The sequence below is a fragment of the Hypanus sabinus genome, chromosome 32 (assembly GCF_030144855.1).
Source record: "Hypanus sabinus isolate sHypSab1 chromosome 32, sHypSab1.hap1, whole genome shotgun sequence".
In the NCBI taxonomy this organism is placed as follows: domain Eukaryota; kingdom Metazoa; phylum Chordata; class Chondrichthyes; order Myliobatiformes; family Dasyatidae; genus Hypanus; species Hypanus sabinus.
Window position 1 is genome coordinate 3,782,807 of NC_082737.1, and position 144,179 is coordinate 3,926,985.

At 44.7% G+C, this 144,179-nt stretch overlaps 1 protein-coding gene across 1 annotated transcript; it reads right to left on the minus strand.

Annotated features, from left to right (window-relative positions):
- Positions 1 to 40,962: 40,962 nt before the first annotated feature.
- Positions 40,963 to 93,990, minus strand: LOC132384378 (NACHT, LRR and PYD domains-containing protein 3-like). Its single transcript, XM_059955483.1, has 12 exons — positions 93,936 to 93,990; positions 89,313 to 89,402; positions 87,269 to 87,532; positions 67,503 to 67,793; positions 64,729 to 64,889; positions 57,948 to 58,119; positions 57,777 to 57,848; positions 47,698 to 49,435; positions 46,967 to 47,053; positions 45,293 to 45,463; positions 43,934 to 44,101; positions 40,963 to 43,809 (listed from the first exon to the last, which is right to left on the minus strand). Exons 1-12 carry the CDS (start codon positions 93,988 to 93,990, stop codon positions 43,722 to 43,724), a joined length of 3,357 nt encoding a protein of 1,118 aa, XP_059811466.1. The 3' UTR covers positions 40,963 to 43,721.
- Positions 93,991 to 144,179: the final 50,189 nt, after the last annotated feature.

Consider the following 144,179-nt stretch of genomic DNA (forward strand, 5'->3'; position numbering starts at 1 on the left):
TTGCTGTGTTCAGAAGGTGAGGGAGAACTGAGCGAAAAGCAGTTTATTCAAACAACCTCATAGATTGTATGAAAGCCGAGGGGAAAACAGAAAACAGAGTAGGAACTCAATAGTTTGGAAGTCTTGAAAGAAGTTTTGCGATGAGGTAGCGAATAAAAGTCATTGGACAAAAGCAATCTGAATTAGGAATGAAGGGATGTTCTGCAGAACGTGAGAGGGTTTCACTGCGGGCGCAGTAAAGATGTTAACACTACGTCAGTATTACTGCTGCCCTACTTTCCTTGTGATGATTGGACGAATGAAATACCCACCAGAACAAAGGATACTGACGTCATTTCGATGGTTGCAGCTGTGTTGATTTACTTTTGCTGTAGCGCAATCCCAGATGTGAGACTCATTGTCTTGACACTCGTAGGACTCCTGCCACACTGGACCACTGCCCTCTCCGAAATATGCCCCTCCGAATATTGATATTACGTTCCCGTATTTCAGATTTTTACACAACACACGGGCGTCCAACAGATCCCAATTCAGAGCACACACAGTGCCCCAGATCTCTCCATATTGTATCTCAAGTCTACCAGAGCACACATCCGACCCGCCAACAAGTCTGGGTTCTCGATGCCCTGAAGAATAAAATGATGAGAGTCGGAGGCTTTTCCCCAGTGCTGAAATGGCTAGCACGAAAGGGCACAGTTTTAAAGTGCTTGAAAGTAGGTACAGAGGAGATGTCAGGGGTAAGTCTTTTACGCAGAGAGTAGTGAGTGCATGGAATGGGCTGCCGGCGACAGTGGTGGATGTATACGATAGGGTATTTTAAGTGACTCTTAAATAGGTACATGGAGCTCAAAAATAGAGGGCTACCCTAGGCAATTTCTGAAGGATGTGTACATGTTCAGCGCAGCATCATGAGCCAAATGACCTGTATTATGCTATAGGTTTTCTATGTTTCTATGAAAATTTGCACGGGATAAATTAGCTCCAGGAAAATCAAATTCAATTAACACAAACGAAAACGAAAATAAATACATCTGAGAGTGACACACAGAAAGTGGTGGGTTTCACATGCGTGTGTGGAATGCACTGCCGGTGGCGGTGGTCGACGTGGATACAATAGGGTCTTTTAACAGCTTCTTAGATAGGTACACGGAGCTTAGAAAATTAGAGGGCTACGCGCTAGGGAAGTTCTAGGCAGTTTCTGAAATAGAGTACATGGTCAGCACAACATTGTGGGCCGAACGGCCTGTAATATGCTGTAAATTTCTATGTTCTATGAATGAAAGTACTTATAGAGTTCAGGCTGGGTGTTGTTTTATCTGATGCGTGGCTGATGAACTTTGCACCTCTTTATGAATGGACTGGACTTTCTGTCACTGAACACAAAGGAAATAACTTCCTTGAGTAAAATTTCTCGTAACGCACTACACCTTCTCGATTTGCCCTGAAACGTCACTAACCAAAGAACATCACTGTAGATATGTTTAACTTCCCTTCCACAAGCCATCATTCCTGCATCACGGAGGGAAGGCGACAGCAAAATACAATTATTATCCTTTGTAGATTCTGGTTCCCTGTCATAATAAAATACTGTATACAGTATTTTATGTACTGGATACAAAGTAATTGATCATCCTCACCTAATTGTAACACTACCTTCTGCATAACAGATTTACACAAAGCGATTGCTTCATTCAAAATGAATTTAATAATCGCGCAAGTAATCAAAATATCATTCCACGACCGCCACGTCATTGCCATGCCGTGAATTAATTCTAATCAGGTAAAAGCAACTCCTATCAGCATTAATAATTTACTTACAGGGAGGAGAATATTCAGGTTAAGGAGATTGCCTTTGACATTGACTTCAGTTATATGTTTCCTGGAGAAGATATCAATGCATACTCCCTCGTATGGTTGACTGCTATGGGTGCCAATGCAAACTTAAGCAATAATGTCAAACAGTTAGTTACCTGAACAAACAACTCCGGCCGCTTCTGTTTCCTTCGAGCAATTGTTGCGAGCCAAGGCAAACCTTGGACACGTCCACGGATGGTTCTCCGTGCCGTTTCAGCGAAGCTCGGTTTGAAGGACAGGCCAGTTTCCAGGTCCGAAGTGCGAATTTCCTAAAGCGGATGCAGCGTCTCCACAGCCAGCGTAGTTACACATGACATGCGCCTCAACCATATCAAACCGGCGACCGCAGAGGCTGTGCCAGGTCCGGACGTAATGGCTGGATTGGACTCTCCGAGCGCACGGGCTGCCGCCATTGCGCAATACCATTAATTGCCTCACTGTTGCAAAAGATCATAAAATGACATGTTATTTCCCTTTAAATTTTGAGCAGGACGGTCACAAACTTTGTATAGGAAACCTTTCCATATAACAGGTCTGCCAGTCCTGCCCAAACTTTCACTGACATCCGACAACAGTCTGCCTGAACAGATAGACTATGATGAAAAAGTGGTATTACCTCTATAAATGCGGGTCACAGAGCGAAGTTAATTGTCAAACAGCTACCGACACCGCAGAAAAGATAAATTCCTTAAATCTCTACCCTCCCGAGGGCATAGAACTGTTGGTGAATTTTGTTGCACATGCTATCACCTGGATGAACTGGAGCGCGCTATTGGGCGATGTTCGCACATAGGAACTTGAAATTGTCATCCCGCTCAACGTTGATGGAGACAGGAACACATGCCTCCGCCGTTCCTTCTGAAGTGGATGAGCAATGATGCCTTTCGATGTGGTAGGCATGAAGGATAGAACTCTGCACTAACGGAAACCGGTCTTCCTGCCAAGGTGGTCCATGCTAAGCAAGCCATCACGGACATTTACACTACACTCTGCATCCGCAAAGCAAACAGCATTATGAAGGACCCCATCCACCTCTCATACAATCTCTTCTCCCTCCTGCCGTCTGCGAAGAGGCTCCGAAGCATTCGGGCTCTCACGACCAGACTATGTAACAGTTTCTTCCCCCAAGCTGTCAGACTCCTCAATACCCACAGCCTGGACTGACACCTTATGCCTTATTGTCCTGTTTATTACTTATTGTAATGCCTGCACTGTTTTGTGCATTTTATGCAGTTCTGGGAGGTCTGTAGTCTAGTGCAGTTGTTTTTGTTTTCTCTCTGTGTTGCCTTTTACGTAGTTCGGTCTAGTTTTTCTACTGTGTTATGTAACACCATGGTCCTGAAAAACGTTGCCTCATTTTCACTATGTACTATATATATATACTATGTATATATAGAAGTTATGTTCGAAATGACAATAAAATTTACTTGACTTGACAGCCATCTAAGGTAGAGCCCTTGGCCGATATCCCTGGAAAACCTTCCCTGTCCATGCAAAGCCTCAAACTGACCACATACTTCTCAATATTATGAATGCATAATATCTTCACCACTTCCGCTGGCAGGTTATTCAGTATGAGGAAAATGCCTCCCGCCTTCTTCCCTTTCACACTAACACTACACCCTCTGTGCTCTAATTTCACAGCCTCGGGATAGAAAAGACGGTGTGCATTCATACTACCTATTTTATACAGCTCATTCTCCTCGTCACCAATGAATAGCTCCCAGTCTGTCCAACTACTCTCCACAGGTAAATCGATCCAGTACCGGCAACCTCAATAAGGAATCACTGATTTTCTTTTCAGAACAAATTTATCACTCGTTTTTTTTTTAATCTCCTGACATTGAAAAGTGGAAATCAAAGATGAACTGTAAGTTAGACGATGCGACGTCTGAACCCATTACTTGTCCAGTAACAGATTGTTGATAGGGAGAAGGTGTCTGAAGCATACGAAATCCAGCATGCTTTGTTGTATACGTGTTGTTTCACACCCCGGTTACCTAAATCTACTAATATTAGTATAATCTACTAATATCAAAATGGTTCCAATTACTTTTAAAATTGATTACCAAGCGTAGATTTGGAGATAATTAGATCAATTAAAAGACCTTTTAACAACAGAGAAGTTCCTGGAAGGTGATCAGTACATTGCGGGAAAAGGATCCTTCTGAAGTGGATGAAGTGGATATACTGTCAAAGCTGAGTTTCTCGGCTTGCTGTCTGTGTGTCGATTTTGGTCGTGAAAGGCGGACACTAGAGTCTGCAATTGTGTGTTCAGTGTGTCGGTTTTGGTTGTGCTTCTCCCTATGGATGTTGCCTGGCCTGCTGTGTTCCACCGGCATTTTGTGTGTGTTAGAGTCTGTAACTGTATGTTCAGTTACTTTCCACTTTGTTCCTCAAAGCGCACCGCAGGAGCGACGATACTGCCCTGGCCGAGGCAGCATTACATAACCCGGGACTGAAGTATCGTGTGAGGTGTTGACAATGAAATCAAGTACAGGTCGGAGGTGCCCCTATCGATCATGCTTTGCTAAGGGGCAAAAAGTGAAATTCATGTCCCAACCTCCTTTCGAGACTTACGACGATTCCCGTACCTGCAAGAAGGACGGCGCATGACTACGGTATTGAATGGAGCGAGGCTGTCCAAACAATTTTAATGCAGAACGGTTAACTCAGGCGAAAGAAAATGTTCAAGGAAATTCAAGAGTCTATAAATACCTTTACAGTAGAATTTCACAATCTGCCCAGTTCCGCAGCGCTCCTCGTTCGGAGGAATGGTAGAACACTCCGACAATGAAGTCTCATTTCCCTTGCACCGGATCTCGTTTAACAAAACCGGTTCCACTTCAGGCGAGATGGGTTTGATCAGCTTGATGTCGTAAATCCCGCAGCCAAGCTGTCAAGCTGACGACACCGCCAGTGGCTGAACTCCAATAGATACTGCAGAGGAACATCCACTGACCGTTGTACTTAATTTTTAAATCTCCCATGCAGTGTGCTTCTGGTCCCACCAGTTTCAGTTCTTGTACTAACAAACGAGGACAAATACTGAAATTAGTGTTATAGGGTCTCCATCTCTAAATTACAGCGAAAAAAGGTAGAAGGGAATGTTCAATGAGTTACCCTGGAGCGTGGGATAACGAGGGGAAATTTACCAGAGTTACAAACAATTATATTGGGCGCAGGTTGCTTAAATACAAGCAGGCTTGTTTCCACTGAATTCGGGTGAGATTCAAACGAGAGTTCGCAGGTTCTGCGTATGGGGAAAATGTGGGGGGAATTCTTCAGTCAGAAGGTGCCAAGAATGTGGACCTGAGATGCCCCAGGAAGTTGTGGATGTAGGTTCCATTTCAACATTTAAAGGAAGTTTGGATTGGTGGGAGTGGTATGCAGGGCTATGGGCGTGGGTGGATAAAAACTAGATGGGCTGAAGGGCCTTTTTCTATCCCACAGAGCTCTGGGACTCTAGGACTGTAGGTTGTAACCAATGAATGGCAATGGAGCTCTGAGTATGGGTGTGGGGCCTTTATCTTGAGGTCGCAGGAGTCTTTGGTCTGTCCGCAAGGGCTGCAGTTTACAGTTTCGGCCACTGTTTTATCATAAATATCTGGTTGCAGTGCCGAAATATTTGCTTGGAATTTGCCGGAACGGAAGTGCCGGAGCTATGGGGAGAGGTTGACCAACCTATGAAACACATGGGTAGTTTAGTTGGCTGTTAAGTCTTACCCGCACATGGGTCTCCACTACTCCACATTCATTTCGGGTAGGATATTAAATACTCGGGTCTCCACTACTCCACATTGATTTAAGGTAGGATATTTGGACGTGGCCCGGGGGGCCACGTTTTCACGTCGACGGTGCAGAGTATCTGCAACAAGATGGAGCGAGCAGTTAAAGGAAGCTCTGATGCAAGTGGAATAGTACCAGTTCCAGTTAAGAAGCACTTTGACAGGTACATGGAGTTCGGGGCTGAGGTACTTTTCTGCCGAACACAGGGAACTGCGACTTGCTAAATGGGTACTGCCGTCCTCACGGACTCGCTGGGCTGAAGGTTCGTGTCCGTGTTGGATTGTTCTGTGACTGTACGCGTCCCTGGAAGCAGAACTGAAGTATTACATGACATTTCGACAATAGCTTCAAAATTGATGAAAACTGGGCACCCCAATTTAGTAATGTAATGTATGCTCTCAATGAACGTGATATTTGTTGTTGTTTTCATTTCTTCTTATCTTTGGAGAAACGTTTCTTTCAGTTTGATAAAATCATTTAAGTGTTCTTACCAGCTACTGACTTTTTAAAAAATCCATGTTAACATGTGCTGCATATGCGAGCTATTGCTCAGACAACAAATTTGAAGCAACAAGATCATAAAATCTTTAACCTTCTGTTGACCAGTACAGGACACTGGCCACCAGTTGACCTATAGAAGTGGGGAAGGGGTATGCACCGTTGCCCCTAGTAACAACTGTACCGCCCTGGGTACTGTTGGAGAACGAGACAGCAGAGGAAATCCACAGCGATTAGACAATACTTGGCCCAGTGGCTCAGAAGAGAACGGAAGAGAAGAGTGACGTGGTGATTGGGGATTCAGCAGCATGTGACCAGCTGAAGAGGTTCTGGTTCTGTTACAAAATTGAAGAAAAGTTTGGGTAAATACCTGAATTGGAGGGCTATAGATTTTTAACAGCTCTGGCGCGGGAAGAGATCGATGGGATGAGGCAGAATAAAAGTTTAGCACAAGCTAGATGGACAGAATGGTCTGTTTCCAAGCGCAGTGTTCCATAACTATCATTTAATGACTTACATCCTTTAATTTTGAAAGTTTGTTGTAAGACCATAATAAGACCATAAGATATAGAGGTAGAATTATTCTATTTGGCCCATCGAGGTTACTGCCATTCCATCAAGGTTGACCCTATTCTCCTCTCAGCCTCAGTCTCCTGCCTTCTCCCCGTATCCCTGACTAACCTGGAAACAGCCTTTGCCATAAATATCCGGAAAGATTTGGCATCTACGGCGGCCTATATCAAAGAATTCCACAGATTCACCACTCTCTGGCTAAAGAAATTCCTCCCCATCTCCGTTCTAAAATGGCGACCCTCTATTCTGATGCTGTGTCCTCTGGTCTCAGACTCTCCCACTATAGGAAATACTCTCCGCATCCACTCTACCAAGGCCATTCACCATTCGATGGGTTTCAATGAGATTACCTCTTCATTCTTCTAAGTTCCAGTGAATACGGGCCCAGAGCCATCAAAAACTCTTCAGGTGACAAGTTATTCCATCCCGGAATCATTTTCGTGAGCCTCCTTTGAACCCTGTCCAGTTTCAGCACATCTTGTGCAAGATAGGGGCACAGAACTGCTCATAATGCTCCAAGTGAGGCCTCACCACGGTTCTATAAAGTTACAAAATTACATCCCTTCGTTTATATTCTAGTCCTCTTCAAATAAATGCTAACGTTACATTTGACCTCCTCACCACATACTCAAACTACAAATTAACTTGTAGGGAACCCTGCACAAGCACTTCCAATCTCTTTGCAACTCATTCTTTTTGTATTTTCTCTACATTTCGAAGTCACCCTTTCAGATTTCTCGCACCGTATCCATCTGTCATTTCTTTGCCCATTCTTCTAACCTGACTGCCTTGTAGCCTCCCTACTTCCTCAAAACTACCTGCCCTCCACCTATTTATATCGTCTGCAAACACTGCAACAAAGCCACCAATTCCGACAACAAAATCATTGACATATAACTTAAAAATAATCGAACCCAACACAGACCCCCGAGGAACACCAGCAGTCACCGGGAGCCAGTCAGCAAAGTTTCGTTTTGTCTCTTGCCAATCAGCGACTGTTTGATCCATGGCAGAATCTTTTCTGTAATACCATGCGCTCGTAACTTGTTACGCAGCCTCGTATGTAGCACCTTGTCAAAGGCCTTCTGGAAATCCAAGTACACAACATCAACTGATTCTGCATTGTCTGTCCTGTGTGTTACTTCTTCGAATGATTTCAACAGAATTTTGAGTCATGATTTTTCCTAGAGGGAACTATGCTGACTACAGTCTATTTTATCATTTTCCTGCAAGTACCCTGAGACCTCATCCAACATCTTCCCAACCACTGAGGTCAGACGAACTGGCCTATAATTTCCTTTCTTCTGCCTTTGTCCCTTCTTGAAGAGTGGACTGACATTTGAAATTTTCCAGTCTCCCGGAAACATTCCACAACCTGCTGAATCTTGAAAGATCATTCCTAATTCCTCCCCGATATCTTCGGCCACCTCTTCCAGAGCTCTGGGGTGTACACCATCTGGTCCAGGTGACTTATCTGCCTTCAGACGTTCCGTTTCTCAAGAAACTGCTTTCTTGTTATGGTAATTTCACACACTTCATGCCCCCTGACACGTGGTATGCCCACCACACGACTGATATCTTCCACAGTGAAGACGAATGAAAAATACATATTCATTTCGGCATGTATTTCATTCATTACCACCTCTCCAGCATCACTTTCTAGTGTTACAATATCCACTCTCGCCTCTCTTTGACATCTGAGGTAGCTTTTTCTATTTCATCAGCAACTTCTTAATAAATTCTTAGTTGCCGTCTGTTGGTTTTAAAGCTTCCTAATCCTCTAACATCCCACTAATGTAAGAGTCAAATGGAGCGAATTGTGTCGTAATGTGCTCCCAAGTCAGCGGTTGTAACATATTTTTATGGAAGTCAACCATTTTGGGAATATTCGGATCAGATGTAAGCATTTACCGCTTCACTCCTGCTTGCAAGTGTAGAGTTCTGATGTAGGCAAATTTGATTAAAATGTATGTTGTTTTTGGCATGGATTTTGTGGGTCGAAAGCGCTCGGTGAAATGTAGCACAAATCTAAAATTCTGTCGCAATTGAGGCAATACCGAGAAGAGCTGTGGTGCGAGGATATCATTTAATGAGGGATACTTGCTTTGCAGACACGTGGGATGTTATCACTTTTTAACTCCTGTGTGTGAATTGATCACGTTGATGTATCGATGAATTAGTAACGTCGTCACGTTAATTATATCAATTACATTCTCCCACAATCGAAACAAAGGCAAGAAGCAATGAAATTATTTACTTTGAGTCCAGCTCATAACTCAGTATCAGTTATTGCAGGTTTTAGTGAACCCGGGATCACTGGAACAAATCTGCCTCACTCTGCTGAACCGGGGCATTCTTTAGGACATGGTTTTGTGTTTCTAACTGACAATGTGAGTTAATATAATGGGTATGAGATGGGTTTTTTTTTAACCCACAATGACCTGTCGCCGTTCCAGGGACCAGTCTTCTAATTATCATGAATAAAAATAAAAAGCTGGATCCTGCGAAATTTGCTGCACCGTTTACCCGTATGTTTCACTCTAAGTAAAGGCCAGAATTCAGTCAATGACAGAATTTAAATTATCTGGCATAACTTCGGAAGTTTTTCATACATTCTACGGGAGTCTGTATTGAGGGAGAAAAGATACAGGGTGCGTAGCTGTTACGAAAATATACGGTATAAATCAAATTGCATTCTTACCTAATCTATAAAATCGTGCATAGACAAGTAGCTCAGCACAGAAACAGACCCTCAACTCGCAATGAGGTCCGTCTAATCTCATGTCTCCTGCCGGTATATGTCTCTGGTTAAATTCTTCTTAACCACTGCCTGATTCCACCATCTGACATTATTGTACGTACCAGATTCCACACATGCCTGGCATAAAGAAAATTAGCCTCGTACATCTAATTTTGTATTTCTCCATCACATTTTAAACCTGCACCCTCCATCAGCTCACACTTAGACATTGGGGGTGGGGAAGATGGCTATTAACCATTTCTGTGCCTCGCCACTGGACATCTGAAATATTTTTGCACTCTCCCAATGCTGCATATCTCTGGAGTGCCGACGAAACAGCAAATGTTGCACTCAATGCCACGGGCGATGAAATCAACCATGCTGTCTTTACCAAATACTCAATTTTGTTCCCTTTTTCAGAGAGCTATAAGATTACATTCTGATCTTCCAGATTTTGTTCTTTACAATCATTTTTGCTCGTAAAAGAGTGAACCTCAATCATCTAAACACTGAAATGAAATGATTCCACAACCTATTGTGATGGACAAACTGAGTTTGAAATGGGGTCCAGAGTAGACCCTATGAACTGTGCTGCTATTGAGAGAGAAAGGGGGAGGCGTCCAGTGAAAATGACAGAGAGAGAGAGAGAGAGAGAGAGAGAGAGAGAGAGAGAGAGAGAGAGAGAGAGAGAGAGAGAGAGAGAGAGAGAGAGAGAGAGAGAGAGAGAGAGAGAGAGAGAGAGAGAGAGAGAGGGAGGGAGGGAGAGAGAGAGGGAGAGAAGATTTAATGTTATGGTTCTTCTGCTGATTGTTTACCTTTCTCCAAGGACACTTTGCCTGCTTATTAAGATTCCTGCAGAACGAGCAGGGTGGAGCCGATTGATGGACGGCTGGTGTCCAGCATATGGTGGTAAAAAGCAGGTCCGCTGGGACGCAGACAGAAACACCACGGGACACTGAATGAGCTTTATGCACCCACATGAAGGTGGGTTTTTTGCAGGATCGATTCGGGGAAATCGATCAGTGGCTCACAGTCTGAGAAGGTGCGACGGGTGGGGATCTATTTGTTTGTCCTCCCTTGCCTCGGTGATACTTCCACAGCTGAAGAACGGTCGTACGTATCCTGGTCATAGTCGGTGACCACAACAGGACTTCAGAAGACAATGGGAAGATCGACAGCATCACCTCTCACCTCTCTCTCTCTCTCTCTTTCTCCAACGTTTCTCAAACAACTACCTCTAACTGCACTGAACTCTCTTCATCATATCGTTAGACTGTATCCATTTACCCCTGGGTTTGAAAGAGCCTGGTTTTGGTTTCAATTTGCACACCTCCGTATAAATATCTATATATCATTGCTAACCTTTCATATTTTTCCATTATTTAGTACTGTATTGCGTAGTTTACTAATAAACACTATTAGTTACTAGTAATACCAGACTCCAAAGTGTCTTTCCATTTTTGTTGGTTCGTTAACCCGGTTACGGGGTACTTAACAAAATTGTGGCGTTTGTCCGGGATATGGACAAAATTGTGTGGGGGTTTGTTTGAATTGATTGGGGTAAATTCCCTTAATTGATTTGGTTGTGTAGAACAACAGCAGAAATGGACGTGGATAACTTTTTGGCGGTGCCAACCTCGGAGGCATTAGAGGATGCCAGGAAGTTGGAGCTGTTGAGTATTGCGGGAAAGTTGAAACGTTCAAAGGTGAAGAAGACAACGAGGAGGTCAGAGATGCAGAGAGCCATAGCCTAGTATTATGCATCCAAGGAGGTGTTTCACATAAAACCATAGAACATTACAGCACAGAAACAGGCCTCTTGGCCCTTCTTGGTTCTGCCGAACCATTTTTCTGCCTAGACCCACTGACCTGCACCTGGGCCATATCCCTCCAAACCCCTCTCATCAATATACCTGTCCAAGGTTTTCTTAAATGTCAAAAGTGAGCCCGCATTCACCACTTCATCTGGCAGCTCATTCCACACTCCCACCACTCTCTGCGTGAAGAAGCCCCCCCCCCATGTTCCCTTTAAACTTTTCCCCCTTCACCCTTAACCCATGACCCCTGTTCTTTTTTTTCTCCCCAGCCTCAGTGGAAAAAGCCTGCTTGCATTCACTTTATCTATACCCATCATAATTTTATACACCTCGATCAAATCACCCCTCATTCTTCTACGCTCCAGGGAATAAATTCCTAACCTATTCAATCTTTCGCTGTAACTCAGTTTCTCAAGATCCAGCAAAATCCTTGTAAACATATTCAGCACTCTTTCGACCTTATTAATATCCTTGCTGTAAGTACGTGACCAAAACTACACACAATACTCCAAATTCGGTCTCACCAATGTCTTATACAACCTCACCAGTACATTCCAACTCTTATACTCCATACTTTGATTTATAAAGGCCAATGTACCAAAAACTCTCTTTACGAACCTGTCTACTTGTGATGCCACTTTTAGGGAATTTTGTATCTGTATTCCTAGATCCCTCTGTTCTACTGCACTCCTCAATGTCTGACCGTTTACCTTGTATGTTCTACCTTTGTTTGATCTTCCATAACCTCACACTTGTCCGCATTAAACTTCATCTGCCATTTTTCACCCCATTCCTCCAACTGGTCCAAATCCCTGTGCCAGCTTTGAAAACTTTCCTCACTGTAGAGAAGTTGGAGTTATTTCCTGAAAGTATGTATGAATGAATGAATGAATAAATGACATTTTATTGTCATTATACATAGGTAAAATGAAACTCTGTTTGGCTTCCTCTCAGGCAATCAAACAAAGCGGTGGATAAAAAAAACAAGACACTAATTCAGAAAAAAACGGTATTAAATAGACAAGCAGCAGAAAATAAGTTACAACAGTACCAGAATGTCACAGTAATTCACAAAGTGCCATTAGTGCGAGTATTTGAGTCCTTGAGTGTGCTCACAGTTTCAGTTATTGTTCTGTGGGAGTGGTGTGATGGAGGCCACAACTCTGGGTAGAAGCTGTTCCTCGGTCTGTTTCTTCTGGTTTTTAATGTCCTGATCCTTCTGCTGGACGGAAGCGGGTCAAACAGGGAGCATCCGGGAAGTGTGGTGTCACTGGTTATACTGATGGCTTTCCTCCTGAGTCTGCTGGAATAGATGGTGTCCAGTCCTGGGAGCTCCATCCTGACAATTTTCTGGGCTGCCTTCACCACACGATGGAGGTCTTGTCGCTCAGCGGCTGTGCAGCTGGCATACCACACTGTGGCACTGTTGGTCAGGATGGTTTCAGCTGTGCTACTGTACAAGTTAAGCAACAGATTTTGTGGGAGTTTGGCCTGTTTCAGCTTTCTGAGGAAAAAGAGTCTTTGTTGTGACTTATTTACAATCAGCGAGGTGTTGGTGGTCTATGTCAGCGAGGTGTTGGTGGTCCGTGTCAGCGAGGTGTTGGTGGTCCATGTCAGCGAGGTGTCGATGGTCCATGTCAGCGAGGTGTCGGTGGTCCATGTCAGCGAGGTATCGGTGGTCCATGTCAGCGAGGTGTCGGTGGTCCATGTCAGCGAGGTGTCGGTGGTCCATGTCAGCGAGGTGTTGGTGGTCCATGTCAGCGAGGTGTTGGTGGTCCATGTCAGCGAGGTGTTGGTGATCCATGTCAGCGAGGTGTTGGTGATCCATGTCAGCGAGGTGTTGGTGGTCCATGTCAGCGAGGTGTTGGTGGTCCATGTCAGCGAGGTGTTGGTGGTCCATGTCAGCGAGGTGTTGGTGATCCATGTCAGCGAGGTGTTGGTGGTCTATGTCAGCGAGGTGTTGGTGGTCCATGTCAGCGAGGTGTTGGTGGTCCATGTCAGCGAGGTGTTGGTGGTCCTTGTCAGCGAGGTGTTGGTGGTCCATGTCAGCGAAGTGTTGGTGGTCTATGTCAGCGAGGTGTTGGTGGTCCGTGTCAGCGAGGTGTTGGTGGTCCGTGTCAGCGAGGTGTCGGTGGTCCATGTCAGCGAGGTGTCGGTGGTCCATGTCAGCGAGGTGTTGGTGGTCTAAGTCAGCGAGGTGTTGGTGGTCTATGTCAGCGAGGTGTTGGTGGTCCATGTCAGCGAGGTGTTGGTGGTCCATGTCAGCGAGGTGTTGGTGGTCCATGTCAGCGAGGTGTTGGTGGTCCATGTCAGCGAGGTGTCGGTGGTCCATGTCAGCGAGGTGTTGGTGGTCCATGTCAGCGAGGTGTTGGTGAACCATGTCAGCGAGGTGTTGGTGAACCATGTCAGCGAGGTGTTGGTGATCCATGTCAGCGAGGTGTTGGTGGTCTATGTCAGCGAGGTGTTGGTGGTCCATGTCAGCGAGGTGTTGGTGGTCTATGTCAGCGAGGTGTTGGTTGTCCATGTCAGCGAGGTGTTGGTGGTCCATGTCAGCGAGGTGTTGGTGGTCCATGTCAGCGAGGTGTCGGTGGTCTATGTCAGCGAGGTGTCGGTGGTCTATGTCAGCGAAGTGTCGGTGGTCCATGTCAGCGAGGTGTTGGTGGTCCATGTCAGCGAGGTGTTGGTGGTCCATGTCAGCGAGGTGTTGGTGGTCCATGTCAGCGAGGTGTTGGTGGTCCATGTCAGCGAGGTGTTGGTGAACCATGTCAGCGAGGTGTTGGTGATCCATGTCAGCGAGGTGTTGGTGGTCTATGTCAGCGAGGTGTTGGTGGTCCATGTCAGCGAGGTGCTGGTGGTCCATGTCAGCGAGGTGCTGGTGGTCCATGTCAGCGAGGTGTTGGTGGTCCATGTCAGCGAGGTGTTGGTGGTCCATGTCAGCGAGGTGTTGGTGGTCCATGTCAGCGAGGTGTTGGTGATCCATGTCAGCGAGGTGTTGGTGGTCCATGTCAGCGAGGTGTTGGTGGTCCATGTCAGCGAGGTGTTGGTGGTCCTTGTCAGCGAGGTGTTGGTGGTCCATGTCAGCGAGGTGTTGGTGGTCCATGTCAGCGAGGTGTTGGTGGTCCATGTCAGCGAAGTGTTAGTGGTCCATGTCAGCGAGGTGTTGGTGGTCCATGTCAGCGAGGTGTTGGTGGTCCATGTCAGCGAGATGTTGGTGGTCCTTGTCAGCGAGGTGTTGGTGGTCCATGTCAGTGAGGTGTTGGTGGTCCATGTCAGCGAGGTGTTGGTGATCCATGTCAGCGAGGTGTTGGTGGTCCATGTCAGCTGCTTTGACAACATAACTCCAAGGAACTTTAGTTTTTCCACACGTTCCGCTACCTCTCCATGTAAACTTAGCGGGGTTGAGACCCAGCTTCAGATGGAAAGATTAAGACTCGAGGTTGAGGAGAGGAAAAGAGCGCAACAGCACGAGTTTGAATTACGAGTAAAAGAGCTGGAGGCAGAGAAACGGAGATAAGAAGCCGAAAGGCAGAGGGAAGAAATGGAAAGAGAGAGGAAGTTTGAGTCGGAAAGGATAAGAGTATTGCAGGAAGTGATAGACCCATTCGGTTTTCAAGGTTAGTCAGGAGATTAAGCTGTTGCCCCTATTTGAGGAAACGGATGTCGATAGGTATTTTCTATATTTTGAGAAAGTTGCTATGAATCAGAACTGGCCGAAGGAGAAGTGGGCTGTTTTGTTACTAAGTGTACTTAAAGGGAAGGCTCAGCAAGCTTATTCGGCGTTGTCTGCAGAAGACGCAAGGGATTATGATGAAGGAAAAGGGGCTATACTTAAGATTTACGAGTTGGTCCTGGAGGCATACAGACAAAGGTTTCGAAATTTGAGGAAACACGTACCTAGAGTTTGCTTGCGAGATGCAAATGTACTTTGATCACTGGTGCACCTCGAAGGGGGCAAGTGAGGATATTGACAAGCTGAAACAGTTGATGTTGATTGAGCATTTTAAAAGTTGCGTCCCTGAGAGTATGAGGACGTACTTGGATGTGAAAGCGGCAGAAACACTGTCAGCATCTGCCAACACACACAAAATGCTGGTGGAATACAGCAGGCCAGGCAGCATCTATAAGGAGAAGCACTTATAGACCTGATGAAGGCTCTCGGCCTGAAGCTGCCTGGCCTGCTGTGTTCCACCAGCATTTTGTGTGTGTTGTTTGAATTTCCAGCATCTGCAGATTTCCTTGTGTCAGCATCTGCCAAGTTAGCAGACAAGGTAAAGTTTTCTCCGAATAAGAGCTACCAGAGGGGTAATAGGGATAATAGAGAGAGCCCACCGGCTAAGTCAGAGAGCAAGCCGGGGACTGGCGGAAATGGTAAGGAGGACGAGAAGCAATCTGGAAGAAGGTTCCCTAGTTTAACGTGTTTTAACTGTCGGAAGGCCGGTCACGTAGCGTCTAGGTGTTCCGCTCCAAGAAGAGATAAGGGAAAAAGAAAGGCGACAAGCCCGACTGCCTGCATTGAGCCGGTTAACTCCTAAGAAAGGAGGGGTCAGACCGAGTTCGAGAAGGACGCGAGAGGTTTATTTCGAACGGGTTGGAATATGTAAAGGAGGGGTCAACCCCGGTTCCAGTGAGAAAGTCAGTAATCCTAAGGAATGTGGTGGAATTCAGTGCTGAGACAGAGACTGGTGATGTGACTGCGATAAAAGGTATTGGAAAAGGGACTGAGACTGTACTTTTGAATAAAATAATTCAGAAATGTGACTTAGTATCAGGACCAGTCACAATAGGGCTGTGGTCTGAACTACCGATGGACTATGCGGACGTCTTACTCGGTAATGACCTTGCAGCTGGGGATGTATATTCAGCAGTGCAGCTAACGAGCAAGCCTGCAAGTGCTAAGGAGATGCCCATAGATTCTGGTTTATCCCGCCTGCGCGTAAGCAGAAGTATGTCGAAAAGGGCTGCTGAGTCAAATATTGATTTATCCGAGACGTTCTTACCGTCCCTGTGTCAACAGAACTTAGAGGATAGTCAAGATGAGGAGAGGGAGATATGGCAGCTGGGAGGAATTTTTATAGCTTGAAAGAGCTGTTTGCAATTGAAGAATTTAAGTGTCTTCCCGATGATGTAAGGGCATTCCGAGATGAGAAGGGTGCCAATACCTTGCGGGAGTCTGCTGGGTTGGCAGACGAGGTTGTTTTAACCCGCAAGGTTGAGTTTACTCCGGATGGGAGTTTTCCAGAGAATAGCTGGGAGGATCAGGGGAACCTGGAATTTGAAACTGGGACTGGTATTGGTAGCCTAGAAGAGGCAGCCGTCCCGTTTGCCTGTGTTCAGGTTGTTGAAGTACCTGTGGACTCACAGGGTACTGAACCTTGTGTTGAGACTCAGTTAAGGTCTGAGGTGTCTGACTTGGTTAAAAAGGAATGCAGTCCGTTGTGTCAGACGGAATTGGTTCAGTGAGTAAGGGGTTAATCCTGGTGCCAGTGGAAAGTGAGGATTCTCATTCACTTGCGTTAGAAGGTGGTCTAAAAGTTAGTGATGTGAATATTATTGAAGATATTGAGAGAAGTGTTTCTGGACTTTTGAATAAGGTAAAATTAAAGTCTGGATTGGTTTCAGGACAGTTGACCTTACCCAAAGAGCAGTGCTCTAACCCGAAAGTGCATGTCAGTGTGATAGACTGTGTTTTGAAATTCCGCGAGAGGCTTAGTAAGATATGCGACCTTTGCCAGGAAAAAAACTTACAAGACTCCCAAGTCAAAATGAAGCATTGGTATGATAAAAGGGCACGAGAACAGGTGTTTGAAGTTGGTGATAAGGACTTGGTTTTGTTTCCCTTGCTGGCCAACCCCCTCCAAGCGAGATTCCAGGGTTCATGCAAGATAATTAAGATTGATTCCTTGAACTATGTTATCAAAACTCCAGAGAATCGCAAGGCTCATCAATTAGTTCACGTAAATATGCTCAAACCCTATGAAGACTCTAAGATAGTGCCGATCAGTGCTGTCATGAAAACAAATGAGGTTGTAGGATCTGATAATGAGGGGCAAGAGCATTTCAATAAGTTAAATATAGTGTCCACCAGACTGGAGAATTCAGTTATTTTGACCAACTTTACTGTTAAGGTCTGTCACTTGGAGCCAACACAGAGTACGCAGCTGACGAAATAAATTAACCGGCATACATATAAACATATAACAATTACTGCACGGAAACAGGCCATCTCGGCCCTTCTAGTCTATGCCGAACGCTTACTCTCACCTAGTACCACTGGCCCGCACTCAGCCCATAACGTTCCATTCCTTTCCTGTTCATATCCCTATCCAATTTTACTTTAAATGTCAATATTGAACATGCCTCTACCACTTCTACTGGAAGCTCATTCCACACAGCTATCACACTGAGTAAAGAAATTCCCCCTCGCGTAACCCTTAAACATTTGCCCCCTAACTCTCAAATCATGTCCTCTTGTTTGAATCTCCCCTACTCTCAACGGAAAAAGCCTATCCACGTAAACTCGATCTATCCCCCTCATAATTTAAAATACCTCTAACAAGACCCCCCTCAACCTTTTACGCTCCAAAGAATGACCTAACTTGTTCAACCTTTCCCTGTAACTTAGGTGCTGAAACCCAGGTAACATTCTAGTAAATCTTCTCTGTACTCTCTCTATTTTGTTGACCTTTTCTATAATTCGATGACCAGAACTGTACAGAATACTCCAAATTCGGCCTTACCAATGCCTTGTACAATTTTATCATTACATCCCAACTGCTATACGCAATGCTCTGATTTATAAAGGACAGCATACCAAAAGCTTTCTTGACCACCCTATCCACATGAGATTCCACTTTCAGGGAACTATGCACCATTATTCCTAGATCACTCTGTTCTACTGCATTCTTCAATGCCCCACCATTTACCATGTATGTCCTATTTGGATTATTCCTACCAAAATGTAGCACCTCACACTTATCGCATTAAACTCCATCTGCCATTGTTCAGCCCAGTCTTCTAACTGGCCAAAATCTACCTGCAAGCTTTGAAAACCTACTTCATTATCCACAACGCCACCTATCTTAGTATCATCTGCATACTTACTAATCCAATTTAACACCACATCATCCTGATCATTAATGTATATGACATTGGACCCAGTACAGATCCCTGAGGCACACCACTAGTTACTTGTCTCCAACCTGACAAACAGTTATCCACCACTACTCTCTGGCATCTCCCATCCAGCCACTGTTGAATCCATTTTACTACATCAATATTAATACCTAACGATTGAACCTTCCTAACTAACCTTCTGTGCGGAACCTTGTCAAAGGCCTTACTGAAGTCTATATAGATGACATCCACTGATTGAACCTCGTCAATTTTGCTCGTAACCTAATCAAAGAATTCAATAAGATTTGTCAAACATGACCTTCCACGCACAAATCCATGATGAATATTCCCTGTCTATCCAGATAATTATATATACCATCTCTAATACTATCCATTAATTTACCCACCACTGACATCAAACTGACAGGCCTATAATTGCTAGGTTTACTCTTAGAACCTTTTTCAAACAATGGAACCACATGAGCAATACGCCAATCCTCCAGCACCATCCCTGTTTCTAATGATATTTGAAATATTTCTGTCAGAGCCCCCGCTATTTCTACACCAAATTCCCTCAAGGTCCTAGGGAATATCCTGCCAGGACCCTGAGATTTATCCACTTTTATATTCCTTAAAAGCACCAGTACTTCCGCCTCTTTAATCGTCATAGTATCCATTACGTCCCTACTTATTTCCCTAACCTTACACAATTCAATATCCTTCTCCTTAGTGAATACCAAAGAAAATAAATTGATCAAAATCTCCCCCATCTCTTTCGGCTCCACACTTAGCTGTCCACTCTGATTCTCTAAGGGATCAATTTTATCCCTCACTATACTTTTACTATTAATATAACTGTAGAAACTCTTCGGATTTATTTTCACCTTACTTGCCAGAGCAATGAACATAGAATAGTACAGCACGTTACAGGCCCTTCGACCCGCAATGTTGTGCCGACCCTCAAACCCTGCCTCCCATATAAACTCCCACCTGAAATTCCTCCATAGACCTGTCTAGTAATCTCGTAAACTTCACTAGTGTATCTGCCTCCACCACTGCTCAGGCAGTGCATTCCATGCACCAACCACTCTCTGAGTGAAAAACCTTCCTCTAATATCCCCCTTGAACTTCCCTCCCCTTATCTTAAAGCCATGTCCTCTTGTACTGAGCAGTGGTGCCCTGGGGAAGAGGTGCTGGCTGTCCACTCTGTCTATTCCTCTTAATATCTTGTACACTTCCATCATATCTCCTCTCATCCTCCTTCTCTCCAAAGAGTAAAGCCCTAGCTCCCTTAATCTCTGATCATAATCCATACTCTCGAAACCAGGCAGCATCCAGGTAAATCTCCTCTGTACCCTTTCCAATGCTTCCACATCCTTCCTATACTGAGGCGACCAGAACTGGACACAGTACTCCAAGTGTGGCCTAACTAGAGTTTTATAGAGTTGCATCTTTACATCTCGTCTCCTAAACTCTATCCCTCGACTTATGAAAGCTAACACCCCATAAGCTTCCTTAACTACCCTATCTACCTGTGAGGTAACTTTCAGGGATCTGTGGACATGTACCCCCAGATCCCTCTGCTCCTCCACACTATCCTGCCATTTACTTTGTACTCTGCCTTGGAGTTTGTCCTTCCAAAGTGTACCACCTCACACGTCTCCGGGTTGAACTCCATCTGCCACTTCTCAGCCCACTTCTGCATCCTATCAATGCCTCTCTGCAATCTTCAACAGTCCTCTGCACTATCTACAACACCACCAACCTTTGTGTCGTCTGCAAACTTACCAACCCACCCTTCTACCCCCACATCCAGTAATAAAAACCACAAAAAGTAGAGGTCCCGCAACAGATCCTTGTGGGACATCACTAGTCACAACCCTCCAATCTGAATGTACTCCCTCCACCACGACCCTCTGCCTTCTGCAGGCAAGCCAATTCTGAATCCACCTGGCCAAACTACTTCTTTTAACTTTTCTAATTTCTTCCTTAAGATTCTTCTCACATTCTTTATATTCCTCGAGCACCTCATTTACACCATGCTGCCTATATTTATTGTAGATCTCCCTCTTTTTCCGAACCAAGTTTCCAATATTCCTTGAAAACCATGGCTGTCCGAAACTTTTAACCTTTCCTTTCAACCTAACAGGAAGATAAAGATTCGGTACCCTCAAAATTTCACTTTTGAATGACCTCAATTTTTCTATTACATCCTTCCCATAAAACAAATTGTCTCAATCCACTCCTTCTAAATCCTTTCTCATCTCCTCAAAGAGATACAACACTGCCCGTTCTGTAGTCGGTACCGCTATGTATTGCTGCAAAAAACTATTCTGCACACATTTTACAAACTCCAAACTATCCAGCCCTTTTACAGAATGGGCTTCCTAGTCTATGTGTGGAAGATTAAAATCTCCCACAGTAACAACCTTGTGCTGACTACAAATATCTTCTATCTCCTTACAAATTTGCTCCTCCAATTCTCGCTTCCCATTAGGTGGTCTATAATACACCCTTATAAGTGTTAATGCACCTTTCCTATTCCTCAATTCCACTCAAATAGTCTCCCTAGATGAGCCCTCTAATCTATCCTGCCAAAGCACCGCTGTAATATTTTCTCGGACAACAAATGCAACACCTCCTCCACTTGCCCCTCCGATTCTATCACACCCGAAGCAACGAAATCCAGGAATATTTAGTTGCCAATCACACCCTTCCTGCAACTATGTTTCACTAATAGCCACAACATCATATTTCCAGGTCTCAATCCATGCTCTCAGCTCATCCATCTTTCTTACAATGCTCCTCGCATTAAAACTGTCCTCCTCTTCCTCTCTGTTTATCCCTGTGCAAACAACTTTATTATCTTCCTTCTCCCCCACATCTTCGGCCTGAGCGCTCCACTTCTCTATTTCACTTCTCTACTTCACCTGCCTATCCTCCCTCACACACTGTCTACAAGCTTTCTCTATTTGTGAACTAACCTCCTCTCCCCTAGTCTCTTCAAATTGATTCCCACCCCTCAGTAGCCTTAGCAAATCCCAGTCTCCCCAGTAGCCTTAGCAAATCTCCCCGCCAGGATATTGGTCCCCCTAGGATTCAACCGTAACCCGTCCTTTTTGTACAGGTCACACCTGCCCCAAAAAAGGTCCCAATGATCCAAAACTTGAATCCCTGCCCCTTGCTCCAATCCCTCAGCCACGCATTTATTCTCCACCTCATTCCATTCCAACTCTCACTGTCGTGTGGCACAGGCAGTAGTCGCGAGATTACTACTTTTCTGGTCCTTCTTCTCAACTCCCTTCCTAACTCCCTATATTCTTCTTTCAGGACCTCTTCCCTTTTCCTCCCTATGTCATTGGTACCGATATGTATCACGACCTCTGGCTCCTCGCCCACCCACTTCAGGATATCTTGGACGCGATCAGAAACATCCCGGACCCTGGCACCAGGGAGGCAAACTACTATCCGGGTCTCCTGATTACGTCCACAGAATCGCCTACCTGTTCCCTTAACTATCGAGTCCCCTATTACTACTGCCTTCTTCATCCTTTCCCTACCCTTCTAAGCTACAGGGCCGGACTCTATGCCACGGCCACTGTTGCTTTCCCCAGGTAGGCTGCCACCACCCCCCCCCCCCCCCAAGCAGTACTCAAACAGGAGTACATTGTCAAGGAGTACAGCCATTGGGGTACTCTCTAGTACCTGAGTAGTTCCCCTTCCTAACCGTGACCCACCTCTCTGCCTCCCGTGGCCCCCGTGTGACCACCTGCCTGTAACTCCTCACCCCCTGATCAGACGAAGGTCATCGAGCTACAGCTGCAGTTCCCTAACATGGCCCTTCAGGAGCTGCAGCTCGGCGCACCTGGTGCAGATGTGGACGTCCGGGAGGCTGGGAGACTCCAGGACCTCCCACATCCGACACCGAGAACAACAAACCGCCCTCACACTCATAATTCCCCCTTCCTCAAATAACGGGAAAAACTGAAGCCTAAACCTACTTTGCCTTGCCCACTTCCGTCTAAGCCCACTGAGGTCAAGCCCTTAAGCCTTCACTCTACTCCCGGCTCACTCCACTGCCCACAAACGACGCTTCCCAGTGTATAAGGCTGTGCCCTTTTTAAATCTTCCCTGCTTCACTGCCCGACGTCACACGCTTGCGCAGTCCTTCCTCTCTTAACTTTGATGAGAATAAGAAAAATTCAAGATGGCTCCGGCCGCACTCCCGTTCTGATCCTTCGACTTCCTTCAATTGTGGCGTAGTCTCCTCCCTCAGCCTCCTCGCCGAAGACTCTCAAGCCAAAGACTAGCACTTCTCACACCAGGCTCTTCCCTCGACCAGGCAATTTCCTGACAGGGAATACAGATTTACGTCCAGATGTCCCAAAGCGATGCACGGTTGCAGTACATGATGTTATTGTAAATTCATCCCAGTACATTAAGCAACATCCCTATAGAATGAAGTTAGAGAAAAGCAAATTGGTGGAAAAAGAAATTGAACATATGCTAGCTAGGCTGAATTGGGCGATCTACCTCGGACTGGGCGTCACCGTGCGTGATTATTCCAAAACCAGACAGTAGTGTAAGATCCTGTACTAATTAGAGGAAAGTAAATGCCATCACAAAGACTGATGTGTTTCCTATCCCGAGAGTAGATGATTGCATTGACAGAGTGGGAAAGGCTAAGAACCTCGCGAAAATTGACTTGCTGAAAGGATATTTGTGTGCTCCTTTAACTGACAGGGCTAGAGGAATCTCAGCATTTGTCACACCGTCATGGTTGTATGGGTATAATGTTTTACCTTTCGGAATGAAAAATGCTCCAGGGACATTTCAAAGGATGATTGACTCGATAATTAAAGGTTTAGAAAATACCGTGGCTTATATCGATGATTTAGTGTTCTGGTGTGACACGTGGGAAAAACTATTCAAACAGCTGTCTGAGGCCAATCTAACAGTGAATCTCGCCAAAAGTGAGTTCGGCCACGCTACTGTCACATATCTGGGGTATGTAGTAGGTCAGGGGCAGCTGGCAAAGGTGCAGTACAAGCTAAGGTGCAGACTATTTCTGAAGTTCCCGTTCAGACTGAGAAGGAAGCTCTGAGAAGGTTTCTAGGAATGGTAGGGTATTACCGGAAGTTTTGTAAAAACTTTGCAGATATTGCTCTTCCTCTTACCAAGCTCTTGAGAAAGAGTGAGAAATTTGTATGGACTGGCCCTTGCCAAGAAGCCTTTGACAGGCTGAAAACTATATTGTGTTACCATCCTGTGCTAAAAGCACCTGATTTTTGGAAACCCTTCTCTCTAGCCACGGATGCTAGTGACGAGGCTGCCGGGGCAGTAGTGATACAAAAAGATGGGGATGAAATTGAACACCCCGTGGCTTATTTCTCCAGAAAATTTAATGTACACCAGAAAAATTATTCCACTGTGGAGAAAGAATTACTATCACTTATTCTGGCTTTGCAACATTTTGTAGTTTATGTTTGTCCTGCACAGAAGCCACTAATAGTTTACACAGATCATAACCCGTTAGTATTTCTGACTAATATGAAAGATAAGAACAGAAGGTTGCTGAATTGGAGTCTGATATTACAAGAGTATGACCTAAAAATAAAGCATGTAAAGGGTGCTGACAACGTGATTGCCGATTGTTTATCTAGATGTTAAAGTTGGAACTATGCCTGTTTTACTCTGTTAACTGATGATTACCTATATATCATATCGGACCCTGTAATGTACATTTAAGTTTAAATTTTTCCTCCGGTAAAATTTCTTAAAAGGAGGGGGATGTGATGGGCAAACCGAGTTTGAAATGAGGTCCAGAATTGACACTATGAACTGTGCTGCTATTGGTGGGGGGTGGGGGGGGCGGCGTCCAGCACGAGAGAGAGAGAGAGAGAGAGAGAGAGAGAGAGAGAGAGAGAGAGAGAGAGAGAGAGAGAGAGAGAAAGAGAGAGAGAGAGAGAGAGAGAGAGAGAGAGAGAGAGAGAGAGAGAGAGGGGGAGAGGGAGAGAGAGAGAGAGAGAGAGAGAGAGAGAGAGAGAGAGAGAGAGAGAGAGAGAGAGAGAGAGAGGGAGGGAGGGGGAGAGAGAGGGAGAGAAGATTTAATGTAATGGTTCCTCTGCTGATTGTTTACCTTTCTCCAAGGACACTTTGCCTGCTTATTAAGATTCCTGCAGAACGAGCAGGGTGGAGCCGATTGATGGACGGCTGGTGTCCAGCATATGGTGGTAAAAAGCAGGTCTGCTGGGACACAGACAGAAACACCACGGGACACTGAATGAGCTTTATGCACCCACATGAAGGTGGGGTTTTTGCAGGATCGATTCAGGGAAATCGATCAGTGGCTCACAGTCTGAGAAGGTGCGACGGGTGGGGAACTATTTGTTTGTCCTCCCTTGCCTCGGTGATACTTCCACAGCTGAAGAACGGTCGTACGTATCCTGGTCATAGTCGGTGACCACAACAGGACTTCAGAAGACAATGGGAAGATCGACAGCATCACCTCTCACCTCTCTCTCTCTCTCTCTTTCTCCAACGTTTCTCAAACAACTACCTCTAACTGCACTGAACTCTCTTCATCATATCGTTAGACTGTATCCATTTACCCCTGGGTTTGAAAGAGCCTGGTTTTGGTTTCAATTTGCACACCTCCGTATAAATATCTATATATCATTGCTAACCTTTCATATTTTTCCATTCTATATTGCGTAGTTTACTAATAAACACTATTAGTTACTAGTAATACCAGACTCTAAAGTGTCTTTCCATTTCTGCTGGTTGGTTAACCCCGTCACGGGCTACTTGACACTATGGACTCACTTTCAATGACTCTGCAGCTGGTTATTGATTTACCTGTTTTATTTATATGTGCCGCATTTATAAATATTTCTATTCATATATTTGTTTCTCTGTTTGCTTGGTTGATTGAAATTGCCTCTCTTTGCACAATGGTTGTATGATCACCTTTGTGTTCTGTGTTTTTCAAACTATGGCATAGGTGCAGAATTAGGCCATTCAGCCCATCGAGTCTGCTCCGCCATTATATCATGCCTGATCCCGGATCTCACTCAACTCTTCTAATTGATTCCATAGTACTTCTTTTCACGTACTGTGAATCTTTGCAAGTAATTGAATCTCAGGATATTATATGGTGATATATAGGTACTTTGGTAATAAAATTACTTTTAACTTTGAACTTAAATGCTTTCGGGATTTCTCCAGCTTAATATTTGTCAACAAACCAAACGTCTTCTCTTCTCGATATCAACATCCTCTTGGGCATTTCTTATACATCGTTTGCCAAACAATATTAACGTTTACGTACCTGTGCTAGCTCCTGCTTCAGCTGCAGCAAACTGGCTGGGAGGTTGAGACGTGGATCCAAATCCTGAAACTGAAAAAGACTTTGGAATTGCTAGCGATTTTGAAAGCCTAGAAACAGACTGAGAGTTGAGCATACATGGACACGTTCATATCCAAAGAGACTCGCAATACTTTCGCCAGCATTCACGTGCGGGGAATTGTCAATATTGACGGAACCCCGTCTACTTGACCCGAGGTCAACTATTAAATATAACTTAGTATTTTATCCAAGTAAAAATAATCACGGGGAAGCGTATACCAAGTCCATATAAGTTTAGTGCACCTGAGCTGCTTTCAGTAGGTTTCTCTGAATACAGTATTGGCTGCACCAAACTGTGCCACGAAAAACCAAATTGTCAGCTCCAGTAATCAATTCAGACATTACACTCAGTGAATGAATCGCACTGACACCACTCTTAACAATTCTAAATCCCGTTAAACTGGATTTCTGAAAAATAAACTTAAATAAAATAAAATAAACTGACTTTCATGAAGTCTTTCCAAGAGGGCCATTATTTCAAATGTCATTTGAACAGTTTATAGACATTTCATAACAAGGAAAGCATAACAACGAAGTTTCCTCTCTCTGTCTTCAGCTTCAGTCATCGTAATGAAGTGTATTGATTACTTTTTCATAAAATGCTAATGCAAGGAATCTGAGATAAACGCGAAAGCTTCTCGAAATACGGGGGGGGGGGGCAATGACAAACACAGTCAGCATGCTCCCTCCAAGACAAAGAAACAGCGTTTCATGTATTTGGGTATTTCCAGCCTTTTGATCTGTTTCCCCTTTCGCAGTATAACGAGGGAATCTCGATCTGTTAGGACTGTTTTGAACGAACTAACTTGCAGAGGTTTAAGCAAACCGCCATCAGAGAAGACACAGACCTCGAGTAATGTGCCTCATATTTCGTCGGCGACAGCCGTAGGTGTGTAGATAACCTTGGTAGTTCAACAACGGTCTCCTCGAGGCCCTGGATGAATGCAGAGGTGCGATCCCTTCTATAAAGCCGGGAGGCCGCACTCAACTCTGGAGACAGATCAGCTCTCAGAGCAACGTCATCCGAAGCAACAAGAGAGCTCAGTGCGCCTGCGCACAAAGATTTCAGGATCACTTGCCTGAAAACGTATCCCGGTTATTACCAACGATACAAGGAAGAACAGCGTCGAGTGTGTCAGTGACGCTTCAATCCCTGACCCTCAGCGAATTTTATGCAAGTTTCGAGGTATGGAACACAAAGCAATCCGTTAGAGCGACCCCCACCCAGGTAGTCGCCACTGTCTATAACAGATGAAGACATGAGACGGGCCCTTCAGACAGTTAACCCCGTAAGGAGGCCGGGCCAGACAACATCCCATGCGGAATACTCAGGTGTGTGCCTGGATTGGGGAGCATGGCTTATGAGAATAGTTTGTGTGATTTAAGATTTTATTCGTCATGTACGCCGGGAAAGCACTAGATTCTTTTTTTAAAAAAAAATTCCAGATGATTTTAACATCCCTGCTATTGACAGAGTTTGGAAGGGTCAGCATTTGTCAAGTGAATCCAGAAAATTATGAAATGATGTGAAAAACGTGTGCAGAATGTAATACAAAATTGAAAAAAAATAGATTTCCAATTTTATTTACTTGGATTGCGTGACAAGTATTGGTCATGTGCCAGCGGGTAGAACTCTCTTAATGTAGCAAGAAGAGCACCATAGGGGCCTCGATTAAAAATTAAAAATTAGCAAAATCTTTCATGCAACATTTCCATATCATTTCACTCTTGTGTGGGGTTTCACCTGGGAAGTCTCTTGAACCGACGTTACTTGGATAACATTATGACCAATGTTGGCCGAGACTGAAGAGAAATAATAAAATTTCGGTGAATTCAATCCAAGGAAACTGGGAGTGGAGTCATCCTAAAATTATAAAACACTGTTCATGAATGTTAGAAATACAATGAAGCTCGCAGAAGCCATTCATGGTGCAATGGAATTCTTAGCCCAGAAATTGGCTTCCACGAGCCATTCTTGGTGCATTGCCTATCACAGCCCAGGACCTGATTATCTACAGAATTATAAAGAAAAAGTCAAAGATCCAGCTGTCTAATCTCCAAACTGCAGAATATCGTTAGAAACTTCATGATTATTCATATGAACTTGAAAGCTAAGTCTAAAACGATTAGATTTTCAAAATGGCGATTTAGTTTTCTGCCGATAGGTTGAAACATAAAATATATGGGACATTTTCTTGGAGATAATTTCATTGTCACATCCATTAATTCCCTTCCACCTGAGGTTCAAAACTGCTATTAGTTCAAAACTCGCGTTAACATTCTTCAACATTAAGAATTAAACATTCTCTTAAACATTCTCTTAAATTTTCCACCACCTTATTTACAGGGTAATATCTGTTAACTCAATTCTAAACTTTAACGTTATTTTAACAAGTTCCAAAATAGAATGCAACATATTAAAATAACAAATCAGTTCAACAAAGGTGTAATCTCTTAAACCAATCCTTACCTAGTACAGATATTAACTTCAATATATTTCACACTCAGGTCAATTGACATCCCACATCTCAGGTCACATATGGAATTTAATGCTGATAAATGTGAGGTGCTACATTTTGTTAGAACTAATAAAAATAGGACATACATGGTAAATGGTAGGGCATTGAGGAATACAGTAGTATAAATTGATCTAGGAATAATGGTGCATATTTCCCTGAAGGTGGAATCTCATGTGGATAGGGTGGTGAAGAAAGCTTTTGGTATGCTGGCCTTTATAAATCAGAGCATTGGGTATACGAGTTGGGATATAATGTTAAAATTGTACAAGGCATTGGTGAGGGCAAATTTGAAATATCGCGTACAGTTCTGGTCACCCATTTATAAGAAGGATGTAAACAAAATAGAGACAGAAGAGATTTACTAGAATGTTACCTTGGTTTCAGCACCTAAGTTACAATAGACTGTAGGTGCAGGAGTAGGCCAATCGGCCCTTCTAGCCCGTACCGCCATTCACTGTGATCATGGCTGATCATACACAATCAATACCCCGTTCCTGCCCTCTCCCCATATACCTTGACCCCGCTATCTGTAAGAGCTCTATGTAACTCTCTCTTGAATGCATCCAGAGACTTTGCCTCCACTGCCTTCTGGGGCAGAGCATTCCACATTTCCACCACTCTCTGGGTGAAAACGTTTTTCCGCATCTCTGTTCTAAATGGCCTACCCCTTATTTTTAAACTGTGGCCTCTAGTTCTGGACTCACTCATCAGCGGGAACATGCTTCCTGCCTCCAGCGTGTCCAATCCCTTAATAATTGTATATGCTTCAATCAGATCCCCTCTCGTCCTTCTAAATTCCAGTGTATACAAGCCCAGTTGCTCCAATCTTTCAACATATGACAGTCCCGCCATTCTGGGAATTAACCTTGTGAACCTACGCAGCACTCCCTGAATAGCAAGAATGTCCTTCTTCAGATTTGGAGACAAAAACTGCACATAATACTCCAGGTGGGGTCTCACCAGGACCTTGTACAGCTGCAGGAAGACCTCTTTGCTCCGATACTCAATTCCTCTTGTTATAAAGGCCAGCTTGCCATTAGCTTTCTTCACTGCCTACTGTACCTGCATGCTTGCTTTCATTGACTGATGTACACCTAGATCTCGTTGTACTTCCCCTTTTCCTAACTTGACTCCATTTAGATAGCAATCTCCCTTCCTGTTCTTGCCACCAAAGTGGATAACCTCACATTTATCCACATTAAACTGCATCTGCCATATATTTGCCCACTCACCCAACCTGTCCAAGTCACCCAGCATTCTCATAACATCCTCCTGACTTTTCACACTGCCACCCAGCTTTGCGTCATCGGCAGATTTGCTAATGTTACTTTTAATCCCTTCATCTAAATCATTAATGTATATTGTAAACAGTTGCGGTCCCAGCACCGAACCTTGCGGCACCCCACTTGTCACAGCCTGCCATTCCGAAAGGGACCCATTAATCGCTACACTTTGTTTCCTGTCAGCCAGCCAATTTGCAATCCATGTCAATACTCTTTCCCCAATACCATGTGCACTAATTTTGCGCACTAATTTCCTATGTGGGACTTTATCAAAGGTTTTCTGGTAGTCCAGGTACACTACATCCACTGGCTCTCTCTTGTCCATTTTCATAGTTACATCCTCAAAAAAGTCCAGAAGATTAGTTTAAGCATGATCTTCCCTTCATAATTTCATGCTGACTCGGACTGATCCTTCTACTGCTATTCAAATGTGTCGTAATTTCCTCTTTTATAATTGACTCCAGCATCATTCCCACCACTGACGTCAGACTAACTGGTCGATAATGCCCTGTTTTCTCTCTCCCTCCTTTATTGAAAAGTGGGACAACATTAGCCACCCTCCAATCAGCAGGAACTGTTCCTGAAACTATAGAACATTGGAAAATGATTACCAATGCGTCCACGATTTCTAGAGCCAGCTTTTTAAGTACCCTGGAATGCAGACCATCAGGTCCCGGGGACTTATCAGCCTTCAGACTCAACAGTCTATCCAATACCGTTTCTTGCCTAATATAAATTTCCTTCAGTTCATCCTTTACCCTAGTTCCTTTGGCCACTATTCCATCTGAGAGGTGTTTGTGTCTTTCCCTGGTGAAGACAGATCCAAAGTACCTGTTCAAAGTACCTGTTACAGAAAAAGGTTGAACATGTTAGGTCTTTTTTCCTGGGAGCGCAGCAGGTTGAGGGGGGACTTTGAAATTTGAATGAGGGGGTATTTGAAATTATGAGGGGGATAGATAGAGTTGACGTGGATAGGCTTTTTCCACTTAGAGTAGGGGAAATTCAAACAAGAGGAGATGAGTTGAGAGAAGGGGGAAAAGTTTAGGGGTAACACGAGGGGGAACTTCTTTACTCAGAGAGTGGTAGCTGTGTGGAACGAGCTTACAGTAGAAGTGGTAGAGGCAGGTTTGATTTTGACATTTTAAAAAATGGATAGGTGTATAGACAGGAAAGGAATGGAGGGTTATGGGCTGAGTGCAGGTCGGAGGGATTAGGTGACAGTAAGCGTTCGGCACGGACTAGAAAGGCCGAGATGGTCTGTTTCCGTGCTATAATTGTAATATGGTTATTATATGGTTATTAGGGTCAGTGCAATATTACTCTCTATTAACACGAGGAACAAGTCATGCCTAAGGCTGCTTACAATATTGCTTACAATGCGACCTTTTTGTTCTTTATTTCAGAACTGTGAGAATTTCCGAACGTAACATAGAAGATAGAAAGGTGCAACACATATTAGACTCTTCGACACTTCAACCTACTCCAAGGTCACCTGACTATTCTTTCCAAAATAGCCCTCGGTACTTTTTTCATCCATGTTCCGATTCAAGAGTGGAGTGATCTCTTCTCTCGCTTGCCGTACTAATCTGGGTTTCTCACAAGAGATGAAACCATAAATATGAAAAGCGAAACAATCTAACAAAATCAGTCATACTTTATACTATTTTAGGTGTTTTTCTTATTTTTATGCAGCATCCAAAATTGCAAAACGTGAAAGACAGAGTTACTTACGAAAGTGCTGAATCACCACGAGAAGCAACAGCCGCTGCATATCACTGGATACACATGAAGGAGAATGTGACAGACAAATTTCTGGAAAAACTAGCTCAATTATAGATCAATAATATGCAATACCAGCTCCAAGCCGCACCAGAATATGAATGTTTAAACGTGCCCGGAAATGAGTTCTGCAGGCTTTACTGCAGATTAGCAGAATTGATAAACCAAGAGCAGCTTCACCCCATTTTAGACAGCTCAGCAGCAAAGTGAAGGGAAGTGGGCTGGAGGAGTATTTTGGGGGAGGCGCGTATTTCTAATGCGGTTGTTGGATCGAAATCAAATTGAGCAGATATCTCTGACGTGCGTACAAAGCAGATAAACTCAGGGTTTAGATTAAACATATAAACTTCTGTAGACGAAACAAATGTGGCAACAAAATTACGCAAAATGTTACTCAGTTTTTACCACTGTGGATTGAACTGTATTCCGTAAATACAGTTTTCCGTAAGCCGATATGCAGACGGGTTCATACACTCCAGAACATCTGTTTTCCAGCTGCTTCACACTTCGTGCGTTTCTTCAAATTGGTTTCTCACCGAGCAAAAACGTCTGGGTTTACCTTTAAGTTAGCAGCTGCTATGTTCCTCCAGTCGGTGCCGGTCATATTGAATCCCATGGCGTTCCGGTGCAGTTTGTTTTTACATTCAACTCATTTCCCCGCCATCTAAACCACCACCAACCTCTGAGACATCTTGCGTGACAGTACACAGTTCCCGGAGAAAAAAAAATACAGACATAAAAAAACAGCCAGACCGGCTTAGGGCAGACTTGCTTTTATCAGCGAGGTGCCGACGTCAGAGTCTGTGACGTCATGTATCAGTCCACAAACCGTAGGACAGACTGCACCTGCACGCAGCGGGAAGAATGTAACTAAGTTGTCACAATGTAGAAAAAAAATCAAAAGAATGTCGCTTTCATTGAAAAACTTACTTGTAGATTATCGGTAGAAATTAGATAGACTTGGTGTTCATCAGCTAGAATGAATAAAGCAAAGATATGCGAAAGGCAAAAAATGTGCTTATCTCCTATGATATGCGTTTTTAAGATAGGCGGTTCACTTTAAGGCGAGGAATTGGATTTCAAAGTGGATCAGCAGAGTAAGAATTTCACACAAGGCGAGCTGGCATCCGGTATGAGCGACGAGGGTGGTTCTGATTGGTGAAACAGTGACATCTTTTCAGGATCATCGTGACAATTGCTTCAATAATAAGACCTTAGACGTGCATGGACTTTAATGCAGCAAGAGAAATAAGTGCAGTTTGGACTAATGATCGACATAGAAGCGATGGCGTGATGGTCGGCATGGGAACAGAAGTGGGGAAAGCTAGCAATTTCAAGTTTCTCGTTGTCAATAGATCTGAGGATCTAACCTGGTCCCAACGTATCGTCCCAGCTACGAAGCAGGCACGACGGAGGCTACAATTCATAGGGATTTTGGGAAGATTTCGTATGCCTCCTTCGTATACATTGGAAATTTTCCACAGACGCACACTGGAGAGCAATCCGAACGGGTGCATCTCGGTCGAGTATGAGGGTGGGGGTGGCGACTGCACTGGGTCGAAGGCAGCTACAGAGTTGTAAACTTTGTCAGCGCCATCATCAGCACCAGCCCCGCTAATATCCAGTAAATCTTCAAGGAGCGATGCCTCAAAAAGGTGGCGTTCATCATTAAAGACTCCATCACCCAGACGGCGCCCTTCCCTCATTGCTGCCATCAGGAGGGAGGCAGAGGAGCGTGAAGCCATTCAGGAACAGCTTCTTCCCCTCAGCCATCAGATTTCTGAATGACCACTGTGAACATCAACACCACCTCACTGCATTTTTAAAGTTTTCTATTCAGCACTACTTATTTAATTTAGCTATTTAATAGAACTATGTATAGACATATCGTAATTCGGTTTTTCCCTCTGTTACTATGTACTTCATTGCACAGCTGCTGCAAAGTCAACAAATTTCACGACATATGCCGGTGACATTAATGCTGATTCTGAAAACACTCTGTGGTTCCGGGACTCTATGTTTTGCTCCACTAAGTTGTTTTCACCCACACTTTGTGTCGCAGCTATAGTGGATACTCCAGAGAGAGTGCAGAGATTTTCAAGACGTTGCCTGGATTGGAGGACATGCCTTATGTCGAATAGGTTGAGTGTGTTTGACCTTTTTCTCTTCGGAGCCACGGAGGATGAGGTGATCTGATAAAGGTGTATAAGGTCTTGAGGGGCATTAATCGTGCGGATAGCCAGAGGCTTCTTTCCCAGGGCTGAAATGGCTAACGCGACAGGACGTAGTTTTAAGGTGCTTTTGAAGTAGGTAGTGAGGGGATGTCAGGGGAATTTTTTTACACAGAGAGTGGTGGAATGCAGTGCCGGCAGCGGTGGTGGAAGCGGATACAATAGGGTATCTTAAGAGCCTCTTAGATAGGCACATGGAGCTTAGGAAATTAAGAGGGCTATGTGGTAGGGCAGTTCCTGGAGTAGCTTACATGGTCGGCACAACATTGTGGGCCGAAGGGCCTGTAATGTGCTGCAGCTCTCAATGTTCTATGTTCCATGTAACAAGACTCTAGATGTGTCATTCAACTGATTTCAACAGTTCTCTTCCTTAGTTTCCGCGTCCTGAACTTCTTATGACCCCAGTTGCCTGGACGCTTTGCTTCAAATAATTGTTCCATTTCAGCAGCGATATCCGTACTGCTGGAAGATATTTCTGCCCTTCCATCAATCTCAGGCTCGTCCAAACATGTCAAATATTTCTATATCCTGACGATGCTCTTGATACTGGACTCTGAAAGTACGTAATTCTGAGTGCGTGAATGCTGAGGCACCTACTTTTCAGTTTTAACATCTTGGTTTCTTCCATCAATTGAAAATCTGAAGACCGTCAGTGTCCTTCTTCAATGGGGGGGGTTGGGTGAGACCTCCAATTCCTCTCGCTGGCCATCGTTTTCAAATCCGTCTGACTCTTAGAGAGTATTGTTGCTCTCAAGTTCGGAATGCCGACAAGCACTCTTTTCGTGTTCTCGATATTTGTTGCTTATTGTTTTATTCTTTTTTTTTCTTTTTTCAAATCTTTTTATTATTATTGTTATTCAAAAATAGCACAAGTACATCAAAGTAACAACACTTACAATGCCTCAAAAAAGAAGAAATTATCTTAAGGATTGAAAATTTTTGTGAATATAAAAAAACCCTACTAAGCAAGAAAAGTGAGGGGAAAAAAGAAACCCATCGGAGCCATGCGTCATACAAAAAGCTTCTAAAAATAAACATGAAACGGCCAACAAGAAAAAAAGATATATCAAAAAAAATACATTTAGATCGTGGAGGAAATCTATCAGTTAACTGAAATGATAATAACGAGCAAATGAGCACCATCTCTTCTCAAAATCAAATAAAGTTTCAAAGGTTCGACTTCTAATTTTCTCCAAGCTAAGACACAGCATCACTTGAGTGAACCATTGTGACAAGGTTAGAGCTGATATATCCTTCCATTTCAACAAGATGGCCCTCCTAGCTATCAATGTAACAAACGCAACAACATGAGGAAATCTGCAAATGCTGGAAATTCAAACAACACACACAAAATGCTGGTGGAACACAGCAGGCCAGGCAGCATCTATAAGGAGAAGCACTGTCGACGTTTTGGGCCGAGACACTTCGTCAGGACTAACTGAAAGGAAAGATAGTAAGAGGTTTGAAAGTAATGGAGGGAGGGGGAAATGCGAAATGATAGGAGAAGACCGGAGGGATAAAGCTAAGAGCTGGACAGGTGATTGGCGAAAGTGATACAGAGCTGGAGAAGGGAAAGGATCATGGAACGGGAGGCCTCGGGAGAAAGAAAGGGGGAGGGGGGAAGCACCAAATGGAGATGGAGAACAGGCAATCAACTAAATATGTCAGTGATGGGGTAAGAAGGGGAGGAGGGGCATTAACGGAAGTTAGAGAAGTCAATGTTCATTCCATCAGGTTTGAGGCTTCCCAGCCGTTATATAAGGTGTTGTTCCTCCAACCTGAGCTTGGATTCATTTTGACAATAGAGGAGGCCATGGATAGACATATCAGAATGGGAAAGGAATGTGGAATTAAAATGTGTGGCCTACTTTCTCTGGCGGACCGAGCGTAGGTGTTCAGCGAAATGGTCTCCCAGTCTGCATTGGGTCTCATCAATATATAAAAGGCCACTCCGGGAGCGCCGGACGCAGTATACCACACCAGCCGACTCACAGGTGAAGTGTCGCCTCACCTGGAAGGACTGTCTGGGGCCCTTAATGGTGGTGAGGGAGGAAGTGTAAGGGCAGGTGTAGCACTTGTTCCGCTTACAAGGATAAGTGCCGGGAGGGAGATCAGTGGGAAGGGATGGGAGGACGAGCGGACAAGGGAGTCGCGTGGAAAGCAGAAATTGGGGGGAGGGAAAGATGTGCTTGGTAGTGGGATCCCGTTGGAGGTGGTGGAAGTTACGGAGAATTATACGTTGGACCTGGAGGCTGGTATGTGAGGTAGGTGAGGACAAGGGGAACCCTATCCTGAGTGGGGCGGCGGGCGGATGGGGTGAGGGCAGATGTGCGGGAAATGGGAGAGATGAGTTTGAGAGCAGAGTTGATGGTGGAAGAAGGGAAGACCCTTTGTTTAAAAAAGGAAGACATCTCCTTCGTCCTAGAATGAAAAGCCTCATCCTGAGAGCAGATGTGGCGGAGATGAAGGAATTGTGAGAAGATAGCATTTTTGCAAGAGACCGGGTGGGAAGAGGAATAGTCCAGTTAGCTGTGAGAGTTTGTGGGCTCATAGTAGATATCAGTATGTATGCCGTCTTCAGAGATGGAGACAGAAATGCAATAACATGTTGGTCAGACACAGAAAAACGATGGATATTTTGAGGAATTATTCCAAACAGCACAGTCAATTTATTAGTTTGTAAAATGATTCTGAGTGCTTTAGAAATTGTCGAAAAGAATAACTTCCAAAACTGTTTTAATATATAACATGACCAGAACATATGTGTCAGTGCAGCTATCTCAGTTTTACATCTATCACAATACTTGTCAACATTGGGAAATATTTTAGAAAGTCTCTCCGTCAAATAGTAATGTACAATTTTAAATTGAATCAGTGAATGAATAGCACAGATCGAAGAAGAGTTAACCAGCTTCAGAATCCGTGTCCAATCCTCTCATATAAAAGTCAAATTGATTTCCTTCTCCCAATCCTGTTGAATCTTAAGTAAAGGATGCTTATCCCATTGTATTAATAATAATAAATTCTTCCAATAGAATCTTCAACGAGGGGGTTCATTTTCATAATAGTATCTAACAAGTCAGCCTCCAATACGTAAGGAAAATTACTTAAATACTTTTGTAAAAAGTATGAATATGAGAGAATACTTATCGACTAATTGTTCAAAAGACATCAATCTACATTCTTTAAATAAATCCAAAAAAAGAACTAATACCTTTATTTTTCCAAAGTAAAAAGATTGGATCACTCCAAGAAGGTTTAAAAAAGAAATTACGATAAATTTCCCTACAAGAATTAAATTTTTAAGATTAAAAATATTGCGGGACTGGAGCCAAATTTGTAAAGAGTGTTTAACCACAGGATATAGTTTAAATTATCAACTTTAGCTAATTGTAAAGGTATAGCAACTCCTAATAACGAAGTTAAATAAAACTGTTTCACAGCTCTCAGTTCCAGGTCTACCCAAATTGGCCGATCATTCCTACCACCCCAATGTAACCAAAAGGACATATCCCGTAAATTAACAGCCCAGTAATATATTCTTAGATTAGGCAAAGCAAGACCTCCGTCCTTTTTCAACTTTTGCAAATGACATTTACCAATTCTTTGTCTTTTATTATCCCAAATAAAAGATAGAATAATAGAATTAATCCGATCAAAAAATTTCTTAGTTAAAAAAACAGGAATATTCTGAAATAAATATAAAAATGTTGGTAAAATCATCATTTTAACTCTATGAATACAACCAACCAGTGAAAATGTAAGTAGGCTCCATCTACTAAAGGAATACTTCATTGTGTACACTAAAGGAGGAAAATTGGCTTTATAATCCTTATACTTTTTAGTAATTATAACACCTAAATATCTAAAAGAATCCGTAACTTTTAAAGGAATATTATCATATATAGAGACAGATTCATTTAAAGGAAGCAATTCACTTTTACTAAAATTTATTTTATATCCTGAAAAGTCTCCAAATTTGTCAAATAATTTTAGCAAAGCAGGAATAGATTCTTCAGGCTTAGAAATATATACCAATAAATCATCAGAGTAAAGAGAGATCTTGTGCATGGTCTCATTCACAAAACTCCCATGAATATTTTTGGCCACGAAGAACAATAGCAAGGGGTTCTAATATTAAGGTAAATAACAAAAGACTTAATGGACAACCTTGTCTTGTCCTCTGAGATAGCCAAAAAAGGAGACCTACATTTATTAGTGACAACAGTGGCAATAGGAGCTTTATATATAATTTTAATCTAATTATTTAAATTAATAGCAAATCCAAATTTCTCTAAAACATTAAATAAATATTTCCATTTGACTCGATCAAATGCTTTTTCAGCATCCAAAGATATAACGCATTGTGGAGTTCTAGAAGAAGGCGAATATATAATGTTAAATAATCTCCGAACATTTGAGAAAGAATAACGACCATTTATAAATCCCGTTTGATCTTTAAAAATGATTTTACCCAAAATGCTCTCCAACAGATTGACCATTATGTTTGACAGAATCTTAGCATCAACATTCAATAATGAAATAGGTCCGTATGAGGCACAATCAGTAGGATCTTTATCCTTTTTGAGAATTAAAGAACTAGAAGCTTCATAAAAAGTAGTGGGTAAATCAATTTTCACAAAAGAATCTTTAAACATCTCCAACATATATGGAGAAAACAATTTTCCAAATTGTTTATAAAATTCTACAGAAACAACAAAAGAAATCAACCAAATATTAGATAAAAGGAACAAATCCTTTTTTCCTCTTTTCTCAGTCAAATATGTAATTAACCATTTAAACAGTCAAACTTGAACTGTAAATCTTCTTTCCAAAAAAAAATCCAATAAGATGTAATGATGAGGTTTTCTTATCTTGTTTTATTAATCTCTCTATGAAATATCCAAATAGCCTTCTGCATATATCTTCTTTTCAAAATGTAAGTAATATACAGATAATCAGACAACTTTTCCGATAGTTCATTCGGTAGTAACGTAAGTGATGGTAACAGGTATAGACTGGACAAAATCCAGTGCGACTTTTGAGTCAAAGAAAGTACGTGGGGAAGAATTAGGAGGAAAAACTTCCATTCTTGTTGGGTAACTCAAAGAGGGAAATAGTTTCTTATCATATGCTTGTTTCATTACCAAAGCAAATCTTGCTCTTTGTTCCATTACTTCTTTTGGATAATCTTCATAAAAACAGAGCTCAGACTCAATGAATCTGAAAACTCTCTTTTCTTGCCTGTGGCATTATTTGATCTTTAATTTTAAAGTGATGAAAACAAACCAAAATAAATTTTGGTCTGGTTGAGTCTAAATTTCGAAGTGGTCAGCCTGTACACTCTTTCAATAGCAGGCAGCTGTGATAAAATAGTTTGAAATAGATCATGAAGGAGCTTACCAAAGAAAACCGTTAAGTCTCCATGTTCAGCTCCTTTTTGTAATCCAATGATTCATATGTTGTTTCGGCGAGACATACTTTCCAGATCAATAATCTTATTATGATATTTTTCCAAACCGGTTGTAGTTTCAGACAGTTTTTGCTTAGTTGACTTCAATTCCTCTTCATGTTTAGTAATTTGAGTTTCCACATCTTTAAATTTTCCCAGATATAACTTCATTTCATTATTATTCTTTTCCAGTTGATCTTTAATTGCCTTATTTAGATCTGGAATTGATTTCAGTGTCCAAACAATATCTTCAGCCTCTGCTGGCATTTCATCAGATCTTTCCTTCGGCATATTTCCTTTTCCATTACCTTTGTCAGTAGGTTCATGCAGATTCTTCCTACTTCTTGTAGACATAGACACATTACTCCTCTTCAAGAAACAGCAATTAAAAGTTTTAAATTCAAAATTTTAGCTGGGGGGAGAGAGAGAAAACTAAGAGCAGCACAAAATTACTGCTACTCCATCGACAGACAGAGGCGGTCGCTCACTTATTGTTTTATTATTAATACCTTTTTTCTTTTGTATTTTTACATTTTGTTTTTATTTGAACATTTTTTTCTCTTCATGTTCTGTGCAGTCTTTCAGTGATTCTATGATGTTTCTTGGCTTTACTGAGTCTGACCACAAGAAAGTGAATCTCAGGATTGTATATGGTGACAGGTACGTACTTTGGTAATAAATTCACTTTGAACTTCGATAATATAGCCAGTCTATTACTAGGATAACCCAAGACAAGTATTTTTAATCCAATTATCTAAATGCATCTCCAATTTTGATATGTTATGACTGGATTGTCTGTGTAGTGCTGACATCCCCTTAAAAATCTTTTCCAACATTTGAACATCAATAGGGCAACTCATTGCAGAATTCACTGATTGAGTGCAACACTGCCATCTGTTCACCCAAACAATACTTGACAATTTCATGTGGTGTGGGTTGGTGGAAATTGTTAGAATCCGTTGAACCCAACAGCAGACAACCACACACTGACACACAAACACAGTACATTCTTGTCTGCTTATCTCACTGAATTATCTGAAGTTCTGCTGCATCGATTGTGAAAGGTAACCTGTACTGTGTCTGTTAATCAAAATGACTTCTTTGCGGGTAAAAGTAAAACTGCTTCTTTGTTACGCTAACTGGTGAGACAGTGTTTCTTGCAGAGCATTCTCAAAACTTCTAGCAGTTTGTTTAGGTTTAGAATTGCTGATAACAGGGATTATATTCATTTGTTAACCAATGGGGGAATGTTATTTTGTCTTGTGAGTCTGGGAGCTAGGTTTTCGCGGAGTTGGGAAGAAGACGCTGAAGAAGGTGGACATGTGCCGCACTGCTCGGGTGATAACTGCGGGTGGCCCCAGGTGCAAGGACGTGGAGGTCGGAGGAGAGCGACGAGGGGTCAAACGGTTCAATGGTTGAGCTCCAACGATCTGCACTAAACTGACTGAACTTTGAAAAGTTTGGAGTCTTTTACTTTATTTTCTTTTCCTTCATATATACTGTATTGTTAGTACTCATTTAGTTTTAGTAAAATCTTTAAAGTATATTCTATAAATGCATCTGGTGTGAGTTTGATATTGTGTGTGTGACGCTGCATTAACTTGATTTCCACAGCACCTGCGTATACGTGAGGCAGGGTTGGAGAGTGGCTGGAATTTCTCCCCCTGGACATATACCACCTGTTGAGCAAGTGTTACACATGGTTATCTGCACATCAATGGACCATTCTCCAGTACAGCTGTGCCACTGAGTGGTGTGAATGGCTGCCATCTTACTGTCGTCTTATCTGATTTATGTCTGCAATTGTCCCAACCATACAATTAAAAAGAGAGTCAAAATGTAGTTATGATTTACACATAAATATTTAATCGAAATGTGAACAAAAACTCTGCAAAGTATTCTGGGAAATAAACATCGTATCAATGGTGACTCTACAGCAGATCAGCAAATTTATCGCTGGGAAATACTTTATTATGTTGACAGTGAACTTGTCGGTACAGCGGGAGGCATTTCAATCTTAAGGGACATTTTAATGTGCATACGTGTCGGTTGAACTGAAGGGGCAATGATAAGAATTTGTGGAGTGTGTTATGTACTGATCTGGGAACATTAACCCAGTGAACTGATGTATTTTGAACTTTACATATGCTACATTTCAGGCCCCGGGAAGTGTTGCTGAACAGCAGCCGGTGGGAGGGGTGGGCAACAATATTTTGCTTCCTGAAAGTAGCGACAACGGTCGACTGCACGCTGAGTGAGGCACATGGCATGATGAATTTCAATGGGTGAAGAACTCATCACCACGCTGGGGTGTCATGCTACAATCATATAGAGGCAGCGGTTGCAGAATTACTCAGATAAGTCACAGAATTATATGGAATGGAAATAGGCCCTATCCCAACTCTCCCATGCTGACCACTGAGGGTGCAAGTCCTCATCCCATGCACAGTTGTTATGTGAGGACACAGAACACATGCGATACTGAACTGTGAGCATACACATCTTCATGACACAGAGAATTGTACTGTGAGGGTACAAGTTTTCACAGCACAGAGTTGTGCTGTGAGGCCACAGACATTTACAACACGGCGTTGTACTGTGAGAGCAGAGGTGTTTCCAATATGGAACATTGTACAGTGAGGACAAGTCTTCACAACAGGGAGTGCAGTACTGTGATGACATGGAGCAGGACACGCACACACAGTGAACAGACTTTTATATTCCCAGCACTGTAACAACTCCCTGCGCAGTGCAGACGTAAGAGTGACCGTGAGCCCACTGGGACACAAATTGCTACAGCATCAGAAACGGGCGGCAAGGACACAAAGAGTGCTCACCGCAGACCTGCACCGATACAAACACTTCGCAGTGCACTGCCCAGAAACAGTCGGCAATGGAGTATAACGACAGTGATCCTTACAACAGCAAGTCCTTCACCGCAAGGATGCAGACCTTGAGTAATTTTAAACATTTCTCTGTCAGACATAATGTTAAACATTTCAAAACTGTTACTACTGAGGAATAAAGTGTTAATCTGTCAAACCTCATCTCTTTTAACCTCTTGCTTATTGTGACCAATACAGTACATAGCACTCATGTAGAGCTTCAGCAATGACATACAGCTGTTCTATGTTTCAACTCGCCTCCTCAACACATTAGCCAATGACGACGAGCGTGCCAAAGCATCCTGCATATCTGTGATACTCTTCAATAAAATGCACACATGGATTCCTAGACCTCGCTAGTCCATTAGCCGTCCCATCATTTGGAGCACAAGTCCTGGTTTGACTTTTCAAAGTGCATCATCTCACATGGATCTGCATTGAAATCCATTTGCACACTTCCCTAAATGAGCAAGATCCAGCTGGAATCTCACTCTCTTCTATTTTTGTATCATCCAGAAATGTAGTGATCAAGCTTCGTGTATTTGCACCCAAATCACTTATGGAATTAGTAAATAACACAGTTCCCACACAAGCCTCTGTAGCCACCATTCCACAAAATGTAAGATCATAAGCTGTACGAATGGAATTAGGCCACCCGATCTTAACCCCATTCTCTTGCTCTTTCTACGTAATCCTCAATGCTCCTACTAATCAGGAAAGAATCAACCTCGAAGTTTGGCCTCCACATCCATCTGTGGCAATTAATTCACAGATCTACCAACCTCTGGCTAAAATAATTCTCTGTTCTGAAGGGACACCCTTCTATTCTGAGACTGTGCCCTTTATTCTGGACTCCTCCATTATTGGAAACATTCTCTCCTCATCCATTCTATATAGGCTTTTCAATATTTGATTGGTTTCAATGAGATCTGGCCTGAGTCTCCTTCACTCCAGCGACAACAGCCACAGAGCCATCAAACACTCCTGATGCATTAACCCTTTCATTCCCTCTATTATTCTCGTAAATCTCATCGTGGTGTCTTCTATTTTATCTCATCTTATTCAGTCTTTTTGCATCCAGAGATTACTATCCTAGAGGTCCTGTTTTTCAGCTCTCTAAATTCTGTCTTCAGGACTTCCTCCCTTTTCCTACCTGCAGTATATTGTTGACATGAATATGTACCATGAATTCCAGCAAGAATGCAATGCTGAGGCTCCAGGAAACACTGGTCAGAGCACATTTGGAGGATTGTGAGAAGTTTGCACCCTTTATTGAAGAACAGGTGTCTGGATTGTCGTGGGTAAATGATCCTGGGAATGAAATTTTTTAAAAATATGAGGAGCATTTGATGCTTCAGGGCCTGTACTCACTGGAAATGAGAAGGCTGTGGGGAAGATAGTTTTGAAACAGTCTGGATGGACTGTATGTGAAGAGGATGTTTCCAAAAGTCAGAGAGTCTATGATCAAAGAGCAGAGCCTCAGAGTAGCGGGATGTTCCTTTTGAGCAGACATGAGGAGGAATTTCATAGCCACAGTCAGCTACAGAGGGTATATTTAAAGCGGAAGTGGCTAGATTCTAGAATAATCAGGGTGGCAAAGGAGAGGAAGCAGGATAATGGGCCTGAGAAGGAGAATAAATCAGCTGTGATTGAATGTTGGAGAGATGTGAAGGGCTGAGTGGACTGATTTCACTCCTACAATGCCTTCCAGTCTTACAGATGAGAAATCAGCAAAAAATGACCCCACTCCAAGGGGGGAGTAGTTCCCACTTCCAGATGTTCACAGTTCCACAGTCAGCCTGGGTTTGGGTTCCTGCAGACACTTCAGCTGTTTCCTGCCAACTGAACTGAAACAATTGCCACACAACCTGAAACAGATTGAAGAAGAAAGAGGAAATAAACAGATTAGACAAAAGGGACTGGGGTTAACAGCAGACAGATATCATCAGAAACCCTGCAGATCCACTAATATTTTATAATAAAAACACTCACCGGATCCGTTTCAGACTCAGGAGGGTCTGTATGAGGTGGCAGAGACAGGGGATAGATCGATCTGTGAGGGAGTTTAATCTCAGGTCCAGCTCCACCAGTGATTGACTTTGACTGACAGCGGAGACGAGATCCTCGGCACCAGAATCTGTGAGACCAATGTACCTCAACCTGGAGATCAGAGAGAGTGGTGAGAGAGAGAGAGAGAGAGAGACAGAGAGAGAGAGAGTGGGAGGGATGGAGAGGGAGAGAAGACTGTGCAAATGCCAGTGTTTATCAGATACACAATTACAGATACATAAGACACAAGAGCAGAATTAGGCCATTCGACTCTGCACCATCATTCCATCATGGCTAGTTTATTATCCTCTCAACCCTGTTCACTTACCTTCACCCTGTAGCCATTGACATTCTGCCTAATCAAGAAGCATCAACCTCCACTTTAAAATACAATTTTAATATGACATGGCCTTCACAACCATCTGAGGCAATGAATTCCCATCTGAGGCAATGAATATGCTCCTCCCTCGTCTCTGCTCTAAGCAGATATGCCTGTATTCTTAGGTTACATTCACCCGCTATGGGAAATATCTTTTCCACATCCACTCTATCTAAGCCTTTCAAAAGATCTGCTGAGATCACCCCTCATTCGTAAACCCCAGTGAGTACAGGCCCAGAGCCATCAAACATTCCTCATTTAACCCAAACTCTTTCGTCCCTGGATTCATTCTTGTTATTTTTGCACTCTCTCCAATGTTAGCACATCTTTTCAAGATGAGGAGCTGACATTGATTTTTGCTTCCTTACCACCGAATCAACCTGCAAGTCATTGGGAAGTAAAATCCTGAACAAATATTCCCAAGTTCCTTCGCACCTCTGATTTTTGGACTTTCTCTGTTTAAAAAGTAAACAGGGAGAAAATATGGCTTTACTCGTTCTACTGCATGACCATACACTTTCTTACACACAATCTGTGACTTCTTTGACCATTCTCCCAATCAGTCCAAGCCCTTCTGCAGACCCCTTCCACCTATCTCAGTATTGCTTGCAAACCTGACCACAAATCCAGCAATTTCATCATCTAAATCATTGACACATAACATGAAAAGAAGTGGTCCCAACACCAATCCCTACGGAACAATATGAGTCACTGGCAGCCAAATAGAAAAGGCCCTGTTTAATCCCACTCTTTGTCTCCTGCCAATTAGCCACTGCTTTATCCTTGCAAGAATCTTTCCTGTAATACCATGGGCTTTGTAGCTCGTGAAACAGCCTCATGTGTGGCACCTTGTCAAAGGACTTAATATTCAGTGTCAGGCACCCAGTGACTACAGACATGGTCCTCCACAGTCTGATAGTTACTCCAGTGCCTGTATTTTACAGTCTGGGTCCCTTAGAGCTGAAGTCACCAGCTTCACTCCAGAATCTCCCAGGTTATTATTGCTCAGATTCAGCACAGTCAGCGAACGGTTTGTATTGAGAGCAGAGGATATCTCCTTGGCACCAGAATCTGTGAGATGGTTGGATGCCAGCCTAAAGAGGAGAGAAAGTACAGAGAGCCAGGGGAGAGAGCATTATTTATTTATTGACACTTCAACACATGCCACCAGCAGGACACTGCAGCTTTCTGAAAAACCAGTCAACAACAACTATTTCTCCTTTGTCTGTCCTGTTTGTTATTTCCTCAAAGAATTCAAACAGATTTGGCACGCAAGATTTTCCTTTGAGGAAACCATGCTGACTACAGACTATTTAATCATATGCCACCAAGTACCTAGATACCTTATCTTTCATAATTGACTCCAACATCTTCCCAAATACTAAGGTTAGGCTAACTATAGCTTCCTTTCTTCTGGTTCTCTCCCTTCTTGAAAAATGGAGTTACATTGCAATTTTCCAGTCTTCCGAAAAACATTCCACGATCTAGTGATTCTAGAAAGATCATTACTAATGCCTCCAGCATTTCAGAATTGTGGTGTGTACACTATTTGGTCCTGGTAATTCCACCTTCAGACTTTTAAGTTTCCCAAACCTTTCTCTCTAGTAATAGGACACGACATGCTTCTGAATCCTAACACTTTAGAAGTTCCAACATACTGCTAGCGTCTTCCACCATGAAGACTGACACAAATTACTTATTCAGCTCATCCGCTGTTCCATTGTCCCCTATTACTACATACACCATATCATTTTCCAGCAATCTGATATGCACTCCCACCTCTTTATTTGCACTTTATATATCTGAAGAATCTTTTAGTATCCCCTTTAATATTATTGATCAGCTTACTTTCATATTCTATCATTACCTTCTTAATGACGTTTTTCATTACTATCTTCTAAGTTCCCACTAATTTTTGCTCTATTATATGCCCTCTCTTTGGCTTTTATGTTGGCTTTGACTTCTTTTGTTAACCACTATTGTATCATCTTATACTTCTCCCTCTTTGGGATGTATATATCCTGTGCCTTCTGAATTGCTTCCAGAAATTTCCATCCATTGCTGCTCTGCCGTCATCCCTGCCAGTGTTCTTTTCCAATCAATTCTGGACAACTCCTCTCTCATGCCTCTGTAATTCCCTTTACTCCAGTGATATATCTGACTTTAGTTTTCTCCTTTCAAATTTCCGAATTAATTTTATCATAATCTGATCTCTTGCTCAGTAGGTTCTTATATCTTAAGCATGCTAATCAAGTAATTGCACAACACCCAATCCAGAATAGTTGATCCGCTAATGAGTTCAACCATGAGCTATTCTAAAAAGCCATCTCCTAGGCACTCTAAAAATTCTCCCTCCAGGAATTCAATATCAACCTGATGTTCCCAATTTACCTGCATATTGAAGGTCCCCATGACTTTTGTAACACTGTCCCTTTGGCAAGCATTTTCTATGACCCATCTTAACTTCCAGACCACATCCTTACTACTGTTTGGGGGTCTGTATACAATTCCCATCCGTGTCTTTTTACCCTAATTACTGTTCAGTATCGGACACCCAGTGACTGCAAATATCATTTCCCTCATGGTTTGATACTTACTCCAATCTCTGTACTATACAATCTGGGGTCCTCAGTAGGGCAGACACCAGGTGCATCACTGAATCTCCCAGGTTATTATCAGCCATTCTAAGCACAATGTGAGAAACAGATTGAGTCAAACCCCAGGTCTGGCATAATAGAATATAATTCAGATATTACAAGAAACATACTCAGAAAATAATAATCAATAAATGTCTTATTGCCCAAATATTCAAAGAGTGTAAATAACTCTACATTGAGTTTCTTGTCTTAATGGGGAATTTCCTATGCAATGATTAAAAATGAGAGGGTTACAAACACATGGGGAGCATCAAAACCAACAACTGAATGAGGGGAATGGGCTTGTGACAAAGACCCAGAGAGGAAAGGAAAGCGTACACAGAACACAACAGAGGCAGGTGTGTAGACAGCCCTGCAGAGGAGCGAGGTGGGGGAGTAAACAGCCCCACAGAGGACTGAGCGGCATGGAGACATCACTACAGAGGAGTAAATAGCCCCGCAGGGGAGCGAGTTGAAGGAGTAAACAGCCCCACAGAGTAGTGAGCTGGATGGGGGGTGGTGGGAGGTAGTGACATCACTACGGAGGAGCGAAGTTGGGGTACGGAGATGGGGAGGGGGTGTAAGCAGCTCCACAGAGGAGTGAACTGGGGTAAATAGCCGAACAGATTAGAGGGAGGGAATCATGCCGGACTTGAGCGGCAGAGGAGTTACAGAGATAAATGAACAATTACCTCAACTCCTGGCACTTGTGCAGTCTGGTTCGGAGCCGTTGGAGTCCTTCACTTTGTATTTGGCAGCCCGTCAGGTCGAGGAGTTTTATTGCATCACAGAACTGTAGAACATGTGACAGGACTGTGCAATCAATCAGGGCCAGTTGCAATCCACTGAATGAAAGCGTTTCCACAGATTTCAGTGTGTCCTCAGCCAGTCCTGGATTCTGAGACTCAAACAGACAGTGCAATATGTTCAGGAGACCCCTTTTACCACGTTTACTCCATGAATTTTCAAGTTGGCGTTTAAACTCCACCTTCACCCAGTCAATCACTCCATAGGTTGTGACATAGGGAAAAGGATTCAGAAACTCCCCCAGGACCTGAGCTGACCTTGGAGAGGAGAGACCAGCAACAAAACGGAGAAACATCTCAAATCGTCCATCTGTCGTGCTCTGGGCTTCAGTGAGGAGTTTCAGGATACCACGACCATCTTCATTTAGAAATTGTGCAAGTGCAGCGACAAACTCTTGGACGGTGAGGTGTGGGAATGAGTACACCACACTCCAGGCAGAATCCTCTCTCTTCAAAAGCTCCATCAGGAACCCGGACAGGAACTGGGAAGGCTGGAGATTGCAGTCGATCAAATCTCCATCTGTGAACACAACCTTCCTCTGGGACACTCCTTTGAACGCCATCTGACCAACCCTGAGTAACACATCACGAGGGCTCTCAATCTCACGCCTGTGGTTTGTCAGGATATTATGAAGATAGTAGGAATATAGTTGGGTAATGGTCTTGGGAACTTGCTGTGGGTCCCTGTCTTTTTTTGTGAAGAAGGGGCCCAGTGCCAAAATGAGGATCCAGCAGTAGGAAGGGTTGAAGCTCATGGTGTAGAGAATATCGTTCTCCTCCACGTGTTTGAAAACAGCTGCTGCCACTGTCTGATCTTCAAAAAACCTGTTGAAATATGCCTTCCGCTCCTCACCAACAAATCCCAGGATTTCGACCCAGACACTGATGTCTGCCTTTTCCAATAAATGTAATGCAATGGGACGGGTGGTCACGAGCACTGAACACCCTGGGAGCAGCTTGTGCTGGATTAAACTGTACACCATGTCCGACACTTCACACCACGACTCAGGATCTAGGCACTGGTGCTTGAGTTCTGTATCTCTCTGACTGTCAGCAAAATCAATTCTGTCATTGAATTCATCCAAACCATCAAATATAAACAGTAATCCCTCTGGGTTCTCCCAGACCTCTCTCAGGATATTCCCAAAGTAAGGATACTGATCCAGAATCAGTTGCCTCAGGGTTATTCTATTGTTAATGGAGTTTAAATCCCGGAATTTGAAACTGAAGACAAACTGGAATTGTTGGTATATTTTCCCCGTAGCCCAGTCATAAACAATCTTTTGCACCATTGTTGTTTTTCCGATCCCTGCGATTCCGGCTACTGCTGCTGACCTCCCAGATTTGGATTTACCCCAGGAAAAGCTGCTCTGGAACAACTGATCAGACTGGATTATTTCTAACTCTCTCTGGAGTTGTTTCTTTCTCAACTCATCATGGTCCCGGCCTATTGCCGGCAGCTCATGTTCCACCAGTCTCCGATCTCGAAGAGTAGAAATGACCGTGAGTTCAGCGTATCGATCAACCAGCTGGAAAACCTTCACCTTCTCCCTCACCAGGATCGTGTTCACTCTCAGTGTTTCAGTTTGTGCCCGCAGAGTCTCCTTGTGTTTCTGTTGAACATCTTTCATGGGAACAGAGAGAAAAAGGTTTCTCATTTGTATGTCCAAAGCAACAAGAACTTCCAAATCCCCAACTCCATAGAGAGGAGGTTCACCAGTAGATTCCCTGGCATTTGTGGCTGGACATCAAGGGCATTAAAGGTTCATTTATTATTATCCATCTACAACTCTGAAATTTGTCTTCTCCAGATAGCCACGAAATAAAGAAAGAACATGAAAGTCATTCGGTGAGAAACATCAACCACCCCCCCATACAAAAAGAACGGCAACCCGATCACCAACCCTTGAAAACCCCTCTCCTTCCAACCAAACACTCCACTACACATAAAAAAAAACTAACAGAACCTCAACCCCCAAACAGGGACTGAGGGGGAGGCTCTTGGTTCAGTCACATACTCTTGACACCGCTCACAGCCCTGGCAGTGAGGCAGGTGGATGCCTGCGGTTAACCACCTGGAAGGGTGCAAGGAGACAGTCACTAAACTGCGAGCTCCAAAGTCATTGGGAATTAAACCGGCAATGGAGACAGGAAGAGCAATACAGTGTTGCTTTTACACTAGGCTTTCTGTGCTTCACACAGGTCACATCATTACACAGTGTATTGAGGTAGAACAAGGTCAAACAATAACAGAATTGGAATTGGTTTCTTATTGTGGACGTGTATAGAGATACAGTGACAATCTTGTCTTGTATATCGTTCACACAGATCACATCATTACACAGTGTATTGAGGCAGAGCAAGGTCAAACAATAACAGAATTGGAATTGGTTTCTTATTGTTGACGTGTACCGAGATACAGTGACAATCTTGTCTTGTATATCGTTCACACAGATCACATCATTACACAGTGTATTGAGGTAGAACAAGGTCAAACAATAACAGAATTGGAATTGGTTTATTATTGTTGACGTGTATAGAGATACAGTGACAATCTTGTCTTGTATTTCTTCGGCAGTTTGAATGGGCACAACTGCGCAAGTGTGTGAAAGTCGGCCTGTGAGGCAGCGGGAGAGTTTATAAAGCAAGCAGATTAATGGAGTAGAGGGAGACAGAGCAGGAAGACTTTGGCTCGAGAGGCTTCGGTGAGCAGAGGCTGAGCACAAACTTGCTCCCATTCAAGTAAGGCCGGGTAAGTTTCTTTAATAACTATAATTAACTTTGGAGTAGGTAATGGAAGCAGCAGTTAGGGCAGTCAAGTGCTCCATTTGAAGAGTGTGGGAACTCAGGTATAGCACAATTGTCCCTGATGACTACACCTGTAAAAGGTGCATTCAGCTGCAGCTCCAGACAAACCGTGTTAGGTAACGGGAGCTGGAGCTGGATGAACTTCAGATCCTTCAAGAGACAGAGGCAGAAATAAACATGAGTTTCAGGGAGATAGTCACCTCTAAAAGTCAGGAGGCAGGTAGCTGGGTGACTGTCAGGAGAGGAAAGGGGAATAGACAGAATGAGCAGAGCATCCCTGTGGCCGTTCCCATCAATAATAAGCATACCGTTCTGGATACTGTTGGTGGGGACGATCTACCAGGGACAAGTTGTAGTGGTTGCGTCTCCGGCACTGAGACTGGACCCTCAGCTCAGGAGGGAAGGAGGGAAAAGAGGAGAGCAGTAGTGATAGGGGATTCAATAGTTGGGGGGGCAGATCTCTGTGGAAGAGTCGATAATCCCGGATAGTCTGTTGCCTCCCTGGTGCCAGGGCCCACAATATCTTTCCATAAAAACAATACAATTGATATTTATTGACATACTTTTCTCTTAAAATCAGAATGCCTTACATCACAGATAATACTTTCTGCCATTTAGAACAGGAAGGAAGCAGTTACTCTATTGGGAGTATTCTATAGGCCCCCTGGTAGCAGCAGATTTTGGGAGGCAGATTTGCAATAATAACAGGGTTGTTATCATGGATGACTTTAACTTCTCTAATAATGATTGGCACCTGATTAGTTCCAATGGTTTAGTTTGTTAAGTGCGACAAGGATGGATTCCTGTCACAGTATGTTGACTGGCCGACGGAGAATGCCGTACTAGATCTAGTATTAGGTAACGAACCGGGTCAGGTCACAGATCTCGCAGTGGGTGAGCATCTGGGGGACAGTGACCACCACCCCCGGTGCTTAATATTATCATGGAAAAGGATAGAATCAGAGAAGACAGGAAATTTTTTTAATTAGAGAAGGGCAAATTAGGAGCTATAAGGCTAGAAATTGCGGGTGTGAATTGGAATGATGTTTTTGCAGGGAAATGTACTATGGACATTTGGCCAATGTTTTGGGATCTCTTGCAGGATGTTAGGGATAAATATGTCCTGGTGAAGAAGATAAGGAATGGTCGTGTGAAGGAAACATGGGTGACAAGTGAGGTGGAGAAACTAGCCAGATGGAAGAAGGCAGCATCTAACCATGTCACAATTACAGAACGGAAACAGGCCATCTCAGCCCTTCTAGTTCGTGCCGAATGCTTACTCTCACCTAGTCCCACTGGCCCGCACTCAGCCCATAACCCTCCATTCCTTTCCTGTCCATATACCTACCAATTGTGAGGTTTAGGAAGCAAGGATCAGATAAGTCTATTGAGGAATATTGGGTCACAAGAAAGGTGCTTAAGAAGGGGCTGAGGAAAGCAAGAAGGGGGGCATGAGAAGGCCTTGGCGAGTAGGGTAAAAGAAAACCCCAAGGCATTCTGCAATTATGTGAAGAATAAAAGGTTGACAGGAGTGAAGATAGGACCGATTAGAGGTAAAGGCAGGAAGATGAGCCTGGAGGCTGTGAAAGTGAGCGAGGTCCTCAATGAATACTTCTCTTCGGTATTCACCACTGAGAGGGAACTTGATGATGCTGAGGACAATATGAGTGAAGTTGATATTCTGAAGCATGTTGATATTAAGGGAGAGCTGGTGTTGGAATTGTTAAAATACATCAGGATGGATAAGTCCCTGGAATATTTCCCAGACTGCTCCATGAGGCGAGGGAAGAGATTGCGGAGCCTATGGCTACGATCTTTATGTCCTCGTTGTCCATGGAAATGGTACCGGAGGCGAATATTGTCCCCTTGTTCAAAAAAGGTAGTAGGGATAGTCCAGGTAATTATAGGCCAGTGAGCCTTACGTCTGTGGTGGGAAAGCTGTAGGAAAAGATTCTTAGAGATAGGATCTCTGCACATTTAGAGAATCGTGGTCTGATCAGGGATAGTCAGCATGGCTTTGTGAAGGGCAGATTGTGCCTGACAAGCCTGATAGAGTTCTTTGAGGAGGTGACCAGGCATATAGATGAGGGTAGTGCAGTGGATGTGATCTACATGGATTTTAGTAAGGCATTTGACAAGGTTCCACACGGCAGGCTTATTCAGAAAGTCAGAAGGCATGAGATCCAGGGAAGTTTGGCCAGGTGGATTCAGAATTGGCTTGCCTGCAGAAAGCAGAGGGTCGTGGTGGAGGGAGTACATTCAGATTGGAGGGTTGTGACTAGTGGTGTCCCACAAGGATCTGTTGTGGGACCTCTACTGTTGTGGGACCTAGTTGTGGGGGTGGAAGGGTGGGTTGGCAAGTTTGCAGACGACACAATGGTTGATGGTGTTGTGGATAGTGTTGAGGATTGTTCAAGATTGCAGAGAGATTGATAGGATGCAGAAGTGGGCTGAGAATTGGCAGATGGAGTTCAACCCAGAAGTGTGAGGTGGTACAATTTGGAAGGACAAACTCCAAGGCAGAGTACAAAGTAAATGGCAGTCTACTTGGAAGTGTGGAGGAGCAGAGGGATCTAAGGAGTACATGTCCACAGATCCCTGAAAGTTGCCTCACATGTAGATCGGGTAGTTAAGAAATCTTATGGAGTGTTAGCTTTCATTAGTCGAGGGATCAAGTTTAAGAGTCGCGGGGTAATGATGCAACTCTATAAAACTCTGGTTAGGACACACTTGGAGTACTGTGTCCAGTTCCGGTCGCCTCACTATAGGAAGAATATGGAAGCATTGGAAAGGGGACAGAGGAGATTTACCAGGATGCTGCCTTGTTTAGAGAGTATGCATTATGATCAGAGAATAAGGGAGCTAGGGCTTTACTCCCTGGAGAGGAGGATGAGGGGAAACATGATAGAGGTGTATAAGATATTAAGAGGAATAGATGGAGTGGACAGCCAGCGCTTCTTCCCCAGGGCACCACTGCTCAATACAAGAGGACATGGCTTTAAGATAAGGGGAGGGAAGTTCAAGGGGGATATTAGAGGAAGGTTTTTCACTCAGAGAGTGGTTGGTGCGTGGAATGCACTGCCTGAGTCAGTGGTGGAGGCAGATACACTTGTGAAATTTAAGAGACTACTAGACAGGTATATGGAGGAATTTAAGGTTATATGGGAGGCAGAGTTTGAAGGTCGGCTCAACATTGTGGGCCGAAGGGCCTGTAACGTGCTGTACTGTTCTATGTATATCGTTCACACAGATCACATCATTACACAGTGTACTAAGGCAGAACACAGTCAAACAGTAACAGAATGCAGAATGGAGTGTCACAGCTACAGAGATAGTGTCAGTCAACAATACATAAGTACAGAAATACCAAGGAAGCAATCAGACAACGTTGTTTTTCCTTGTGGCACATCGGACGGCATCTTTCAAAGAAACAAAGGTTTATGTATTATCAAAGCATGTATCCATATACAACTCCGATATTTTAATTCTCCAGAGAGACACAAAGCAAAGAAACAACATAAAAGTAATTTGGAGGGAAACATTAAACCAAAACACCCACCTCTTCCGTACAAAAAGAACAGCATTGCGATCATCAACCACCCTCTTCCTGGCACAAAATGGAACAGGAACATCAATTCCCAAAAAACAATCTCTCCACCACACAAGAAACTAGCAGTATACTAACGGAACCTCAACCCCCAAACACCCTCCCCTCGCACAGCAAAATAGCAAAGGATCGCGTGATAAACGACACAGAACATAAAAACCATAAGTCTGGAAAAAATCCACAGTTCTTAAATACGACAGAATCACGACAGCATCTTCCGATATCACCGACATTTATCGAAAGGGAGGGACACCACACAAGATAGAGAGGCCTACCCGCCTGCCACAGAGAGTCACACGGCGATCGGCCGTTCACAGACTTCTTCCTCAGCAGCGGTCAAACAGCAGGCAGTCGGCAATGAACTCATGCTCGCCTTCCGCAATATTCCTCGATGTTTTAATCGCCAATTAATGGACTTGTTAAACGGCGAAACACAGTCAAACGTTGGCTCCTGCCACACCTCAAAGTTTCTTCTCAGTGAGACTGTCCAAGTGCGCGCTCGCTTCAGAATTTTCTCTGAGCCAGCAGAGCCCTGGATCCCTCAAACAGTCTCCTAACTGTAAATCACAGTCCCGGAAACACATTTAAGGTAAAAAAAAACAGACCTAAGAAAAGTTTTAAAAAATTTGTTCTCATGTGCTAATAGACCGATGTCGACTGAGAGTGTTGTTCGCTGGAGTCACCTTGACAGAAAAGTTACTGATTGCATAAGAAAAACAGTGTCAACTGTAGCCGTGATCCCTCTGTCACTGATGTTCTGGATGATTTTCATGGGTTACGTAACACAACGTAGGCGATGAAAGCCACACATCCCTGGTTCCTGAAGGTGAGCAGCCACTCTCTGGAACACCAGCAGATGTGAGGAGGATGCTGCAGAGTCAGCTCTCTTAGGAGAACAGGGCCAGACCACATCCCAGGCCAAGTATTCAGACAGCTCACTGATATCTCCAACACTTCGCTCATCCACGCTGCTGTCCCCACACGTATCAAATTGGCCAGCATCATCCCTGTACCAAAGAACTCTGCATCGTCAGAACTGAACAGCCCTGTGGCACTGACGCCAATTATCATGAAGTGATTTGAACAGTTCATAATGGCACAAACCAAAAACTCCATCCCTGCCACAGTGGCCACTCACTGATGTGCTCAAGGGCAGAACCTCTCCACGATAGATGCCGCAGCACCTGGTCCTTTGGAGGTGCTGATCACAATATGATTGGGTTTGACAGAGAGAAAATTAACGTCTGACACAGCAGTATTTCAATGGGTAAAGGAAATTACAGTGGTATGAGAGAGGAGCTGGCCAAAGTAAATTAGAAGGAGCTGGCAAGGATGTCAGCAGAGTATCAATGGTGTGCGTTTCTGGGGAAAATAAGGAAGGCACAGTACATGTGTATTTCAAAAAAAAGAAGAAAGACTCCACTGGCAAAATAGTACAAAAGTGGCTGACAACAGAAGTTAAAGCTTTTGTAAAAACAAAAGAGAGGGTATACAACAAAGCCAAAAAATAAGCAGGAAGATAGAGGACCGGGAAGCTTTTAAAACCCTACAGAAAACAACTAAATGAATCATTAGGAAGGAAAAGAGGAAATATGAAAGCAAACTAGCAAACATCAATGTGGATAGTAAAAGCTTTTTCATGTATGTAAAAATTAAAACAGAGATGAGAGTGGATGAAGGGCCCATAGAAAATGAGGGCAGAGAAATAGTGACAGGGGATGAGGAGATGGTAGATGAACTAAATGAGTAGCTTACATCAGTTTCACAGTGGAAGACACTAGAAGTATGCCTGATGTAGTGTGTGAAGGAAGAGAAGTGGGTGCAGTTACTGTTACAAGAGAAGGTACTCAAAAAACTGAAAGACCTAGAAGTACAGAAGTCATCTGGACCAGATGAACTGCACCCCAGGGTTCTGAAAGAGGTAACGTTAGAGATTGTGTTGGCATTGGAAATGATCTTTCAAAAATCATTGGAATCTGCCATGGTGCCAGCGGACTGGAAAATTGCAAGTGTTACTCCACTCTTTGGGAAAGGAGGAAGGCAGCAGAAAGGAAATTATAGACCAGTTAGCCCGACCTCAGTGGCTGGGAAGATGTTAGAGTCAATTGTTAAGGATGAGGTGATGGAGTACTTGGTGACACAGGACAAGATAGGGAAAAGTCAGCATGGTTTCCTTAGGGGAAAATCTTGCCTGATGAACATGCTGGAATCTTTTGATAATTACAAGTAGGATAGATGAAGAGGATACAGTAAACGTATATTTGGACTTTCAGAAGACCTTTGACAAGGCCACACATGAGGCTGTTTACCAAGTTAAGAGCCCATGATATTACAGGAAAGTTACTAACATGGTTAGAACATTGGCTGATTGGTAGGAATCAGCAAGTGGAAATAAAAGGATCCTTTTCTGGTTGGCTGCCAGGAACTAGTGGTGTTCCACAGGGGTCGGTGCTGGGAGCACTTCTTTTTTATGCTGAATGTCAAAGATTTAATGAAGAAATAGATGGCTTTGATGCCAAGTTTGCAGATGATATAAAGATTGGCGGAGTCGCCGGTAGTGTTGAGGTAACAGATAGGCTGTTGAAGGACTTAGACAGAATAGGAAAGTGGCAAATGATGGAAAATGTTGGAAAATGCATGGTCATGTACTTTGGCAGTAGAAATAAATGTGCAGGCTATTTTCTAAATGAGGAGAAAATGAAAAAATTCTGAGATGCAAAGGTACTTGGGACTCCCCAGCCATCGATCATGACTGACCCAGCAACCCAGGTTAACTCAGGGTATCCAGTTTGACTCCTATAACAGAGCCAGCCTTTCTAATCAGTTTTTTTAGCCTTGTTGGCATCACCCGTGTTGATGTCATTGCTTCAGCACACCACCACTAGAAGATTGCACTGGTGACAACAGACTGGTACAAAATGGGAAAGAGAGGACCTCAGTCTCCTCAGGAAGTAGAGGTGATTCTGGCCCTTCTTGTACACAGACTCTACATTGGTTTCCACTCCAGGTACTGTTAGGTCCTCACCATCCTCACCATCAATAATAACAGGGAGCAGAGCAGGTTTAGTCTTCCTAAAGCACATCACCATCTCCTTTGTCTTACTGATGTTGAGCTGCAGATGATTCAGCCTGCACCATTTGACAAAGTCCTTCAACAGGGCCCTATATTTATCCTTCTGTCCTCCCTTTACACAACCAACCATTGCTGAGTGATCAGAGAACTCCTGCAGATGACATGCTCAGTTCAAGGTATACAGGGTAAACAGGAAGGGAGCCAATACTGTCCGATTATCAGATTTAAAAAAAAATTCTGACTTGTGACATTTGCAAAGTGAGATACAAATGTCAGGATCTTCAACTTAAACACGGTGCCCAGCCAATGCCCAAATCCATGGCATGTCCATCCCATTTCCCAGTCAATCCACAAATCCACGGAACGTCCATTCCATTTCAAAGTTGCAGCCACTGGCAGTCCCCGATTCTGCCAAAATCAGAACAGCTAACAATAATCCTGCCAAGTAATTTGTTTGAATTGCACTGCATCACTTACCCTTCAGTTGTGAGGATAAATCCCGAAAACCCTGGGGAAAGCCGATGTCCATATATTCATTTAGAACAGGGCCTGTGGAATTAAACAGTTTTCATGAAACCAAACCTGAACACTACCATTCAGCTGAGTGCTTCATTGTCACTTTGCGCTCAGTGTGCTGTTTTACTGTACCGTGCTCCAGGATTCCTTTCAGTATTTTGTCCAACTTTGGTAACTGGTTTTGCATTTTCTCAAAGGATTCCCACATCACCCTCCTGGTCTGGGCACCTTTCTCCATCACCAGGCTGAAGAGGAGCTTGGAACTCTCTGCCCGGTCTCCCTTCTCTGCCAGGTCAGCAATTGCCTGATAAAACAGAGAATGTTTTGAGAAAAGGTCTGATGGACACAGATCAGGAATGAGAACATTTTCTCAGTTGGAGAACAGCAATTACTACCAGGTAATCTCAACTGCCTCTACAGGTTTAACTAGAAGCATTAACCAATTAGAAGAATGAACTAATACCAGGATTTCTCTTTGGCACATCCACTTCCCAATCTGGATCCCATGTTCAGCAAATGAGATGACTTCATCTCTGAAGATCTATCCGCAGCCGAGCTTGTCAATGCAGTTTCAAAGAAGAAACAACAAGGCTTTCCACAGGAGAGCATTCCAACGACTGAATAGAATTGGAAAAAAAGCTGCAGAAAGTTGAAAACTCAGCAACACTCTATCCTGAATTCTCTTTTGCTGCTGATGAATCTGTCCCCTTAACTATCAAGTCCCTATGACTATTGCTCTACCTGCTGAAAGCTGACCGCAGTACTATTGGTCTGGCTGCTGCTGCCATGCCCAGGTAGGTCATCCCCCTCAGCACTATCCAAAGGGGTATACCTGTTGCTGAGAGGAATGGCCACGGGGGGGGGGGGGGGTGGGTGACCCTGCACTGACTTCTTTCTCCCTTTACCTCTCCGTGTTTACCTACTCCCAGAACTCTGCACTCCGGGTGTAATTGCCAGCTCAAAATTCATGTCTATCAAATGCTCTGCCTCTCAGATGATCCTCCATTCATCCAGTTCCATAATGTGGTGTTTCATAAGCTGGAGTTGGCTGCACTTCCCTCAGGTGTGGTCCCTCACCTCACATTGTAAGCAATCTTATGCATTTACTTTCATTGTGTTTTTATTTACTATCGTGATCTTCATCTTATTGTGTTATTTTAATGCCACATCAGATGCAGTGGAACAACCATCTTCCCTCTCTTCTTGGCCCTGATTCATGGTCTGAAGCCGAAACATCAGCCATTCCTCTCTCCATAGACACTGGCTGATCAAGTGTGTTCCTCCAGCTGATTGTTTTTTCCTCCAGAATGCAGCATCTGCAGTCACATCTCTCCAATGGCTTGGCTGTTTGGGTCTCTGACTCTGTGTGTGTCTCACTCTATTGGAGAGAGGGAGAGGGAGAGAGAAAGTCTCTCTCTCTCTGTTGCTTTGTATCTGAGTGTGTGTGTGTGTGTGTGTGTGTGTGTGTCTGTCTATATCCGTGTCCATGAGTGCGTGTCTGCGTCTGTGCAAAATGCTCCATTTATTTACTCCAAGAATATGGACATCAACAGCAAGTGCAAAACCGACCAGATTCTTGATGAAGAAGCGAACACAAAGGGGAGTTCCCATTGGGAGTGAGGGAACAGAGGCAAGTCTCCAAGTGCGAATGGGAAAACTGCAGGTGACAATGATTCTCTGACCCTTCCCCCTTTGGGTGTATGAATTCATGTATTTGAGAGTCGGCTGTGTGAGTAATTACAGTGGATTTTGTAGATGGAACACAACAAAGATACTGTGCACCAGAGGAAGACAGACCGAGTGCTTAGGGCGATGGCTGGGTTTTGTGATCCTGAGTTGTGGGTAATTACTTGCTGGTTTCGGAGCAAGTGAAGAGTACTCTGTCACACTCCAGACACATAGTTGTTTGTGGGAGCAGAGCCACCAGTGACGGGGTACCCACAAATGGTCTGCTTGTGTTCTGCAGCAGCTGGCAGAACCGAAATTCAGGTTAACTTTACACCAGTGTACTGGAGAACCATAGAACATTACAGCACAGAAACAGGCCTTTTGGCCCTTCTTGGCTGTGCCGAACCATTTTCCTGCCTAGTCCTACTGACCTGCACCTGGCCCATATCCCTCCAAACCCCTCTCATGCATGTACCTGTCCAAGTATTTCTTAAATGTCAAAAATGAGCCCACATTTACCACTTCATCTGGCAGCTCATTCCACACTCCCACCACTCCCTGTGTGAAGAAGCCCCTCCTAATGTTTCCTTTAAACTTTTCCCCCTTAACCCATGACCTGTTTTTTTTCTCCCCTGGCCTCAGTGGAAAAAGCCACTGAAGGAAAAAGTCAAGTGGGAACCAGTGATAACAATTCCAATCCAAATCAAAGGCAAGTTGTTGGACTCTTGTTACAAATGCCCACTGCCTGGCTTTGTTGATGAAATGTTACATTCGACACATGAACGAAGAAAGGCCTTGACAGAGTGGATGTGGAGGGGATGTTTCCTATGGTGGGAAAGTCTAAGACCAAAGGACACAGCCTCAGAATAACGAAAACGGAGATGAGGAGGTATTTCTTCAGTCAGAGAATGGTGAATGTGTGGCATTTGTCGCCACATGTCACTGTGGAGGCCAAGTCTCTTTGTATATTTAAAGCAGAAATTTATTGATTGGTCAGGGCATGAAGGGATATGGGGAGAAGGCAGGAGACTGGGGCTGAGAGGGAAAATGGGTCAGTCATGATGAAGTGACCTAGCAGACTAGATGGGCCAGATGGACTACCACTTCTTCTTTGTCTTAGGAACACCCGATTATGGACACACATACGTACAAACAAGCTTTGTTAAACTGCAACATGCACCATGTATACACATGTTGTGCTTGTGAGTCACAGCATTAGTTGTCTCTCTGCTTACTCACGTCTCATGTGGAGTACTGTCAACGGTTTCGGGCCCGATTTCTCAGAAAGGATGTGTTGTTATTGGAGAGAGTCCAGAGGAGGGTCATGAGGATGATACTGGGAATTAAGGGGTTAACGAGTGAGGAGTGCTTGGCAGCATGGGGCCTGTATCCATTGGAATTTCAAAGAATGCAGGGTGATCTCATTGAAGCCAACCACATGTGTAAAGGATGATATAGGAAACCCTATGGTCAGCCATCCAGAACCAGCAAGCAAAACCTCAAAAACTGAGGGGGTGACCTTTAGGACAGTGGCAAGGAGGAATTCTTTTAGCCAGAGAGTAGTGAATCTGTGGAATGCTCTGCCACAGAGTGTGGTGGAGGCCAAGTCCATGGGTATACTTCAGGCAGAAGTTGATAGTTTCTTGATCATTTAGGACAAATGATTTGGCAAGAAGGAAGGTGTATGAGGGTTGAGTAGGACCTGGGATCAGCCATGATAGAATTGTAGAGCATGATGGGTTGAATGACCTAATTCTATTCCTATGTCTCAGAGACTCAAAGTAATTGTTCTTTCTGATTAGTCTTACTTGATGCCACTCATTAAAATACTCGAGGAATATTTAGGAGATACTTCATAATTATGCATAAAATTGAATTCTAGACAAGTCTAAAAACACAACCTGCCACTGACTGGATCGCTGAACGACAGGACTGCCGAGCTTTTAATCCACCCCTTTGGGTATGGGGTCATCAAGCTGTTCTGCAACATTATCAGCTGGCAACACCTCCAGACTGGGGCTGATCCAGATCTCTTCTCTCCCTCTCCCCACCCCCCCAACACACACATTTATCCACATACCCCTCCTCCTCAGTTCATGGTGATCATGAAGCGAAGGAAACACTTAAGCACAAGGCCATGGATTGGTTACCACTCCGCTACTGCTGAAAATGATGCATCATGGAGTCTGGGCTTTACGCTGCTCCCTCTGGTCTGGATCTGTATCTTTGGACACATGGCAGAAACCATGATGTGCTCTGTGTGCAGAAGCCCTTGGGGTCACCTGGAGGCCTCCCTGCATTTACATCAACCACAGATATCTGGCTGAGTAGATTTGATAACGTTGGGCTGTTGCTCTCACTGGTATCAGAAGAAACTTTGCTGACATTTTCTGTTTCAGGGACTCCACAGGGAGATTTCAGCTGTTGACTTACTTGAACTGATTGAGTTAACAGTTAACTTTTTCCCCTTTATTGCATTCTCCTAAACTTTTTTTTAATATAAATCACAGCTTTATTTCCTGGGCCACCAGATACGAGCGTGGCTCGGTGTGGGAGTTCAGACCAGACCGGTGCGATTGGCAGATTTCCTTCTCCACATGATAGCATCTTGGGTGACAGCCACATGCTCTCACAGGTTCATGGAAATGAACTGAATTTAACGAGTTCCCTTGATAGGACTTGAGTTGGATATCAGTTCTGGCTCAGCAGTTCACTCTGAACCTGCAGTTCCTGCTATCGCCTCACAGGTTTTAGCCCCGACGTCCGATCAGTGGGACATAGTGTCTCCAGTGCAATAATCTGACCCCAAGACACAGGAGTGTGAGAGACTGTTGTAGAGGTTTCAGCAAGGCAAGGCCGCGGACAATATACTGATGGAAGCAGAGTGCAGACGTATACATTTACTGAACTTAACACGGCCACTCAAAACCTGACCTTGAGAATCAGAATCAGGTTTATTATCACTGGCATGTGTCATGAAATTCATTAACTTAGCAGCAGCAGTTCAATGCAACACATAATATCGAAGAAGAAAAATAATAACAATAATAATAATAATGATGATTAAGTAAATCAATTTAGAGTTTACATATACTAAATAGATTAAAATCATGCAAAATAGAGAAATATTATAGATTTAAAAAGTGAGGTAGTATCCAAGCATTCAATGTCCATTTAGGAATCAGTTGGGAAAGAAGCAGTTCCTGAATTCCTGAGTGTGTGCGTTCAGACTTCTGTACCTCCTACCTGATGGTAACTGTGTTGAAAGGACATGCCCTGGGTGCTGGAGGTCCTTAATAATCGACGCTGCCTTTCTGAGACTCTGCTCCTTGAAGATGTCCTGGGTACTTTGTTGGGTAGTACACAAGATGGAGCTGACTAGATTTACAACCCTCTGCAGCTTCTTTCGGCCCTGTGCAGTAGCCCCCCACTCCCTGCCCCCCCATACCAGACAGTTATGCAGCCTGTCAGAATGCTCTCCACAGTACATCTATAGAAGTTTCTCAGTATATTTGTTGACGTACCAAATGTCTTCAAAATCTGAATGAACTCTAGTCACTGTCTTGCCTTCTTTGTGACTGCGTGGATATGAGGACCATATTAGATCCTTAGGGACTTGAAATAGCTCCTCCTGTTCAAGCTCAGGAACCAAGGCCAGCAGCGATACCCAGACAAGGCAAGGATGTTCATGACAGCCACTACCAGGACAGCGGCGACACGCAGCGCATGTGGAAGGGCATCCAGGACATCACCAACTATAGGACAACATCACCTGACTGTGCGGGTGATACCTCCCTCCCAAATGCGCTGAGTAACTTCTACGCCCGGTTTTAGGCGGAAAATGACGTGGCGGCGAGGAAGTCCACCTCTCCTACAAATGACCAGGTGCAGTGCCTCACCATGGCCGATGTGAGAAGAACCCTGTGCAGGGTCAACCCAGTGCTGTGTGCTCAGTCCACTGCTGTTCACTCTGCTGACCCATGACTGTGCTGCAACACACAGCTCGAATCACATCAAGTTCGCCGATGACACAACCGTGGTGGGTCCCATCAGCAAGAACGACGAGTCAGCTTACAGAGAGGAGGTGCAGCGGCTAACGGACTGGTGCAGAGCCAACAACCTGTCTCTTAATGTGAACAAAACAAAAGAGATGGTTGTTGACTTGGGGAGGGCACGGAGCGACCACTCCCCGCTGAACATCGACAGCTCCTTGGTAGAGATCGTAAAGAGCACCAAATTTCTTGGTGTTCACCTGGTGGAGAATCTCACCTGGTCCCACAACAGCAGCTCCATAGCAAAGAAAGCCCAGCAGTGTCTCTACTTTCTGCGAAGGCTAAGGAAAGTCCATCTCCCATCCCCCATCCTCATCACATTCTACAGGGGTTGTATTGAGAGTATCTTGAGCAGCTGCATCACTGCCTGGTTTGGAAATTGCACCATCTCAGATCGCAAGACCTGCAGCGGATAGTGAGGTCAGCTGAGAAGATCATCGGGGTCTCTCTTCCCGCCATCACGGATATTTACACTACACGCTGCATCCGCAAAGCAAACAGCATTATGAAGGACCCCATGCATCCCTCATACAATCTATTCTCCCTCCTGCCGTCTGGAAAAAGGCTCTGAACCATTCTGGCTTGCACGACCAAACTATGAAACAGTTTCTTCCCCCAAGCTATCAGACTCCTCAATACCAGAGCCTGGACTGACACCTTGCCCTATTGTCCTGTTTATTATTTATTGTAATGCTTGCACTGTTTTTGTGCATTTTATACAGTCTTGTGTAGGTCTGTAGTCTAGTATAGCTTTCTGTGTGTTGTTTTTTTTACGTAGTTCAGTCCAGTTTTTGTACTGTGTCATGTAAACACCATGGTCCTGAAAAACGTTGTCTCATTTTTACTATGTACTGTACCAGCAGTTATAGTCGAAATGACAATACAAGTGACTTGAGTTGGCTTGACAGCTGTAACTGGTATTTAAGTCTGTAAAAAAATGTTCTTAAGCAGTAAACACAGTTTCTATTGGATCAGTAGCTGCATAAAAATTCATAATGATAAGCTGTAACTTCACAGCAGCTCACAGTAACAGGGGCTGAATAGTTCGCTTCGTGCAAAGTGTGGTTGACGATTGAGTAGGAGTTGTCAAAGTGCAGTTAATCGGCCACAAGTGACCTTGGTCTCTCTTCAAACTGAAGCCATCAGTTCCACGATGTTAGATTAACCAGAACTCACCCTGTTCTTCCACTCACCTTGTGCTCCTGTCCACTGAAATGTCCCTCCTCTTTCAAAATTAAGCCAAATTCTTCAATCCGTTCTTCAATTGCAGATTTCAGTCTTTCTCTATAGAAATTTGTCAACTGAAACAGTTGGTAATTGTCAAAGTGAGACCAAAGGATTTCAGTCTTTGGATCTGTGAATATAAATAAACCAAACACAAGCCCAGAAAGAAATGGAAATTAAATATTTATCCAAACACAACTGAGAAAAAAAATATAAGCACAACAGGAACAGCATCTAACCCTCAATGCCAGCCCAGCAGACGATTCTTCCCCAGTGCTCTGCACTGATGTTTTGTCGATTCGTTCAGCAATGTTTCCACTGTCATGAGGAAACTAGTCAAAATATACCTCATCTCCAGTCAGAATGATGGAATCAGATCAATCAACCAATCAGAACAGGGTCAATTCAAACTGACCAATCAGGATCAGGGAATTCAGATCACGCATTAAGCCTCGCCCATGCCCTGCACACTGGAGAGGATATATAAGGAGGTGCCTCTGGTGGAATCTGTCATTTTACTAACCTGTGTCTGAGGCTGTGTTTACTGTGAAACACAGTTGTAATCGGTATTTGTAAGTACGTGACCGTTAAGGCCAAAGGCAAGTAGGGATAGATAGGATAATGGAATATCGCTTTCCTCATTGAGTGAAGCTTCACTCAAGGAGCTTGATATAATGCAAAACCTGAGACACAGTTGTTCACTCACAGAGAAAACATCCAAACCCATGAGCTCGACCAAAAGCATGGAGAGACAGGCTGGGATTTGTCTTCAAAGCCAAAGGATCTCTCTCCTACCCCATATGTCAGGGGCTGCAGCAGTTCAAGGCAACGGCTCACCACCAGCTTCTTATGGATAAATACAGATGGATGATTAGCTGCTGGATCAGCCTTCAATGCCCCATCCCTTCAAAACACATCAAAAGTTTCCAGTCCCCAGTGTACCTGTGCCTGCATCTCAGTTTCTGGTAATAGTGCGGGGAAAATGATTTCATTAATACCAGATCATCTCCATTTATCCCAAAAATCACATTACAGTCAAAACCGGCTCCAACAATGGTTCTTGTGGAAGCTCAGGCATCCAGTTAAATTAACAATCCTTCACCACTTCCCTGCCTTCAGTGGCCAGGGTAATTCTGATTTCAAACCACCAAGTCACTGATATAAAGAGAGGCCTTTGAAACCTTCTGAATGTTGAAAGGACGAGACAGGGTGGATGTAGAGAGGATGTTTCCTGTGGCGGGGATATCCAGAACTAGAGGACACAACCTCCAAATTGAGCGTCGACCTTTCAGAACAGTGGCAAGGGATCTTATTAGCCGCAGAACAGCAAATCTGTGGAATGCTTTGCCACAGACTGCGGGAGAGGCCATGTCCATGGGTATATTACAGGCAGAAGTACATAGTTTCATGACTGGTCAGGGCATCAAAGGATATGGGGTTGAGTGGGATCCGGGATCAGCCATGATAGAATGGTGGAGCAGACTCAGATGGGCTGAATGGCGTAATTCTGCTCCTATGTCTTATAGAGTTATGGTCAATTAAGAGGAAGTTGCCAACAGAGGGATACCTACAGATAAATTGAGTTAGGCGTTGTCAGGTGGTTGCACGAGGTTATTGATCATGTGGATAATCAGAGGCTTTTTCCTAGGGCTGAAATGGCTAACACATGGGGACGTATTTTTAATATGTTTGGGAGTAGGTACAGAGGGGATGTCAGAGGTAACTTTTTCCAAACAGAGAGTGGTGGGTGTGTGGAATACACTACAAGCAACTCTGATGGAAGCGGATACAATAGGGACTCTCAGACAGGTACATGGAGCTTAGAAAAATAACGGGCTGTGTGCTAGGGTAATCCTAGGCAGTTTCTGGAGTAGGTTACATGGTCAGCACAACATTGTGGGCCGCAGGGCCTGTAACGTGCTATAGATTTCTATGTTCTACTTTATCCAGAGAGGAAAGACAGGAAAAAGGATCAAATTTATCAACATTTTTAGTAGTATTGAAATATACCTGGGAGCCAATGGAACTGTTAATAGAGATTCTGTCAACAACCCAGGTTCAATCCTGAACTCTACCGTCCTCTGTGTGCGCGGTTTGCAACTCTCTCGGTGACTCCATAGGCATCGAGAGGTTGCTTCCTCCCATATTCCAAAATCTGGGGGGATTGTTGAGTTACGGTAATTGGCCACAGCAAATTGCTGCCAGTGTATTCGTGAGTGGGAGGATGAGATGACAGGGAAAATCATCATCACACATGAGAATAAAACTGGTCCGGGGACAGTAGGTGTAGATGTGATTCTGTGGCCCTGAGAAAACATTTCTCCTCAGTGGTATTTCACAGTGACGAGCAATAGTTCAGAACGAACATTCCCAGATCTACAGCAAGTTAGAAGGAATTTTGTCTTTGATGATCACAACTAGTTGGAATTGCCCACCCAGGAGGGAAAAAATCCTCCATACCTCTGTTCTGAAGGGTCACCCTTCAATTTTGAGGCTGTGCCCTGTAATTCTGGATGTCCCATCTCCGTATCCACCCTATCTCGTTCTTTCAACATTTAGTAGGTTTCAATGAGATCTGTTTTGTTTCCCTCTCCCACATGCAAAACCCACCCCTACTACGTTCTGCCACCCACGATATGTCATGAATTGCACTTTGCTGCTTCACCCTTCTCCATATTCCAACGAGGCATCCCACTCTTTCACCCCATTCTCACCACCAGTCTCCCCCCATCACTTTATTCACCTCCATCTTGGTCCAGACCTAATGATTCCTTGTTTAATGAACCTCTGACGTGACAGCTGGTCGCCTCACACAGGCTGGTTCCATGACTCTTGACCGAGTTTCCGACCTCAGAGCCTCTGGGGTGTTCCTGTTCCCTCTCCTCTTCAGTGATATCACATTCCAATGGGTCACAGCCCTCAACATAGCCCTCCACTGATATTGGGACTCCCGAGGTCTGATCATTTTCCCGTGATGAGTCCGATAGCAGAGGTCCCTTCAATTTCTGTTTCCATTTCGCAGTGCATTTCCCACCTATGAAAAATAAATTACATCACAAATTGGTGTTTAGAGTAGGCCAATTCAGAACAGAGCACACCAGTTTCAGAATGAGTGGCTGCAACATTTTTGAGTTAATCGACTTTCAAGGGGGACTGTCAACTCACCACTTGTCTGGATAAGCAGGTGACTGCTCACACCCAGTCACAGAGAACACAGCAGAACTGACAGAGCTGTGCTCTTTACAAATTACACCGCATCTGACCAGGGGAAATTTCTGACACTACTGCAGAGGATTGTGATACAGAGCCTTTAAGAAGTATTCACATTCCCCCACCCCCGACGGAAGTTTTCATGTTTTATTCTTTTGTAATTCATTTCGATCACTTTGTAGAAATCTGTTTTCACTTTGACACAAGAGTCGCTTTCTGTTGATCCGTGTCAGAAAAAGCCAAATTAAATCCACTGTCATTCTGTTAGTAACACAATAAAACATGAAAACTTCCCAGGGGGGAGCTTCACTGCTGTCAGGAAGGTTCTGGCCATAAATTGCTCTACTAGTATTCATTGGTACATTCAAAACACTCTTTATAGTCATTAACCTCCACAAAGGAAAATATTCCCTGATCACACATTGTCTGAATGTTGGGACCTACCCTTCTCATGACACAGACACAAGGTTGGATCGATTTTTGCAAAGTTGGGAAATTAAGGATAATGGGGAAAAGGCAGGGAGGTGGAGTTGAGTCCATGGCCAGATCAGCCATGATCTTATTGAACAGTGGAGCAGGCTCGATGGGTCAGATGGCTGACTCCTGCTGGTTCTTATGCTCTTCTGTCCATGACACATGCTGCACAAACCAACCATGGGAATCACAGCCCTTCGCCTCAAACCAATCTCCCGGCACACACACAATACGATTCCAGAGACCAACACACTTCAGCTCAGACATCTTCTGATTCCCAGGACCCATCCTCCCAGGGACACAGTCTGCCCATCCTCTGGACCTACATTCCCCATGTCAAAATCTCTGATCCTCAGTGCAGATGGAACTGAGTGGAAATGTCACTGAAGGAGATAATATAATGATGGTGGGGGGAGAGAGATAATGAAAATAAATTTTCCCCTTGGCAGAGGTGTCTAGAATGACAGGGTGTTTAAGGTGAGGAGCAGGGAAACTCGGGAGTGATTGTACCCTGCCACACACTACCCCAAGAGGCAGGTCCTCTCGATATTTTCAAAGCATCGGGATGAGGATTAAGATTGGAGTGCAGGCCAGGCTAAAGATCAAAGTGTGGTAAATGTATCGGTACAGATTGACTGGTGGTTGGCAAAGGCGACTGTCTGCATGGTATGACCTGTCATGGGACTGAAAGCTAACCAGAGCTCATGTACCACATAACACTCAGTTCAAAAACATTCACCGCAGTCGACCATATTCACCCTCTGACCAACCCTGTTGTACCTCACTCTGGTCCGGAAAGGTGTGAGCTCTCGGGCTAGTGCTTGGCAACTCGCCTGGCAAATGGAGAAAGTTCTGTGATTTTCCCCTTTCACTTTGCTTTCTGTTTACAATATTGTGTCTGTCATGTCAGAATCAGTTATAACTCCTGTTCTTGGAGCAGGAGTTCACTTTGTTCTGCATGTCGCAGCTTGAATTGTCTTGCTGAGTCTATGGAGAAGCAAACTCTGCTCACGAGATCACATCTGCTCTGCTTTTCACATTTACAATGTACTGTACAAATCCTGATTGAAGTATTTCTCACATTCAACCCCTCAGACTGAATGGCCTACTCCTTTCCCTCGTACATCCCTTGAGTAGACTGCATTTCCTAGAGACAGACAACCCCATCAAGATGGCTCCCGTTTCACCGTCGCTGACCCGCTCAATGTCACAGTTCACTGTGTGTCCTCCTGCTGCTCACTCACTCCATTCATCCAGTTCTCTTTCTCCTCAATCGGTCTTTGTGTAAATGAAAAGTAACGTCAGTGGTGTCTGACACAGCTCCTTCACCCCTCCATGTGGGATTGCACTACCCCTGTGAATGTCACCTCTCTGAGAACAGCTCCAGCCCTCTTCTCTCTTGCTTTGTGTAACCCGGCTGTTTGCAATATATCCAGACCCTGCAGGACAGTTACACTTTGCAGAACCTGCACAAATCTCTGTGTTCCCTTGATGTTAAGGTCCCTGAGCCTCCGCTCCAGCTGGTGCATTCAGACTTCATGGTGACAGGCGTTCTACAGTCCTGGGGGGCTGTACAAAACAACAAAAACAGGAGCAAAAGACCGTCACACAAGAAGGAAAACAATGCCTTGTGAGGACCCACACAGTCGGATACAATGGGACAGATGATCTCCAGGCTATGTCCATCCCAGATCAAACACTGTCCAAACATGAATCCATCTTGGACCGGGACCCTGCACTTCCTCCCAGCGCATCCACAGAATCCCCATCGGGGACCTGGACTTTTCTTGTCCCTATACACTGCTGGGAGTCAGCCATGGAGAATCCTACAATCCCCCTTCACAAATGAAGGGAAACATCCAGCGTCTCTAAAGGAGCAGGATTGAACCCTCCGTGTCACAGACCGGGGCCTCCCCTCTCTGAGCCACTCTGCCGAATCCTCCTAGTCCCACCCTCCCTGGCTCACACAATTCCCGAGCCTTGAAGCAGTCAGGCGACTCTTCAGGAGAGACATAATTATGCCCCTCCCACATTGAGGGCCCTTTTTTCCCAGAATAAGGTTTCCCTTCTTCCCAACAGGCAAGAAGGAATTTTATCTTTGAGGGCTATGGCTTTCTGTAATTTTCTACCCCGGAGTTGTTGACATGGATTTGCAAAGTATATTCTTTCCAGTCCTTGCCCGACTCTGGAATTAGCAAACAACCGACTGGGCTTGAGGCCAGAATGAGAAATCTGCAGTGAAGGCACGACCAGGACAAAACAGATCGAGGGTGCTCGGCCCGTCCTCTTGGCGCCGCTCATTTTCAACTTTCTCTTTCTCTCCCCAGCACAATGGCCATCGGTGGCCTCGCTATAAAATGTACTGCAGTTGTTTACGTCGTCTTTCACGGAAACACTTGCCTCTTCCCCCTCTAACCTTGTCTATTCTGATGACACTTGCACCAAGCAGAAGACATAGGACGAACAATCAGCGGTGGCTATGTAGCCAGCAGCTCACAGCCTGGAAGCATTCTCTGCCTGGGTGAAATATTTCTTCTGATGCACATGCTGGAAAACCTCTACCACCCTGGTGCCACGTTTCCTCCAGAACACACGATCCAGGCAGTCACACTTCCTCAGAGAAACGTCAGGAATACTGCGAACCATTACTACACACCCAGCTCCCACCTGCCCCACAACCACTCCTTGCTCTTGCCCCAAATCTTCTTGTGAACTGTACTCATTTCGACCACCAATTCCAGCCTCCTCTGCGACCCCCTAACCCAACAAGGCGGCGTCTCAGTCGAGGCTTGACATTCCACTGTTTAATGAACATCTGACGTGATAAATCATCGCCTCGGATGGGTCACATCCATGGCCCTGATCCGAGTCCTTTACCACAGGAGTGAGTTTGCTCTGCGCTGGATCACATTTTGTCGGGACACTACCCTCCAGCCTTTCTTTAGTATCGAGGCTCCCGTGTTCTCACCATCTTCCCGTGATGAGCCAAATTGCAGATTCCCTTCAGCTAATCCATATTCCATAGATTCCATAGCATTCCATAGATCCACAACTCTCTGGGTGAAAAAGTTTTTCCTGAACTCTGTTCTAAATGGCCTACCCCTTATTCTTAAACCGTGGCCTCTGGTTCTGGACTTCCCCAACATCGGGAACATGTTTCCTGCCTCTAGCGTGTCCAATCCCTTAATAATCATATATGTTTCAATCAGATCCCCTCTCATCCTTCTAAATTCCAGTGTATACAAGCCCAGTCGCTCCAATCTTTCAACATATGAAAGTCCCGCCATCCTGGGAATCAACCTCGTGAACCTACGCTGCACTCCCTCAATAACATGAATGTTCTTCCTCAAATTTGAAGACCAAAACTGAACACAATACTCCAGGTGTGGTCTCACCCGGGTCCTGTACAACTGCAGAAGGACCTCTTTGCTCCTGTACTCAACTTCCCTTGTTATGAAGGCCTACAGCCCATTATCTTATTTCATTGCCTGCTGTACCTGCATGCTTACTTTCAGTGACTAATGTACAAGAACACCTAGATCTCGTTGTACTTCCCCTTTTCCTAACGACGCCAGTCAGATAGTAATCTGCCTTCCTGTTCTTGCCACCAAAGTGGATAACCTCACATTTATCCACATTAAACTGCATCTGCCATGCGTCTGCCCACTCACCCTGCCCACTGTCCAAGCCACCCTGCATTCTCCTAACATCCTCCTCATATCTCACACTGCCACCCAGTTTTGTGTCGTCTGTAAATTTGCTAATGTTACTTTTAATCCCTTCATCTAAATCATTAATGTATATTGTAAATAGCTGCGGACCCAGCACTGAGCCTTGTGGTACCCCACTAGTCACTGCCTGCCATTCTGAAAAGGACTCGTTAATCCCTACTTTTTGTTTCCTGTCTGCCAACCAATTTTCTATCAATTTCAGTACCCTACCCCCAATACCATGTGCTCTAATTTTGCCCACTAATCTCCTATGTGTGACCTTATCAAAGGCTTTCTGAAAGTCCAGGTTCAGGATTTCCTCCTGAATTCCTCCCAGTTTCATAGTTACATCCTCAAAAAATTCCAGAATATTAGTCAACCATAAATCCCCTTCATAAATCCATGCTGACTCAGACCAATCCAGTCACCGCTATCCAAATGTGCTGCTATTTCATCTTTTATAATTGACTCCAGCATCTTCCCCACCACTGATGTCAGGCTAACTGGTCTATAATACCCTGTTTTCTCTCTCCCTCCTTTCTTAAAAAGCGGGATAACATTAGCTACCCTCCAATCCTCAGGAACTGATCCTGAATCTATAGAACATTGGAAAACTTCCAATATGTCCACGATTTCTACAGCCACCTCCTTAAGTACCCTGAGATGCAGACCATCAGGCCCTGGGGATTTATCAGCCTTCAGTCCCATTAGTCTATCCCACACCATTTTCTGCCTAATGTGAATTTCCTTCAGTTCTTCCGTTACCCTAGGTCCTCTGGCCGCTATTACATTTGGGAGATTGTTTGTGTCTTCCCTGGTGAAGACAGATCCAAAATACCTGTTCAACTCGTCTGCCATTTCCTTGTTCCCCATAATAAATTCACCCGTTTCTGTCTTCAAGGGCCCAACTTCGGTCTTAACTAATATTTTCCTCTTCACATATCTAAAGAAGCTTTTACCATCATCCTTTATATTCTTGGCTAGCTTCTATCCTCCTTTATATCATCCTTACTATAAACACCGTCCCTCACCCCTCCAGAATCGTCCTGAGTATAGCTACTCTACGTCACCACTCCTGATTCTTCCTGACAGTAACTACTGTCCCTCGCCTCTCCTGAGTTTTTCTGACAGTAACTACTATCCTGAATCGTCCTCACTGTAACTGCTGTCGCTGACACCTCCTGAATCATCCTGACAGTCCCTGCTGTTCTCACCCCTTCTGAATCAACCTGACTGTAACTATTGTCCATCGCCGCTCCTGTATGAACCCGACCATAGCTACTGTCCGTCGCCCTGAATTGTCCTGACTGTAACTACTGTGCCTCATCCAACCTGAATCGTCCAGACTGTAACAAATGGCCCTCGTCCCACCTGAATCATGCTGTCTGTAAATACAGACCTTCTCCTGTCTCTAACTACAGTCCCTCACCTCTCCTGAATTCTCCGGACTCTGACTACAGTCCCTTGCCCCTCCTGAATCATCCTTACTATAACTAGTGACCCTTGCCCCTCTTTTATGATCCTGACCGTAGCTACTGTCAGCCACCCTGAATTGTCCTGACTGTAACTACTGTGCCTCATCCCTCCTGAATCAACCTGACTGTAGATAATGTCCCGCATCGCTCCTGAATGGTCTGGACAAGTGACCCTCACACCTGCTGAATCGCCCTTTCTATAACCACTGTCCCTAACCCCTCTAGAATTGGCCTGACTGTAACTACTGCCCCTCACCTCTCCTCAATTATCCTGAGTATAACTACTGTCCCTCATCCATCCTGAGTTGTCCTGACTGTAACAACTGCCCCTCGCCTCTCCTGAATTTTCCTGACAGTATCTACTATTCTGAATTGTCCTCACTGTAACAACTGTCCCTCATCCCTCCTGACTGTAACTACTATGCCTCGCCCCAAATTAACCTGCCTGTAATTGCATTCACTCGCCCCTCTTGCAACATCCTGACTGTAACTATTGTCCCTCGCCCCTCCTGAATCATCCTGACTGTATTGTCCCTCGCCCCTCCTGAATTGTCCTGACTGTAACCACTGTCCCTCGCCCCTTCTGAATCATGCAGTCAGTAACTACAGACCTTCACACCGAATTCTCCTGCCCCTAACTACAGTTTATCGCCCCTCCTGTATGAACCCGACCATAGCTACTGTCAGCCACCCTGAATTGTCCTGACTGTAACTACTGTGCTTCATCCAACCTGAATCGTCCAGACTGTAACAAATGACCCTCGTCCCACCTGAATCATGCTGTCTGTAACTACAGACCTTCGCCCCGTATTCTTCTGCCTCTAACTACAGTCCCTCACCCCTCCTGAATTGTCCTGACTCTGACTACTGACCCTTGCCCCTCTTGTATGATCCTGACCGTAGCTACTGTCAGCCACCCTGAATTGTCCTGACTGTAACTGCTGTCCCTTGCTCCACGTGAATCACCCTCACTGTAACTACTGTCCCTCGCCCCTCCTGAATCATCCTGACAGTAACTACTATATTGAATTGTCCTCATTGTATTGGAGTATAAAAATATTATGGAGTATAAAAGTTGTATTATTTGCTGTGTAACCAAAACTATGTAGTCAGCTTGCTATGCATGTATCCAGAATGAAATCTTAGGAATGTAAAAGACAATGGTGTGTTAATGAGAGGTAGCTAAGAGATGTAGATGAGAACATGATTAAGTCAATGGGACGTACTTGTGGTAGGTGTGAAACTGGACCAGGAGATTGATATAAAAAATGCTGTGTCCGGGGATCGGTGGGCAATCAGCAACTAGCTCAATGACTGTCTCAGCTTTGATTTGCAAATTAAAGTTTAACCCTTCTTGAAGAATCTTCTGCGTCTCCTAGTCATTTGTGGGGCACGAGAAACCACGACAAAATTGGCGACTGTGGCAGGACCGGAAAGAGACCCGCGGAAAGGAAATGGCAGATCGAGGACGCTTCCCAGTCCTCTAGGGACCCCCACAAGGCTAACAGAATAAAGGGTGCACCCGAACAAAAAGTAAACGCTTTTTGCGACAATTTGGACTAAGAATTCTGTTGGCTTTGGGGAGGTCTTGGACTTTCAGAAGTGTGGAGCCACTGCCGAAGTGTCTCTCCGGTCCAAAGAATCTGGCAGAATTGGGGGTTAACAGAGGAGGCTCAGAGGATTGATCAAGAACACTGCAGTGAAGGTAAGTACAAATAAGTTAATAAGTTAAGAAAAAGTCCACATGGTGTTGGTAAATCCCTGTGGGTACCATTTTGTATGAAACGAAGGGCTGAACGGGCAGGGAAAGGAAAATAGAATAGAATTAGAGTAGAAAATCCTCGTGGATACCGCCTTAAGGGATAAGGGTCTGAACAGACGAGGTGCAAAGAGCAAGTTCTGTGGGTACCGCTCTGAATAGAGGTCTGCACGGGCAGAACAGAATAGGAAACAAGGACAGTCCAATATATAGTTTAAAGCACTGGTAGATAGACAATAGACTAGGCATAGAGTAAATAATATTATCCAGTAAACGAACTGTGAATCTCTGAAATACCTTAAAAAGAGAGAATAACGTGACAGGTAAAGGAACGGCAGTAGAGATTCTGAGCAAAAAATTCCCGTTAATTAAATATGAGATCACAAAAACTTCAGAAAAATGGTAAAAAAGAACCAATAACCTGGTCACAAAGTGGCCATGAGAAGGAACGTTTGATGTAAGTTTGTGCGAAGAAATGGAGGGACTAATTAAAAATTACAAACCAAAAGATAAATCTAAGAAAAGAGGGCAAAAAAGAGAACGAGAAATGGAAGTGCTAAAACTCTTCAGAATGGAGGGAGAAAGGCTGAGGAGGACAGGTAGAATATTAATTACAAGCGAGGAAGACACTCAGGTGCTGGAAAAACAGCCTGTTAGAGAGAGAGGAGGGTACAGTGAGAAGCTAGCTTCGGCTCCGTACCTGGATGCGACAGAAACAGAAAAGCCCCCTCCCTATAATGAGGAAGGAACCCCTAAGCAGTGCCCCCTGCTGACGGGGACAGTAAACATGCAGGGAGAAGTACAAGTTTGGGATAATGAGGAATAAAAAAACAATACGAGAAGGAAAAAGCGGCGATATGGAAGGAGATACAGGCAGAAAGGATAAAGGTGGAACAGGCACAGAGAGAAATGGGAGAAGAGATTGAACGGATGAAATACTTGAGAGGAAAAGGAATACGAGGAGTATCGGTTATACCATAGAAATAGACTAGAAAAGAAGGTGACTCATTGGAGGAGCAAGAGTTAAGTGGAGAGAGAGAGAGGATGTGAGAATTTGTGGGGAAGAGGTAGGAGGCAGAAGCCCAGAAGAGCAGAAGGAGGCGGTAGAGGAGCGACTTGCGGAAGTAGAGAGAGAGCCAGATATGTTACTGAGAGGGGGTTGCCAGAAGAGATGCGAAAAATACTCCAGGGGCTAACCAAGTATTGAATCAAGACAGAAAGAAAGGACTCCACAAGGAGACCGAGGGAAGAAGAGAACCCCGGAGACATTTATGTGGGAGGCAGTAAAGACATACCCTGAGACAGGTGGGGAGTCAGGTGAGGAGGAGAGCCAGGGCAGGTGGGAAGAAGGAGGAAGAATGATGCCGTTGTTAGTAAAAGGATCAGGACAAGTGCAGTATATCCCTTGGGGATCCCAGGACCTAGAAGGGCTGAAAAACACTCTGCCCAATCTACATGAAGGAGCAGGGAAATGGATTACAGCCTTTGAAGAAGAAACAGCGGGACGATTATTGGCTATGGGAGATTTGAAGACACTGTTGATAAGGTTGATGGGAAACTCCAAATTTAACGAACTAATGGAAATGGCTGGCATAGTAAACTCAAACGACCCAAGAACTGATGGAGATGGGTTTGACAGAGTGAGGCAGAGGGTATGGCAGGCCCTCAGAAAGCTTTATCCACCCAAAGTAGACCCCAAAGCCTTAAAAGGGGATCCACTGGGAGACACTGAAAACCCAGCAGCCGATGTAGAAAACCAATTGAAAAGGTGGAGACTGGAGACTGAGCAAGAGGTGGAGAATAGCTTATTTATGACCTCACTGTTCCGACATGGCATTTTGGATGCAATGCCTCCACAAGTAAAATCCAAACTGGAGGAAGTGGTTGGGTTAACGTCAAAGACCCCACAAGAATTTAGAGACCACGTAGTCCATGTGGTCGAGAAATACCGGAAAGACAAACAAAGGTTGGCTGAGCAGCAGGAAGAGGTGCAAAGAGAGTTAATACAAATGCAGCTCGAAGAGCTCAAAAAGAAGGAAAAAGAGAAAAACAAAAAGATGCTGCCAGCAACCACCGGTCCGAGTACAGCCATCGAACTGGACAAAGCACTGCTATATGGAGGGACCAATCATACTGTAAGACAAGGGCTGGAAAACCTCATGCCAATAATCGTCTTTGGGGGAGTATTCCCACAAATACCCTATCAGGAACAGACTATATTCAAACAGCCCAGACAGGACTAGAAATCCCAAGGAGGGGGACAGAGGATCTATGTGCAGAGGGGACCAGTGAGGAGACAGGGGGAAAGAGAGGTAGAGAGATTGTGCTGGGAGTGTAATCAGCCAGGTCACATGAGAAGAGATTGTCCATTTACACTACAGCCTGTCACACACCAGCAGGAACCGATGGGAAGGGAACTAAATTTTAGTCAAGGACCAGCCCCCACAGGCCCAAGCGGACCTGTGAACCCCTATGCGAGGTATTACCCGAGAACTCGAGTGAGAAGGGACATTACCCAATGATAACAAGGGAGGCGGATGGGGAACCCATTGTTTGGGTTGTGTTGGAGGGGCAACTGACACCAATGATGATAGATACTGGAGCCACGTACACTTGTGTACAGCCACAGTATGCCCTTCACCTTCCCATGTCAGGAAAGTTTATTAAGACGGTAGGGTTCTCGGGGAAAACACAGTTGACACAGTGCATGGCTCCAGTGCGGTTGAGAATGGGAAATAAAGGAATTGTTTTGCCGGTGCTAGTATTTAAAGGAACTCCGATTAATTTGTTAGGCAGAGATGCCTTATTGAAACTGGAATTAAAATTAGAATGCACCAGAAATGGGCTGAGTGTGGAAAGAGCAGGGGCTCAATTGATAGTGCGAGAAGACAAGAAGGCTAATGTCTTTTGGATAGGAGACATCACAGATCAGATTCAGGAAACCTGGGAGGAATGGAAAAAGGGTGTGCAGGCTATATTACCCAGGGCTGTAATGCCCAAATCTGAGTTACATTGTACAGTGATTTTTGACAAGACTCAGAACAGGGAGTTAGAGGAGAGATGGCATCTGGAGGTATGCACCCAACAGCACCTGGAAGGGGAGGCTGTGATAATTGGAAAGCAAGGGGCAGCTTTACAAGTTAAGTGGAACATCTTTTTAGAAAAATGGTACAGGATACCGGAGGCTGCGCCCCACGTAACATTGTTGGTAAACAAGGGATATCAGTCTAAAGACTTCGGACCCTTACTTAAGAGTAAGAAACCCTAACAGTGTGAAGGAAAATCACGCCAGAGGTGTGGATATCAGAAGATAACAATTGCATTAAAATAATGGTAAGTGTAGATATGGTAGGAACAGTCAGAGAGGTCGAAATAACTCCCCAACCACACCTGCCCTTGCTGGGAAAGGAAAGAGGCCAGCAGAAAGATAAAAGGTTAGATGAGTTGCTGCCTATTCTGTGGTCACAGCATGACACGGACGTAGGGAAAATAAAAACAGCTAGTCCGGTGGGAATAAGGCTGAAAAAAGGAGCAATTCCACCCAGGAGACCACAATACCCTCTAAGACCGGAAGCAGAAGAGGGAATAGCATCGACAGTGCAGGGGTTGCTTGAAATAGGAGTGCTTAAAAGAACAAACAGTCCATGCAATACCTCATTGCTGCCGGTCTTAAAAGCAGATAAATCTAAGTGGAGATTGGAGCATGATTTGCGAGTGGTAAATGATGTGGTAGAGGACTGGCCAGCAGTAGTCCCCAACCCACACACGCTTTTGACTAATGTTCCACCGGAAGTAAGTTACTTTTCAGTGTTTGCGTTCGGCTTTCTTCAGCATTCCTCTGGCCGATCAGTGTCAGTATCTGTTTGCATTTACTTACAGAGGTGCTCAGTATACCTATACCAGAATGCCGCAAGGATTTAAACATTCACCACACGTTTTTAATCAGGTATTGAAGGCAGACCTGGAGGGTATACCATCGGAAAGTACATTGTTACAGTATGTGGATGACCTGTTGACTTGCTCCCACAGCGAGGAGCAGTGTGAGCAGGACACTATAACTCTGTTAGAGAAGCTAGCGCACGGAGGACATAAAGTATCCAAAAAGAAACTGCAATTTTGCACGCAGCAAGTGGAGTACTTAGGCAGGGTAATATCCAAAGGAGTGAAGGCGATAGCACCAGATCAGATTGAGGCAATAACTAAGGCCCCCAAACCCCAGACTGTAGTGCAGATGATGATGTTTTTGGGAATGGCAGGGTACAGCTCAGACTGGATAGGAGAATATGCTGAGATTGTGGCACCTTTGAGAAAGATAATGAAAGTAGCAGGACATACAAATTTGAAGAACGGGTTACAGTGGGATGGAGAGGCGGAGATAGCTTTCAATACCATTAAGCAGGAATTGCAGTCAGCACCAGCATTAGCAGCATTAGCTACGAGAAGGTTTTTCATTTGTATGTATCCAACCAACAAGAGGGTTATGTCACAGCGGTTCTAACACAAGAGACAGGCACAGGAAAAGCAAAGCAGCCGATAGCATTCTACAGTACGAGTCTAGATGAGGTGGCTCAGGGGTATCCACCCTGTTATCAGGGATTGGCTGCGCTGTACTATGCATATGAAAAGGCATCATCTGTAACCCTGGGCTATCCTGTGACTCTGTACACACAGCACAAAGTAGCAGAATTGCTGGAAAGAGGGAAATTTGTGTTGACCACAGCCAGGATAGCAGCGTATCAGATGCTATTGACATTTCCAGATATAACTATACAGAGATGCACTACCAGTAATATAGCCGATTTTGTCCCTTTGGGCTATGAAGGAGAACCTCATGATTGTGTAGGGAAGACGATGGCATTTGCCAAATTGAGAGCAGATTTACGGTCAGAACCACTAGAGGATGCAAATAAAAAGATTCTGTTCGGAGATGGCTCTTGTTATAGGGACTATGATAGAAATCATGCAGGGTTCTCAGTAGTACAGCAGGATCAGTCCAGCTATAAGATTATTAGGATGGAGTCCTGTCCCCAACCGTGTTCCGCCCAACTAGCGGAAATCAAAGCCCTGACAGCTGTGTGTGAAATGATGGAAGGTGAGACAGTAGACATCTATACTGATTCGGCATATGCTCATGGAGTGTGCCAATTGTTCGGGGCAGTGTGGAAGCAGAGAGGTTTTAAAACAAGTAATGGAGATCCCATACAACATTGTCAGCAAATTCTAGACTTAATAAAAGCCATAATGAAACCTAAAGCATTGGCTATAGTAAAATGCCAGGCACATAAAAAGGGAAATGATGTAATAACAAAGGGAAATCAAGCTGCGGACGAGGCAGCCAGAAAAGCGTCTGGGTGTACATCAGCTGTCATTGCCCCCCAGGTAAGCCTAACTCCAGAACCTGAGGTAGAGGACCTAATTGAAATACAAGGTAAGGCAACTTTGGCAGAACAGACAATGTGGAGACGTAGGGGGGGGGCCAAGCAGAACCCAGAAGGCTTATGGAGCACGGAAGACGGTTTGTTGGTAGCGTCCACCCTCTTCTGACGATTCTGATTTCAGAAGCGCATGGGATGGACCATTGTGCAAGGGAGGAAGTGATAAAGAAAATAAAGATGGATGGTTTTTGGTCACCTTATTTACAGGCTTCAGTGGACTTTGTCTTGTCACAGTGTGAGGTATGCGCACAGAATAATGTTCGAAAGGGAATTACAACCCCAATAGGCCACATTCCTGTACCTGAAGGACCATTTAAACATCTAGTGATCGATTACGTAGACATGATAAAGAGAGTGAGAGGGAAAAGGTACATGCTGGCAGTAATTGATCGATTTAGCAGATGGGTGGAGGCGGTACCTTCAAGAGATCAAGGGGCAAAGACAGTGGTAAAATTTCTGACAAATGAAATGATCCCAAGGTTTGGAATACGTACAGAAGTTAGCTCAGACAATGGTTCAGCTTTTATCCAGAAAGTGGTCAAACTGGTACTACAGGCACTGAGGATAAAGCAAGGATGTGTATACCACCCTCAGTCGCAGGACATGGTAGAGAGAATTAATGGAACCCTGAAAGCCAAACTAAACAAAATTTGTGCAGACACTAAACTTAATTGGGTCGATGCTTTACCGTTAGCATTGATGAGTTACCGCATGCAAACTAATCGAATCACATGCCTGACACTGCATGAGATGCTCACTGGGAGGCCCATGCCAGTGCCCCAGTGGAGAGGGCCGTATAAGGGACCTCGTTTGGAACAATTGGAAATAGAATTGAAACAATACATACAGCAGCTAACTATGAGACATAGGTCTATTTATGCACTGGAAAAACAGAAAGAGCCGGAGACCGTACAAGGGGAAGGACCGATCAAACCAGGAGACCAGGTTTACGTGCGAGTTTTTCGGAGAAAGTGGAACGAGCCGAGAAGGATAGGACCCTTTACGGTGACCAAGGCATCACCCACCACAGTTCAGGTAGAAGGATGCTCCACCTGGTACCATCTGAATCATTGCACGAGGGCAGTCCCGCAAGGGCAATCAGGTGAAGTGTCCGAGGTAAGTGATGCGGAAGAGCAGTTAGCGGGAGACAGACAGGGGGAACAAGAAGCTGACACTGCACCACAGGAGTTTGATCAATTAGTAAGGGAAATTTTAGATTCTGAGGACGGGCCTGAAGACCCTCAGGATGTGGTGGTGGATAGTAGGGCTTCTTCAGATAATGGGGATGAGCTGGGAACGTCCAGTCGTGCCCCTGGGGACAGAGCACCCACAAACTCTAGTGCAGACTTGGGAACCATTAGTGTGGCAGATATGGAATGGGACTGGTAACCTACAGAAAAGAAGTAAAAGGAGCACAACACTTACCTCCTCGCCATGGTTAAAGACACGTACTAATCAGTGGTATCAATGGGCAACTTACACGGCAGGAATGATGAAGAGACAGAATTGTTGCCTGTGCTCAAGGGAAAGCCCCACTCAGCATGCAGTTCCCATGCCTTATGACTCCTCCACTTGCACTCGGTGGCGAAGGGAGCACAGGGAACAATGTGAGCAACGATGTTCAGTTCCAGTTAGGGATTGTCACAGGAGGATTTGTGTTAACACGGATCCTTGTTATCGAAACTGAACAATGCACCAATGTGCCCATATTGATGTATGTTATATCAGGCGTCCTCGCAATTTGACCAAAACAAGCTTGCCTATCACTGTAATTATAGCAGACCCTCGGCTATAAATAAAAGAAGCCAGACACCTACACTGCAACAGCTTATAATGCAGGACCATCTGAATTATGAGTGTTTCATGCGGGTGGGCACTCACCCGGTTGGCCACTTCCGGGGCAACTGCACTCAGACGTGGGATATAACCCCAGGTAAGAGACACTTGACGGGTTCCCCTCCTCCTGAGGGTGCAATGGACTCTCAGACTATCCAATTAGCAGACACTTGGTGGCTGTGTGGACAGGAAGGAGGAATGAGATCTATGCTCCCCCTCAGGTGGGAAGGAACATGTACGCGCGTCATGCTGCTTCAGGAAGTTATAATGTCCCCTGAAGTACAGTCCAACGCTAACTTCCCTGAGCAGCGGACTCTGCTACGGCAGAAGAGAAAATATGACCCGGACCCGACAATCCAGCTTGACAGTATAGGACAGCCGAGAGGTATACCTAATGAATTCAAGGCACGAAATGAGATTGCTGCAGGCTGGGAAGCTATCATACCTGTGATAGGGGTAAGCAAAAATGTTGAATGGATAAACTATATAAGCTACAATCAACAGAGATTCATCAACTACATCGATGATGCACTGGAGGCCTTAGGGCAACAGTTAGATGCAACTAGCAGGATGGCGTGGCAAAACAGACAGGTACTGGATTCGCTTTTGGCAGAAAAAAGGGAGTGTGTGTAATGTTTGGAGAACAATGCTGCACTTTCATACCGAACAATACTAGCCCAGAAGGGTCTTTCACCAGAACAATGAATAAATTAAAGAATCTGCGAATGGAAGTCAAACAGAATGCAGGGTTCGGACATCAGTTTTTTGATTGGTTAGAAAGTAGACTCGGAGGATGGGGAGCATGCTGCAACCAAACAATTTCCGATGCTCGTGGCAATTACTGAAGCAAGCTTAGTGGAGAAAGAAACACCGAAAATGTATCGTTACAGCCTACAACACCTGCAGGATGAACAAGAGCAAAACAACAGTTCGGGAGTAGATTGTAAGGGCTTCTGAGTCTTTTTCCCTGTCTCAGGTACAAAGGGACAGGTTATTGGATCAGCAGCCCAGGGTAACAGGGAGAGAATGCCTTGAGATCTTGGCGCAGAAAATTATTGTTTAACCTGAGATTTGGAAATAAGTGCTTCAGTTTATTGGGGCTTTTGTGCGTGGACTCTTAGTCTTCTTTCTCTGTGTGAGATATTGGAGTATAAAAATATTATGGAGTATAAAAGTTGTATTATTTGCTGTGTAACCAAAACTATGTAGTCAGCTTGCTATGCATGTATCCAGAATGAAATCTTAGGAATGTAGAAGACAATGGTGTGTTAAAGGTAGCTAAAGAGATGTAGTCAGCTTTGAAACTTGCTATTTGCTATGCATGTACCCAATTTAACAGGAGAATGAAGTATTAAGAATGTGAACTTGCTATCTGCTAGAGAATGAAATCTTAGGAATGTAAAAGACAATGGTGTATTAATAAGGGGTAGCTAAGAGATGTAGATGAGAACATGATTAAGTCAATGGGACGTACTTGTGGTAGGTGTGAAACTGGACCAGGAGATTGATATAAAAAATGCTGTGTCCGGGGATCGGTGGGCAATCAGCGATTAGCTCAATGACTGTCTCAGCTTTGATTTGCAAATTAAAGTTTAACCCTTCTTGAAGAATCCTCTGCGTCTCCTAGTCATTTGTGAGGCACAAGAAACCACGACAACTGTAACTACTGTTCCAAATATCTGAATCATCCGGACTGTAACTACTGTCCCTCGCACTGAATTGTCCTGACTGTAACCACTGTCCCTCGACCCTCTTGAATCATACTACAGTCCCTTGGCCCTCCTGACAGTAACTACTGTCCCTCACCCTTCCTGAACTGTCTTGACTTTAACGACTGTCCATCGCCCCTCCTGAATCATCCAGACTGTAGCTACTGTCTCTCGCCCCTCCTGAGTTTTCCTGACAGGAACTACTATCCTGAATCGTCCTCACTGTAACTGCTGTTCTCACCCCTCCTGAATCATCCTGCCTGTGACTACTGTCCCTCACCACTCCTGAAAAATCCTGACAGTAAAAATCCTGTCCATCGCGCTTCCTGATTTATCCTGAAGGTAACTACAGCTCCTCAACACTAATGAATCGTCCTGGCTGTCCCTACAGTCCCTCAGCCCTCCTGGATTATCCTAACTGTAATTACTGTCCCTCGACCCTCCTCAATCATCCGGACTGTAGCTACTGTCCCTCACCCCTCATGAATCATCCTGATTGTAACTACAGTCACTCACCCCTCCAAAATCAACACTACTGTAACTACTGTCCCTCGCTCTTCCTGAATTGTCCTGATTGTAAATACTGTCCCTAATCCCTCCTGAATCGTACTGACAGTAACTACTGTCCCTCACCCCTACTGAAAAATCCTGACAGTAAAAATCCTGTCCATCGCGCTTCCTGATTTATCCTGAATGTAACTACAGCTTCTCAACACTAATGAATCGTCCTGGATGTCCCTATAGTCCCTCAGCCCTCCTGGATTATCCTAACTGTAATTACTGTCCCTCGATCCTCCTGAATCATCCGGACTGTAGCTACCGTCCCTCACCCCTCATGAATCATCCTGATTGTAACTACAGTCACTCACCCCTCCAAAATCAACACTACTGTAACTACCGTCCCTCAGCCCTACTGAATTTTCCTGACTCTATCTACTGTTCTCACACTTACTGAATCGTTCTGACTGTGACTTCTGTCCCTCGCACTTCCTGAATTGTCCTGATTGTAACTACTGTCCCCAGCTCCTGAATCGTCCAGACTCTGAGTACTGACCCTCGTCCCTCCTGAATTTTCCTGACAGTAACTATAATCCTGAATCGTCCTCACTGTAACAACAGTCCCTTGCCCCTCCTGAATCGCCCGAGTATAGCTACTCTCCATCACCACTCCTGATTCTTCCTGACTGTAGCTACTGTCTCTCACGCCTCCTGAGTTTTCTGGACAGTAACTAATATCCTGAATCATCCTGACTGTAACTACAGTCCTTCAACCCTCCAAAATCACCCTGACTGTAACTACTGTCCCTCGCCCTGAATTGCCCTGAGTATAACTACTGTCGCTCACCCCTACTGAATCACCCTGCCTATAATTACGGTCCCTCTTACTGAATCGTCTGCGTTTAACTACAGTCCGTCACCCCACCTGAATCGTCCTGACTGTAACTACTGTCCCTCGGCCTTCTTGAATCAACCTGACAATATCTGCTCTCCCTCACCCCCAATGAATTGCCCTCACTGTAACTATGTCCCTCACACTTTCAAAATCATCACAGACTGTAACTGCTGTCCCTCACCCCTCCTGACTTTTCCTGACAGTAACTAATATCCTGAATCATCCTCCCTGTAATCATTCTGACTACGTGCAGTTCTCACCCTTCCTGAATCAACCTAACAGTATCTGCTGTCCCTCACACCTTCAAAATCATCGCAGACTGTAACTACTGTCCCTCACCCCTCCTGACTTTTCCTGACAGTAACTAATATCCTGAATCATCCTCCCTGTAATCATTCTGACTGTACCTGCAGTTCTCAACCTTCCTGAATCATCCTAACTCTAACTACTGTCCCTCACCTCTCCTGGAGTGTCCCGACTGTAACTACTGTCCCTCGCTCGTCCTGAAATGTCCAAACTGTAACTACAGTCCATCACCCCTCCTGAAATGTCCTGACTGTAACTACTGTCCACCCCGCCAGAATCATCTTGACTGTAACTACAGTCCTTCACCCCTCATCGTTTACCCTGACTGTAACTCCTGTCCCTTGCCCCTCCTGAAATTTCATGACTATAAATACGATCCTGAATTGTCCTCACCGTAACTGTCCCTGACACCTCCTGAATCATCCCGACTGTCCCTGTTGTTCTCACCCCTCCTGAAACGTCCTGACTGTAACTACTGTCCCTCACTCCTCCTGAATTGTCCTGAGAGTAACTGCTGTCCCTCACCCTGAATTGCCCTGAGTATAACTACAGTCGCTCACCCCACCTGAATCACCCTGCCTGTAATTACTGTCCCTCTCACTGAATCGTCTGCGTGTAACTGCTGTCAATCGCCCCTCCTGGATCATCCAAACTGTAATTACTGTCCATTGCCCCTCCTGAATTTTCCTGACAGTAACTACTATCCTGAATTGTCCTCACTGCAACAACAGTGTCTTGCCCCTCTTGAATCGTCCTGAGTATAGCTACTCTCCGTCACCACTCCTGAATAGTCCAGACTAAAACTACTGTCCCTCACCCATCCCGTATCGTCTGGCTACAGCTTCATTCCTCCGTGCGGACTGCACTCTCAGTACTGATGCTCTATTTGACCCAGTGTGCCTTTTTTTGGCTCCTGCCCATTAGGTCCTCAGCTATTGATGAACAGTTTGGAAATGTGCAAATGATACGGAACTGTTGAATGAAACACAGCCAGACACGGAACCATCTCCTTTACACTCTTCACTCCATGTCCTTCTCTTAATCAATAAAATTTCACAAGTTTCAAGACCAACCTGCTTGAAACTTTCTCTCCTCCCACTCCAAGTCCTGTCTCAGTCAGCCCCAAGGCTGATATGAAGTGTATAGTGTAGAAAGTGTTTTACACTCTTGGTCCACTGAAAGGACATTTGATCTGCACAAACCTGAGCCTTTCCTCGTCCCCCCTCTGCTGTATGAGCATCGAGACTTCATGGAGACCGGCGATCCACGATCCTGGGTCTCCGTGTCAAACCGCCCTCTGGGATGACTTTGTTCTTTTTCCTCTGAGGCTGAATTGTAATCCAATGGGATGCAGCCCTCAATACCACCTTGCTTTGCTGTGGTGTCTCCAACGTTCTGATCATTTTCCTTTGAGGAGCCGAACGGTAAAATATGCTTAAATCTCCGATTCAAAGCATATTCCCTAGCTGGAGAAAAAAAACAGAAATCACGAATTGCAAGGTAGAACAGAACGATTTAGAACGGATTCAGAATGGGTGGCTATAACGTGGACCGATGTTGTGCGTAAGTAAATTTTGAAGTGCGATTATTGGGAGATAGCAAACTTCGATGCTTTAATAAGCAGATGATTGCATTACACCCAGTCACAGAAAACAAAGGACCCTCTGGAAAATTCTGGCAATTCCAGACAATGTTTCTCACCCTCTGCATGCGCCTTGGATGAACCAAGGAGCATTTTTTGTAATAGACTGAGTCAATTGCGCTGCTCCAAAGAGTGCTAATATGAGGTCATTCTTACCCTCGGCCATTAGGCTCCATAATGAGTCAACCTCTCACTGGGGAAGTGATGACCCTCTCCTGTTAGACTGCCTGAAGGGACTTAATTTTTATTCTTTCTAACTGCTCTTTGAATATGTTTATACCTGTGCACTTGTAATGCTACTGTGACACTGCAATTTCCTTTGGGATCGATAAGGTATCTATCTATATAACAGGGCAGACACAGTTACACCCAATGCAATTTACACAGCAGCTGGACAAGGTCATTTCTGACACTACTGCAGAGGATTGAGATATATAGCTCCAACTAGAAAAAATATGCCCACATCACACATTCTCCAAATATTAGTACCCATCTTCGCCCTACTGGGATCCACACCATGCCACATCATGCCAGGCACCAATCTCCCAGCTCTCACATCATACCATTCCAGTGAACCACACACTCTGGCTAAAACGTCTTCTAATACCCCGGATTAAAATACAAGAGCAAAGATGTGATGCTGAGGCTTTATAAGGCACTGGTGATGAACTCTGAACAGTTTTGGGCTCCTCATCTTAGAAGAAATGTGCTGGCATTGGAGATGGTCTAGAGGTGGTTCAAGGATGATTTTGGGAAGGAAAGGGTTATCATGCAAGGAATGTTTGATGGCTCTGGGTCTGTACTCGCTGAAATTTAGAAGGATGAGGAGGGGATCACATTGAAACGTTTTGAATGTTGAAAGGCCGAGAATGAGTGGCTGTGGAAAGGATTTTTCCTTTGTTGGGGGAGTCTAGGACAAGAGGGCATAGGCAGCTTTGGAGGCCAGGTCACTGGATGTGTTTTAAGCACTCAGATCCTCAGAGCAGACATTCGCACATTTTTCACATTTGCAATAAACTGATTGAAGTATTTCTCACATTCAACCCCTCAGACTGAATGGCCTTCTCCTTTCCCTCGTACATCCCTTGAGTAGACTGCTTTTCCTGGAGACAGACAACCCCATCTGACCCGCTCAGTGTCACAGTTCACTGTGTGTCCTCCTGCTGCTCGCTCGCTCCATTCATCCAGTTCTCTTTCTCCTCAATCGGTCTTTGTGTAAATGAAAAGTAACGTCAGTGGTGTCTGACACAGCTCCTTCACCCCTCCATGTGGGATTGCACTACCCCTGTGAATGTCACCTCTCTGAAAACAGCTCCAGCCCTCTTCTCTCTTGCTTTGTGTAACCCGGCTGTTTGCAATATATCCAGACCCTGCAGGACAGTTACACTTTGCAGAACCTGCACAAACCTCTGTGTTCCCTTGATGTTAAGGTCCCTGAGCCTCCGCTCCAGCTGGTGCATTCAGACTCGGGCCCGATTACTCAGTGCCTCACATGGGCAGCTTCCTTGGCCCTCAACTGTCCTTCCCCCCGCTCCCTGAGGGATGATTGTCCCCTTTCCCCTGAGCTGTGTCATACTCCATTGGGACTTTGCTCTCATTCTGACCTTGGGTTGGTATACTGTTCTCAACATTCTCCCGCAATGAGCCGAATAGCAGGTTTCGCTTGAATTTCCGTTTCCAATTCCTTTTTTCATCTGCAAAAAAAAAAAAATCACAAACTGTGGTTATGCCAGACTGATTCAGGACAGAGCAAAACACAGATTCAGAGTGGGCGTCTAGGATGGGAGCTGAGCTTCTGGTTAGCCAAGTTTGGAGAAGTATAATGACCTTGCGACAAAAGAGTAAACCATCTACTTACTGTCACTAGCCCATCCCCATCAAAATTAAAAACGAATTATTGAGAATAGGCCTTTCTAGCCCTTCGATCCACACTCCCAGCTACCCCCTATTTATCTCTCACCTAATCACAGGACAATTTGCAATGATCGGTTAACCTACTAACTTGGCCATCTTTGAACTTTGATAGCATTGTCTCTCCTAGAAAATTGGTCACAAAGACAGACAGAATGTTACCCTCTTTGATATATGGAAAAATACAATGAAGGGCACGACCAGAGGGGCCAAGCCAGTTCTCAAGGTGATCCAAAACAACCTTTGTTACAACCTTAAGGTTCTGAATCGGAAGTACTCGGAAAAGTTGACTTGATTGTCATCTATCATTCTCAGGGGTTGGCTGTATGTTTAGCTGTTACTTTCTCTGATGGAAGTAATTTGGTTGATAAAAATATTGAGAATTCCTCAGTTTCTGGAAAATGCTTGACCTGCTTTCCTTGGGAGTTTTTTTAGTGGGAAAAAAATCAGAGCACCCATAGGAAACCAACGAGATCACGTACAAACTCCTGACAGGCAATTGCGAAAAATGAACGCAGGTTGTCTGTACCGTAACACATTGTGATAACCACTATGCTACCACGGCACGTACTGTGTTCGATTTATTAACACGTCACTTGAAACTGGCATTTTTCCAGATGCCTTCAAAGCCGTGGCTGTCAAACCCTTGCCTTGCCCGTCAAACCAGACCTTAATATTAAGGTACTAGCTAACTACAGGCCAAAGGCAAACCTTCCCTTCCTGGGCAAGATTTTGAGAAAATAATTTTCAACCAACTCAACAACTTTCTGAATGAGAAAACAATATTCCATAAAAACCGGTCAGGATTTTGAGCCAACATGAAGCAGCACAAAACCAACACAGAGACGGGCCTTCCCAAAATTGTCAGCTGTCCAAGGATAAATATTGACACCAACAGAGTCTTTGACACAATGGACCACAACTATCCTCTCAATTGCCTTGAGAACTGGCTTGGTCTCTCTGGTAGGGCCCTTAATTGGTTTTGTTCATGGACCTTAGAGGGAAATATTCTCTCTCTCTTGGCGACCAATTTTATATAAGATTCAGCTTGAGCTTTGAGTTTTTGGCTCAAAAGGCTTTGGCGAGCAGAGGCTGAGGACAAGCTTGCTCCAAGTGAGGTCGGCCAGGTAAGTTCCTTTAACTAATTTATTTAACTTAGGAGTAGGCAATGGAGGCAACAGTTAGGGCAGTCGAGTGCTCCGTTTGCAGTATGTGGGAACTCGGGGATAGCACAATTGTCCTTGATGACTACACCTGTAAAAGGTGCATCCGGCTGCAGCTCCTGACAAACAGAGTAAGGAAACTGGAGCTGGATCTGGATGAACCGGATCATTCATGAGGCAGAGGCAGAAATAGGCAGGAGTCTCAGGGAGATAGTCACCCCTAGGAGGCAGGTAGCTGGGTGACTGTCAGGAGAGGGAAGGGGAATAGACAGGAAGAGCAGAGCACACCAGTGGCCGTTCCCATCAATAATAAGTATACCGTTTTGGATACTGATACAAGTTGTAGTGGTCGTGTCCCTGGCACTGAGACTGGACCCTCAGCTCAGAAAGGAAGGAGGGAAAAGAGGAGCAACACACACAACACGCTGGAGGAACTCAGCAGGTCGGGCAGCATCCATGGAAATGAGCAGTCAATGTTTCGGGCCGAGATCCCTTTGTCAGGACTGAAGGGGGAGGGGGCAGGAGCCCTATAAAGAAAGTGGGGGAAGGGTGGGAAGGAGAAGGCTGGTAGGTGCCGGCTGAAAAACCAGTAAGGGGAAAGATCAAGGGGTGGGAGAGGGGAAGTGATAAGGAGATAGGCAGGAAAGGTGATAGGCAGCTGGAGGAGGAGGCAGAGTGAAACTGGGATTGGGGAAGGGAGGGGGAAGGAATTACCGGAAGTTGGAGAATTCAGTGTTCATGCCAAGGTTGCTGGAGACTACCCAGATGGTATATGCGGTGTTGCTCCTCCAAATTGAGTTTGGCCTCACCATGGCGGTAGAGGACAAGTTATGGTAGGGGTCAGGAACTATGGTGTACAAAGCTGTAATAAATCTGGTCAAGAAGAAAAGAAAAGCTTACAAAAGGTTCAGAAAGCTAGGTAATGTTAGAGATCTAGAAGATTATAAGGCTAACAGGAAGGAGCTTAAGAAGGAAATTAGGAGAGCCAGAAGGGGCTATAAGAAGGCCTTGGTGGGCACTTGGCGGGCAGGATTAAGAGAGACCCCAAAGCATTCTACAAATATGTGAAGAGCAGAAGGACAAGAAGTGAAAGTACAGGACCTATCAAGTGTGACAGTGAGAAAGTGTGTATGGAACCGGAGGAAACAGCAGAGGTACTGAAAGAATACTTCACTTCAGTACGCACTATGGAAAAGGCTCTTTGTGATAATAGTGATGACTTGCAGCAGACTGAAAAGCTTAAGCAAGTAGCTATTAAGAAAGAGGATGTGCTGGAGCTTTTGGAAAGCATCAAGTTGGATAAGTCGCCAAACCCGGATGAGATGTACCCCAGGCTACTGTGGGAGGTGAGAGAGGAGATTGCTGAGACTCTGGCGATGAACTTTGTATCAATATTGGGGACGTGAGAGGATCCAGAGGATTGAAGGATTACGAATGTTGTTCCTTTATTTAAGAAAGGGAGCAGAGGTAGACCAGGAAATTATAGACCAGTGAGTCTTACTTCAGTGGTTAATAAGTTGATGGAGAAGATCCTGAGAGGCAGGATTTATGAACATTTGGAGAGGTATAATATGATTAGAAATAGTCAGCATGGCTTTGTCAAAGGCAGATCCTGCCTTATGAGCCTGATTGAATTTTTTGAAGATGTGACTAAACATATTGATGAAGGAAGAACAGTAGATGTAGTGTATATGGATTTCAGCGAGGCATTTGATAAGGTACCCCATGCAAGGCTTATTGAGAAAGTAAGGTGGCATGGGATCTAAGGGGACATTGCTTTGTGGATCGAGAACTGGCTTGCCCACAGAAGGCAAAGGATGTTTGTAGACGGGTCATATTCTGCATGGAGGTCGGTCACCAGTGGTGTGCCTCAGGGATCTGTTCTGGGACGCTTAATCTTCGTGATTTTTATAAATGACCTGAATGAGGAAGTGGAATGATGGGTTAGGAAGTTTGCTGATGACACAAAGGTTACAACGGGATATTGATAGGATTCAAAACTGGGCTGAGAAGTGGCAGATGGAGTTCAACCTAGATAAGTGTGAAGTGGTTCATTTTGGTAGGTTAAATATGATGGCAGAATATAGATTAATGGTAAGACTCTTGGCAGTGTGGAGGATTAGAGGGATCTTGGGATCGGAGTCCGTCAGACGCTCAAATCAGCTGTACAGGTTAACTCTGTGGTTAAGAAGGCGTATGGTGTATTCGCCTTTATCAATCGCGGAATTGAATTGAGGAGCCGAGAGGTAATGTTGCAGCTATATAGGACACTGGTCAGACCCCACTTGGAGTGCAGTGCTCAGTTCTGGTCACCTCACTACAGGAAGGATGTGGAAGCCATAGAAAGGATGCAGAGGAGATTTACAAGGAAGTTGCCTGGATTGGGGAGCACGTCTTATGAGGATAGGTTGAATGAACTCGGCCTTTTCTCTTCGGAGTATCGGAGGCTGAGAGGTGACCTGATAGAGGTGTATAAGATAATGAGAGGCATTGATCATGTGGATAGTCACAGGTTTTTTCCCAGGGCTGAAATGTTGCCACAAGAGGACGCAGGTTTAAGGTGCTGGGGAGTAGGTAAGAGGAGTTGTCAGGGTTAAGTTTTTTACTGAGAGAGTGGTGAGTGCATGGAATGGGCTGCCGGCAAAGGTGGAGGAGACGGATACCATAGCATCTTTTAAGAGACTTTTGGATAGTTACACGGTGCTTAAAAAAAATAGAGGGCGAGAGGTAAACCTAGTGATTTCTAGAGTAGGGACGTGTTCCGCACAACCTTGTGGGCCGAAGGGCCTGTATTGTGCTGTAGGTTTTCTATGTTTCTGTCCCTGTGACACAGTAAATCCCACCACTGTCACTCTCCTTTCACTGTCTCTGACCTGCTCACTATCTGGGTTTCACTGTCAGGAAGCCTCCTTCCTCTGCTAACATCATTGTGCATATCAAAATAGCCAATATGTGTGATTGATCAGAGCTCCTGCACCCCATTCATCTCTGGTGGATCATAGCTCATATACCTCGTTCGTCTGTGATTGTGCTGCCACTGCAAATATTCATTCTCTGGCTCAGCTGCTTCCCCATTTCCTCTTCCTTTATGAGTCTCGGGTGTTTGCAAGCGACAGGGAATATGGTTAAAATTTTCTGGAGAACTGCACAAACCTGTGTTTTTCCTTCCTGTCTCTGCATCTGCTTCTCTGTTGGAGTTCTCAGCCATTGTAGTGACAGGCGTTCCACAATTCTGTTGCTCTAGAGTAAACAATATCAACAGGAGTGTTAGACCAGCGAGATGAGAAAGGAAGTTTTGCCTTGTGAAGACACACACTGTCTGATCCAGTGGCTCTCCAGGCCAAAATCTGACCAATTTGCAACACTCCATGCCGCAGAGCTTTGCAGTTCCTCCCAGCATATCTACAGGATTTTCATCAGGGACTGGACTTCCCCTGGGACCAGAGACTGTCAGTTTCTCCGTCAGTCCACATTCCCACAAAACGAGATTGCATCTCTGGCTTGCTTGAGGCCTGATGTTAAACATGGGGCTCGAGTGACCAGAGGTGTCTGCACCTCCAACCGCACCTGGCAGAACTCAATTCCACTCCTCTGGCTGCAGCTGGTAGTTTTTCATGTCGAGACTGTGCCAACTCTAGCTCCTTTTTCACTCTCACTCATAGACCCATCACTGTGTACAAGGCAGGACAGCTCACTCTCTGCATCACAGCTTGAGACCAAGGACTAATTCTGTGCTGTTGGTTAAGCCGACTTGGGGAATGGAGACTGTGGAAAGAGCTACAGAAATGGAGTGGTAAACTTGGCGTTGATGGGAGTTGTATACAGACCTCCAAGCAGTAGTAAGGATGTGGTGTACAAATTGCAACGGGAGAGAGTAAATGAAGGCAAAAGGGCAATGTTACAATAGTCATGGGGATTTGAATAAGCAGGTAGTTTAGGAAAATTGGTTTGGTGCCGGATTTCTAGAGAGCATTCTAGAGAGCCTTCTACACGGCCTTTTGGTACATCTCAGGGGATCAGCTATTCTGGATTGGGGGTTGTGCAATGAACTGGAATCGATTAGAGAGCGCAAGGCAAAAGAACCTTCAGGGCAAATGATCATAATATGATGGAATTCACCCTGAGATTTGAGAGGGAGAAACTAAAGTCAGATGTATCAGTATTACAGTGGAGTAAAGGGAATTACAGAGGCATGAGAGAGGAGCTGGCTAAAACTGATTGGAAAAGAACACTGGCAGGGCTGATGGCAGAGCAGCAATGGCTGGAATTTCCGGAAGCAATTCATAAGACACAGAATATATATAGTCAGCCCTCCTTATCTGTGGTGGATTGGTTCTGGGACACCCCGTGGATACGAATAAACACGGATGCTCAAATCCCTTATTTAAACTGTCTCGGTGTGGTGGCTTTTATGACCCAGCAGAGCTCCAGACCTTATTTAACCTGTCTCAGTGCAGTGGACTTTAGGACCCGGCAGAGCTCGGAACCTGCTGCCTGCAGTGTTTCTGTTCCGGAAAACGATCACAATTGAAAATAAAGTGGAAATAATAAAGTGAATGGAAAGAGGTGAAACACCATCAGTCATTGGAAAAGTGTAGGGCTACAGTCGGTCAATGATCGGAAAAAAGGATAAAGTAAGGATAATGGAGCATGTGAAGGCCCTGCCCCGATGAAATTAGAGAGAGTACAGAGGAGATTTACTAGAATGTTACCTGGGTTTCAGCACCTAAGTTATAGAGAAAGGTTGAACAAGTTAGGTCTTTATTCTTTGGAGCGTAGAAGGTTGAGTGGGGGGACTTGATAGAGGTATTTAAAATTATGAGGGGATAAATAGAGTTGACGTTGATAGGCTTCTTCCATTGAGATTCAAACAAGAGGACATGAGTTGAAAGTTAAGGGGCAAAAAGTTCCGGGGTAACACGAGGGGGAACTTCTTTACTCAGAGAGTGGTAGCTCTGTGCAATGAGCTTCAAGTAGAAGTGGTAGAGGCAGATTCGATTTTGTCATTTAAAAAAAAATTGGATAGGTATATGGACAGGAAAGGAATGGAGGGTTATGGGCTGAGTACAGGTCGGTGGGACTAGGTGAGAGTAAGCATTTGGCACGGACTAGAAGAGCCAAGATGGCCTGTTTCCATGCTGTAATTGTTATATGGTTAAAACAAAGAAACCCAATAAAACCCATTAAAACAAGAGAAGACTATCAAACTCCCAGACAGACAGGCGATTCTGTGGATGCAAAAAGGAAACACGGAAGGTAGTTTGCCTCAAAGGAGCCAGGGTCCAAGATGTTTCTGGGCGCGTCAGCAATATCCTAAAAATGGGAGTGTGAGCAGCTAGAAGTTGTGGTAGATATTGATACAAATGACATAGGAAGAAACAGAGAACGGAGTCCTGAGAAAAGAATAGAGCGAGTTAAGAAAGAAGCTGAGAAGAGGCAAAATTCAAAAGGGTGAAGAACTCAGGACTGAAGGTGCTGTATTTAATTGTAGGTGGCATTCAGAATAAGGCGTAATTAGAGACTGGTCAGTATGACCTTGTGGGCATCACTGAGACGAGGCTGAAAGAAGCCCATAGCCCACGTCAAAGGATATACTTTCAACAAAAGGACAGGCAGGAAGGCAGAGCCGGTGGTGTGGCTCTGGTGGTAGGAGAATGCTGAATCTTTGTGGGTGGAGTTAAGAAACTGTACAGGTAAAAAAAAACTACTATGGGAATCATATATGACCTCCAAATACGTAGTAGCTAAGATGTGGGGTTGAGGTTGCAAAGGCAGCTGGAAAAGACCTGTTATAAGGGTAATGTTACAATTGTAACGGGGGACTTCAATATGCAAGGGGTTGGTGTCAGATTGCAAGAGATGGAATTTGTTCCATGCCTACGAGGTGGCTTTTTAGAACAGTTTGTGCTTGAGACTACTTGGGGAAAGGGCATCTTAGATTTGGTGTTCTATAATAATGCAGATCTTATTAGAGAGTTTAACGTAAATGAACCATTAGGAGGCAGTTATCATAATATGACTGAATACATACTGCAGTTTGAGAAGGAGCATAGCTCCTGTATCTGTAGTACATTGGAATAAAGTGAATTACAGAGGCAAGAGAGAGGAGCCTGCCAAGGTGGATTGGAGGAGGATACTGGCAAGGATGATGGCACAGCAAAGATGGCTGAAGTTTCTGGGAGTAGTTCACAGGAGCAGGATAGATGTGTCCCACAGAGGAAGACATTTTCAAATGGTAGATACCATGGCTGACAAAGGAAGTTAAGGACTACATAAAAACCAAGGAAAGGGTATATGGTAGCAAAAGTGAGTGGGAAATTGGATGATTAGGAAGCTTTTAAAATCCAACAAGAGACCATAAGACCACAAGACATAGGAGCAGAATTAGGCCATCTGGGTCCACTGTCTGCTCCGCCATTCAATCATGGCAAATCCTTCATTTTCTATCTCCTCCTCAACCCCAGTTCCTGGTCTTCTCCCTGTAACCTTTGATGCCATGTCCAGTCAAGAACCTATCAATCTCTGCCTCAAATACACCCAATGACCTGGCCTCCACAGCTGCATGTGGCAACAAATTCCACAAATTCACCACTCTCTGGCTAAAGAAATTTCTCTGCTTTTCTGTTTTGAAAGGGCACCTCTCTATCCTGAGGCTGTGCCCTCTTGTCCGAGACTCTCCCACCATGGGAAACATCCTGATACCCTGGTAGGCTGAACGACAAACAGCTCTAAAATTCTATCTCTTAGATATTCAACAGACACACACTCTTGAGATCCATTACCGTCCTGATTTTCCCAATCAACCTGCATGTTAAAATCTCCAGTGACTATCATAACATTCCCTATTTGACTTATTTGTGGTCCACCTCCCAGCCACAGTTGGATGCCCTGTATATAACTGCCATCAATTTTTTTATCCTTGCTGTTTCTTAACTCAACGCACAAGGAGTCTTCTGATCCTATGTCACATCTTTCTCCTCAAATAAAAAGGTATAAGGAAGGGAAAAGATGAAATATGAGGCAATAAAAAGCAGTGTTTTCAGTTACTCAATGAGTAAAAGGGAGGTGATACTGGACATCTGGAAATGATGCTGGTGAGGTCGTAATAGGGATGGCCGATGAATTTAATGGGTACTTTGCATCTGACTTCACTGTGGAAGACAAAAGTAGTGTGGTGGAAGATCCAGGTGTCAGGAATCAAGAAGAGTGTGAACAAGAGAGAGTGAAAGGTCTGATGGTTGATCAGTCACCAGGATCAGATGGTGTACAACCCAGGGTTCTGAAAGAGAAGGCTGAAGAGATTGCATCAGCATTAGTAATGATCTTTCAAGAGTCACTAGGCTCCAATTGGTGTCGGAAGGCTGGAAATTTGCAAATGTCAGAAGAAAGGAAATTATAGTCAGACCACACGGCTAGAAAGATGTTGGAATCAATTACTTGGAGGCACATGATAAAATAGGCCGTAGTCAGCACTGTTTCCTCAAATCTTGCCTGACAAATCTGATGGAATTCTCTGTAGAAATAACAAGCAGGATAGACAAAGGAGAATTGTTGATGTTGTGAACTTAGATTTTCAGAAGGCTCTTGACAAAGTGCCACACATGAGGCTGCTTAACAAGTTAAGAACTCGTGGTTTCACCAGAAAGATGGCTTCACATAGATCAAGGAGAAGCTGACCAGCAGCAGGCAAAGAGTGGGGCAATAAAGGGAGCTTTTTCCGGTTGGATGCTGGTGACTAGTGGTGTTCCACAGGGGTCTGTGTTGGGACCGATTCTTTTGATGTTATATGTCAATGATCTTGATGATGGAGTTAATGACTTTACCGCAAAATTTGCAAACGATACGAAGATAGGTGGACGGGAAGATCGTTTTGAGGAGGTAGAGAGGGTAGGAAGGAGAATGAGCAAAGCAGTGGCAAATGGAAATGAAATAGTGGCAGGAAGAGAATGTCCATGCACTTTGGTAAAAGAAATGAAAGGGTTGATGATTTTCTAAATGGAGAGAAAATTCAAAAAGTTAAGATGCAAACTGACTCAGGAGCCCTTGTACAGGATTCACTAAAGGTTAACTCGCACGTTGAGTCAGTGGTGAGGAAGGAAAATGTGATGTTACCATTCATTTCAGGAGGTCTAGAATAGAAAAGTAAGGCTGTAATGTTGAGAGTTTACAAAGCACCTGTGAGGCCACACGTGAGCGGATTTTGGCCTTAGAATTATGATGGCCTTAGAAAGGATGAGCTGAAACTGGAGAGGGTTCAAAGGAGGTTCACAGTAATGATTCCAGGATTAAATGATGTCATATGAACAGCATTTCATGGCTATGGGTCTGTATTCACTAGAATTCAGAGAATGAGGGGTGACCTCATTGAAACTATAGAATGGTGAAAGACCTTGAGAGCGCAGATGTGGAGAGGATGTTTCCTATGTGGGGAAATCTAGGACCAGAGGGCACAGCCTCAGGATAGAGGGCCGTCCTTTTGGAATGGAGATTCTTTAACCAGAGGGTGGAGAATCTGTGGTATTCTTTGCCACAGGACACTTTAGAGGCCAATACTTTATGTACATTCAAAGCAGAGGTTGATAACTTCTTGATTGGACATGCCATCAAAGGTGATGGGGGAGAAGGCAGGAGATTGGTGCTGAGAGGAAAATTGGATGAAATGGCGGAGCAGACTCGATGGACCAAATGGCCCAATTCTGCTCCTATACCATCTAGTCTTATGATTCTGAGCCTCCTGTACCAACTCCCCCAAATATGGAAAAGTGATCTCCTTATGCCTTCCACATCAGAACTTTACCATAGAACCATAGAACATTACAGCACAGGAACAGGGTTTTTGGCCCTTCTTGGCTGTGCCGAACCATTTTTCTGCCGAGTCCCACTGACCTGCACCTGGGCCATATCCCTCCAAACCCCTTTCGTCCATGTACCTGTTCAAGTTTTTCTTAAATATCAGAAGTGAGCCTGCATTCACCACTTCATCTGGCAGCTCATTCCACACTCCCACCACTCTCTGCGTGAAGAAGTGCCCCCCCCCCCCACCCTAATGTTCCCATTAAACTTTTCCCACTTCAACCTTAACCCATGTCCTCTGGTTTTTTTCTCCCCTAGCCTCAGTGGACAAAACCTGCAGCATTCACTCTATCTGTACCCATCATAATTTAATATACCTCTATCAAATATCCCCTCATTCTTCTACGCTCAAGGGAATAAAGTCCTAACCTATTCAACCTTTCTCTGTAACCCAGTTTCTCAAGTCCTGGCAACATCCTTGTAAACCTTCTCTGCACTCTTTCAACCTTATTAATATCCTTCCTGTAATTAGGTGACCAAAACTGTTCACAGTACTCCAAATTTGGTTTCACCAATGTCTTATACAACCTCACCATTACATTCCCAACTCTTATACTCAATACTTTGATGTATAAAGGCCAATGTACCAACAGCTCTCTTCACGACCCTATCTACTTGTGACACCACTTTTAGGGAATTAGGTATCTATACTCCCAGATCCCTCTGTTCTACCGCACTCCTCAGTGTCCTACCATTTACCTTGTATGTTCTACCTTGGTTTGACCTTCCAAAGTGCAATACCTCACACTTGTCTGCATTAAACTCCATCTGCGTTTTGTCAGCCCATTTTTCCAGCTGGTCCTAATCCCTTTGCAAGCTTTGAAAACCTTCTTCACTGTCCACTACACCTCCAACCTTTGTATCATCCGCAAATTTGCTGATCCAGTTTACCACATTATCATCCAGATCATTGATATAGATGGCAAATAACAATGGACCCAGCACTGATCCCTGTGGCACACCACTAGTCACAGGCCTCTCTCAGAGTAGAAATCCTTCACTACCACTTTCTGACTTCTCCCACTGAGTCAATGTCTAATCCAATTTACTGCCTCTCCACGTATAGCTGGCGAATGAATCTTCCTAACAAACCTCCCATGCAGGACCTTGTCAAAGGCCTTACTGAAGTCCACGTAGAAAACATCCACTGCCTTCCCTTCACCCACCTTCCTGGTAAGCTCCTCGAAACACTCTAATAGATTGGTTAAACATGACCTACCATGCACAAAGCCATGTTGACTCTCCCTATTAAGTCCCTGTCCATCCAAATACTTGTAGATCCTATCTCTTAGTATGCCTTCCAATAATTTACCTACTGACGTCAAAGTTACCGGCCTATAATTTCCCAGATTACTTTTAGAGACTTTTTCAAACAAAGGAACAACATGAGCTATCCTCCAATTGTCCAATCCAAGCACCTGACCCGTAGATACTGACATTTTAAATATATCTGATAGGGCCCCTGCAATTTCAGCACTAGTGTCCCTCAAGGTCGGAGGGAATACCAGGTCCTGGGGATTTATCTACTCTGCTTTGCTTCAAGACAGCAAGCACCTCCTCCTCTTCAATCTGTTTAGGTTCCATGACCTCAGTACTTGTTTGCCTCATTTCCATCGACTCCATGCCAGTTTCCTTCGTAAATACAGATGCAAAAACAACCATTTAAGATCTCCCCCATTTATTTTGGTTCCATACATAGCCGACCACTCTGCTCTTTAAGAGGACCAATTTGATCCCTTACTATCCTTTTGTTCTTAATATACCTGTAGAAGCTCGTAGGATTATCCTTCACCTTGACTGCCAAAGCAACCTCATGTTTTCTTTTAGGCCACCTGATTTCTTTCTTAAGATTTTTTTTGCATTTTTTAATACTTCTCAAGCACCTTATTTGCTTCCTGTTCCCTATACATGTTATACATCTTCTTTATCAGAATCCCAATATCTCTCAAGAAGCAAGGTTCCTTATTCTTATTCACTTTGCCTTTAATCCTGACAGGAACATACAAACTCTGCACTCTCAAAATTTCTCTTTCGAAGGCCTCCCATTTATGAATCACATCCTTGCCACAGAACAACCTGTCCCAATCCACACTTTTTAGATCCTTTCTCATTTCTTCAAATTTGGTCTTTTTCCAGTTTAGAACCTAAGGACCAGATCTATCTTTATCCATGATCAAGTTGAAACTAATAGTGTTATGATCACTGGAACCAAAATGTTTTCTTCAGTGACTACATTCTTTCATCTTTCCCTTTCACATTATTTTGCACCCTGGCCCCAGAAGAACGCTGTCTCATCGGCTGTATCCCTGTATGGTTTGAATGACAATTAAACGTGATTTGATTTGTTTTGCTCTATGGTGGGCACATTCCTCACCACTTGTAATATCTCCCTCAAGGAGGCAATATGCATCAAAGATGCCCACCCATTCACAGATACCATCGGGCACGTGGTACCGAAGTCCCTAACCACCAGGTCACTTCCTTCAACCATTCCATTCATGAGCTGGTCCAAGCCTAATTCCTGCACTACCTCCCCAGCCTTGCTGCCAATTATTAACTATCTTGGTGATGTCCTCAATAAACTCTAAAAGACTGGTATGTACGACTTACCGAAACAATGTCAACAACACCTGATCAGGCCTTGTCTATCTAAATACATAGCCTGACCCTTTCATTAATTTACCTATGACCGACATCAAGCTCACGGGCCTATAATTCCCCATCATGTTCTTAAAGCCTTTATTGCTAAAAGATATTAGCTCTCCCTCGTCCGTTGGCACGTCACCTGTGCCTAACAACATTTTAAATCCCTCTGCCAGGGCCTCTACAATTTTGGTACTAACCTCCCACAAATTCCACTGTAATCTGGCTACAGTCCAGGACTAAACCACAGCGTTGCCTCAGTTTTGTAGACTGTGTTTGTTGCTCGAGTAAATACAGATGCAAAAAAAAAGTCCATGCACGTTCTCTCCCATCTCCTTCAGCTGCGTGCATCAATGACCACACTGATGCTCCAGAGGACCAATGTCCCCCCTTGCTAGTCTTTTGGTCTTAATATACACCCTCTATGGAAGCACTTGAGATTCTCCTTCATCTTGCCAGCCAAAGAAACCTCATGCCTTTTTCCAGTCCTCCCGATTTTCCTAGTTTTTTTCTTGCATTTCTTACACTTCCCAAGCACGTTTTCTGTTTCTTTCTACCTATATCATCTGTAAACCTCCTTAACCTGGGTCTCAATATCCCTTGAAATGCAAGGGTCCCTGATCTTTCATTCTGACAGGAGCATACAAACTCTATACCCTCAATAGTTCACTTCTGACGACCTCCCACTTACCAAGTTACCCTTTGCCAGAAGACAACCTCTCCCAATCCACACTTTGCAGATCCTTCCTGATATGCTTAAAGTTGGTCTTCCTCCAATCTAGAATCCCAGCCTGAGGACTAGTCCTATCCCTTCTAAGAAATTATGATCACTCAATGCAAAGAGTTCCCTGACACAAACTAATTCCACCTTCCCTGTCTCGTTCCCTCATAGCTTATCCACTGTAGCACTCCTTCTAAGTGGGGCCTCTATACATTGATTAAGGAAACATTCCCAAACACATTTGACAAACTCTATCCCACTCAATCCATTCACATTATGGGAATCCCAGTCAATATACAAAAACTTAAAATCAGCCTTACTTGGTTGAAATCCCTTTACAAATTTGCTCCTGTGAATCTTTTTGTTGGATGGTCAACAACACAATAGCCTTGAAGTGATCGTCCCTTTCTTCTCACTCAGGCCAGCCACAGAGCTTGAGTAGAGAAGCCCCCCAGTCTGTCCTGTTTGAGGACTGCCGTGACTCTTCCTGATTAGTAATGCCACACCCCCCACCTTCATCATACGCAAAGCAACAGAACCCTGAAACCTCGAGTTGCCAGACCTGCAAACAGTACTTACTGACGACGATAACAACACAAATCCACACACTGACAAATGTTCTGAGCTCATCTCCCTCACCTACAATTCTTGCACAGGGATAGACTCAACCTGTTGGTTCCTGTCTTTGTAAGTAGGTTAAAACAACTTCTTTCCCCACAACAACTCCACTTGATGCCATAGCTCTCTGCTGCCTACCCCCTGCAAGCCTAGTTTAAACTGCCCGGGACAGCATGAGCAAGATTACACATTCCCCTTCAGTTCAAGTGCAAACCATCCCACTTGTCCAGGCTCTTCTCACTAACGACAGTTTAAACCAATCACTGAGCAGTAGTACCAAACCTTCCTTGCAACTCCTAGTTTCAACCTCCAGAGGGAGCACTAGCACTATTACCAGGATACTTGTCCCCCTCCACTTGAGGTGCAAACCATCCCTTTTGTACAGACCTCCACTACCCTGGGGGAGAGCCTAATGGATCATTCTGAGCAATTTCCTTAGCCATGTGTTAAACCATGATCTTCCTATTTCCATCTTGCCTCTCATGTGTCATGGGTGGAAAGCCTGACATCACCACCCTGAGGCCCTGTCCTTCAATTTAGCTCCGAACTCACTTTGCAGGACCTCGTCACCCTTCCTGCCGATGTCACTGGTAGCAAGGTGGGCCACGGCTTCTGCCTGCTCTCCCTTCCCCTTAAATATGCTGTGGACTCACTCCGGGATGCCCTTGGTGTTGGCACTTGTGAGGTAACGTGCCATCAGGGAATTTCTTTCTTGCTGTTTCCAGTCGGTTCCCTAACCAATGAATCTCTCATCTCTGCTGCTGACCTCTTTTTCTCTCTTCCCTTCCACGTCAAAGAGGAAAATCTCAGATACCTGAATGAAGTGGCTTTCCTCTGCCAGGTCGTTTCTAACACCATTGCCCCCACCCCATATTACTGGGGGGACGAGCCACAGGATCACACTGCACTGGCTCCCTCTCTCCTGACAGCCACCCAGTTTCGACATTTGAGTGAAGCTTCAACAGGTACACTAGCGGGAGGGGAATAGAGGTCTATGGTCAAGGTGCAGGTCAATGGGAAAAGTTCAGCACAGTGTGGACGGACCGAAGGGCCTGTTTCTGTTCTGTGGCTGTCTCTGACTCTTCAGTGAACATTTTGAAGGAGAAAGAGTGCAGTATTCAAACACCTGGCTGTTGACACCTGGAGCAATTGACAGTAGGGACAATTAGACTCGTGCGGGCACAGTCAGTCTCCCCCAACTGTTTCATGCATCACAGACTCAAGGACCAGTGCCTCAGTAAATGAGACTTACCGAACTTTTCCCACCGAATGAATCAGAAATTCTGCATCAGGATATTCCTGTCTTGCAGTGCTCTCACACGGACTTGTTGCTCCTGCTGAGGACTCAGCCGCTGTTCACTTCCAGCTGCACAATGTTTTCTCCCAATCAACCTCAGCCTCTTATCACAGGTCTAATTCTAACAGGACAGAGATAACAATACAACGGAAAACCATTCGACATAGGAGCAGAAATTAGGTCATTCAGCCCATCAAGGCTGCTACACCATTACATCATAGCTGATTCTTACTTACTTTACTTTATTGTCACCAAACAACTGATACTACAGTGTACAATCATCACAGTGATATTCGATTCTGCGCTTCGCATTCCCTAGAGTACAAATCAAAGTAAATATAATAAAAAATAAATTATCAATCACAATCAGAAGATAGAAGAGGGAAAGTAAGGTAATCAAGAAATGATCAACTTCTACCTTAAGTACACCCACGTCCTTGGCCTCCACCTATTCCACATATTCTCCATTCTTTGGCTAAAAACATTCCTCTGTCTCTGTTTTCAAAGGCTACCCCTCGTTTTTGATGATGTACCCTCTAGTCCTGGACATCCCCACTAAAGGAAACATCCTCTTCACATCCACCTTATCCAGTCCTTTCGCTATCTGGTAGGTTTCAAAGAGATCCCCATACATTCTTCTGAATTGCAGTGAATACAGGCCCAAAGCTGCCAAACGCTCCTCATAAGTTAACCCCTTCATTCACAAAATCATTCTTGTGAACCCCCTCTTGATTCTCTCCATTGACAGCACATCCTTTCTGAGAGATAGGGCTCAAAAAACTTTGACAATACTCCAGTTGCGACCTGACTAGTGCCTTATAAAGCCTCAGCATTATCTCTTTCTATTGCCAGAAGGTTTCAGGACTTCGTTCCTAAGAACAAGACTCACTGAAATTCGATTCAATAAACAATATAATGAACTCAGTAAAGAACCATTAAGTTGGCCCTCTCGGTTCACAACATCTGATGTGGGATATGAAGTGGTCACTGTTCAGCTCACAACAAGACTGCAAGACACAGAATCAGAATTAGGCCTTTCAGCCCATCGAGTTTGCTAAAGCATTTAATTAACTGATTTTATTTTAACACAATTCCCTGTAACTCTTAAGCTCCTTACCAGCTCAAAGCTGAATAATCTTTGTCATAACTACAGCTAATTGCATGGCGCCCCCCCCCCCCCCCACCTTGTGTGGCAACAAATTCCATAGATTAACCACCCTTTGAAGAAATGTCTCTTTGAGTAAAGCTTCCTGGCTGTGGGCAGATTAACACAAGGCGCATTATTGCCACGTACTAAATTGGAATGTGGAGCAAAGGCACAGGAAGTACACTTCACCAACATGAGAAAATCTGTAGACCTGGAAGTCCAGAGAAACACATCCAAACTGCTGGAGGAACTCACCAGGCCAGGTATTATCTAAGCAAAAGAGTCAACAGTCAACACACCAGCGACCCCCCCCCCCCTCAAAAAAAAAGACAAATAATATCAACTAGTCTAATTCAAATAATTATATAAATCATGATGGCAGGCATATCTTAACAAACTGCCCGTGATTAAACCATCTGCTCCAGAGATCTTAATTTAGCAATTAGAAATTTCCCTTGCACCTTATAAAACCTGCACTCAAACAATACCTTTTTGAATTATCATTGTATTGCTTATTTGAATAATAAAACTGTTGGCTGTGGAGGAATTCAAATATGGAAGGTTTGACTTTACCTTCGAATAGGTCTAGTACAGTGGAAGCAGACAAACCAATTGTCTTTGTTCTTGCCATGAGTTTGAAGGAATGGAGACTGCCATTTTGTGAAGCTACCCTATGCCCTCCATTTTGTGAAATGAAGTTGCTTGGCTGTACTTCTGCTTTAAAGTAGAGAGAATCATGCTCTGAGTAAGCTGCTGGAATAGAGACTATTTCCAAATAAGTAGTTATTTGTGAGGTGGCCTTTAGTTAGATATAACAGGTGGGTTTGTGACTGTTGGGGTCTGTGACTGCCTTGAGTGATTCAAAGCTTGTTCCTGGTTTGGTAACTGATTTGAAATAAAAGAACCAGTTGTCACTTGTGGAAAAAATTGCAATGAATGGATGCTGGCTTGAACCAGAACCAATAAGAAGGTGTTAAGAATAGGCCGATGACCCATAGCCAATAACATTTAAATGAGTGAGGAATTAATATAAAAGCAGAGGTTTTTGGAATATAGATAGCAGTAGCTCTCTGCAGAAACCCACCATTGCAAAGAAGAACCCTCATACCAGGGGCTGAGAGAAGGATCAATTGTCTGTCTATTTCAGTGCTATAAATTGGAAAAGAGTGAATCTTGGTACAACGAGAACAGTAGGGTTCATGTTCTAAGCTGTTGGCCAGGGTTGTTGCTTGTGCAGTGATGGTAAAGTAAGAGCATCGAATAATTAAGAGTTGCGTTGTGAGCTCCCAAGCTTCATTCCATTGCTAAATGGTCAAAACAGTGAATGCCTCCCAACTGTTCCCTACGAATGCCTGTATCATACTGGTTCTGAGCCAGGAATTATTCAACCAAGTCCATCCAATACTTAAACATGTGAGTACAACTTACCATCGGGTAGGAGGTACAGAATCCTGAAGGCACACACGGAACGATTCAGGAACAGCTTCTTCCCCTCTGCTATCCGATTGCTAACTGGACATTGAAGCCATGAACATTACCTCCCTTTTTATAAATTATTTGTTTTCAACAATTTTTAATCTATTCGATATATATGTACTAATTGATTTATTTATTACTTTTATTTTCTTTTATATTATATAATGCATTGAACTGCTGCTGCTAAATTAAATTTCACGACATATGTCGGTGATAATAAACCCGATTCTGATTCCCTTTTGTTATACCCGTCTCCCACCATCCTTCAAATGCCGTCCCTTCTTTTCCTTACCCAACTTCGATGCCACTGTGATCAAACAGACCTTCTAATTATAACGTTCAACTCCTACTTATGCAAAGGCACCGCTACACTTACATCCTTAATTTTCAGCCACTGCTTGGCCAGAATACCTGCCAGCTCACTTCCTTCAACCACAACTTGGGCAGGAGCCCATTTCAAATGTGTGCACAGGCCTAGACTGTGCAGTCTGACAGACGTTGTCCAATCTCCAGAAGAATGTCAGTCTGACAATTTGAAGTACCGGTTTTAATAAGTGTGAAAACCAAGATTGAATGTGAGCATTGAAGCACATGATCAGGGAATACAGCTTGGAATATTGAAGGCTAAACTGATAGACAAGAATACTGATGAATTCTGACAATTCTTGAAAATGTCAGCTGAAGTTCTAAAACATACACAGAGAGACCTTAATAACCATAATATCTGCCTTAATATTGCTGAACACCCTGTACCAAATGGTAGCTGTGATTTGTCTAGTGTGGTAGTGTAGTGGGCAGTACTTGTCACTGAACTCCTTTCCAACTCAGGCTGAATTACAGAGGATGGGGAGGAGATCTGGCCTCTGCACACATAGCATGCAGGACCACTGGTCTGTTGACATTGTCTGGTGCCCATGTACCTGATCCCCAGTTCCGGATAAATAGCCCCACCACCTTGTGGGCAGCCTTGGGAGAGACGAAGGCTACAGGGGTAAACCCAGACAGCAAATCTGGAGTGGAGCACCTAAGGCGGCCGGGCATCATTGAACATCCTCCTGGTAGCTCCTGCAGTTTAACTCTAACGTATTGCTTCATAAGCTTTCCTTTTGGCTACACCGGTGAGGCCGAGAGGGGGATCTCGACAACTGGACATCTCAGGATCTCTGTACCTTCTGCCCAGGCTTGTGATCACCCATTGTCCTTCCAGACAGACGGATACCAGCCACCACTTGCACACATTTGCTAAATCCTCAGATACTACTGCAAGGTCAGCAGAAGAAATACAATACAAAGATTTAACCTGATACTCCTACTATCATTCAAGCACATCAAACATTTTTCTTCCAGAAAGCCTTCCAGTGCCATTCCATTTGCATTTGTGACATTACAACCCCATTCCCCATAACCTTATTTATCCAATTTCCATCATATCAGGTGTTAATGTTCCGCAAGGTTAAAAAAAAAATCTACTTTGCCATTATTTCCCACCCAAAATTTCAACATTTGACTTCAACATCACCAATTTCCAAAGCTGTGTGCACTCATTTTGACAAATAAGGGATATTTGTCCAATATTCAAATTGTCCTCCAATATCCAGTTTCTGATAGCCTTGTATGCTCTCATCGTTGACAATGTTTTGTGGGCTTTAGAAAATTGATCCAAAAATTATTTTAAATATTCTTCTCTAAACTTTTCTTACTGCCATCTGCAGTAAGCAACTCCCCTTTAAACAAAGGATTTAAAATCAGCTGAAAGATCTTCAGATCTCACCATCGACTGAAGGACTCGGTGGACCAGGAAGGCAAGACACTTTTAAGAGAACAAAAGAACCTCACCAGGGCTGAAAGTGAGACAGGAGACATGAGACATGAGACAGAGACTCCAACCCAGGCTGAAACACAGAGATAAAGCCTCCTCTACGCAGCACATGTAGTCGTTGGAGAACAAAATTTAGGACCCGAGCGCAAGACTGCTGTATCGAAGAGAACTGGTAGAATGATTTCTCCCAACACACCAGACACAATGATCAAATCCAAAGCTTCGCGGTTTACAGAATGGACCGAACTGCTAAATCGGGAAAAGCAGAAGGAAGATGTATGCTTTATGATAAACTCTCAATGGTGCTCCAATCTGGCAGCTGTGGAGGAAAATATTGTGAGTTAAAGATTATGTTAGGCAAAGAATTAATATTGACTTTTTGAGCATGGAAACCTTTCTATAGTTTATTGTAGATATGGCCTTGGTGTTCAGCAGAGATGATTCTCAGAATAAACACTTGCAGTTGCTTATCTTGTAAGAATTAGAATCAAGAATGAGTCCAACGTTAGAATGAGACAAATGGTTTGTTGGTACAAAGTTGTACATACGACTGAATTTTTACTTTTTGGCAGTTACTAGGGGCACAGTTTAATGCAAGAGAACAGCTTATCTTCTCTAATTCATAAGGTTAATTGAACAGTGTTTGCATTTGCAATCGACTTACACGTGTATGAAAGGAACTGTGCACTCTGTATTACCGGGAGTTCAAACCCCACTGTCAGAGGGTCCACTCCCCATGATATCATGAATAAAGCTCTTTTTACTTCGAAGTCCGTGTCTAATTTACTTGTAATCAACTTTAATCGAATTTCCTCTGCAAATTAATTTCACTAACAGTGGTTTTGACAAGCTTATGTATCCCCTGTCCTTGAACACGTGACGGTCAAATACAGTACTATGCCTTCTAGTTACCTCGGGAGTTCTCCCTCGGATGACGTAGGGAAGCAACATCTATCAAAGATCCTCACCACCTCGGCCAGGCTCTGTTCTTGCTGCAGCCATCGGGGAAAAGGTAAAGTGCCTCAAAACTTCGACCACCAGGTTGAAGAAATGTTGCTAGCCCTCAGGACCTTGAACAAAAAAGAATAATTTCACTCATCTATTGAGATGCTCCCATAACCAGGAATCCTACTTTAAGGACTCTTTAGTCAATTAATGCTCTCGGTATTTATTGCTACTTATTTACAGATGCATTTCAACAGTTTGTTTTCTTCGCTGCTCTAGCTCCTTCAGTGACGCTGTTTACAGGTACTATACTACAGAGGATGCACGCAGGATAAAGAATCTCAGGGTTGTATCTTATTTTAACTTGTCTATTATCCTGATCTCAGTTTACATACCATGTGTGGGTTGACTATTATTAACTGCTCACAATCCTGCATGTTGTCTCCAAACAAGAAACAGTCCATCCCAGCACATTTTAAATCACTTTGGAGACTTCAACCAAGCTCATTTGAAGAAAACTCTGCCCTGATCGTCACAAAAAGAAAGGAACTGGTTGTGGAGCACAGGAGGAATGGAGGCAGGTGAACCCCTGTTGAGAGGGTGAACAGCTTTAAATTCCTCACAATAAACTTCACCGAGGTTCTCACGTGCCTCTTTCACCTCAGATGGTTGAAGTAGTTTGGTATGGGTCCCAAAATCCTGACTGGCTGCATCACTGCTTGGTATGGGAACTGTACTTCCCTCAATCGCAGGAACCTGCAGAGAGTGGTGTGGACAGCCCAGCGCATCTGTAGATGTGAACTTCCCACTATTCAAGACATTTAGAAAAACAGGTGTGTAAAAAGGGCCCAAAGGGTCAATGGATACCCGAGTCACCCCAACCACAAACTTGGAAAAGGTACTACAGCATTAAAGCCAGGACCAACAGTCTCTGAGACAGCTTCTTCCACCAGGCCATCAGACTGATTAATTCATGCTTCAGTTATACCAGAGTACAAGGAGGTGGTGACAGGCCTCAGTGACGATTGTCCAGTAGTACTTACACCCACAGTGATGAAGGGTTTTGAGAGACTGGAGATGAGACATGCCAACCAACTCCTGCCTGAGAAGCGACTTGGATCTGCTCCAGTTTGCCTGCAGGAACAACAGGTCCATGGCAGATGCCATCTCATTGCCCCTTCACGTGCCCCGAAACATCAGGACAGAAAAGATACATAAACCAGGATACTCGTTATCCACTCCAGCTCAGCATTCAATACCAACATCCCCTCAAAATTCAACAATAAGCTCCAAGCAACTGGATCTTGGATTTCCTCACCTGCAGGCCTCAGTCAAGAGTTTAATTTACTATCAGAGAATGCATGCAATATGCAACGTGAAATTTTTACATATCCTCCAAACAAAAGAAAAACTCCTGAAGGACAAATGACAGAAAAATTGATCAGTCTGATGGCCTGGTGGAAGAAGCTGTTCCGGAGACTGTTGGTCCTGGCTTTAATGCTGTGGTACCATTTCCCAGTTTGTAAAATTCTAAGAAACTCAATGGATGCCCCTCCCATACACAAGAACCCCCCCCCCACCCCCCACCCCCCGCTACACTCCAGCAGAAAGCATCGGCATTCCCACGAACCTCCATGCAAGCAAAAGCAGAGAGATCGTGGTCTACAGTCCATCAAAAACTAACTATTCACTCCAGCATTTCAACACTCCACAGGCTCTCCCTCTCTCTTTCACTAACAAGGCAGAAACGGATATTGATCCTTCCACAACGAGACTCCAGTCGCTAATTCGATGTCACACTGAGCCTGAAGTATTCGGACTGGCGACATCTCCTGCACGATTTCCATCAGCGCAAGGGATACCAGCCCCGGCTCTACTCACTTTACACTTCTGACTGTGCGGCTCAGCGCAGCTCCAATGCCATATTCAGGTCTGCTGTCAAATCAACATTTCGGAAGGAGGTTGGAAATCAGGCGAAGAGATGTCATAACAACAGCCTCTCACTCTATGCAGACCTCAGAAGAAGGAAACTCGAGGTCCACTCTAGGCACTCGGTGTGAGTGAACCACTACCGTGGGCCAATCCGGCAGATTCTGCACCGAAGGCGGGGTGAGGCCGCCCGGAGAGGGGAATTCAACCGGAGTCACGGCCAAAGACCGGCAGAAATACTCACCGACAGCAATCTTGCGATTGCGATCTGCAGCAACTGGGCCTTCTCCTACGCCGCCGCCCCGAAAAGGGTGAGATCGCACTCCCGGACTACCTCCCAGAAAAGGGCGAGACTCCACTCCCGGATCGCCTCCGCCCCGAAAAGGGTGAGATCGCACTCCCGGACTACCTCCCAGAAAAGGGCGAGACTCCACTCCCGGATCGCCTCCGCCCCGAAAAGGGTGAGATCGCACTCCCGGACTACCTCCCAGAAAAGGGCGAGACTCCACTCCCGGATCGCCTCCGCCCCGCAGACGATCCACTTCAGACAGAACAAAATTGAATCTGCCGCCCTTCTGGGGACCGTGGGCATGCGCAGTGTGATCCTTACGTCATCGTGGCGGGGCGGGGTCAGAGTAAGCATCCCGCAGATGCTGCACATCTGCAGTCAAGGACAGCGAGCTCACAGTCACTGACACGAGCGTGTAGCCTTTTGTGCCGGTGTAACAAATAACCACAAGTTTTAATAATAAAGTAAGACAAAACTTAAAAATCAATCAATATGTTAATATTGCAGAAGGTAGTGCTCACGGACTATTCAGAAATCCTATTTCGGAGAGCAGAGGCAAATTCTGAATCATTTCCAAGATTGTTGTTGTTGTTGTTGATGATGAAGAAACTGGGTCACGTGACCGGCGGTACCACCTGCAACGGACCTGCTGACGTCTCCGGGTTAACTCACCTTGGCCCCAACTGTGTCACGGCCCTACCCAACCCATCCGGAGTTTCTACAAGGATGACAACCGGCAACGTGTACAGAGGATGCCACCATCTGCACATTCCACCCGCCCCCGCAGACGGGCAATGTACCACCATTCTGTCTGTAATTTGTATTGCAGTTTGGCAGTGTGCAGTTAAATTGCACCATTTCTGCCTGTACTCTCCGCCGATTAGAACTGGCAACTCAAAGACAATCAAAGACATTCTGTGCATAAGCTGAAATATTAGAAATGCTCCTAAAATTGCAAACAACAATATTTATCTTAAAAGATAAAAATCCTAGTTTGCTTGAAGCGTATGGCTTTTGAAATGCGCTGGTAAATGAACAAGACTTATTTCTGGCAATAATAGTCGCGTCATATCCCACCAATCATGCATTTCATTTCGGCAGATAGTATTACTGGCGAGGGGATAAAGAAATAAAATGCCCAACCTCGCCCTGAGGTTATGGTACAGCAAGATAAGACCTTGGTGCTCAGTTCTGGTCATCCACTACAGGGAGGATGTGGAGAGTATGGTGAAGGCACAGAGGAGGTTTACAAGGATCTTTCCTGGATTGGAGAGCGTGCCTTATGAGAATAGGTTGAGGTGGTGTATGAGATGAGGAGAAGCATTGATCATGTGTATAGCTAGAGGCTTTTTTACCGGGGCTGAAATGGCTAACATGAGAGGGCATCGTTTTAAGGTGTTTGAAAGTAGGTACAAGGGGATGTCAGGGTTAAGTTTTTCACAGAGAGTGTTGTTTGTGTGGAGTGTACTGCCAGTGAAGGTGGCAGAGGCAGATACAATAGGATACAACACAAGAGTGTTCCTGAGATCTCTGCTCCTTCATCCTGGACCCCTCCCTCATCCAAGACTTCCATCGGGACCATCTAGACAAGCCCGGAGGAGCGCCTGGTGGCTCCTATTTGGGGGGGTGGTGTTACTTCATGGTCCCATCTGGCAATTCCCCATTACATCTTTAATTGAGCCTTAAATCCCTTTGCCCGATTTCCAATTGTTCCCAATTCAGCAAGTTACAGACACCTGCTTCCCATCAGTAAATGCAGGATAAGAACCCTGGAATCACAACAAGGAACTGCCAGTTCATTGGTCAACTCTTGTACGAGTAACCTCGCTTCATGGTTACTTAGGATTTTCAGATCTAAGTTCTGCATCATCTCCTGGATTCTCTACGTGAATCTCTACATGATTCTCTACGTGAATTCTCTGTATAAAGACTCGTCTGAATATCGACTTAGCTGTATTCTTAGTGGTACTGATGCCTAACGACTCTGCCTCAGTGCCTGTGTCCTGCACCTGGGTACGCCCCAGCCACATCTTTGCAACATAAGGGGGATGTCATAGATGTTGCATATTTAGCCTTTCAGAAGGCCTTTGACAAGGTACTACACATGAAGCTTCTTATCAAGTTAAGAACCATGGTATTACAGGAAAGTTTCTAAAATGGTTAGAGCGTTGGCTGATTGGTAGGAGGCAGCGACTGAGAGTAGAAGGATGCTTTTCTGTTTGTCTGCCAGTGACTAGCGGTGTTCTACAGAGGTTGGGGTGTTGGAACCATTTCTTTGTATGCTAGATATGAATGATGGAATAGGTGACTTTGTTGCCAAGGTTGCAGACGAAATGAAGATTGGTGGAGGAGCAGGTCGTGTTGAGGAAACAGGTAGGATGCAGTAGGACTCCGTCAGATTTGGGTAAGAAAGGGTCAAATGTCGGAAAATGCATAGTCTTGCAATTTGGTAGGAGAAATAAATGTGTGGATTATTTTCGAAATGGGGAAAGGGACCTGGGAGTCCTTGTGCAGAACAACACTGAAGATTAACTTGAAGGTTGAGTCGGTTGTGAGAAAGGCAAGTGCAATGTTAGAACATAGAATAGTACAGCACATTAGAGACCCTTTGGCCCCCAATGTCGTGTCGACCCTCAAACCCCGCATGCCATATACCCCCCCACCTTAAATTCCTCCATATACATGTCTAGTAGTCTCTTAAACTTCACTAGTGTATCTGCCTCCACCACTGACTCAGGCAGTGCATTCCATGGACCAACCACTATCTAAGTAAAAAACCTTCCTCCCATATCCCCCTTAAACTTCCCTCACCTTACTTCAAAGCCATGTCCTCTTGTACTGAGCAGTGTGCCCTGGGGAAGAGGTGCTGGCTATCCACTCTATCTATTCTTCTTAATCTCATGTACACCTCTATCATGTCTTCTCTCATCCTCCTTCTCTCCAAATAGTAAAGCCCTAGCTCCCTTAATCTCTGATCATAATCCATACACACTACACCAGGCAGCATCCTGGTAAATCTCCTCTGTACCCTTCCACATCCTTCCTATAGTGAGGCGACCAGAACTGGACACAGTACTCTCAGTGTGGCCTAACCAGAGTTTTATAGAGCTGCATCATTACATCACGCCTCTTAAACTCTATCCCTCGACTTATGAAAGCTAACACCCCATAAGCTTTCTTAACTACCCTTTCTTAACTGTGAGGCAACTTTCACAGATCTGTGGACATGTACCCCCTGATTCCTCTGCTCCTCCACACTACTAAGTATCCTGCCATTTACTTTGTACTCTGCCTTGGAGTTTGTCCTTCCAAAGTGTACCACCTCACACTTCTCGGGGTTAAACTCCATCTGCCAATTCTCAGCCCACTTCTACATCCTATCAATGTCTCTCTGCAACCTTTGACAATCCTCAACACTATCCACAACACCACCAACCTTTGTATCATCTGCAAACTTGCCAAATCACCCTTTTAACCCCACAACCAGGTCATTAATAAAAGTCACGAAAAGTAGGGATCCCAGTATTGATACTTGTAGGACACCAATAGTCACAACCCTCCAATATGAATGTACTCCCTCCACCACAACCCTCTGCCTTCTGCAGGCTCAGAAATCTCTTCCCTCGCCTCGTGGAGCAGCCTGGTGAATATTCCATCAAGCCCCGGTGACATATCCGTCCTAATGTATTTTAGCAACTCCAACTCTCCCTTAATATCAACATGTTCCAGAACATCAACCTCACTCATATTGTCCTCACCGTCATCAAGTTCCCTCTAATTTGTGAATACTAAAGAGAAGTATTCATTGAGGACCTCACTCACTTCCACAGCCTCCATCTTCCCACCTTTATTTCTAATCGATCCTACCTTCACTCCTGTCATCCTTTTGTTCTTCACATAATTGAAGAATACCTTGGGGTTTTTGAAGAGTGCCTTGATGTTAGCATTTATTTCAAAAGGTTTAGAAAACAACAGCAAGGATATGATACTTTATAAGGCACTGGTGAGGCCTCACAGTGAGTATTTTGAACTGCTTTGGAACTCTCATCATAGAAAAGATATACTGGTATTGGAGAGAGTCCAGAGGGGGTTCACAAGTTTGATTTGATGAATGAAACGGTCATCATATGAGGGTCTGGGTCTGGGTCTGAGTCTGTACTCACTGGAACAGAAGGATTGTCTCAGGAGAGGGGTGAGTTTATTGAAATCTTTCGAATGTTGAAAGGCCTAGACAGAGTAGATGTGGAAAGGATGTTTCCCATGATGGGAGAGTCTAGGACATGAGGGCACAGTCTCAGGATAGAGAGCCGCCCTTTCAAAACAGAGATGCAAAGAACTTTCTTCAGCCAATTTGAGCGATTTGTTACCACATGTAGCTGTAGAGGCCAGGTCATTGTGTGTATTTAAGGAAAAGATTGATAGGTTCTTGATTGGACATGGCATCAGAGGTTGCAGGGAGAAGTCCGAGAACTGGGGTTCAGAAAAAAAATGATTAGCCATGATTGAATGTCAGAGCAGAGTTGATTGGCCAGATGGCCTAATTCTGCTGCTGTGTCGTATGATTTTATGGTTTTGTGCTTTTGTGTGTTATTTACTTATCAGGTTCTCTCTTTATCTAGTTTTAAGACTTATGTGGAGACCTGATCACCTTCTAGGTATCTGTATATTTATGCAGAAGTAGACAAAAATCCTACAGGGCTCACATGTTGGTGTTGCTGAAAATCAGACTCAGTTTTGGCATTCTCGTACGGAGTAAGGGCAGTGACGATTAAGTCCAGGAACTCCCGATGATCCGAGAGGTAAGGCCATGAGAAACAAACAAACAAAAAAAAACTGGTGTAAGTTTGTAGATGTAATTTTCAGATGGGGCTCTTGTCGTAGAAAACATTTACAAAGATCAAAGTGTCCTGCAGGATATTGGCAAGGCCAAAGGGGGCAAACAATTCCTTTGGCAAACAGGAGCAAGAATACTACAAAGAAACGTTATATATCTTCAGGGGAAAATGTGGTAACTAAGGAGAGATTGATTCCTCTCAAATGCAAGGGGGGAAGTCTATGCCTGGAGTCAGAACACATAGCCAAGATGCTACAGCTGACTTGGTTCTGATACACCATGAGATCTCATAATCTGCTCAAACAGTCAGGATACGCCGTGATTTCCCCCTATGATCCTGACAGGGTCCTCATATACTTTTAAATTCTGCACATTTCTGGCAGAGTCGATGTACACTGTAAGGCTTGGACTTGTCCGACAGGAGCTTCGCACATTCATTACCTACCTGAGCCTCCGGGCTGCATACAGAGTCCCCTCCTTTACTGCCCGCATAGTCATGACTGTATCGCCACCTACAGTTCCAAACTGCTAATTCAATTTGCTAATGACACTACATTAATTAGCCTTATCTCAAACAATAAAGAGGAGGCCTGCAAGGAAGAAGTCATCTCTTTGACACAGTGGTGTCAAGAAAACAAACACTTCCTTAAAGTCACAAAAACAAAGGAGCTGGTTGTGGGTTACAAGAGGAATGGAGACAGCCAAGCCCTGATTGAGACAAATGGGATTTGGGTTTGAAAGGGTGAACAGCTTCAAGATCCTCGGCATCCACATCACCGAGGATCTCACATGGTCTGTACATAGCGGCTGTGTGGTGAAAAAGGCACAACAGCACCTCTTTCACCGCAGGCGGTTGAGGAAGTTTGGTATGGGCCCCCAAATCCTGAAAAGTTTCTACAGGGGCACAATTGAGAGCCTCTTGGCTGCCTGCATCACAGCCTGGTATGGGAACTGTACTTCCCTCAATCGCAGGACTCTGCAGAGAGTGGTGTGGACAGCCCAGCGCATCTGTAGATGTGAACTTCCCATGATCCAGAACACTTACAAGGACAGGAGTGTGAAAAAGGACCATAGGATCATTGGGGCCCCAAGCCATCCCATCACAATCTATTCCAACTGCTGCCATCCGGGAAATGGTACCGCAGCATAAAAGCCAGGACCAACAGGCTCCAGGCAAGCTTCTTCCACCAGGCCATCAGTCTGATTAGCTCACGCTGATTTGAGTGTACTCTATACTACATTGAGCATTCTATCTATTTTGAATTATTATGAACTTCTATGATTGCACACTGCACATTTAGATGGTGAAATAACATAAAGATTTTTTATTCTCATGTATGTGAAGGATGTAAGAAATAAACTGAATTCAATTCAATACAAGCATGTTACTACTTGTTTTCCTACGATTTAGCCACTTCTGGCAAGATATGTTTACTCGTAACTGTTTTAAAACAAAATGAGTTGCGGTCATTTTCTCAAATGTTCAAGCACTGTCTACCACTTGTCCTGTCTCATTTTCTAAGTCCGGGTCCGTTATGTTTTTTCCACTGGTGGGAGCCTCGTCATCCTATTTCAAGAATATCTTGAGGATGCATTGAAGAAATTATTCCCCACTGTTTACTGAAGGGATGTTCGGTCAATAATGGCAAAATTAAAGACTCCCCCACTATGACATCGGTTTTTCTCTCCCTTTCCCAGGTAACTCCATATCAGCTCCTCCATCACTCCCTGGCTATTGTGTATGGGAACGCAGTTGAAAATATAATCTCATCCCCGAAATTGCTCCGAGACTTGGTATATCGGCAAATACACTCAAAAACTTCTATAGATGTACTGTGAAGAACCTTCTGATGGGCTGCTTCACTGTGTAGAATGGGGGGTTGGGGGGGGGGTGAATGTGCTACTGCACAGGACCGAAAGAAGCTGCAGAGGGTTGTAAATTTAGTTGGCTCCATCTTGGATAGTGACCTACAAAGTACCCAGGACATTTTCAAGGAGCGGTGTCTGAGAAAAGCAGCGTCCATTATTAAGGATCTCCAGCACCCAGGGAATGCCGTTTTCTCACTGTTACCATCAGGGAGGATGTAGAGAAGCCTGAAGACACACACTCAGTGATTCAGGAACAGCTTCTTCCCCTCTGCCATCCGATTTCTAAATGGACATTGAACCCGAGAACACTACCTCACTTTTTAAATATATATTATTTCTGTTTATTTTACGATTTTTAATCTATCTAATATACGTATACTATAATTGATTTACTTATTTATTGTTATTATTTCATTCTTTCCTCTTCTTTATCATGTATTGCATTGAATTGCTGCTGCTAAGTTAACAAATCTCAAGACACATGCGGGTGATAATAAAACCGATTCTTATTCTGATTCATTCTTATTTTGGGACTGCATGTCAATCACCTCTGTAGATGAGTCCTCCAGAGTTTCCCCTCTGAGTTCTGCTGTGAGTAATAGGTTTGTAAAATCGGCTGAGAAACATTTCAACATTTCAACGAGAAACATCAGCGGTTAACAACCAAGGAAAAACAAAAGTAGTGAGCTGGTTCGTTTTAGTAGGTCAAATATGATGGCAGGATATAATATCAATAGTTAGACACTTGGTAGTGTGGAGGATCAGAGGGATCTTGGGGTCCGGGTCCATTGGAAACTCAAAGCTGCTGCGCAGGTTGACGGTGTTGTTAAGAAGGTGCATTGGCATTCATCAACTGAGAGACTGATTTCAAGAGCCTTGAGGTAATGTTACAGTGATATTAAGACCTTGGAGAGACCCCACTTTGAGTATTGTGTTCAGTTCTGGTCAGCTTCCTACAGGAAGTATGTGGAAACCATAAAAAAGGGTGCAGAAGAGATTTACAAGGATGTTGCCTAAATTGGGGATCATGCCTTATGAGAATAGGTTGAGTGAACTGGGCCTTTTCTCCTTGGAGCGAAGGAGGATGAGAGATGACCTGATAGAGGCATACAAGATGATGAGAGGCATTGTTCATGTGGATAGTCAGAAGCTTTTTCCCAGGGCTGAAATGGCTAACACGAGGGGGCATACTTTTAAAGGTCCTTGGAAGTAGGTACAGAGGGATGTCAGAGATAAGTTTTTCAAACAGAGTTGTGGGTGTGTGGAATGGTCTGCCAGCGACGGTGGTGGAGGTGGATACCATAAGGTCTTTTAAGAGACTCCTGGGTATATGAGGATATTTGTGAAAATAGAGGGCTACTCGATAGAGTAATTCTGTGCAATTTCTAGCATAGGTTTCATGGTTGGCAAAACATTGTGGCCTTTAAAACAAAAGTAGTGAGCTGGTTCGTTTTAGTAGGTCAAATATGATGGCAGGATATAATATCAATAGTTAGACACTTGGCAGTGTGGAGGATCAGAGGGATCTTGGGGTCCGGGTCCATTGGAAACTCAAAGCTTGGAAACATAAGGCCTGTAAGGTGCTGTAGATGTCTACGTTCTAAGCAACAACAATATCTGCAGACGTCCAAATAAAAGAGGGCTACTGGAGGAATGTATGGATCAGTAGAAGCCGATGCTGTTTAATTAATAACAGGGTACAATTAACTGGTAGCTGATTTCCAGGAATCATATGGTGTTCACACAGAAATGTTTCGAAGGTATTCAATGGGCTCGGCTCAACGAACATGGGAAAACCAATGTGATCCTTTAAAAATGATAAAACATTAGAAAATCTGTTGAGACTGAATAAAGATGGAGTCACCTCTTGGACTAGGTTTTTGGAAATATTTAGAGAAATTCGAGATGCAAGATGAAGATTTTCAAAACTCCATTACTTCCTGAGGTATCAGCGGAGATTCCAAAACCCAAAATCTGAGCAGTGTCACGCAAAAACCAATAAGAATAGGGTTTTTGATTTAAATTCATTGTCGGTAAGAAACTGTTCTTTATATACAAATGTTTGTAAATGAAGGAACAAGTGCGTATTGACCTGCAGAAAAAAAATAAACGGGTCAAATTAATTTGTTTTTGTGGAGAAAGAAATGAAGGGTGCCATTTCGTGAGATGTTTGTGCAACCATATATTGTGAACTGTTCTGTCAACTGATATCCCCTACTGAATCAAAGCAACTACGAAGTAGATACACGAGTGAATCTGCAGATGCTGGAAATAAATAAAAATACAAAATGCTGGCAGAACTCAGCAGTCCAAACATCTATGGGAGGAGGTAGTGACGACGTTTCGGGCCGAAACCCTTCGATATATACTGTATCCGGTGATATATTGTATCCAGTGCTCCCGATGTGGCCATGTATACATTGGGGAGACCCGCCGCAGACTGGGAGACCGTTTCGCCGAACACCGGCGCTCAGTCCTCCAGCAGTGGCGGGATCTCCCTGTGGCCACACACTTCAATTCCACAGACCACTCCCACTCCGATATGTCTGTCCATGGCCTCCTGTACCGTCAAGATGAGGCCACACGCAGGTCGATGGAGCAATACCTTATCCCCCGCCTGGGTAGGCTCCTACCTGCCGGCATGAACATCCAACTCACAGACCTCCGTTGATATCCCTGCCCCCCTTACCCCATCCCTATCTATAATTTTAGTCTGGTTCTCTTTCTCTCTCTTTCCCCCCCACCCCTCACTATAATCTCCCCCCAGCCCTACCTTTCTTTCTCTTTTATTTCCCATAATTCTTCACCTTCGCCTTAGCCTATTTCCCTTCAGCCTATCACTTCCCAGCTCTCTACTTTATCCCTCCCCCCACTTCTTATCCCCCCTCAACCATCCCATGTTACTTCACTCCTGATGAAGGGTTTCGGCCCGAAATGTCATCACTACCTCCTCCCATAGGTGCTGTCTAGCCTGCTGAGTTCTGCCAGCATTTTGTGTTTTTACGAAGTAAATACAATGAGTTTCCTACCAATGCTGGGGATTATTTCAGAATATCAAGTTGCTTGTGAGATCTTTGGCGAGATAGAAGATGCAGGTTTATTAAAATGTCAGCATGAGTCTGTGATCTGTATCAAATCTGGCCTGGCAACCGGCTAACCTGACAAATTTGGGAATTTCAATTATATATCAGGGAATATAAAAGAAACTATATAGGAGTGCAGGCACTGATCTGGGAGAAGAACAATAACGTAATGATGCCTTAGACCAAAGCCAAAATGAGGTAAAGACTTTGTCTCAATTTTGGAGCAGCAGGTAGAGATCTGTATCAAACCAGAAGCCACTGTCTTTGCCAATGAGTTTCACTTGAGCCAATGAAAGGAACAGAGGGTGGTCGAGTCCAAGTCGCATTTGATTTTATTTCTTAATTGAAGGGTGTAAAGAAACACAGTACAACAGAGGAAAGCTTTCACATCTTGGAACATTTTTCTCGTCTGTCATTATTATAAATACATTGTCCATAAACGCTGTCAGGAATAGTTTCACATCCAGATGAAAGATACGTCTCAATCCTCGTTAGCTCATCCAAATGCTCCACTTCCAGCCTGTCTGGATTTGAATTCGATTTAATTCATAAGTGAATCAACGTTCACAGCCAGCGCTAGAAGCTTAACATTTCCTAAAGTTGTCAGCAAAAATTAACAGTTCTTCGAGTTCTTCATTTCTAAGCACATTGTTCAAAATGGTCTTATCCGGTTGGGCGTGAAAGCAGGCTTATGGGGTTGAGTGGGATCCGGTATCAGCCCTGATGAAATGGTGGAGCAGAATCGATGGGCTGAATGGCCCAATTCTGCTCCTATGTCTTTTGGTCTTATATCAGTCAACGTCTTAATTGCACCTGTTTGAACTTCCCGGGAAACGGCAAATTTGAAACCACAGCTTGCAGCAATTCTTTGAGACAACACTTTTGTAGAAGTACGCAATAGTAAAAAACTGAGTAATTTTGGCAGTCGTACAAAGTCCCCGTTTCCAAATTCAAAACTGGTTGCATTTTAAAATAGAAACGTGGTCAAAAGTTTGTCGTTCTCTCAACTGGTCGTCAGGAAATCCACGGGCTGGTTATGGGGGAATCGGATGGTGTGTGACTCTGTCCAGGACAGAGGACAGAACAGTACATGAGCTGGGGATGGTGGAGCTAGAGAAATGGGCAGTGTGTAACCTGCGAAGCATCGACCGACGGTGCTGGCCTGTGGAGCGGTTGTGCATGAACGGCGAGGGTGGGTCCAGGAGGATCGGACGGTGTGCCATCCAGAGGGGTTGGCCGCCATCGAATCAGCCATGTGCATGGCCCAGGGATGTTGGCATTGGGAGATCTGTCGGTTTAGGATCAGCAGAGGGTGGTCCCGAGAGGAAATCAAAGCCCATTTCAACACAATTATTCTCAACAAGGGGTTGCGTCCTCAGCCCACTGCCCTACTCCCTTTACAGTGTAGCGGTGTGCTACATGCAGCGCTGAAATAACGACACGGAGTCGGTAAACTTCAGTTAAAAAAAGATTTTATTCGAACTTCGCGGCCTCACTTTAAAGCCTCCCTGACCCCGCCCTCCCCGGGCGCGGATGCTGCAGGGGGTGTTACGCCCGTGGCCCCCTCCTTTTTGAGAATCGCAGGATCGCTATTGATCCGGGTCAGGAGACCCAGGAAATGAGAGAGAGACATGCAGATTCCTCAATGTTTGGAATGTGTCCTGGGCCTCCGAGAGACAAAGCCACTGTTATCGGCCATTATCTCTTGGAGACGGAGTTGTGTATTGAGTGCTGTACGATTCATCGAAGCCCCCAGGCAATGAACCGGGGGGGGGGGGTTTGGTGGAGGGATTGCATCATCCCAACCTGATTGACATCCGAGACCCTGTGAGTCAGGATAAAAGAGGGTCTGGGGAACTGCCCCTTTAGACGCACCAGAAGAAATGCTAGAACTCATGTAACAGCGAAAGCCGGTGGAAAAGACCCACGTGCGTCCTTTTCCATTTGCCTTGGAATTGGTGGGTCTTGCCACAGAAGGACGGCTTTAGCTAACAACAAAGGTGACATCAGCCCCCAACGACTCTCGAAGGATTTACATCATAAAAGGACTGGGCAAGTTAAACATTCGTCTTTCTCTCCAACCAAAAAGCTGCAGCTTGAATGAACTTGAGTGACTTTTATATTTCCATCGGACAATACATTATCCTTAGACAACGATAGAGCTATTTCTTATTGATTCTTATTATACCCGCGCTTTTAGTTTTAGTATTGACGACGTATATTATCTGTATGTTTGCATTGGTATTATTTTTCTGTATTTTTTTATCAATAAATACTGTTAAAAATAGTACCATCAGACTTCAACGGACCTCTCTATCTTTGCTGGTAAGTGACCCAGTTACGGGGTACGTAACAGGGGCAAGTATTCACAGTCTTGTTCCACGCGCGGATGCTGTAGGGGGCACGTTTTCACAGTCCCGCGCGGGCTTCTCCCTTTGTTGGTGAAGCAGACTTGGCGCCCTTTTGGGACTGGCCTTTGTGCCGGCGCACTGGCTATTTGTGAGCCGGTTCGAGTGCGCTAGGAAGTGGGTCGCCACAACAGTCACGAATGCGTGACCAATACTGCTCTAACTCCATCTAAAAGTTTATCGATTATATCTCTGCAGTGACTTGGATTTTAAATAACGATGACCTGGAGCCTCGCGAAACAATTTCCCGCAGTAACAACAGAGCTGGACATTGTAATCAGGCGGAGGAGCCGTGCGCTCTATATCTGCATCCATAAGTTTGAGCGGGTCGACAGCTACAGGCTGTTCGGAGAGAACCTCTCCAATAACCACGCCTTGACCAACCACATAGATGCCACGGCCAAAAAGGCTTACTAACGCCCTTAGTTCATCAGGAAACGGAAAAAAATGGACTGTCATCGTTCACCCTCTTTTTTAAATCATTTTTATCGCTGAACCGTTAAAAATCGTATTTGGATACATCACGGTTCGCAAGTGCTCTCTGCATAATGCAGAGCGTTGTGAGCACAGTGCTCTCCCGACCCTCCCGTTCTCTCTCACCCCATCTCCCATTGTCCCTCTCCCCTCTTCCCCTGTCCCATTCTCAGCCTCCCCCTCTCCCCACTTCTCTCGTTTTCCCTCTCCATCTCGTTGCCCCTCCCCGTCTTCGGTTTTCCTTCTCCCTCTCCCATTATCCCGTTCTCCCTCTCCCTCTCCCACTTCCCCGTTCCTGCTCTCCCCACTCCCGTTCTCCCTCTCTCCAGTCCCGTTCTGCCTCTCCTCCTTCCCCTATCCCGTTTTCCCCTGCTCACTTTCTCCCTCTCCCCCTCTACTGTTCTAACTCTCCCTCCCCTCTCCTGTTCTACCTCTCCCCTCTCCCCCTCCCGTTCTCTCTCCTCTTCTCCAATTCTCCTGCTCCCTTCTGCCCCTCTCCCATTCTCTCTCCCTCTTTCGCCCTCCTCCCATTCCCCTCTCCACCTCTCCCGTCTCCCTCGCCCTCTATCTTTCTCCCTCTCTCGTTTTTCCCCTCCCGTTCCCCGTGTCTCCCGTTCTCCCCCTTTCCGTTCGGCTGTTTGGCCGGGGCTTTGAGATCACCATCAACACTCAATCGACAGACGATGTCTGGCCTGCTGAGTTCCTCCAGCATTTTGTGTGTGTTGCTTCGTGTGGAGTTCTTCTCCTGTTGAGGCACAAAGGCAGTTTTGGGTGCTTTCAGCGCAAGAAAGACACTTGATAAATGAGACCTACAGTCAATTAATTCTGTGTAGTGATTATAGATAATTAAGTGTGTTGTTATCCCAGAGCAGGATTCGAACGGCGCACCCACTGCATCTCCCCCACCTTTGGTCCTCCAAGTGTTCGTGGCGCTGTGGGGAACTCCAGCGATGCACCGGCGCAGAGCTCGCGTCTCCGCGCAGGCGCACTGTAGACCCCTCGCGCAGTTCTGGTCGGCAGCAGGGCTGCAGCGGAGCTTTGCAGGTGAGTTTCCCTGTTTGGCTGGGGTTTTGCGAACAGCATTAACAGGAGGCACCGTTTCTGCGTGGCACTCCCGGCACAGAGGGGAAGGAGAAGTCCGAGCCCGCGGTAGAATCCCGGTACAGAGTCTGTGGATGTACTGGGGGGAGCGGCACCAACACAGGGTCCCGGGTGCAGGCGGCTGGGTGAGTAAAGAAAATGGTGCGTTCTTCTTCCAAGGCGATTGCCGCAAAATACACACACAGGAACCTCATATATGACTATGTATATGTGACTATATTTACTTTGATAATGCATTAACTTGAACTTTGACGAGGAAGAGTCGGGCGGTGAGATACAGACAGGGAAATTGCTTACTGAACTCAAAAGAGGAATGAGAATGAGTAACCCTGAGAAGCGGGCCCCGGCGTGATTGGACTGAGTGACGTGGGAAAGGTGAGTCAAGAGGGGATGGTAACAAGGCAACGTTTTCCCTTTAGTCTCAATATTTTTCAGATGTTACTGTTAGAGTCATAGAACAGTACACCACAGAAACAGGCCCTTCGGCCCATGTAGTCCCTGCCGAACCATTTATATAGCCTACCCGCATCTTCCTGCACCGGGACCATAGCCCTCCATACCCCTGCCATCCACATACCTTTACAAACCTCTCTTAAACGTTGAAATCGAGCTTGCATGCACCACTTGTGTTGGCGGCGGCTCGTTCCACACTCTCAGGACCATCTGAGTGAAGAAGTTTCCACTCATGTTCCTTTTAAATCTCACCTTTCCCTCATAATTTTGTGTACCCCTATCAAATCTCAAATCTCCTCTCAATCTTCTGTCTTCCAAGGAATAAAGTCCTAACCTATTCAATCTATTCTTGTAACTCAACCCCCCCCCCCCCCCCCCCCCCCCCCGCAAACCAGACGCGGCAATATTCTTATAAATGTTCCCTGCACTCTTTCAACTTTATTTACATCTTTCCTGTAAGTAGGTGACCAAAGCTATGCAATACTCCAAATTAAGCTTCACCAATCTCCTACAACTTCAACATAACATCTCCCTCCTGTACTCGATACTTTGATCTATGACGGCCAATAACACCTATCTATCCATGATGCCACTTTCAGCAAATAATGTATCTATTCTAAGATCCCTCTGTCCTATGATTCAGTGTGTAAGATCCACTCTGGATGGCCTGACCAAAGTGTAACACTGACAGTTGTTGGTATGAAATTTCATCTGCCATTTTTGAGCTCATTTTTCCAACTGGTCCAGATCGCGCTGCAATAGTTGTGATCTTCCTTGCTGTCCACCACACCCCCAATCTTAGTGTCATGTGTAAATTTGCTAATCTAGATGACTGTACGTACTATCACCCAGATCATTGATATAGATGACAAACAACAGTGGACAAACCTTACCCAGTCTTGCAGCACTCCATTAGCCACAGACCTCCAGTCATTGAGGCACTTACTATCACTCTCTGGTTTCTCCCACAAAGCAATGTCTAACTCAATGCCTTACCTTATATTGAATTCCAAGCGACTGAACCTTCTTCACCAACCTTTTGACAAATACCTTAAAGTCCATGTAGATATCCACTTCCTTGCCTTCATCCACTTTGCTGCTAACTTCCACAAAAAACTCTGAAAGATTCATTGGACATGACCTACCTCGCTCAAAGCCAAGTTGACTATCTTTAATTAGTTCATGTTTATCCAAATACTGATATGTTTATAGTCCCTCAGAATATATTCCAATACCTTTCCCACTATCGATGTCAGGGTCATCAGCGGATAATTTCCTGCTTTCCTTTTAGAGCCTTTCTTGAACAGCGGATCAACATTGGCTATCCTTCAATCCTCCAGTACCTCTCCTTTGCTGAGGATAATTTAATTATCTCTGCCAGGTCCCTGGCTATTTCTGCATTTGCCTCTTGTAGGGTCCAAGGGAAAACCTTGTCAGGCCTTGGAGATTTATCCACCCTAGTTTGCCTCAGGACAGCAAACCCCTCCTCCTCCGTAATATGTACAACAAGCTGGAGGAACTCAGGAGGTCGGACGGAGCATCCGCGGAAACGAGCAGTCAACATTTCGGGCTGAGACCGTTCGTCAGGACTGAAGAGGGAAGGGGTAGAGGTCCTATAAAGAAGTTGGGGGGGGGGGTGGGAAGGAAGGCAGGTAGGTGCCAGGTGAAAAACCAGAGGAAAGATCAAGGGTTGGGGGAGGGGATAGGCAAGAAAGAAGGAACGTAAGGGAAAAGTACTATGTGTGGTAGAAGAAGGCAGAGTCATGAGAGTGGTGATAGGCAGTTGGAGGAGGAGGAGGAGGAGGCAGAGTGGAACTGGAATGGGGGAAGGGAGAGGGAGGGAATTTCCGGGAGAGTTCAATGTTCATGCCAAGGGGCTGGAGACTACCCAGAGGGTATATGAGTTGTTGCTCCTCCAACCTGAGTTTGGCCTCATCATGGCAGTAGAGGAGGCCATGTATGGACACATCCGAATGGGAATGTGAAGCAGAGTTGAAGTGGGTGGCAACCTGTCTGTTGTGGTGGATGGAGCAGAGGTGCTGAACAGAGCGGTCCCCCAATCTGCATTGTGTCTCGCCAATGTAGAGAAGGCCTGTGTAGAGGGAGCACTGGGCGCAATAGATTACCCCAACAGACTCTCAAGCGAAGTGCTGCCTCACCTGGAAGGACTGTTTGGGGCCCAGAATGGTGGTAAGAGGGGAGATGTAGAGATATGTGTAGCACTTATGCTTGCCGGGATAAGTGCCAGGTGGGAGATCTGTGGGGAAGGATGTGTGGGCCAGGCAATCGCGGAGGGAACGATCCCTGCGGAAAGCGGAGAGTGGCAGAGAGGGAAAGATGTGCTTAGTGGTGGGGTCCTGTTGAGGGTGGTGGAAGCTGCGGAGGATAATATGCTGAATCTGGAGGCTGGTGGGGTGGTAGGTGAGGACAAGGGGGACATGGTCCATGTTCTGGTGGCATCATTGGTGACAGCAGAAGGGAAATCACAGTCTTTAAAGAAAAAGAACATTTGAAATGTCCTGGAATGGAAAGCCTCATCCTGGGAGCAGATGCAGCAGAGACAGGGGAACTGGGAATAGGGAATAGCATTTTCGCGTTTGGCAGTGTGGGAAGAGGTATAGTCGAGGTAGTTATGAGAGTCAGTGGGTTTATAGAAGATGTCAGTGGACAATCTGTCTCCAGAGTCTCGGTCTCCATCTCTGTCCACAGACTCCCTGCTTCCCTTCCCCCACCCCTTGATCCTTCCTCTTACTGGTTTACTTCTTCTCCTGCCCCCTTCCCCCACCTTATTTATAGGGCCTGACGAAGGGTCTCAGCCTGAAACGTTGACTGCTCATTTCCATGGATGCTGTCTGACCTGCTGTGTTCTTCCAGCTTCTTGTATATGTTGCTTTGACCCCAGCATCTGCAGTGAACTTTGTGTTTACCCTCCTCCTCTGTGATCTGTACAGGGTCCATGGAGTTGATGCCAGTTCTGTAGACTCTGTGTCCTCCTCCAAACACAGATGCAAAAGATAATTTAAGATCTCCCTCATCTCTTGCATGGATCACCAATCTGATTTTCCAGAGGACCAATTATGTCCCCTGCAATCACTTTGCTCTGAACATATCTGTAGAATCACTTAGGATTCTCCTTCACCATGTCTGGTAATGTCGCAGTAGTTATGGGGGATTTCAACATGCAGGTGAACTGGGAGAATCAGGTTGGTGCTGGACCCCAGGATAGGGAGTGCCTACGGGATGCATTCTTGGAACAGCTTGGATGAGAGCCGACTAGGAACAAGGCTATTCTGGATTTAGCGTTATGTAATGAACAGGATTTGTTAAGCGATCTTGAAGTAAAGGAGCCATTAGGAGGTAGTGATCATAATATGATGTTTTTATCTGCAATTTGAGAAGGATAAGGGCAGATCGGAGGTGTCAGTGTTGCAGTTGAACAGGGGAGACTATGGAGCCATGAGGGAGGAGCTGGCCAAAGTTAACTGGACAGATATCAGAACAGAAAAGACAGTGGAACAGCAATGGCAGGTATTCTTGGGAATAATGCACAAGGTGCAAAATCAGTTCATCCCCCGGAGAAGGAAGGATTCAAAGTGGGGGAAGGGGGCCACAGTGGTTGACAAAGGAAGACAGAGATTGCATAGCATAAAAAAAAAGTATGACAGAACTAAGGTGAGTGGGAGGACAGATGATTGGGAAATTTTTAAGGAACGACAGAACTTAACTTAAAAGGCAATATGGGGAGAAAAAATGAGGTGTGAACGCAAGCTAGCCAGGAATATAAAGGAGGATAGCAAAAGCTTTTTTAGGTATGTGAAGAGAAAGAAGATAGTTAAGAACAATGTTGGGCCCTTGAAGAATGAATTGGGTGAAATTGTTATGGGAAACAGAGAAATGGCAGAAGAATTTAATAAGTACTTTAGATCTGTCTTCACTAAGGAAGACACAAGCAATCTCCCAGATGTATGGATGGGCCAAGGACATAGGGTAACAGAGGAAATGAAACAGATTGACATTAGGAAGGAAACAGTGATGAGTAGACTGATGGGACTGAAGGTTGACAAATCCCCAGGTCCAGATGGTCTGCATCCTCGGGTACTAAAGGAGGTGGCCCTGGAGTTTGCGGATGCATTGGTAATCATTTTTCAATGTTCCTTAGATTCAGGATCAATTCCTGAGGTTTGGAGAATGGCTAATGTTATCCCCCTTTTTAAGAAAGGAGGGAGGGAGAAAACAGAGAATTGTCATCCTGTCAGCCTAACATTAGTAGTGGGGAAGATGCTAGAGTCCATTATTAAAGATGAAATAGTGGCATATCCAGATAGCAGTGATAGCATTGGGCCGAGCCAGCATGGATTTACCAAGGGTAATTCATGCTTGACTAATCTATTGGAGTTTTTTGAGGATGTAACCAGAAAGTTAGACAAGGGAGAACCAGTGGATGTAGTGTACCTCGATTTTCAGAATGCATTTGATAAGGTCCCACATAGGAGATTGGTGGGTAAAATCAAAGCTCATGGCATCGGGGGGGGGGGGGGGGGAAGGCATTGACATGCATAGAAAACTGGTTGGCAGATAGAAAGCAAAGGGTAGCGGTGAATGGGTGTTTCTCGGAATGGCAGGTGGTGACTAGTGAGGTGCCACAGGGCTCGGTATTGGGACCACAGCTGTTAACCATTTACGTTAACGATTTGGATGAAGGCATTGAGAATAACATCAGCAAATTTGCTGATGATACTAAGCTGGGTGGCAGTGTGACATGTGATGAGGATGTTCGGAGAATTCAGGGTGACTTGGATAGGCTGAGTGAGTGGGCAGATACTTGGCAGATGACGTTTAATGTGAGTAAGTGTGAGGTTATCCACTTTGGGAGTAAGAACAGGAAGGCAGATTATTATCTGAATGGTGTAGGGTTGGGTAAGGGAGAAATACAAAGAGATCTGGGAGTCCTTGTTCATCAGTCACTGAAGGTGAATGAGCAAGTGCAGCAGACAGTGAAGAAGGCTAATGGAATGTTGGCCTTTATTATAAAGGAATTGAGTACAAGAGCAAGGAAATCCTCTTGCATTTGTACAGAGCCCTGGTGAGACCACATCTGGAGTATTGTGTACAGTTTTGGTCTCCAGGGTTAAGGAAGGACATCCTGGCTGTAGAGGAAGTGCAGCGTAGGTTCACGAGGTTAATTCCTGGAATGTCTGGACTGTCTTACGCAGAGAGGTTAGAGAGACTGGGCTTGTACACGCTGGAATTAAGGAGATTGAGAGGGGATCTGATTGAAACATATAAGATTATTAAGGGATTGGACAAGATAGAGGCAGGAAATATGTTCCAGATGCTGGGACAGTCCAGTACCAGAGGGCATGGTTTGAGAATAAGGAGTAGGTCATTTAGGACAGAGTTAAGGAAAAACTTCTTCTGCCAGAGAGTTGTGGGGGTCTGTAATGCACTGCCTCAGAAGGCAGTGGAGGCCAATTCTCTGGATGCTTTCAAGAAGGAGCTAGATAGGTATCTTATGGACAGGGGAATCAAGGGATATGGGGACAAGGCAGGAACCGGGTATTGATAGTAGATGATCAGCCATGATCTCAGAATGGCGGTGCAGACTCGAAGGGCCTAATGGTCTACTTCTGCACCTACTGTCTATTGTCTGCTCAGGCAACCTCATACCTTCTTTTAGCACTCCTGATTTCTCATTAAGAGTTCATTGTTGCACCTTTTTTGTTCCTACCTGCCTCTCCCTGCTGTGCACTTTTTTTCTTTAGTGAGGTCTCAGTATCACTTGAAGATCAAGGTTCCCTATCCCTGTCATCTTTCTGACAGGCACATTAATATTGTCTGTCACCTGAGGGTGCCCGCAGCGAAGAGGATAGTGACCTTTTACCACATGGGAAAACAGATTTGTGCAGCCTTCTGTAAAATATAGCTTATAAAGTATAGTTTACATGGTTAGCACAGCATTGTGGACTGAATGGCCTGTAATATGCTGTAGATTTCTATGGTCTATATAAATGTGGTCAGTGGGTTGAGATCTGGTGCGCATTCGCTGCAGTTCAATGACAGAGGAAGGAACGTGAAAGGGCTTGAGGAGGGGGGAAGAGAAAATTGACCAAGGAAAGAGGCTTCCTGAGGAACGCAGTGAGCGCAGAAGTAGGAGGACAACCAGAGTGGAGCAGTCCTGCTGAGCAGGTCAGGAGTGATTTGGAAGGAGTTTCCTTTGTCACTGGATCACAGACTTTTCAAGTTAGTAGCTGAGCAGGGAAGTAAGCGGGCAAGCAGTCATTGTTCCATCTCTGCAGAATGTGTTGTGTTTTCCTTCAAAAGAGCATTCCATCTTTATTTTAAACATTGGACATGTGGAAGATATGATCTTGTTCAGAGGTTGGGCCTACGTCAATGAGATGGTTGCATTGGTAGCGTGAGGGGTTGTGAACAGTGTTTAGAGCAAGACAATAACTGGTTTGGTCGGGGCAATAGATAAAGATTTGCAGAAATAAAAGAACATTAAATTTGCAGAGGATACGAAGATTGGTGGGAGGGCAGGTAGTGTTGAGGAAACAGGTGTGCTGCAGTACTTAGATTAGGAGAAAGGGTAAGAAAGTGGCAAATTAAATACAATGTTGAAAAATGCATGGTGAAGCATTTTGATAATGGAATTAAATGTTGCTATTCATTTCAAGAGGTCAAGAGCAGGGATGTGATGCTGAAGCTTTATAAGACACTGGTGAGGCCTCACCTTGAGTATTGTGAACAGTTTTAGCATCCTCATCTGAAAAAAGATGTGCTGACCTTGGAGAGGGTTCAGAGTAGGTTCACAAAGATGATTCCAGGAAAGAATGGGTTATCAGACAATGAAGCTTTGATAGCTCTGGGTCTATCCAAGCTGGAATTTAGAAGGATGAGGAGGCATCTTATTGAAACCTTTCAAATGTTGAAAGGCCTAGACAGAGTAGATGTGGAAAGAATGTTTCCCATGGTGGGGGAGTCTGGAACACGACGTCATAGCTTCAGGATAGAAGGACGTTCATCTAAAACAGATGCAGAGAAATTTCTTCAGTCAACGATGGTAAATCTCTGGAACTTGTTACTACAGGCAGCTGTGGAGGGCAGGTCCTTGGGTGTATTTAAAATAGACATTGATAGGTTGGTGATTGGATTTGGTATCAATGGTTACAAGGAGAAGGGCAGGGAGTGGGGCTGAGTAGGGGTTAAGGGATCAGCCATGATGGAATGGCAGAGCAGCCTCAATGGGCCAAATGACCGTTCTACTCCTATGTCTTATAGTCTTACAGAAGTGCACACTAGCCTCCCCAGATGTATGTTGTCAAACAGACGTTGCTAAACACTGATCCAAGAGCTGAAAACATTTCAACACATGGGTTTGGGGTGGGGGGGGGGAAGGCTTGGATTAGCATCCAGGACAACAGAGTTGGTCAAAGGGTACATCATAGTTGAGTTCATTGAGGAAAGGATTGTGGAGTTTTCTCACGAACGCCATGTGGTGCTGCTGGGGTTACGCCTGGAACGTTAGTGTTGGGAGTCACAGTTAATGAACAGTACGGAAACAGAGCTTTGATCTTTATACTCCTGCTCAGATACCATTTTCCACCACTTAGTCCATCTTCATGACAATTCCTTTACTGTTTGCATGCTCATCCAGTTTTTCCTGAAGCACTGTCGGAGGAACTCTGTCCACCACTTTTTCAGGCGGTGTGCCCCAGGATATAACAACCCTTAGGGCGAACAATCCTTCCTGAGATCCTCTGAGCATTATACCTCACACTTGAAACCGTGTTCCATGGACTGAGGCCCCTCTGCTAAAGAAAAAGGTCTCTTGACCTGTCTCATTTCATCCTGAGTAGCAGTCCGTCTCCAGTGCACCATGGCCTGCCTAGTACCAGAGGGCATGTGTTTAAAGTGAGAAGGCATAATTGCAAAGGAGGCAGATACATTTGAGACTTTTAAGAGATATTTAGATAAGCATGAATGTAAGAGTACTGGGAGGATGTGGACATTGTGTGGGCAGAGGGGATTTGTTTAGTTGGTTACTGATTTAATTGGTTTGGCACAATAAAGTGTGCTGGAGGGCCTTTTCTATCTTCTATGTTCTAAGAGTTAAATGCCATCCTGTCCAATTTGATCCAAGCTATCTGAGCCAAACCTTGCTCATATCTGTCGTTGTCTGCCTCTGCTGTGAGGCAAGCTTGGCCAATCTGGTCTCTTCCAATCATTGAAAGATTCAACCTCCTCCGCACCCTCTCCAGTGCAATCGTGTCCTCTTTATTCTGTGGTGTCCAGGACTGCACGCACAAGTTCGGTTGTGGTATACCCCCAGATTTACAGAGTTGTACCAGGACCTCAATTCCCCCCCCGTATCTCGTGCCTTGGCTAATGTTGCCTTCACCATGCTATCTCCCTGTGCTGAACCTTCAGCTTTCTTTGGATTCCAACACAATGGCCCCATTGGTCTCGGTGCACCTGGATCACTATCGTTCATGGTGAATATCCAGTGCTTCAGTTTAATATCAGGGAATGTGTACAAACTGAAATTCTTACTCTTCACAGACGTCTACTAAACAGAAGAAAAAGCGGAAATAATGAATGACAAAAAATATTAGAACCCCCGTCCCAGTCCTATGGACAAGCAGCTGGAAAAGCATTAACCTTCTCCTCATTGCACCAACAGAACCATCGGACCCCACCGCCCATCATGCAAACAATAGTAAATTCCACCAAAGAGACCATGATCTCGAGCCCATCAGAAATGATTGTCCATCACAACATTCCGACATCTCAATCTCTCTATCACTCTCCTCCCCCCACCTCTCCATCTCCTGCTCCATCCCCTTCTCCCCTCCCCCTCCAGGTGAGGAGAGAACAACAACTGGCTGTTTCACTGTTACATTCTGCAGCATAGCCCAATAAAATTAATTATCATCCCAGATGCTGGTTCAAGTCGAGCCAGGCAGATTGTATCTGTTTTGACCCTGTCTCCTGTAAAAATGCTGTTTCTTTTTCTCAATTCATTCTTCTGCACCGCATTTTTTTCCCAGCATGAGGCTGTCCTTTCCAGGACATCAGAAATGTTCTCCTCTTTCAAAGTACAGGGTTTCCCTTCCTCCAGCATTCACGCTGTCCCCCACCACATCCCTCCATTTCCCAGACATTGTGCTCACTCCGGCTTCCCACCGCCTTCACAGGGATAGAGTTCCTCATGTCCTCACCCTGTGAGACTCCACATCCAACATGTCACCATGATCGTGTAGCAGCACCACATTATTACAACTCAGTGTGTTTTGGAGTTCAATTTCAGTCCTCCCCATGGAATGTATGAGTTTTTTTTCCAGTTTCCTCCCACAGTCCATAGACCAGTAGGTTAATCGGTCATCGGAAGCTGTTGGGATTAGGTCGGGGTTATTCAGCTCTGTCAGCGAGTGCTGGTGCTGGCAAATAAACATAATCCTCTGCAACTTGTGCCCCCCTTCCATTCCCCTCCCTCTGCTTTCCACAGGGATCGATCCCTCAGTGATTCCCTTGTCCATTCATCCCTCCTGTCTTGTATCCCTGCAAGTGACAGGAATTGCTATGTCTGCCCACTCACCTTTGTTCAGGGCCCCAAACGTTCCTTCCAGATGAGGCAACACTGCCTGCGAATCGGCGAGTGTATCTGGTGCCTCCTTTTGGTGAGACCCGACATAAACTGGGGGGAACTACATGAGCAGGACTTGTGATTTCCTCAAAGGACCATCCACCATCTCCTCTCACGGCTTCACATGACCCTGACTGGGTGGCTCAGCAGGTGCTACACCTTGCCCAAGGGTGGCCTGGGTGGACCTCGCCACCCAGTGCGATTCTACCCTTGCCACTGAAGCTGACTCTCAATTGTCAGCCCTCTGCTCTGAATTTAGCAATGACCACACCACTTTGTCAGACAGGGACTTCAGGTTCAGGGTGCTCCTCAGAACTCTGACTCATTGGAGATGTAGGAGAATCGTTTTCTGTCTTTACATGGTTGAAGTGCGAGTTATGTCATGTAGAAGGAGAATCTGTGCCCAGCATACTTAGAGAATTTTACCACCTGTATTTGTGAGAATGACAAATTTCTGGACTCACTGTGATGGTCCCACAACATTAATTCTGTTTGTCTTAATTGAGTTATTTTGTAGAACCATAATGCCTTCTGTCCAACTTGTTCGTACTGATGAAGTATGTGCCTAAGCTAGTCCCATTTCCTGTATTTGCCCATATTCATCTACATTTTCTGATCCTTGATCCTGTCAACACATATTACTTAAAGGTTTTGCTTGTACCTAGCTTTAGCATTCGTTGAGCAGCTTAATTTTGTTCCTACCACCTTCGGTGTGGAGAAACTTGCCCCTCTGGTCCCCTTTGAAGCCTTTCCCTGCTCACCTTTAATCTGTGTGCTCGAGTGTTTGACTGCACTGTCCTGGGATAAAGACTGTGCCCATCCACCTTATCCACACTATGTGGTCCATCACTCCAGTGAATATAGTCCCAGTCTCTCCATACCACTCAGAGATCCCAGTCACGTCAGCGTCCTTGTTTACGGCACACGGGTTGCATAGGTCATGCTTGGTAGACCAAATGCAGTGTGAGGGAGAATGCTGGGTTTTGTTTGGTGGTGTCACTCGGACCATCAGTGCGAGGGAGAGAGTTATCTGAGGCAGTATGTTGGTTTGCATTTGATGATGTCATTCTGTCATGGGGGGAGTGCAGCTGGCTAATTTGCAGTCAATATTGTGCTTCGTCCTGACGAAGGGTGTCGGCCCGAAACGTCGACAGCGCTTCTCCCTATAGATGCTGCCTGGCCTGCTGTGTTCCTCTAGCATTTTGTGTGTGTTGTGCTTAGTTTGCTCGTTTTTTGGACAGCCATTAGGAAAACATTTAAAGCACCAGTGATCAGTAATACTACAGCGCAGAAACAGGCCCATCTAGTTGAAGCCAAGCTGTTATTCTGCCCAGTCCCATCAACCCATACCTGTGCCATCCCCCTCTGTATCTGATCCAAATTTCCCTTGAACTTTACAGTCAACCCTGTATCCAGCACTTCCACTGGCACCTTGTTCCACACTCACACCACCCCGTGAGTGAAGAAGTTCCCCCAGGTTCACCTTTCACCTTTAACCTATGACCTCTGGTTCTAGACACTCAACCTCAGTAGAATAAAGTCTGCTTGTATTTACTCTATCCATACCCCTCATAATTTTGTATACCTCTGTCAAGTTTACCCTCAGTCTTCTCCACACCAGGGAATAAACAGGGAATAACTTAAAATAACATTTAAACTCCTGTATTCAGTACTCTGATTTGTAAAAACCAATCTAACAAAAGCTCTCTTGACAACCCTTTCTTCCTGTTGTAAACTTAAAATCGCCAGACCACGATTATCTACACCACGAGCCGTTCTTTACTTTATCCCTTTCACCAATTTATTCCTTAAATCTCAGCCAGCGAGAGGTGTAAAGCCAAATACCAGCGGGACAGGGTTTCTCTTCCCCCTGGGAGCTCATAGCAGACCTCTGGCTTAGTTAGTACAGCAATGGCCTTTATACAGTACCATGCAAAAGTTTGGGCACCTCTGGTCAAAATTTCTGTTACTGTGAACAGTTAAGTGAGTAGAAGATGAACTGATCTCCAAAATTTTTTTCAACATTTTAAGCAAGATTAGTGTATTATTTTTGTTTTGTGCAATTTTAGAGTGGGGGGAAAGAAAGGAAAGGGGCACCATGCAGAAGTTTGGGCACCCCAAGAGATTTGAGCTCTCAGATAACTTTTACCAAGCTGTCAGACCTTAATTAGCTTGTTAGGGCTTTGGGTTGTTCACAGTTATCATTAGGAAAGGCCAGGTAATGCAAAATTTCAAAGCTTTATAAATACTCTGACTCCCTAAACCCTGCCCAATAATAAGCAACCATGGGCTCCTCTAAGCAGCTGCCTAGCACTCTGAAAAATAAAGTAAGTGATGGCCACAAAGCAGAAGGCTATAAGAGATAGCAAAGCATTTTCAGGTAGCTGTTTCCTCAGTTCTGGAAGACCAAGAAAACTTTCTGAGAGAACTGCTCATAGTATTGCTAGAAAGGCAAATCAAAACCCCCATTTGACTGCAAAAGATCTTCAGGAAGACTTAGCAGACTCTGGAGTGGTGGTGCACTGTTATGCTGTGCAGTGACACCTGTACAAATATGACCTTCATGGAAGACCTTCATGGAAAACCTTTCTTGCGTCCTCACCACAAAATTCAGCGTCAGAAATTTGCAAAGGAGCATCTAAACAAGCCTGATGCATTTTGGAAACAAGTCCTGTGGACTGGTGACGTTAAAATAGAACTTCTTGGCAGCAATGAGCAAAGGCATGTTTGGAGAAAAAAGGGTGCAGAATTTCATGAAAAGAACACCTCTCCAGTTGTTAAATATGGGAGTGCATCAATCATGCGTTGCAGCCAGTGGCACAGGGAACATTTCACTGGTAGATGGAAGAATGAATTCAATTAAATCCCAGCAAATTCTGGAAGCAATCATCACACCGTCTGAAAAAACACCTGAGGACGAAAAGAGAATGGCTTCTACAACAGGATAATGTTCCTAAACACACCTAAAAATCCACAATGGACTATCTCAAGAGGCGCGAGCTGAAGGTTTTGCCTCACAGTCCCCCAACCTAAACATCATTGAAAATCTGTGGATCGACCTCAAAAGAGCCATGCATGCAAGATGGCCCAAGAATCTCACAGATCTAGAAGCCGATTGCAAGGAAGAATGGGCGAAAATCCCCTAAAGAAGATTTGAAAGACACTTAGCTGGCTGCAGAAGGTGTTTACAAGCTGTGATACTTGCCAAAGTGTGTGTTACTAAGTACTGGCCATGCAGGGTGCCCAAACTTTTGCTTCGGGACCTTTTCCTTTTTGTTATTTTGAAACTGTAAAAGATGGAAATTAAAAAAAAAGTAATCTTGCTTAAAATATTAAAAAAATGTGTCATCTTTAACTTTATGCCTTTTGGAAATCAGGTCATCTTTTACTCGCTTAGCTATTCACAGCAACAGAAATTTTGACCAGGGGTGCCCAAACTTTTGCATGCCACTGGACCATACAAAGAGTTGTTAATCATTACAGAACATCTGCAAGCAGAAGGAAGAGGTTCATAGAAACATAGAAAATATGTGCAGGAGTCGGCCATTCGGCCCTTTGAGCCTACACCGCCATTCAGTATGAACATGGCTGATCGTCCAACTCAGAACCCTGTACCTGCTTTCCTTCCTTACCCCCGATCCCTTTAGACACAAGGGCCATATCTAGCTTCGTGGTTTCTCATATGGAATAGGACTAAGGGTAAACCTTCCACCAGGTCAATACAATTTCTTGTGTAAGTTTGGCCAGCTTATCTTTCAAAGTACTATTGGCTCATTCCACTATGCCGGCTGCTTTTGGATGATGGGTGCAGTGGAACAGTTGCTTTATAGCAAGTTCTTTACAGACTTCCTCATTTATTTTGGCAGTGAAATGTGGCCCATTGTCTGAGCTTATCATTTCTGGAAGTCAATAGCGGGGAATTATTTCTTTTAGCAATAATTTTACAACAGTCATAGCAGTGTTATTAGTTGTGGGAACAGCTTCAATCCATCTGCTAAATACATCTACTATCACTAAGCAATACTTATAACAATGTAGTTCTATAAAATCAAGTTGGTAGCAAGAAAAAGACCCACCAGGCAAGGGGATGGTTCCGGAAACACAAGACTTTCCCTTTCCAGCATTCATTTTTAACAGATTAAGCATGCTTTACCTCACTTTTCAGCTGCTTTCTGGAAATCGGGTGCCAACAAGATTGTAACAATGTATTAACCATTCCCTTCTTGCCCAGGTGTGTACAGTTATGTACATAATAAGATAGGTAAAGACCCAGAAGGAACACAGACCTGTCCTACAGGGGTCACCCATAAGCTACTCTGAGGTTCAAGGTGGTTACCCATTAGTGACCTTCGTGCTGTCCTTCAGATGCATCCCTCTGAAACCTACGCATCTTTCCCATATCTGTCATACCCATCTTTAGGTTTTGTCTAATAGGAGCTTAATGGGCTCCTGAGTAGACTAAAAGTGTGGGGTCCAAGGCTGTCTGTTTAGCTGCTGCATCAGCCCGAGCATTACCCTTTGAAACCTCATCAGATTCTCCTGTGTGAGCAGCACGTTTAATAATCGTCACACTTGCAGGGAGCTGTAAGGATTGCAGTAAGTTATATATGAAAATAGTGTTACTGATGGGTTGGCCTGTTGAGGTCAGAACTCCCATATGTTCCCACAAGGCACTATAATCATGAGACACACGAAAGGCATAGCGGGAGTCCGTATCAATGTTGGCGGACTTTCCCTTGGCTAGTATACAGGTCTGCCTTCTGTGCGGTCTCAAAGGACCCTTGTTCGACTACCTCGGAGTTAGTGACGACTGAGTATCTGGAGCAGCGCTGTCCTGCAGGTGTGATAAAAGAGCTACCATCAACATATAACCCTAATTCTGCATTTGTCAAGGGTCGGTCTCCTTGGTCTTTGCGGGCGGCTGTAAACAAGTGATTTCTAAGCAGGCAGTCGTGTGGCAGCGAGGTAAGATGCTGCAGTGGGCTTGTTAAAAACATAGCTGGGTTCAGTGTTGTACAGTGAGAGAAAATAAGTAGTGGGTTATTCAACAAGGCCATCTGAAACCTGTTCTGGCGGGCCTGAGTCAGGTGTTGAATCTGTTGGGAGGTTAGCAATTCGACCACAGAGTGTGGTGGGGGGGGAGTGGGGAGTGGTCAGAACCCTAATTTGCTGGTGTAGAGTAATGTTAGAGACTGCCGTTATCGACATGTAAATAACTGGGAGCAGGGAGGCAGGCCAGCAGCAAATGGATCCAATTTTGTGGAATAATACGCCACCGGCCTTCTGCAGTCACCATGCATCTGAGTGAAGACAACAGTGGCACAGTCTTCTCGAATTGTAACATACAATTGGAAAGGTCGATCGTACAATAGTCGGCCGAGGGCTGGCGCACGGGGGAGGCTGTCCTTTAGTTCAGTAAATCCAGTTAATTGCTCGATCGTTAGAGTAAAACTAGGCAGGACATTTGAGGAGGCCGGGGGTGGGGTTAACAAGCGGGTCTAAATAACAACATTGGGTATCCATTGCCGACAGAAGTTTAAAAGACCAAGTTGGGGGTAATTGGCGGAGAAGTGTCGGTGATGAGTCGTATCCGATCTTCTGTCAGTTTTTGTTCCTTGGCTGAGAGTACAATACCTAGAAACTTAACTTCCTCCTGAGAACATTTCACCTTGTGAGTAAGAACTTCAGTAATTCTGTGATATCAGTTTCACAATCTTGCACATTGTTACTGGCCAGGAGTAGGTCATCCACGTACTGGACTACGGTGGAGCCCTTCGGCATCTCCAGGGTGCATAATTGTTTCTGAAGAGTCTGCAAAAGTACGGTAGGGGAGTGGATGAAACCCTGAGATAATCGTCTCCAGGTATATTGCTGGCCTCGATAGGTAAAGGTGAATAAATACTGCAAATCTGGAGGTAGAGGGACAGCGAAAACCACATATTGTAAATCTATTATAGTAAATACGCATGCATCTTCAGGTACGCAACTTGGAATAGTAGCCAGGTTTGGAACTGACACATGGAGTGGAATGACAATTTCATTTATCTTCCTCAAATCTCGAACCAGCCGCCAGTCTCTTCATCTTGGTTTGGGGACAGGGAATATAGGGCTATGACAGGGAGAGCTGCAGGGAACCAAAATTCCTTGCACCACAAGGGAGTGGATTTGTGCTCCACCCTTACTTCTGCCTCGGGTTTCTGGGGGTACTGAGGTATAGGGGAAAAGCTTGGTTTTCCTTTAACTTAATCCGAATTGGGGCGCAGGTAGTACATCCAACCTCATGGCCAGAGGTAGCCCATAGCTGGGGAGCAACCTTCTTTGTCTAGTCCATACAGGAAATGTGGTGGACCAGGCACCAAACCTTTTGTTTTGGTTGCATCAGCATCTTCGGGAAATACTTACCAGGTCCCCTTAGTATTGGCAGCCAGCTGAGTCAGAAATCAATAAGAAATCCCAGGCTCTTAGGCTTATACCCAGGATTAACAGTCAGGGTAATGTGCGGAACCACTAACGCCAGAGGTAGTCTGGAATGGTGGTCAGGTAAGCTGTACTTTCCTTACCTTCTACCTTTCCTGTGAACAATACCGGGTACTCCCAATCCTTCAAAGAGTGCATAATATTGACTGTCTTCAATAGAGCATCTGTTAGGGTCGTAGCATACAGTCACATGGGGATCTGGTGTCAGGGACGGTGGGGTAAATGTCATCTGGTCATTGCTCAAACCCCACCATTGAGGGACTGCATATTGGGAGTATTGTCGGCAGCCAAGCAGTCTCAAGGTAATACCTTCATCAGTGCAGATTATTTCAACTCCCAAAGAACAAAGCACATCTCTCTCAGCCAGGTTGCTTCACGGATTAGTGGTCCCGGTAAAGGAGAAGTTGCAGCAATGTCCACAATATTCAACTGGTAATGGCTGAGTTCGTGGGTAGGGGCACTCAAGTCCTTCAAACCCTGACAGGATAATGGTAGTACCTGATAGATGGAATCGTTATCCTTCACTATTTCCTAGTCGAGTGTGGAAGTGGTTGCCCCCGTATCAATCAAACGGAATCGGGGATTGCGGCCACTTGTAGGGTGACATGAGGCTCTTGACTCAGGGACGTGCTTACCACCGGGAGGTTTCTTCCTGTGGGTCAGGCACTGAAGGTGTTGTTTGCCGAGAATGGAGCTCGTGAGGGCCCCTGAGGTGCTGGTCAAGATCCAGATTTCCTTGGGCAGTTGGCCCGCCAATGTCCATAGCGGCCACAATTAAAGCAGGGCCTCTTAGGATCTTTCAGGTTCCTGGTGATATCCTCCTACGTACCTGGGCAATGCCATCAGGTGCTATCCTCGCGGTGGTCCCCTTGGGCATCCTTGAAACATACTGTGGCTGAGCGGTTGCCACCAGTCAGGAGGCTGATCCCATGGTTCCACATGGGAGCCACTGGTCAGGATCTTCAGGCCCTTTCCTCCCCAAGAGTTTTTCCTTCCTGTCTGGTGCTTGGTTTATAACCATTATCATCTCTTGAGGTTTCCAAGGGGCATAAACACCGATGGTCGGGTTGTGGTTGCCTTGGCCAGCTAGAGGGTTTTACATCTGCCAAATAGGATATTGGTTTGGGGGTGACATTGTCGTGCTCTCACCCCGTCCCCTAACTTTTGGGCAGATTTCTGACTCCTTTTCCCTAATTAAACTCAATCGGCCACTGTCTCTAAGGGAGGATAAGGGGGGAGGGGTGGAAGAGAAGGTGGAGACGGAATAAGTGGGGATGGAAGTCAGAGATAGCAGCCCCATTCCTCGTCCCTATTG

Bases quoted from the DNA above. Each gene is read 5' to 3' on its own strand.
- LOC132384378 (XM_059955483.1), bottom strand. From the start codon at position 93,990: ATGGCTGAGAACTCCAACAGAGAAGCAGATGCAGAGACAGGAAGGAAA. The intron at 67,794-87,268 runs GTTTGTGCAGAT...TATTTTTCATAG, and splicing joins GGGGACGAGGAAAGGCTCAG to GTGGGAAATGCACTGCGAAA. The intron at 58,120-64,728 runs GTGAGTGGAAGA...CTGTTTTATCAG, and splicing joins TCAGTGGACAGGAGCACAAG to GCAATTGCTGACCTGGCAGA.